The 143,026-nt window shown below is 46.5% G+C and overlaps 3 protein-coding genes and 1 pseudogene across 4 annotated transcripts in view; 2 read left to right on the plus strand and 2 right to left on the minus strand.

Moving 5' to 3' along the window:
• The first annotated feature begins 691 nt into the window (after positions 1-691).
• On the plus strand, positions 692-26,870 carry SCN4B (sodium voltage-gated channel beta subunit 4). Of its 2 annotated transcripts, XM_003418310.4 has the most exons (5): positions 692-884; positions 9,627-9,799; positions 11,350-11,578; positions 14,504-14,633; positions 22,413-26,869. In XM_003418310.4, exons 1-5 carry the CDS (start codon positions 824-826, stop codon positions 22,504-22,506), a joined length of 687 nt encoding a protein of 228 aa, XP_003418358.1. In that variant the 5' UTR covers positions 692-823; the 3' UTR covers positions 22,507-26,869. The 2 variants fall into 2 exon arrangements, with proteins under 2 accessions (XP_003418358.1, XP_064125074.1); XM_064269004.1 differs by lacking the exons at positions 692-884; positions 9,627-9,799 and adding an exon at positions 10,097-11,211 and having other exon boundaries at positions 22,413-26,870.
• Positions 26,871-48,430: 21,560 nt separating this feature from the next.
• On the minus strand, positions 48,431-64,633 carry TMPRSS4 (transmembrane serine protease 4). The gene is given in 12 exon segments (XM_064268333.1): positions 48,431-48,599; positions 48,985-49,187; positions 51,388-51,530; positions 51,752-51,850; positions 52,694-52,860; positions 53,921-54,080; positions 56,351-56,391; positions 57,361-57,462; positions 60,175-60,304; positions 61,577-61,729; positions 64,436-64,501; positions 64,504-64,633. Coding segments are annotated over 12 exon segments (1,479 nt in total). The 5' UTR covers positions 64,550-64,633.
• A 12,354-nt stretch (positions 64,634-76,987) lies between these two features.
• SMIM35 (small integral membrane protein 35) overlaps positions 76,988-143,026 on the plus strand; it is a 98,351-nt gene continuing 32,312 nt past the window's right edge. The window contains exon 1 of the mRNA XM_064269006.1: positions 76,988-78,985. Coding sequence (XP_064125076.1) covers positions 78,979-78,985 — 7 coding nt within the window. The 5' untranslated portion in view covers positions 76,988-78,978. The remainder of the gene's footprint in view (positions 78,986-143,026) is intronic.
• On the minus strand, positions 105,121-116,513 carry LOC100677672 (large ribosomal subunit protein uL18-like; annotated as a pseudogene).

Consider the following 143,026-nt stretch of genomic DNA (forward strand, 5'->3'; position numbering starts at 1 on the left):
CGGCGGCCTGAAGCAACCTCCAGAGCTGATGAAGGCGCGGGGGCAGCAGGCGGCGGGCGCTGGGGCCCCAGGATGCCCGCGCGCGGGGGCCCGCCAGCTCGGCTCTAAGACGCGGCAGCAGCGGTCAAGTCCTCGCACGCCCACCCGCTGCGGCAGCGCCTGCTGCGGCCATTCAGGCGGTCCTTCGGCGGCTCCCCCGAGAGGGAGCTGGTACCTTACCGGTGTTTCACGAAACAGAACGGAACAGCCTTCCAACAACCCCAAAGCTCCACCCCTACCTCCACAATGATCCTCCTAACTGCAGCTCAGCCCCTAGGATGATGCAGGCTGCTGCAGGCCGGCCCTGCAGTGCCAAGCCGCAGCAGCCCAGCCCCAGGTGGAGTAGAAGCAGGGGGCCCAGGGTGCTCCCGGGGATCCAGGACCACGAGGCGGGGCGCTCCGGGCCGGGTGTGCAGCAGGCGGGGGAGCCCTGGGCTCCGCGGTGGCCACCGCCCCTCCTGCGGCTGGAGCCGGTCCAGGGCAGAGGTGCAGCCTCGCTCGCTCGCCTCTGCGCCCGCCCGCTGTCCTCCTCCTCCTCCTCCTGGCTCCCCAGCTCCTCCTCCCCTCCCTCCCGCCGCGGCTCCGAGCAGCAGGCGAACGCGCCTCCCCGCGGCCCCGCGCCCGCCCCTTCCCCTGGCTCTCTCCCCGCTAACTTTCCCGAGCCCCGACCCGCGGCGCAGAGCTCCTGGCAGCTCCGGGGCCGACTGCTGACAGGAGGCTGAGAGCGCGGCTGGGTCCAGTGTCCCATCCCCGCACCCCGGCGTGCTTTGGGAAGAACAGAACCATGCCCGGGGCTGGGATCCGAGGCGAAGCCCGGGCGAGATGGCTGGGCACTGGGCTTTTGGGTAAGACAGTTCTGGCTTGGTCTCTTCCCACCCCCCACCCCCCGGCCCCCAGGGGACACTGGAGAGGAGTGCCTTGGACCGAGTGGGCTGTGGAGTGCGGCACGAAATGGACACGGCGGCCACCAGCTTCTCCCCGGACACCAGGCTCTGGCCGCAGTGCTCCCTGTGGACCGTGCGCGACCCCCCACCGCATCGGCCGTCAGCCTCCCGATTAGTTCTTTGGTTTTTAGAGCCTTCAGTTCCAGGTTTCTGGAACTGGGTCCTGGGGCTGCAGCGGAGTCTCCTGAGTTCAGAAGTTCTGGCGTTTTGGGGGCGTGGGTCTGTGCTTTGGACGTAGCGGATGGGAGGTGGGTTGCACGTGTCGTTGTTGGGTTGGTGGTTTCTACGCTGGGCCAGAGCTCTTTGCCACTTGGACGCTTGTTACCCAGGTGTCAGGCGTGCGCCAATGGGCGGGGTGGGGAGGTGGAGGGTGACGTCCTCTCTCTTCGGGCCCGTTTTCTGTATGCTCCTCTGCCCTCTGCCTCCTCCACTGCCCACTTGTCTTCCCCACGGCTCCACGCTAAGGGCTGGAAGGGGTTGACGTGGCTTGGAGGACTGTTGAAGCCGCCTTTTAGGAAGGGTCTTGTCTCTTAGGGAAGACCTGTTTAAGCTGCTCCCGGCTCTTCATTTTTGGGTGAATAGGAACCTGAGGAGACATGCGCAGAGGACACAGAGGGGATGAGTGTTTAATAATATCTACTAACATGTACCTGATAGTTTTGAGTGTCAAACTCCAGGAGATTAGGGGATGATATTTATTAGTCAATGTAATCTCGTAAACTGTAGCTGGTTTTCAGTGTAAATTGATTCCATCTCTGGCACCCACATCTCTTCTCGCTTATGTTTGTCAGATTTGGCTTTTGGCAGCTCCTCTCAACCTCTGCTGGGTTAGGCACGGGGAGTAGGTATTTGTGTGGAAAACCAGGAGACAGCAGCCTGTAAGGGGAGTGGCTGCTGTTTCCACAAATGTAAACTCAGACCTTCACGTGGGCACCTGGTGGGCGAGAAGGGAAAGACCATTTCTTTCACTCAGGAGCCAAGGTTTAATTATGTCCCTCCTGTTAGAGAGAAAACACTAATGTCTTCCTACCACTTCAGCTTCACAGTGACCCTAATGAAGCGGGCCTCAATGAGACCTGAGGCTCCTCTCCACTCAGGGCACAGTGTCACTCACACTAGCTCCCTCCCCACCCCACCTCAGATCAGCCCAGGCCCACACTGTATCCCTGGCAGGGGTGAGGGGTCACTGAGGAATCCACACTCACATGGTCATTAAACTGCCCACTTGTCAACACCTCTGACTTCCCTTCCTCCCGCTGCCTGGTTGGGTGGTGGGGCACCAGTCCTGAACCTTAAACCCCAAACCAGTTCCCATTGAGTTGATTCTCTGCTAACTGGCAGTGGTTAGAATTTTCATAGAAGCAGGACCCTGCAAAATGTGAGTATGTGTTAATGTGTGTGTGTGGTGGAGAAGGGGGATGTTGTGAGCGGATTTTTGGTAGTTTTCTCCAGGTAGAGGCCCCCACACCCTCTAAGGACTGTTTAGCTGGGTAGACTGGGTAGGGGCAGGGGCCCATGGGGGCAGGTTTGGATGAGCCTCTGAGCTAACCCTCTGGGAGACCAGGAGACAGCAGACTGACTTGTGGGTGGGAGACCAGCAGGCCCCAGACTGCCCCCTGCCTGTCTCTGAATGTGACCAGGGTTCCCCTTGGCCTTGCCCAAGCAGCTACTGACTGAGTGGGGGATCGCTCTGTGCTTGGGATGCAGCTGGAATCCTTGTTCTCAGAGCACTTTCAGTCCAGTAGGGGAAATTTGAGACAACTGGACCAACAACTGGAGATGCTCCCTGGGGCATCTGAGCTGGGAGGAACTTTGGAAACCATAGCACAGAGCTCTCACAGGGAGGAGAAAACCATGGTCCAGGGAAGGGAGGTGCATGGCCAATTGATGGCTAAGTGGAACAGAGTTCAGCATCTTGGGTTCTGTCGCTCCAAGCTGTCTCCCAGTCAACCATAGTTTGGTGAGGGGTGGTCAGTAGGCACTGTGCTTATGGGCTGAAGAATGGGTGAGGCTCTGAGGCATGAGGAAAGAAGGATGAAGGCTTGGGAGGCCCAGCTCTGTTCCTAAAACTTGGAGACTAGGGACAGAGCAGCAGTCCTAGCGGTCCTCTGCCCTTCCAGCCCCTTTCCCCATATCAAACTCAGCCTCACAGACTGAGACTAATGTGATTTTTGATAACCCAACAAGACACCCTTTTCTTAAATTGAGAAGCACTTTCCAAGGCTGTATTATTGCAATTGAGTTTTCTGTAGGCTCTAGCCCCTCCCTAAGCATGTACTGTAGCTGTCCTGCCCACCCCTTCCTTGTTCCCTGATTTGCTTAATTGCTGTGATCTGTGTTTAATTATCACTTGTGAGGGTGCTGTGTTGCACAACCCTCTTTCCCTTGGTATGTATTTATTAAGGGCTTGTTTAATGAGAATACAGTTAAGGACAGCGTGCTCAGTCCCACTCAGAGGAAGGGAAAGGAAAGGGTAAGCAAGTTCACGGCGAAGAGTGCAAGAATGGGGAGAAGTGGAGGGAGATCTCAGGTTTGAATGTGAAATGGTGATTATTTCTTCTACATCTGTTGGAGGTGCAGACCTGTGTGGGTGTCCAAGAGAGAAGGCCAGGGTCCCCAAGCCCTTATGACAGTCCACCTCCTGGTAGAATCGGCAGGATAGGTAGACCCTGGGCACAGTTTCTCCCCATTTGCCCTGCTGCTGGCCATTGAAGGGGTGTAGGATCTCTGCAGAAGCCATAGATGGGTCATGCCAAGGCAACCCATTGTGTGGCCCACAAGAGGAGGAACAGGCGCATGCGCGGCCTTGTTTGCCAAGCTGCATTCTGTTGAGCAGCCAGTGCCGTCTCAAGGGCATGCTTCCATCCCAGCAAAGCTCCTGGGGGTGGGCAGGAAGCAGGCAGGTTGGCTAGGGAGAAGGTGCTGAAATCTTTCCTTTGTCTCTGGGCTCAGGAGCCTTGCCTGGCCCAGCGCTGCCTCCCACAGCCCCCAGGGCCTCCACCCAGGAGGGGTCCTGTCCTGCTGGCCTTGGCCCACTTTCTGCCTCCCAGCTCTAGCTTGGAGCCTGTCTGGCTCCCCTGGGACCAGAGTGTCTTAGCCTCCCCATTAGAGTTTAGCCGTGTTTCTGCCTGCTGCGGCAGGCAGGCCTTAGGAGCTAAACTTGGGGTGGGTACCATCCCGCCCCTTTGCCCTCCCTCTGCCCTGGGGTGGGTGTGACTGATTCCTGAATGTGGCAAAAGGTGATGGAACATTTCCTGCCTTGGCTTCGGCCTTGGGATGTATGGTGGTAGCCATAAGCGTCCTGCTGGTGTGAATGTTTTATAACATAGGGCATGTATTAAATGCCTTTGTACTCCAACAAAACTTGAGAATCTTGAGTCAAGCCTCAGACAAAATCCCAGCACCCAGATGAGGATGGGAGGGGGCAGAGGACTCCAGATAATGGCAAAGAAAACGGCTGCTCTGTGAGAACAGACTAAACGATTCCTTCGAGCGAGGAAAGAGAGGTCTTTGGGGTGGTAGGATTGAATTCTACAGGATCATGAATAGGAGGACTTGTTCATCAATCCCATAATGCTGGAAAGAAACCCCCGCCCCAAACCTTGAAATCCTAAAGAGAGAGGACACACACACACACACACACACACACACCCCTTGAAATCCTAAAGAGAGAGGTTTAGGACAAACCAAAGAAAGCCTTTCTTTATTCTAGGGAAATAACCACATGGAAATAATTCCTCCAGGAGGCAGCCCAGGGTGGAAGTATAAATCAATGTGTGAGTGGCCTGGAGATATTCTTGGCTGACTGTGATCATTAAGGGGAGGCTAGGGGTGCCCTGGTTACACCCAGACCTGCAATGGGGCCAGCCTTGTTCCCCTTCCTCTCTCAAACACCATCTTCTCTGCCCCAGGATGCTCAGGTCAGACGGATCTAATCACAGAGGCCCCTGCTTGTGTTTTATAATCTCAAGTTTTGGCTTTACACCAGGCTTGGGAGGGAGGACAGACAGCTGTCTCTGCCCTGGTTTGGGGATGTGTACACCGGATGTGGCACGTCTGACTTCCTCAAGCTTGGCAGTAGACCCAACTTGCACCTGCTGGCCAGTCCTCTTCTGGCTCCCTCTCCTGCTAACGCATCCACGGCAGGGTCTCTGGTGGGTCAACACCTGCACCTGCTCCTTCTTCTCCCCCCAGCACAGCCTCACAGGTGAGACTGGGCACGGGAGCTAAGACCCCGGGCATTCCTGTGCACGAGCATCTCAGACATATCTGGTAGGACTTAATGACTGGGAGATGGGAGAACTGCACAGTGCAGATGACAGGCTTGCCCGCCCTCTCTGATGCCCGAACTCTGGCAGGGCTCTGGACTCCGTGGAAACCATCTCTGCCAGTGTCCTTTGTCCCCTCCAGGCTTCAGTGGAAACGGAAATGCTTCACTCTGGGAGTCCTGAGTGCATTAGAGTTAAGTCATCCACATAAGTGCACACAAGTAAGGCAGAAACATGTACCTGTATCATGAGCTAGGCCTTAAAGAAATAGTTCTTTCCCCTCTTCTGGAGGCTGCTTCTTTTTTTTTTTTTTTTTGCTTCTATATATTTAAAGGAATCAAGAAGATTTCACTTTTGATGCTCATTTTTGTGCTCTTGGATATCTCATTCTAGCTGGGGGCTGGGAAGGCCTCTGATGAGTTCCCCCCTCCTCCCCAGGAGCCAGATTCCAGGGCAGGGCTGTCAGTGAGCATTGGAGCCTGTGGAGCTCCTTGGAGCAACGCTCCTTCCCTGAGGGAGGCCTGCAGCCATCAGGAATATGCTCTTCTCCTGAGAGCCTCGCTGTCACACCTCTACACCCTGTTCCTTGGTTTGTGGGGGCCATGGGAGGTGAGAAGCAGGGCTGGGGTCTCCTGCCAGAAGGCCATCTTCTAGTGCCATTGCTAGCCCAGGGCTGAAGAGTGGAATTCTGTGTCTGGTTCTTGTCCCTAGACTTGAAACCCACAGCAGGAGAGCTAAGCTGGGAGGGACAGCATTGTTCTCCAGGAGAGGCAGTGTCATCTAATGTGAAAAGCTGACCTAAGTCTGAATGCTGAAGACTGTGTGGCCCTGGGCAAGTTAATCCCTCTGAGCCTGTTTCTTCATTTGCATACTGGGAATGAAAAGGATAACTACCTCATTAGATTACTGTGAGGATGCGATGTTTGTTATTAGCTGCCGTTGAGTTAGTCCCCAACTCATGGTGACCCCATGTACAATGGAATAAAATGCTGTCCAGTCCTGCATCATCCCCATGGTCAGTTGTGGATGGCACCGCTGCGATCCGTAGAGTTTTCATTGGCTGATTTTTGGAAACAGATCAGCAGTCCTTTCTCCCTGATCTGTCTCACTCTGGAAGCTTGGCTGAAGCCTGTTTAGCACCATAGCGACCTGCAAACCTCCACTCAGAGATGGGTAGTGGGTGTGAATGACGTGCATTGGTCAGAAATCGAACCTGGATTTCCCCCATGGAGGGCAAGAATTCTACCACTGACCATCACTGCCTCCAGGATGAAATGAGACACTGTATAGAAAGTGTCCTGTCCTGTAGTGGAAACCCTTGTGGTGTAGTGGTTAAGTGCTATGGCTGCTAACCAAAGCGTTGGCAGTTCGAATTCGCTAGGCGCTCCTTGGAAACTGTATGGGGCAGTTCTGCTCTGCCGTACCACAATTCGACGGCACTGAGTTATTATTATTATTATTTTTTGGTCCTATAGTACGTGCTAAGAATCCCTGGTGGCGCAGTGGGTAAAGATCTCAGCTGCTAACCAAAAGGTCGGCGGTTGGAACCCGCCAGCCACCCCATGGGAGGAAGATGTGGCAGTCTGCTTCTGTCAAGATTTACAGCCTTGGAAGCCCTATAGGGCAGTTCTACTCTATCCTATAGGGTTGCTATGAGTAGGAATTGACTGGAGGGCAGTGGGGTTTTAAAGTATGTGCTCAGTTCTAGATTTACCACTTACCAACTACGTGGCCCCGGGCAAGTTACTTCACCTCAATCTCACCATCTATAATATGAGAATAATTATACCTACCTTTCAGCATGCTAATATAAGTTGGAGTCAGTATGTACAAATCCTCCAGCATAGTGGTTCTCAAAGAGTGGTCCCAGGACCACAGCCTTCTCTGAGAATTTTTTAGACATGCAAATTCTGAGGCTTTGGTCTAGACCCACTGAATCAGAAACTCCAGGGGCAGGCCCAGCCATCTATGTTTTAACTGCCTTCTGGTGATTGCGATGCTCGCCCAAGCTTGAGAACCACTGCTCTAGAACAATTCCTGGCACATAAAACCCAAAACCAAACCCATTACCGTCAAGTCGATTCCAACTCATAGCGACCCTATGGGGTAAAGTAGAACTGTCCCTAGGGTTTCCAAGGCTGTAAATCTTTACGGAAGCGGACTGCCACATCTTTCTTCTGTGGAGTAGCTGGTGGATTTGAACCGCCGACCTTGCAGTGAGCAGCCTAGCACTTAACCACTGTGCCACCAGGGCTCCTTCCTCTGTCTTAAAAAAAATTGCTCAGAGGCACCAACATTACTGACTGCATTGTTATCATCTCCTTTGGGAAAACGCGAGGAAATTTGTTTGTGGTGTAGCACGAGGGAATTAAGTCAGACAAAAGAGGTCCTTACAGAGAGTGAGAATGGAAAAAGAGGAAGATTGGCATGGTGACCTTTAAAACAAAGACTGACCCTGTAAATCTGGGGAACAAGAACAGTTCTGGGAATTGGCTGCAGGGCTGGGAGCTGACCTGGGCTGAGGTGGATTCTCAAGCAGCCCAGCAGGTAAACTCAGTGTCACCTCAGCCAAGGCTCCTTTCAGACTGCGCCTGGTTGCCCTGCCTGTAAAATGAGGCAGTGGAGTTACTGGGTCAGTCTGGGTCCTTTAGCTCTGACATTTTGGGGGCCCCCCTGGCCATGGCTGGAGGTCCAAGAAGTTGAGTGAAGCTGCAGTCTGGGGCGAGACAGATATCAGGGAAACCTTGGGACAGAGGTTAGGCCAGCCAGGCTGCTGCTCTCAGTTGCCCACTGGCCCTGGACTCAGGCCCCAGTTCAGATTTCAACGACCCCTACCTAGAATCTGTATGACTTTGAGCAAGTCACTTTGCTTTCCTCAGCCTCACCTGTCAAATGTGATTAATAACACCTACCTTACCAGTATGTAAAAAACAAAATCCAATGCCCTGGAGTCTCTGACTCATAGTGACCCTGTAGGACAAAGAAGAACTGCGCCATAGAGTTTCCAAGGAGCACATGGTGGATTGAATTGTCCACCTTTTGGTTAGCAGCCAAAAGGCACAGCTCTTTAACTACTGTACCGCCAGGGCCCCATGGCCTGGTGGTTAAGAGCTCAGCTGCTAACCAAAAAGCCTGCAGTTCAAATCTACCAGGTGCTCCTTGGAAACTTTACAGGGAAGCTCTACTCTGTTCTACAGGGTCGCTATGAGTAGGAATTGACTCAACGAGTTTTTTTTTATATGTATTGAGATTTCAGTGAGCGCTTAGCACGGATAGAGGCCCAGGAAAGGATCGCTATTATCCAGGTTGCTGGAGATCTGAGCAGGCCCATCTCTGAGTCCTCACCCGGCTTGACCCCCCTCCCCCCCAGCCCGTTTCATCTAAGGGCAAGGACACGCAGGCGAGTACGGTTTCCTCAGAGAATCTGCAGGACTGCAGGAGGGCCAGGCCCCCTTACAAGGACTCAGGGGGCGGGTCCTGGAGGCTGTGAGTGGAAACGCCACAGGGGTGGGGGTGGGGGCGCTCTAGGGACGTTCCCCAGACCAGGTGACGGAGTGGGACTGCGGGGGTTGGGCTCCGGGTCAGCAGGGGACAGCGGGTCCAGTGCCCTCCCCCCGCAGAGCGTGCATTCCGATTAGCCTGGAGTCTGCCTCTCCCAGTGGGTTTTCTGCCCTCTGCCTTTCTCTCCTAGGATTTGCTCGGCCCTCGCTGCCCCATTCCAAGACCTGCCGCAGGCCCACCCCTCATTTATTCCATCCCGAGGGGGGCCGTCTCTTTTCTGTACTCTTGTGGCCGAGCAGGGTGCAGCCGGAAGGGGTCGCTCTGCCTCTCCGCCCCTCTGGGCAGAGTAGGAGCTTCCCGGGCTCGGTGATGAGAGGCCGCTGGGCAGTGTTGGTGGACTGCGGCCGCTGCTTTTCTCTTGTCACCTCACGGGCTCCCCTCCCCCTGTGCAAAAAAAAGAAAAACAAAAAGCAAGACGAAGAGTTCGCGCACCGTCCTAGGGGAATGCCCAGTGCGAATAGAAGGGGCTCCATCCGGGACTTCTTGGGTGGGTGCAGGGAAAGCACCTCCAGGGACTGCGTCCTCAGGGTTAGGGGGCTCCAGCAGGCGCGAATTTGCAGCAAAGCTGCAAAAACCTTGTTTTCTTGGGTTGGGGTGACCCCTGGTGGTCACTCAGAATCCAAGCAGCCCGTGGGAAGACCGAGAAATAGAGAAATACCGCCAGTGGCCCAGGCACTACCGATTTTGAACGTGAGAACCAACCTCCTGAAGTTGCCACAGAGGGTGACAGAGACCTCTCTGCCTGGCCAAGCCACCCCTGCACCCCCCTGAAGTTTCTGGCGGGATTTTATTAAGGGTGGGGCCCCTCACACAGGTCTCTTCCTGCTCCCCGTGTCCCTGTCGCTGGAGGTGTCTGTGGGAAAGGCCACCACCATCTCCGCTGTCAACGGCACCGAGATCCTGCTGCCTTGCACCTTTTCCAGCTGCTTTGGCTTCGAGAACCTGCGCTTCTGGTGGTCCTACAACAGCAGTGATACTTTCAAGATTGTAAGTAGTGGGGGAAGGGACAAGACAGCCCAGCTCCTTCCTTCCTTCTCCTCTGGTCCCTTCTGAACTAAGTCCCACTGTGATGGTCCCCAGAACCCACTTTTTGTCACCTGTTTCTCCCAGTGGTCTTTGCAGAGCCTGCCTAAAAGAATCTAAGCGGGAGGGAGGCTACACTTTTCCAGGATGGCATTGCTAGAATTTGGGGTCTGCTGGATGGCTAGAGACCTCTGTTTGGTCTTAAGAAATGCCTGGAACTTGAATTGCTTGTGTAAAAATTAATAGTTTAGTTAAAAAAAAAAAAAAAAAACAAGGAGAGAGAGAAAGACCCACCCTTTGGTTCCTTGGAGCGAGGGAATGAGAAGAGTCCTAATGAGGTAAGAGCTGGGGAACTGGACTTGGAAATAAAGGAGAGAAGAAGCTGGAGAAGAACAAGAGATCTGCAGAGCCACCAACAGGGCTGTGGGATGAATCAATCAGCAGGTATTTATTGCATATTCACTCTGTAATCTAGTAGGGTGCCCAGACTAACACAGGGAAGCTACAAGAGAGCAGCTCTGGATGTAATTAAGGGCTGATCTCAGAGGGTGCTGATGGACGGGGCTGTATGATTGATCCAGGTCCTCACGGAGGGTCAGAATGTAGATGGATAGGGGACCCAGTGCCAGGAAAGGCTGAATGGGAAGTGACAGAGAGAAATGAGTGTGGTATTATTTGCAGGCGCCATTACATAAAACGCTTTCGTGAAGAAAGCAGTAAGAGCAGTGCCACATTCCTTGGCTATCTTAAGAAAAGGAAATGGGTTTAGGAAATAAGCACAAAAGACTTGAAAGCAGAGACTCAAACAGATACTCGCACACCAATGTTCGCTGCAGCATTATTCACAGTATCCCAAAGGTGGAAACAACTCAAGTGTCTACCAACAGATGAAGGGATAAACAAAACGTGCTACATGCATACAATGGAATATTACTCAGCCATGAATAGGAATGAAATTCTGATACATGCTGTGACATGGGCTAACGATGAAAACATTGTACTGAGTGAAATAAACCAGACACAAAGGACGAATATTTTATGACCCCACTTGTATGAAATAACTAGAACAGGCAAATGCCTAGAGGCAGAAAGCAGTGGTTACCAGGTGCTGGTGGGAGGGGAAATGGTACATTCTTGCTTAATGGATACAGAGTTTTGTTTGGGGTGATGAAAAGTTTTGGAAATAAATAGTGGTAATGGTCGCACAACATTTTGACTATAAGTAATGCCACTGAATTGTACACTTAAAATGGCAATTTTTTATGTTCCCTATGTTTCACCATGATAAAAAAAAAATGAGGAAACAGGTTAGCCTTCAGCAAGCAAGATTTAGGCTAGACAAGCGGATCAATTGGTGCTGGAAGAAGAAACTAAGGGTGAGGAAGAACCTCAGACTGCAGGCTCTTCCTGGGCCTGGGCAGGGTGAGGACCCAAGGAGTGGGCTGGGAGTGATGCTCACGACCTTTGGCGGCCCTGATTCTTTCTTGCCCACCTTCTCTTCTCCTCATCCTCAGCTAATAGAAGGGACTGTGAAGAATGAGAAGTCTGACCCCAAGGTGAAGTCAAAAGATAATGACCGTATCACTCTGGAGGGTTCCACCAAGGAGAAGGTGAACAACATTTCCATTCTGCTGAAGGACCTGGAATTTAGTGACACCGGCAAATATACCTGTCATGTGAAGAACCCCAAGGAGAACTATCTTCAGCACCAGGCCACCATCTTCCTCCACGTCGTTGAGAAATGTACGCAGTAGGGGCTGAGACAAGGGCAGTGGAGTGGGAGGGATTTGGGGGAGGGGTGCCAATTCAGTGTTACAGTGAAATGGTAAAAACTGACATATTGGTGCTTTCTTTGACTTTATGCTTTCAAGAGTTACAAGAGTTTCACCTAAAAGCTAGAAGAACGCAACTTGAATGCTTATTCTGCCACTCTGTAGCTTGTGAATATGCTTAGCCTCTCTAAGCCTCATTTTTCTCATCTGTAAAATGGGAATATGACTGCATTCTCCTGGTGTTGCTGTGAGAATTAGAGAAGCTACTGGGAGTTTCGTGACTGTTAGAGCCTCTGTCTTTATGCTGGTTATTATACTACTATTGGGTACTCCATTAGTAAAAGTTGATTGAATGTCAGGCACTGTACTGGAAAGTTCTGTGAATGATATATAATGTTTTTCTTTGAGGAACTTACAATTTAGGAAAGAGCACAGAACAGGTAAACACATAACTGAAGTAGAAGGCAGAGCATGATAGGTACACCAGGAAAGGCTCAACAATAGAGATTGAATAAGACACGGCCCCTCCCCTCTGGGAGCTTATATACTAGTTGGGGGATTCCAGTCAGATACAGGTGGAACAATTAGACAGTAAGGGTGGGTCCGATGAGGAGCCAGGTGGGTTACATGACCCCAGACGCTGAAGATAGCTGCAGGAGGGCAGATGATAACAAGCGCAGGAGAAGTTAGCCTGGGCCTCATGGAGGGGAGGAGCCTGGAAGGGTAGAGAAGTACAGAGCAGAGAGAAAGGGGGAGGGAACCTGCTCAAGGATCCTGTGTCTGCTGCATTTTGTGCATATCTGGGGATTCACTGGCCTGTTGGATGACGTGGAATGCCTGGTGAGGGAGATGCCATGGGTTTGATCTTGACCGTGCCAAGGACAGAGCTGGAGGCCATTGGGCAGCTTTCTCTGAGCCTAGAGTGGTCTGAGTCATGTCTACTTATGGTGGCACCTCTTCCTCTCTTTCAGGTCTCCTGTCACCCCACTTGGTGCTCAGCCTTCTCGGGAGGGAAAAGAGGGGAAGGGAGCCAACATTTATGGGGCATTTCTGGGTGCTGAGCTCTGGGTTAGGTGCTCTCATTTACCTTAAGTCCTTGGCTCCTTATGAACTCCCTTCTTAGTGGGTCTTCTCTCCATTTTTACAGATGCAGTCACTCATCTGCTCAACAGTTATTTACTGAGCACCTATTATGTGGCAGACATTGTTCTAGGTGCTGAGGATGTGGCATGAACAAGACAGATAAATTTCTGCCTTGTGGAGATTATCTTCTAGTAGGGGGGAGGAGATATGTAATAAGCGAAACAAAAAAGAAAATTATATTGTATAATAGAACAGGGTAAGTGCTAGGAGAAAAAAATGGAGTCTCTGAGTGATATAAATGGTTGACCCTCAGTTGCAAACCAAAAGGTTGGAGGCTCTAGTCTACCCAGAGGTGCGTTGGGAGAAGTGGACCTGGTGGTCCACTTCTGAAAAATCAGCCATTGAAAGCCCTATGGAACACAGTTCTACTCTGCCACACATGGGGTCTCCATGAGTCAGAATCAACTTAATGGCAACTGGTTTGGTTTTGGTTTTACGAGAAAAAATAAAACAAGGAAGGTGAAATGGGCTTCAGCAGGGTGGCTATGGAAGGTCTCATTAGAAAAAGTGACACAGGGTGAGGGCATTTGAAGGAGGTGAGAGAGGAAGCCATAAGGATATTTTGGGGAAGACGTTCCAGGCTGACGGAACAGTTAGTGCAAAGGCCCTGAGGTAGATGTTTGAAGTACAACAAGGAGGCCAGCGTGCCTGTAGCAGGGTGAGTAGTAAGAGATGAGTCAGATTGAGCCACGTTGTATGGAGCCTTGTAAAACCTGTTGCCATCAAGTCAATTCAAACTCATAGTGACCCTGTAGGACAGAGTAAAACTGTCCCATAGGGTTTCCAAAGAGCAGCTCGTGGATTTGAACTGCCGACCTTTTTGTTAGCAGCCGTAGCTCTTCACCACTGTACCACCAAGGCTCCTGGGGCCTCGTAAACATGAATGAAATGTGAGCCACTGAAGGGTTCTGAGCAGAGGTGTTCACTCTGGCTGCTGTGCGAAGAATGGGGACAGTCATCAAAGTGGGGATGCTGGTTAGGGTTAGGCTACTACAAACATCCAGAGATGGCTTAGGCGAGGGTGGTAGTGAGCAGTCAGATTCTAGATTTTTTTTTTAAAGTTAGAGCCATAAGGATTCTCAGGTGGATTGATAGGGAGTTTGAAGAAAAGGGAGGAGTCAAGGATGACCCCAGAGTTTTTGTCAGAGCAGATGGAAGGATGGAGGTGTTCTCATGGAGATGGGGAAGACTGGGGGTGTGGCAGGTTTGGGAAGACTCCAGGAGTTCAGTGTTCAGATGAGGAAATTGAGGCTAGAAGGGTTAAGTGACCTGCCCAAGGTTACCAGCTGGTGACAGGCCTATAGTTAAAATTCAGATCTGTTTGATGCCAAAGTCTTTCCACCATGTCAGAGATACCATAGAGAGATTCTAATTTTTTTATGCATTGGCAAAGGAGACCTAGAAAGATGCAATGAAATTCTCACATGGTTTGGGGCCCAAGTCATGACTCAAACCTGGATGCTATGCTGAGTCTGAATTATTTCAGAACTTGTGAGAATGTCTGTGGGAGGATATTTGTGGACAGGGTGATGAGGTGTTGTGCCTTAACCTGATGGACACCGTGTGTCAGCTTCCCCTGCTTCCTGCTGGAAGGCCTGGGGAGGGCTGGAGGCCTGAGAGTAGACATGTCCTATATGGCAGCGAGTTGTGTCAGGGGATGGAGGCTGCACAGCCCTTGGATGGCCATGGTGCTCAGCTTCAGGTGACTCCTTCTGTCTTGTCTCCCCTTTCCCTCCCTGCTCTGGCCGTGCAGTGGAGGAAGTGGACAACACCGTGACACTCATCATCCTGGCCGTTGTGGGCGGGGTCGTTGGGCTCCTCATCTTCATCCTGCTGCTCAAGAAGTTCATCACCTTTATCCTCAAAAAGGCTCAGGAGAAGAAGTGAGTTGGCCGCCATAGCATGCTCACGTCCCCCCACCAGCCCATCTCATGGGTGTTCCCCAGCATCCTCTTCTGTTGTTCCGCCTTTGCCTACACCCCATCATTCTCCCCATCATCCTTAATCCTTACCTTTGTCTCTCATTCTATCCTCTTTTCCTAATTCTACCACTCTCTTTCCTCCTCATCTCCCAGCCCCTCTCCTAAGCTCACCTCCTCTCCCTCATCCTCCCAGTGTGTATTTATGGAATGAATGGATAATGAATCCCACAATCCCCTTGTTCTTCCATGTTCCACTGTCTTCCTTCCCATCCCATTAGCCTCTTTCTTTCCATTTCCACCACCTCAACCTAAAGTCTACCAAAGGATTTAGGAAGACTTTTTTTTTTTTTAAATCAGAGAAAATATAAAATTTCATGTACAGAAACTCTAAAAAGGGAAGACCCTTCTGAGGAATGGGAATCTCTTATTGTAAAATTCTGAAAATTCAAAAGGAGCAGAGAAAAAAATCTGCAAAGGCTAATATGGACTCCCAAGAAACTCTAGGGTAAGTCCAGATGTAAAAATAGACATCTATAGAGAAGGAGGAAGAGAAGATGGAGGGAGGTGCAGAGAATGCAACCCTTTTCCCAGAATTGCCAGGGTTAGTAGGCTTCAAAGCAGGAGGTGATGATTCTTGTAAAACTGGAACCGGGAAAAGGCATTTGGAGTGAGTTCTGAGCAAGAGAGATGAGATGAGAGGCCTGCCATCAGAGCAGAAAGAGTGATGGTAACAATGAGATTCAAAAGGGAAGGGAGGACGCCTCTGCTTCTGTTTGCTTTATTCTGTTCTGTCATGAAGAGGGAGCTAGGCTAGAGGGCAGAAGTTATACTGGTAAGAGGGAAAGGAAGCTGAAAGCCTGGAAGGGGTTATTAAGAGAACAGGATCCCAGGCACTGACTGAGAAAAAGAACTTGTGGGTTGTTGCAGTGCCCCATGGCCAGAGTCTATGAGTTTTTTTGAGAAGCATTGAGCTGGACCAAATTCTGTCCTAAATAACCAGTCATACCGTTGGTGGCAAGCAAACTTGGAGACCAAATCATTGAACATGTGGTTTAAAAGCACTCAGAAAAGAAAACAGTGATCCTTGGGAGCCACCAGGGGTTCGTCAAGAGCAAGGAATGCTAAACATTTTCTTGATAGGGCACTGGTGGGTCAGCTTGTTAGAGATAATAACACCTATCATTCATTGAATGCCTACTGTGCAAGATACTCCACCAGGAATTTTAAAACAAAATCCATAATTTTTGTTTTATAGTTGAGCATAGTGACACTCAGAGTGGTTAAATGACTTGTCCAAGGCCACACAGCTAGTAAGTGATAGAGCTGTGATTTGAACCCTGACTTATTTAGTTTAAAAGCTTAAACTGTTGCTATCATACCTTACCGATTCATTGGGTGTATAAAGAGTTCATTCATTCATTTGATGGCTATTTTTGAGGCACTGTGCCAGGTGCTATAGGAAATTCTAGAAGAAATGAGATCTTGCCCTGAAGGAGGTAGGATGTGTACACTATAAGTATAATACAAGGTAGAGGGGATCAGTGCCAGCAAAGATGTAGGAAGTGGTGCAGGGGTTTGGAAGTAGGTGAAATACTGGGCCAGTTTCCTAGGAACCTTAGTGTCCTAAGATTGCTGTAACAAATTACCACAAACTGCTGGCATAGTGGTTAAGAGCTATGGCTGCTAACCAATAGGTCAGCAGTTTGAATCCATCAGGTACTACTTGGAAACTGTATGTGGAAGTTCTACTCTGTCCTGTAGGGTCGCTATGAGTCGGAATTGACTCTACGGCAACGGATTTTTTTTGTGTGTGTGTGTGTGGCTTAAAACACCAAAAATTTATTCTCTCACAGCTCCGGAGGCTAGGAAAGTCCAAAATCAAGGTGCCATACTCCCTCTGTAGGCGTAGGGAAGAATCCTTCCTTGCCTCTTCCTAGCTTCTGATGGCTCCTGGTAATCCTTGGTGTTTCTTGGCTTACAGCTGCATCACTCCAGTCTCTGCCTCTGTCTTCATGTGGCCATCTTCCCCATGTCTCTGTGTCCTCTTCTCTTCTTATAAGGACACCAGTCATTGAACTTTGGTCCCACCCTAAGTCCAGGATGACTTCATCTTCAGATTTCTGATTAATTAGCTATTTCCAAATAAGGTCACACTTGGAAGTTCTGATTGGACACTAACTTTGGGGAATACTATTCAACTCACCATAGAGGCCTCAGGAAAGATTCCTGGCCAAAAGGTCATTTGAGGTAGGTCTTGCGAGATAGCTATGATTTAGCCTTGGGGAGGGTAACGAGAATGGCATTCCAGATAGAGTGACCACTGAGAGTCAAGGCAGAGAGTTTGGGAAATGAGCATGGGTCTGGAGAACAACGTGTTTTGTTTGTTGAGAGAGTGGAGGAAGGGAAGCCTGTAAAGGGGGTTGAGGACTACCCTTGGGGACCTGGGAGTCCAGGCTGTGACTGGCTTTCCCTCTGCCTGGAGTACCTATGCAGGGCCCTGGTGAGGGATTGTAGGGCGTGGTATGATAAGGGAGTTTCAGAACAAAGAGTCTGGCCTTGATGGGCAGAGGGACTGGGTGGAGAGAGGCTTGAGACAGGGAGATAGACCAGTGGAAACCTGAGCAGGTCCCTGTGATGATGAGGAAAGCCTGCATTGCATCCATGATGGGGTAGCTTCCCAAAAAGAAGGGTGGTGTTGGGACAGCATCTGCCATGATCCATGCTGGGTTTTCACAAGTGTGTACTATTCCGTCTCCCTGGAATGTCCCCTCCCTCTTTTCCTGCTCATTTTTGCAGGTTTCAGCTTAAAGGACACTTCCAGAAAGCCTTCCCCAATCCATTGACCAGCTAAGTTATGGCCCTTAAATATATCGTTGATCACATTTTATTGTAGTCACTTGTTTAATGTAGCATTCCCTGGAAGATTGCAGGTTTCCTGAGAGTAGGGATGGTGCAAAATTGTTCACCTCTATAGCATGACACAGTGCCTGGTACATAGTAGGTCCTCAGTAAAGACATATGGACTATGTGACAGCACAATTAGGTGGATCAGTATTTGGCTGGGTGGACTATACCTTAGTTTGGCTGATTTCAGGAACACCCATCTGAAAAACAGTCTTTAGAGGTATGCCACAGGGCCCTGCCTGTTCATCGTTATTATTAAGATTTGAACTGAGCTAGGGATGACATTTTTATCAGGTTTCCTCGGTAAAAGTTTCGTCAAGTTTCCTTGACTGTTCTACCCCTCATCTGCCAGTTTGTTGTACTTGTTGCTATGATGCTGGAAGCTATGCTACCAGCATTTCAAATACCAGCAGGGTCACCCATGAGGGACAGGTTTCAGCGAAGCTTCCAGACTAAGACTGACGAGGAAGAAGGACCTGGAGGTCTACTTCTGAAAAAACTGGCCAGTGAAAACCTTGTGACTAGCAGCAGAACATTGTCTGATATAGTGCCAGAAGATGAGCTCCTCAGATTGGAAGGCACTCAAGAACAACTGGGGAAGAGCGGCCTCCTCAAAGTAGAGTCGGCCTTAATGATGTGGATGGAGTCAAGCTTTTGGGACCTTCATTTGCTGACGTGGCATAGCTCAAAATGAGAAGAAACAGTTGCAAACATCCATTAATAATAGGAATGTGGAATGTACGAAGTACGCATATAGGAAAATTGGAAGTCATCAAAAATAAAATGGAATGCATAAAGATTGATATCCTAGGCATTAATGAGCTGAAATGGACTTATATTGGCTATTTTGAATCAGACAGTCATATGGTCTACTACGCCGGGAAAGACAAATTGAAGAGGAATAGTGTTGCATTCATTGTCAAAAAGAACATTTCAAGATTTATCCTGAAGTACAGATAGGATAATATCCATATGCCTATAAGGAAGATTAGTTAATACGACTATTACTCAAATTTACACACCAACTACCAAAGCCAAAATTGAAGAAATTGAAGATTTTTTAAAAATCAGTTTCTGCAGTCTGAAATTGATCAAACATGCAATCAAGATGCATCGATAATTATTGGTGATTGGAACGCAAAAGTTGGAAACAAAGAAGAAGGATTAGTAGTTGCAAAATACGGTCTTGATGATAAAAACAGCCCTGGAGATCGAATGATAGAATTTTGCAAGACCGATGACTTATTCACTGCAAATACCTTTTTTAACAACATAAGTGGCAACTATACACGTGGTTCTCACCAGATGGAATATACAGAAATCAAATCAACTACATCTGTGGAAAAAGGCAATGGAGGAGCTCAATGTCATCAGTCAGAACAAGACCAGGGGCCAACTGCAGAACAGACCATCAAATGCTCATGTACAAGTTCAAGTTGAAGAAAATTAAAACAAGTCCATGAGAACCAAAGTATGACCTAGAGTATATCCCACCTGAATTTAGAGACCATCTCAAGAATAGATTTGACGCATTAAACACTAATGACCAAAGACCAGAGAATTGTGGGATGACATCAAGGGCATCATACATGAGAAAGCAAAAGGTCATTGAAAAGACAGGAAAAAAAGAAAAGACTAAAACATATGTCAGAAGAGACTCTGAAACTCGCTCTTGAATGTAGAGTAGCTAAAGTGAATGGAAGAAATGATGAAGGAAAAGAGCTGAACAGAAGATTTCAGAGGGTGGCTCGAGAAGACAAAGTAAAGTATTTTAACAAAATGTGCAAAGACCTGAAGTTAGAAAACCAAAAGGGAAGAGCACGCTCAGCATTTCTCAAGCTGAAAGAACTGAAGAAAAAATTAAAGCCTCAAGTTGTAATATTGAAGGATTCTATAGGCAAAATATTGAACAATACAGGAAGCATCAACAGAAGATGGAAGGAATACACAGAGTTACTGCACCAAAAAGAACTGGTGGATGTTCAGCCATTTCAGGAGGGAGCATATGATCAAGAACCGATACCATTGAAAAAAGAAGTCCAAGCTGGATTGAAGACGATGGCGAAAAACAAGGCTTTCGGAGCAGACGGAACACCAACTGAGATATTTCAACAGATGGATGCGGCGCTGGAGGTGCTCACTCATCTGTGCCAAGAAATCTGGGAGACAGCTACCTGGCCACCTGACTGGGAGAGATCAATATTTGTGCCCATTCCAAAGAAAGGTGATCCAACAGAATGTGAAAATTATTGAACGATCTCATTAATATTACAGGCAAATGGAATCTTGTGAAGATTATTCAAAAGCGGTTGCAGCAGCACATGGACAGGGAGCTGCCATAAATTCAGGCCAGATTCAGAAGAGGACATGGAGTAACGGATATCATTGCTGATGTCAGATGGATCCTGGCTGAAAGCAGAGAATATCAGAAAGGTGTTTACCTGTGTTTTATTGAGTCTGCAACCGCATTCAGCTGTGTGGGTCACAAATTATGGACAACAGTGTGAAGAGTGGGAATTCCAGAACACTTAACTGTGCACGTGTGGGACCTGCACGTAGACCAAGAGGCAGTCGTTCGAACAGAACAAGAGGATACTGTGTGTTTTAAAATCAGGAAAGGCGTGTATCAGGATTGTGACCTTTCACCACAGTTATTCAGTCTGTATGCTGAGCAAATAACTAGAGAAGCTGGACTATGTGAGAAACAATATGTCATCAGGATTGGAGGAAGACTCATTAACAACCTGTGACATGCAGATGACACAACCTTGCTGAAAGTGAAGGCTTGAAGCACTTACTGATGAAGACCAAAGACCACGGTCTTCAGTATGGATTACATCTTAACATAACAAAAATCTTCACAACTGGATCAACAAGCAACAGAGAAAAGATTGAAGTTGTCAAAGATTTCATTTTACTTGGATCGACAATCAATGCCCATGGAAGCAGATGTCAAGAAATCAAATGAAGTATTGCTTTGGGCAAATCTGCTGCAAAAGACTTCTTTAAAGTGTAAAAAGGAAAGATGTCCCTTTGAAGACTAAGGTGTGCCTGACCCAAGCTATGGTATTTTCAATTGCCTCATATGCATGGAAAAGCTGGACAATGAATAATGAAGACTGAAAGAGAGCTGATGCCTTTGAATTATGGTTTTGTTGAAGAATATTGACTATAACATGGACCGCAAGAAGAATGAACAAATCTGTCCTGGAGGAGGTACAGCCAGAATGCTCCTTAGAAGCAAGGATGATGAGACTTTGTCTCATGTACTTTGGACATGTTATCAGGAGGGTCCAGTCCCTGGAGAAGGACATCATGCTTGGTAAAGGGCCAGTGAAAAAGAGGAAGACCCTTAATGAGATGGATTGACACAGTGGCTGCAACAATGGGCTCAAGCACAGCAACGATTGTGAGGGTGACGCAGGACCAGGCAATGCTTTGTTCTTTGTGCATAGGGTTGCTATTAGTCAAAATTGACTGGACGGCACCTAGCAACAATAACAGTGCTTGTCACCACCCATCTGCCAGTTTGCCATACTATGATGACTTGCATGTTGCTGTGATTCTGGAAGCTATGTCATTGGTATTTCAAATACCAGCAGGGCCAATGGTGGATAGGTTTGAGCAAACCTTCTAGACTAAGACAGACCGGAAAGAAAGGCTAGCAATCTACTTCCAAAAATTAGCCAGTGAAAGCCATACAAATCACAACAGAATATTGTCTGATAAAGAGCAGGAAAAGGAACCCCCTAGGTTGGAAGGCAACAATGGATTCAAGCATGATGGCAATCGTTTTCATTCTGTTGTAGCTGGGGCCACCACGAGTCAGAGCCAACTTGATGGCAACTAACAACAGCAGCAGTGACTGCTAGAGAATAAAATCGGGATTTGGGAGGATCTTGACAGGCTGGAGCTATGGACAAAATCCTACAAGATGAAACTGATGAGATCAGAATGTTAAGTCCTTCTCTAAGGTCCCTAAACGCAGCCTTACCAGCCCAGGGTGGTGATGGTGGTGGTGGTGGGGGCGGTGGTGGGGGTGGGGGTGGTGGTAAGCTGCAGTTTAGCAGCAGCAGCTATGAATGACTTGGAAGTTTTTAACAGCAGAAACCTCAGAGTGATGTAGCAGTCAGGTCATCCCTGGAGAACTCTGTCCAGCCGATTTGACATGATTAAATTGGGCAGTCGGGGTAGGACCTGGTGAAACCCTTGGAGGACGTCTTCCTATCTAACCGTCTTTCCTTCCTGCTTCCTTCTGCTCCATCCCACTACCCTCTGTCCAGAGCCGCCATCCTTGCAGCCAAACCTACTGCTTCCTCTGCTCCCTTCCGTGGTTCTTGTTCTTCTACCTCTGGTCCCAGAAATCTCAGAGAGGAAGGGCCTGGTGGGTCCCTGGAGAAGGAGCACTTTGCTCTTGGTGTACTCCTTGATGGCCTGGACCCTCCCCACTGGGTGTCACAGGCTGGAAGCTACCCTGATTTGCCTTCCCCTTGGCATGATCCCTGGGAACAGTGCCTGGCACACCTCGTCCTCTGCTGTGTGGAGGTGGCTAGGTGATGGCTAGCCTTCCTGAGTACTTTCTATGTGCCAGACACCATTCTAAGTGCTCATTAACTCCTTATAGCAACCCCACAAAGAAGGTATTATTGTTGCACTCATTTTAAGCATGAGCAAACTGAGGAAGAGGAAGGTTGGGTGACTTCCCCCATAGTCCATGGCCATAATGACCTTGCTATCTCACCCCTGTAGAAGGGGCTGAGGGTAGAGGGCTGGGCCCCCCTCCACACTGTATGCATTACTCTCACTACTCTCCTTGCCCCCTCTCTTCCTCTCCAGGAAGGAATGCCTCGTGAGTTCCTCAGGGAATGATAATACAGAGAATGGATTGCCTGGCTCCAAGGCAGGAGAGAAACCACCCACGAAAGTGTGAGCCCTCTGTTTCGGGCCAAGAAGCCGCAGGGAGTCTCACTCTCTGATGATGAAACTGATGCTTGAGCCGTGTCTGTAGAACCCACGTGCCTGAGACATCTGCTGCTTGGCTCCAACTGTAGTCTTTTTGGTCAGGGAGAAACTGGGTTTCTCCCAGCCTGCCCCACCCCCTTCCCAGCCAGGGCTCCTCAGGGACAAGGGCTGGTGGGGGTGGGGCATGGAAGGTCTGGGAAAGGGCAAGGTGGGCTGGGGTGGGGAAGGGAGAGGGCTCTGTGACCCAGCCATGGGGCAGTGTGGAGGGGTCATCCCCTGACACCTGGGTAGATGGGTCTTCTTCAGCCTCCCCGGCCTGTCTGAGCAGTACCTTGGTTTCCTTCCAGATTTCTCCTCAAGAAGGACTTGGGGAATCAGAGAGGGCTGCCCCAGTAGCTAGACCCTGGAGATGGGGCAAAGAAAGAGCCATGTGTGGAGCACTAACCCTTTATGATGGGGGTGGGGTTGGGGTGGGATAGAGCACTCTGACAAGATCTGGGGGAGGGGGTTGCTGGAAGCAGGGCTACAGTGAGAGGCAAGCTTCCACTTTGTAGGGTACTTGCTTGCTCACAGTCCCTCCTGCCTGTCTTCGCCCTAGCCAACCACTGAGTTTCTGAACCCTCCTGACTAGGGCCTGCTGCCTTGGTCTCGGGGTGGGGAGGGGGGTTGGGCCCACCCACCTGCTCCTCTGACCTCTGTTACTGAGGAGTCAATGAAGGCCCCCCCAGTCTTCCTGGAGCATTGGGGTGCTATCTACGCCTTTCCTTGAATTTCTCCTTTGGGAATTGGGGTTGCAAAGGTGGGCATGCCCGTATCCTAGACTGCTCAACCACTGGCACACCCATCCCAGCCCTGCCAAGCTGGCAGCCCCTTCTCTTAGGCATGGCAGGGCCATCGCCACCCCTGGGAATGCCTGAGCCTGGCTCCTCCCCACCCCCGTGCCTCCTCCTTCCCTGGTGACACAGCAAGTGGCGCCATCCTGCCCCCTCTGCTCCCTTGGCTTCTCTGGTGCCGCTACCACCACTTCTCTCCCCTGTCCCCTGGGCTGTTCACCCCCAGCCCTGGGTCAGGGGCCTCCCTTCCCTTCAGGGCCCCTCTTCCTTTGGATGACAGGGTGCTTGGGTATCCTGGCTGCTTCCTGCTCAGCTGTGCCACCCTGTCTCGCACCTGGGGACTGGGAGGAGCAGGGAGAAAGCACCCATAGTTTTACTCTGCTTTTTCCAAGAACTGATTTGCACACCCTTTGTGAGGGGCTAGACTGTGCCTTAGCTCCCTGAATCCTAGCTCATACCCTCACTCTCCCTTGAGCCCAAACTTCCTGACAAAATAGCTGAGTCTGGTGTGGCACTGACCCAAGGTCATGGAGGGGCCTGGGGGCTGGAATTAGGACATCACTGGCCCCTTGGCCAGGAACTGAATCTTGGAGACATCTATCTACCAAGTGCTTCCATCAGGGGATCCCCAACAGGGGGTGGTTGTAGTGCTGGAGATGGGATAACTCTGCCATTTGCTCCCACTTCCCCATTCTCTTATTGAATTTCTGAGACTCTGTGCCCTGGGCCCCAACGTGGGATAGAAGGGGAGTAGCACCCTTTTCCAGATTAGATGGTATGGGGACTACCTCAGGCTTTCCCTGACAAAAAGCAGCAGCAAGCTTCCCTGAGGGCAAAGGGGGGATTGACAACAGCAACAGCTGGCAGGGCGTCCATGGGCTGTGTCCCCTGTCCCTCACCCAACCCCGAGGGGCTCACCAGTTCCCAATCTGATCTTTCTCAGTCTCTCCTGTCATTGTCCCCTCAAAACCCATCCTGGGTTTGGGTTCAGATTTTCCTGCCCTTGGAAGTGGACAGACCAGAGCTACCAGTCATTCAGAATGCTTCTTATAGCTGCCTTCATGTGAAACTTCTTCCTTCTCCCTTCCCAGCTTCAACACTAGAGCGGGCAGAGTGTCTTGGGACTTCTCCTTCTCTCTCGTGAGGAAGCCAAGATGACCGGTTCAGATAAAGTTGGGGGAGGAAAGCATCATCTGGATCTTTCCACTCCTAGGTCTACTGTTGACATGTAGGCAGGTCATGTATCTTCTTTGGGCTCAGCTTTTTCCGTCTCTAAAATGGGTGTAATAATACTTACCTCATAGGACTGTTTTCAGGCTTGGTGAGTTTTTCTTTAAAAAATCTTTTTGGCTTGGAAAAGGATCTGGGAGGCCAGGAATTGTAACTGGAGGGATCGTTCCAAGTCTGTCCAGTCCTCAGCTCTGTCTCATCCTACGACACACAGGTCATATTACATGCCTCACACATACACAGACACTCTCTTTCCACCTCTCCCCTCAGAATTATGTTAGCCTTTGTAATGTAAGAAACCTTGACTCAGATGCTTGAAGTTTCTTATTCATGGCTCTTGTTTGGTGGTTTTCAATAGAGCTGACTGGAACTATAAGTGAGACATTTTTGGTTGCCCCAATGCCTGGGTAGGGGGGCACTACTGGCATTTAGAGGGTGGAGACTAAGAATGCTAAACTTCTTAGAGTGTGTGGGACAGTCCCCACAACAAAGAATTGCCCTGCCCCAATGCCAGAGTGATCCCCATGGAGAAACACTGGCCTGGATTTGCAGTAGTACGTCTATGGGCACAGTTGTCTTCCCCAAGCAGACACTGAGTGCTTACAAATCTCCAGGTGGTCTCCAGGGGCTGGTGGGGGGCTTCCAGGGTTGTGGGGCAGAGTAAGAGCCCACTCACAGGGTTGATCTTGGATGCACCCTGGATGCACCCAGCTGTCCTGACGGAGAAGTCAGTGAGACCAAGGAAAAAGTGTTTCCCAGCTCCCCACCCTTGACCTCTAAATAAAAAACCAGTTACTGTAGAGTTGATTCTGATTCATGGTGACTCCATGTGTGTCAGAGTAGAACTGTGCTCCAAAGAGCTTTCAGCGGCTGATTTTTTCCAAGTAGATTGCCAGGCCTTTCTTTTGAGGCACCTTTGGATGAACTCAAACCTCTTTTGGTTAGCAGCCAGGAACACGAACCATTTGTGCTACCCAGGGACTTCAAAATAGACCTCAGAGTTCCAGGTCTTGGGTTTCCCCCTGTGGAAGAATTCAGCAAAGGCAGCCAGAGTGAAGGGATGCTAGAGAGGTCTGGAAAAGGGCCCAATGAAGTTCAGACCATCCCCATGTCTGGCTGGCTGATAGAGCTGGAGGCTCGTTGAACCTCGTGTGAAGCGACGATGTGAGAGTGTGCTTCCGAGAGGGCGGGAGATGAGAGTGTGTGAATGGCATGGGCTTGGAGTGTGCATGTGGGAGCGCATGGATGTGTGTAGGCATGCAGGCGTGTGGAGGTGTCACTGTGGAGTAGGTGGGCAGTGAATGGCAAGGGCGGTGTATGAGGTGTGTATAAAACTGTGTGTACTTGACATGGGGGAGACTGGACATTTCAGGAACCATCTTCCCTGGTCTGAGCTATACCGGTTGGGGTACTTGGATGCTGAGAAAGGATAAGAGACAGAAAGTAAAACCAGCCATGGTCTTGAGCTCCATAACTCCATGACTCCATGTCACCGTTACAGAGAGCTGCCGTTGGAGGGAAGCATGTTGGGGAGAGGGAGCGTGAGGAGGGGAGACTTCTCTGGAAAATCCTATAGCTTGCTTCCCTTTACTTTGTCCCAGGTTGGAGTCCCTACCCTCTCATTCCCACCTGATGTGCAGTGCTTTTGACTATCTTATGCATGGTTTCCTCTTCCGGCTTGGATGACGACAATATCCGTAGTCAACTTTCCTATGTAACTATAAATCAAAAAGATGCAGCAACGGGTCTTGGGGGTCCTCAGGTCTGGGGGTGCCTCTGGGAGGCGCAGATGTGCACATGCCCAGCACTGGCTCATGTTTAAGCACAGAGTGAATGCACTCGGACTGTTTTGCACTGTAGAATTTTATTTAGCTTTGCCTTGGATGAAATAAAAATTATGTTTAATAGAACTGGTTTGGAGTTTCCATTTTTGGTTAATTGGGAGATTGATTCTAGCTTTATAACTTGCCAGTGTAGTTTGGACAAGTTTCTAAGTTTCTTTACTTCTCTGGATCGCAGTCTTCTTGTGTCTGGAACGTTGCCTGCCTAGGTGAAATAACACAGGTAAAATGCTTGAGTGTCTGGCATATTTGTAAGCATTCAGCTCATATTCATTCCCATGACTTCTCTGGAGAAGTTGGAAAAGTAGCCCTTTAATATTGGATTATTGCCAGAGCCCACCCTGTACTGATGACCTTGGTGATGATTCTGGTACCAGTAAACACCATGACATTCATACCATCCTCTTCCCCCAGTCCCCACCCCCCACCTCTGTGTTGACATTTGTATCTAGGCGAAATCTCCTTCAAATGAACAATATGGGCAACTTTAAAGAGGAAAAGGCACAGCCCAACTTAGTGACTGAGGAGCGTGTGGGCCAGCTGGGCTTTGCTTGGCTGGTACCTCCATCTTGCTGACCTGGGGATCAGGCTACGTGGGGAGCGGGGGAGGCAGGAAGCTCCGGCTTACACCCTGGGAGTGACTACCCACACACGTTTCATATTGTCCACTTTAAATTATTTGAGCATAGATTCCCAAGCGTGCCTGCCTTAGATGGAGAGTTTCCAGCTGCTAGACATAAGGGCAGGTGGGAAGGAATCAGGAATACGCATGAGTGTATGTGTTTGCTTATATTCTTAGACTTTATACCACAACTTCTCACCATGCCATATCCTCTTCAGTGGATTCGCCTCAGACTGCATTTCAAAGTTTTAAACCCTAAGTACTTAAAAGATCTTGTTAAAAGACCCTTCCTCCTCAATCAAGAGACCCCAGGAAGGCATTTCAGCAGAAGTCCCTGGCGGTCCTGCTTTTTCCAGCCCTCAGCTAAAATAATTGTGCTCTGTGCTCCCACCGTGAATGGACTCCTCATCTGGGATCCCTATGTTGCCACTCACCTGTCTTCAGGTACTACTTGTTGCCCTGGGACCTCCTCTAATTCTTTCTGGTGATTCTTTCTTCAACCTTAGGTCAGTAGCTGTGATGATTAATTTTATATGTCAACGTGGTTAGCATATGGTACCTGTTTGCTTGGTAAGCCTCTAGCCTAATTGCTGTTATGAAGTAGTTACATGTGATTAAATCAGTCGGCCTCAAGTAAAGCAGATTACCTTCCATAATGTGGGCGGAACTCAATCACTCAGTTGAAGACCTTAAGAGCAAAAAGGGAGCCTCCCTAGGGTGTGTTCTGCCTCCAGACTAAAATAGATATTTTTCCAGAACATTCTTAATCTGCACTCATTGTTTTACCTATGGATTCTGGGACACAGGCCTGCAAGGGTTTCCAGGCTGTTGCCTGACCTAATGAATCTTGGACTTGCCAGTCCCCCTACAATCACATGAGTCAATACAATGAAATACTCCTTAGCAATAAAAGTTCCATGCACCAGCATGGATGAATCTCAAATGCATTATGCTAAGTGAAGGAATTCAGACTCTCTCTATATACATATTGCACTGGGCACTGGACACATTGCATTGGGCAAACTGGCTACAAAATATCTCTTTAAAGTGTTGGAAAACAAAGATGTCACCTTGAGGAGTAAGGTGTGCCTGACCCAAGCCATGGTGTTTTCAATTGCCTCATATGCATGTGAAAGCTGGACAATTAATAAGGAAGACTGAGTAAGAATTGATGCCTTTGAATTGTGGTGTTGGCCTTTGAATTGTGGTGTTGAATATACCACGGACTGCCAAAAGAACGAACAAATCTGTCTTGGAAGAAGTACAACCAGAATGTTATCAGAAGGGATCAGTCCCTGGAGAAGGACATCAGGCTTGGTAAAGTAAAGAGTCAGTGAAAAAGAGGAAGACCCTCAACGAGATGGATTGACACAGTGGTTGTAACAGTGGGCTCAAGCATAACAACAATTGTGAGGATGACACATGACCAGGCAGTGTTTCGTTCTGTTGTGCACAGTATCACTATGAGCTGGAACCCACTCGACGGCACCTAACAACAACAACAACTATATAGATATATCCATATCTACATATGGAAACCCTGGTGATGTAGTGGTTAAGAGCTATGGCTGCTAACCGAAAGATTGGCAGTTTGAATCCACCTGGTGCTCCTTGGAAACTGTATGGGGCAATTCTCCTCTATCCTATATGGTTGCTATAAGTCACAATCGACTTGACGGCAACAGGTTTGGTTTTGGTATATCTATATATAGAGAGAATGATTATTGTTACTGTGGGCCGTCAAGTCAATTTTGACTCTTAGCGACCCTATAAGACAGAGTAGAACTGACCCATAGGGTTTCCTAGGCTGCAATCTTTATGGCCATCACTCATCTGTCAGTTTGTTGTATTGTGGTGGCTTGAGTGTTGCTGTGATGCTAGGAGCTATGCATTGGTATTGCAAATACCAGCATGTTACCCGCTGACCTTAATGACTTGGATGAAGTCAAACTTTCAGGATATTCACTGTGTGGACCATAACAAATTATGGATAACAGTGTGAAGAATAGGAATTCCAGGACACTTAATCGTGCTCATGTGGAACCTGTGCGTAGACCAAGAGACAGTTGTTCCAACAGAAAAAGGGGATGCTGCATGGTTTAAAACGAGGAAAAGTGTACTTCAAGGTTGTATCATTTCACCATAGTCATTCAATCTGTATACTGAGAAAATAATTCGAGAAGCTGGACTATATAAAGGAGAATGCGGCATCAGGATTGGAGGAAGGTTCATTAACAACCTGTGATTTGCAGGTAACACAACCTGGCTTGCTGAAAGTGAAGAAGACTTGAAGCACGTACTGACGAAGATCAAAGACTACATCCTTCAGTATGGATTACACTTCAAAATAATGAAAACAAAAATCCTCACAACTAGATCAATAAGCAACATCATGATAAATGGAGACAAGGTTGAAGTTGTGAAGGATTTCATTTTACTTGGATCCACAATCAACACCCATGTAAGCAACAATCGAGAAATCAAATGACATATTGCATTGGGCAAATCTGCTGCAAAAGACCCCTTTAAAGTGCTAAAAAGCAAAGATGCCACTTTGAAGACTAAGGTGTGCCTGACCCAAACCATGGTATTTTCTGTCACCTTATATGCATGTGAAAGCTGGACAATGATTAAGGAAGATGGAAGAAGAACTGATGCCTTTGAATTACGGTGCTGGTGAAGAATATTGAATGTGGAATACCAGAAGAAGGAACAAATGTCTTAGAAGAAGTACAGCCAGAGTGCTTCTTAGAAGCAAGGATATTGAGACTTCGTCTCACGTACTTTGGACATGTTATCAGGACGGACCAGACCCTGGAGAAGGATATCACACTTGGTAAAGTAGAGAGTCATTGAAAAAGAGGAAGACCCTCAACGAGATGGACGGACACAGTGGCAGCAACAACGGGCTCAAACACAGCAAGGATTGTGAGGGTGGTGCAGGCCCGGGCAATGTGTCCTTCTGTTTTACACAGGGTCACTGTGAGTTAGAACCAGCTCTACAGCACCTAACAACAGCAGATCTCCAGGTCTCTGATCCCAAAGAGTGGCTGGTGGGTTCCAAGTGCCGGCCTTTCAGTTAGCGGCCGAATGCTTAACCATTGCACCGCCAGGACTCTTTCTTTCTCTCTCTCTCTATAAATAAAACTGGTTCTGTTCCTCTAGAGAACTCCAAGAGAGTAGCCAGACTCAAAGGAACCTTTGAAGGCCTCTGGAACTCTCTGTGAGGCTTTCTCTTTTTCAGTAGTTTGTCTGGTGAGCCTTACCTGCTCTAGCCTCCCAGGATGCCTAACTCCATCTCCTTGACTCAGAGAAATTGCTGGACTCTGCCTGAGTTTCCCCCTCTCTGTCCCACAGCAGTTGAAAGGCTTGTCTCATTTGTTTCTTCTATCTCGGAGATCACTGTCCTGGGCTGCCTGAAGCCCTGTGTTTGAAAACCATTTTATGTATTTTTTTTCAGTTTTTTAGTTGTTTTAGATGGGAAATTGTCAGAAGCAGAAATCATGAAAACTTGAGTTCACATAAAAACCTGTACACTGAACTCATGGAAGTCTTGCTCTGAGATAATCTTTAAAACTTAAACCAAAAATATCCTCTGAAGTCTTCTCAGAACCAAACGATAACCAAAAACACCAAGCCTATTACTGTTGAGTCAATTCTGAATCACAGCAAACAACCAATAGTTTAGCTCAACTAGTACAAAAGGTCCGCCTTGAGCATTATGCTCTTTTAAGAACTAGCAATATGGGATCAAACTGACAACAGCAACTTGAAAGAGGAGATAGGAACCTTAGGGGGCTGTGAGTTTATGATAACGGAGGAAGAACAACCCAGAAAAGGAGGGTGAGAATGGCTGCACAGCTCAGAATGTGATCAGTGTCACTAAATGGTACATGTAGAAACTGTTGGCATATGTTTTGCTGTGTATATTCTCAACGACAGCACCAACAACAGAAACCTGTACACAGATGTTTTTCTGTGTAAACAACTAAACAAGAAACCATTTAAATGTCCTTGAACTGTTGAATGGATAAATAAATGTTACACATCCATACAATGAAATACTCCTGAGCAATAAAAATTCCATGTGCCAACACGGATGATTCTCAAAAAAGGTGTAGACTATATGATTCAATTCATATGACATTCCAGAAAAAAAGCAAAACTATATGGACAGAAAAATCAGTGGTTGCCAGGGCCTGTAGGTTGGGCACAGGTTGGCTACAAGGGACGGGGGCAGTTTTAGGGGGTGTTGGAGCTGTGGTGGTAGTCGCATGACTGCATACATTTGTCAAAATTGGCAGAACTCTAGAGTAAAAATAGTGAATTTTACTGAATGTAAGTTACACCTTGAAAGTTACAAAAAAGTAGGTGATGTCACTTTTTTGGCTGAGAACCTTCAAGTATTTTCCCATCTTACTCAGTTCTTGCAATGGCCCCAACAGTCCTATCTGTCTGGCTCCTATTGCCTCTTTGATATATCCTTTTTCTACCACCCTCCACCTGCTGACCTATTCCACTCCAGTCTCCTTGCTGTTCCAACCATCAGCCTCTTCCTGTCTCAGGACCTTTGCAGGTGCCGTTCCTCTAAGAGAATGCTATTCCCCTAAATATCCACAGGGTTCATTCTCTGACTTCAGTCAGGTCTCTGCTCAAATGTCTCTTCCTTAGAGAAGATTGCCCTCGCCATTCTATTTACAATAAATAACACCTTCCACCCAGCTTAGGTACTTTCTCTTTATCCTACTTTATTATTTTTTTCAAAGCACTTATCTCCATCAGACATATATTTGTCTACCTGTTCATGTCTATCTCCTCTAACTAGGATGCAAACTCCAGGAAGCAGAGAATATGTCTGTTATATGGGGGGGGGGGGTGGAATCTAGACTTTCCCTACTTTCACTGAAGGGGTGAGATTCTCCAAGGCCCCTAGGGATGTGCCTGGCCTGCCCGGAGGGAGGACAGCTACTTGGGGCCAGATGGATTGTGAGGTCAGCTGTCTGGGCCCTTGGTATCTGTAGCTGGCTTTCAGGTGAGCTATGGAAGGTACAGAAGTCTCGGGCCCTATATAGCTAAGGTGTGACCCATGGACCAGCAGTACTGGCATCAGCCAGGTCCATCCCTACTGAATCAGAATTGCATTTAAACAAATTTTCCAAGGAATTTGTGTGAAAGTTCGAGAGGCATTAGTCTAAAACTAGTTTGAGAAGCACTAGTGTGGGGTCCCTGGCCTAAGCATAGCTCTTACCCTGGGCACTGTCAGAAGGAGGGAGGGGTAGGGAGGTAGGGGTCTCCCCTGCCTACTGTTCTCCTTCCCTTTTGGCTGTAAAAGGGCCCTAAGCAAAATGTCTGGAGGCCGCCAACCCTAATTCTGTATTGGTAATGATTAAGGCAAATGTTGATCAGATTATTTTCATGAATCTTGAAGTCTTACCATATCCTACTTCTCTCTTGTCCTCCCCAGTACAATCACTTGTGCTCTGAGTGTAGAATATATATTCATTATCAGTCTATTTTAAATAAACCTTCCTTTATAATTTCATCTATGACCTATGAACAATTTAGAAGTGTTTTAAAAATCACGAGTGTATTTTATATTAAAAAAAATTATTTTTTGCTGTTACCTCAGGACTTAACAGTATTATGCTCAGAGGACTTAATCTGTTTGGTGGTCTTAGCTCAAGTTTCTTAAAAAGACAGAGCGTGAGTTAAACCTACATCTTTTTTTTTTTTTGAGAAAACAGTAATTTATTTTCTAATTACAAAAGACAGTAGGTTTGAACAAAGGGAAGGCAGCTCAGAGCTCAGTCAGAGCGCCATCTTCAGAACTGTTCCCCCTCGCAAGCCAGCCCGGGAGGGTGCTGGGGTTTCTGAAGGAGGAAGAGGCGGTCAAAGGGCTGTCTAGAACTTCAGTCTCTGTTCCTGGTTCTGCGGCTCAGTAAGGGACTTCGCCTGCTTAGGAGCTCAGTCACCCCCCTGTAAAATGGGGCTAGAGTCTGTACCTCCAGGACCTTTCCCCTCTGGGTAATCTGTGATTCTTGGTACCCATCCTGGGAATCAGTTATTCTTGCAGATGAATTTTTCTCTCTTCTTTTGCACCTTCGCCCCGCACAGCTTGAGGGAGCAGAAACAGCACAGACTTTAGGGCAGACAGCTCTGCTACTCACTCACCACATGCTTTTGGACAAGTCATCTCACTGGTTGGGGCCTTAGTCTCTTCATCTACAAAGTGGAATTAATAAAACCTGCAGGATGGTTGTTTGGTGTGGAAAGTCTATCACAGTGCCTGGCACAAAGAGGTGTTTGGGAAGGGGCAGCTCCCCCTCTTTGCTCCCACCCTCAGTTTTTTTTGCAAGTTTACAGCTCAAGTTAGCTTCTCATACACAAATTTATACCCATTGTTATGTATGTGACCCTAGTTGCTATCCCTATAATATGTCAGCACACTCCTCCTTTCCACCCCAGATTTCCCATGTCCGTTCAACCAGATCCTGTCCCTTTCTGTCTTCTCATCTTGCCTCTGGGCAGGAGCTGCCCAATTAGTCTCATGTTTATCTATTTGAACTAAGAAGCACTCTCTTCACAAGTATCTTTTTATGACTTATAGTCCAGTCTAATCTTTGCCTGAGGAGTTGGCTTCAGGAACGGTTTTAGTGCTGGGTTAACAGGGAGTCTGGGGGTCATGTATTCTGGGGTTCCTCCAGTCTCAGTCAGACCATTAAGTCTGGTCTTTTTCTTAGAATTTGAGTTCTGCACCCCACTTTTCTCCTGCTCTGTCAGGGATTCTCTGTTGTGTTCCCCGTCAGGGCAGTCATTGGTGGTAGCTGGGCACCATCTAGTTCTTCTGGTCTCAGGTTGATGGAGTCTCTGGCTGATGTGGCCCTTTTTGTTTCTTGGGCTGATGTTTTCCTTGTGTCTTTGGTATTCTTCATTCTCCTTTGGTCCAGGTGGGTTGGGACAAATTAATGTATCTTAGATGGCTGCTCACTAGCTTTTAAGACCCCAGATGCCACTCACCAAAGTGGGATGCATAACTTTTTTTAGTAAACTTTGTTATGCCAATTGACCTAGGTGTCCCCTGAAATCATGGTCCCCAGGCCCCTGCCCCTGCCACTCTGTCCCTCAAGGTGCTTGGTTGTACTCAGGAAACTTCTTAGCTTTTGGTTTAGTCCAGTTGTGCTGACTTCCCCTGTATTGTGTGTTGTCCTTTCCTTCACCTAAGATAATTCTTGTCTACTATCTAGTTAGTGAATTCCCCTCTCCCTCCCTCCCCACCCTTGTAGCCATCAAAGAATGTTTTCTTCTGTGTTTAACCTTTTTCTTGAGTTCTTATAATAGTGGTCTCATAAAATACTTGTCCTTTGTGACTGACTAATTTCACTCAGCATAATGCCTTCCAGATTCATTTATGTTATGTTTCATGGATTCATCCTTGTTCTTTATCATTGCATAGTATTCAATTGTGTGAATATACCATAATTCATTTATCCATTCATCAGCTGATTGACACCTAGGTTGTTTCCATCTTTTTGCTATTGTGAACTGTGCTGCAGTGAACATGGGTGTGCATGTATCTATTCATGTGATGGCTCTTATTTCTCTAGGATATATTCCAAGGAGTGGAATTACTGGATTGTATGGTACTTCTATCTCTTGCTTTTAAAGGAGGTGCCAGATCAATTTCCAAAGTGGTCGTACCATTTTTACATTCCCACCAGCAGTATGTAAGTGTTCCGTCTCTTCACAACCTCTCCAATATTTACTATTTTGTATTTTTTGGATTAATGCTAGCCTTGTTGGGGTGAGATGGTATCTCATTGTAGTTTTGATTCGCATTTCTCTAATGGCTAATGATCGTGAACATTTCCTCATGTATCTGAGAGCAGCCTGAATATCTTCTTTGGTGAAGGGCCTGTCCATGGCTTTTGCCAATTTTTTAATTGGGTTACTTGCCTTTATGTTGTAAAAGTTTTGCAGTATCTTGTAGATTTTAGAGATTAGACCCTGATTGGATATGTTGTAGCCAAAGATTTTTTCCCAGTCTGTAGGTTGTCTTTTTACTCTTTTGATGAAGTCTTTTGATGAGCATTAAGTGATTTTTAGGAGCTCCCAGTTATCTAGTTTCTCTTTTGGGGCTTGTGCATTGTTAGTAATGTTTTGTATTCTGTTTATATTAGGGCTCCTAGCTTTGTCCCTATTTTTTCTTTTATGTTATTGTTTTAGATTTTTATTTAGGACTTTCATCCATTTTGAGTTAGTTTTTGCGCATGTTGTGAGGTATGGGTCTTATTTCATTTTAGCGCAGGTGGGTATCCAGTTATGCCAGCACCATTTGTTAAAGAGGCTGTCTTTTCCCCAATTAACAGACTTCGGGCTTCTGTCAAATATGAGCTGCTCATAGGTGGATGAATTTATGTCTAGATTCTCAGTTCTCTCCCATTGGTCTATGTATTTCTTGTTGTACCAGTACCAGGCTGTTTTGACTACTGTGGTGGTATAATAAGTTCTAAAATCAGGTAGTGTGAGGCCTCCCATTTTGTTCTTCTTCTTCTGTAGTGCTTTACTTATCTGGGTCTCTTCCCTTTCCAAACAAAGTTGGTGATTTATTTCTCCATCTCATTAAAAAATGTCATTGGAATTTGGATTGGGATTGGATTGTATCTATAGAACACTTCGGGTAGAAATGATATTTTCACCATGTAGAGTCTTCCTACGCATGAGCGAGGCATGTTTTTCCACTTACGTAAGTCTCTTTTGGTTTCTTGCAGTAGTGTCTTGTCGTTTTCTTTGTATAGGACTTTTCCGTGTCTGGTTAGATTTATTCCTAAGTATTTTATCTTCTTGGGGGCTATCGTAAATGTATTGATTTGGTAATTTCCTCTTCGAAGTTCTCTTTGTTGGTGTAGAGGAATCCAACTGATTTTTGTATGTTTATCTTGTATCCTGATACTTTACTGAAACCTTCTATTAGTTTCAGTAGTTTTCTTGTGGATTCTTTGGGGCTTTATGTGTAAAAGATCATATCATCCACAGATGGGGATATTTTTACTCATCAGTTTGGATGCCCTTTATTTCTTTTTCCAACCTAATTGGTCTGGCTAGGACCTCCAGCACAATGTTGAATAAGAGTGGTGATAAGGGGCATCCTTGTCTGGTTCCTGTTCTTAAGGGGAATGCTTTTAGACTCTCTCCATTTAGGATGATGTTGGCTGTTGGCTTTGTATAAATGCTCTTTATTATGTTGAGGAATTTTCCTTCTGTTTCTATTTTGCTGAGATTTTTTTATCATGAATGCGTGATGGACTTTGTCAAATGCCTTTTCTGTGTCAGTTGATAAGATCCTGTGGTTCTTGTCTTTTGTTATATTTATGTGGTGGATTACATGGATTGTTTTTCTAATTTTGAACCATCCCCGCATACCTGGTATGAATCCCACTTGGTCATGGTGAATTATTTTTTTGATATATGTGGTTGAATTCTATTGGTTAGAATTTTGTTGAGAATTTTTGGATCTACGTACGTGAGGGATATAGTTCTGTAATTTTCTTTTTTTGTGGTGTCTTTACCTAGTTTTGGTATCAGAGTTATGCTGGCTTCATAGAATGAGTTTGGGAGTATCCCATCCTTTTCTATGCTCTGAAATACCTTTAGTAGTAGTGCTGTTAACTCTTCTCTGAAAGTTTGGTAGAATTCTCCAGTGAAGCTATCTGGGCCTGGGCTTTTTTGTGTTGGGAGTTTTTTAATTGCCTTTTCAGTCTCTTCTTTTGTTAGATGTTTGTTTAGTTTTTCTACCTCTGTTGTGTTAGTTTAGGTAGGTGGTGTGTTTCTAGAAACTTGTCCATTTCCTCTAGGTTTTCAAACTTGTTGGAGTATAATTTTCCATAGTATTCTCTTATGATTCTTTTAATTTCATTTGGGTCTGTTGTGATATCGTCCATCTAATTTCTTATTTGGGTTATTTGCTTCCTCTCCTGTTTTTCTTTTGTCAGTTTGGCCAATGGTTCATCGATTTTTTGATCTTCTGAAAGAACCAGCTTTTGGTCTTGTTAACTCTGTCAATTTTTTAAAATTTTATTTAATTCTGCTCTAATTTTTATTATTTGCTTTCTTCTGGTGCCTGAGGGCTTCTTTTGCTGCTCTCTTTCTATTTGTTCGAGTTGTAGGGTTAAAGTTTTGATTTTGGCCCTTTCTTCTTTTTCAACGTGTGCATTTACGGATATAAATTGACCTTTGAGCACTGCTCTTGCTGTGTCCCAAAGGTTCTGCTAGGATGTGTTTTCATTCTCATTTGATTCTATGAATTTCTTTATTCCATCCTTTATTTCTTCTATAACCCAGTAGTTTTTGAGCAAGATATTGCTCAGTTTCCATGTATTTGATTTTTTTTCCCTAGCTTTTTCTGTTACTGGTATCTACTGTTATGGTCAGAAAAGATGCTTTGTAATTTTTTGATGGTTTGGATTCTGTTAAGGCTTGCTTTGTGGCCTAATATGTAGTCTATTCTGGACAATGTTCCATGTTCGTGGAAGAGAAAGTATACTTGGCTGCTGTTGGGTGGAGTGTTCTGCATATGTCTATGAGATCAAGTGGGTTAATTGTGGCATTTAGATCTTCTGTGTCTTTATTGAGCCTCTTTCTGGATGTTTTATCCTTCCTGGAAAGTGTCATTTTGAAGTCTCCTACCATTACTGTGGAGCTGTTTCTCTTTTCAATGCCATTAGGGTTTGTTTTATGTATTTTGGAGCCCTGTCATTCATTGCATAAATATTTATTACTGATATGTCCTCCTGGTGTATTGACCCTTTAATCATTACATATCCTTTGTGGTGAATTTTGCTTTAAAGTCTATTTTGTCAAAGGTTAATATTGCCACTCCTGCTCTTTTTTGATTGTTTGCTTGATATATTTTTATCCATTCTTTGAGTTTTAGTTTGTGTCTTTAAGTCCAAGGTGTGTCTTTTGTAGGCAGCACACAGACGGATTGTGTTGTTTAATCCATTCTGCCACTCTCTGTCTCTTTATTGTTTCATTTAGTCCATTTACATTCAGTGTAATTATTGATAGGTATGAGTTTAGTGCTGTCATTTTGATTTTTTTTTGTATGTGTGTTGTTGACAGCTTCTTTATTGTGCTGAGCCATGTTTCTTTATGTATTTTCTTCTTTTTCATTGTTATTGATTTTGTGTTTGCTGAGTCTTTATGTTTTCATTGTTTTTTATTTTGAAGTGTAAGATTGTTAGTTTCCTTTGTGATTACCTTAATATTTACCACTATTTTTCTAAGTTTAAACTGATCTTTTACTTCTTTATATCGCCTTGACTTCCTCTCCATATGAAAGATCTATGTCTACATTTTTTAGTCCCTCTTTTTCGTTCTAATGTTGTCATCTTTTATATATCGACGTCCCTGTTTCCCTATTTTCAGTGTTTTAGCTTTGATTTATTTTTGTGACTTCCTTATCTGGGTTGATATCTGGTTGTTCTGTCCTGTGTTCTGGTCTTAGGCTGTTACCCGATGTTACTGATTTTCTAACTGGAGGACTCCCGTTAGTATTTCTTGTAATTTTGGTTTGGTTTTTACAAATTCTCTAAACTTCTGTTTATCTGGAAATGCCCTAATTTTGCCATCATATTTGAGAGACAGTTTTGCTGGATATATAATTCTTGGCTGGCAATTTTTTTCTTTCAAGGCTTTATGTATGCCATCCTGTTGCCTTCTTGCCTGCATGGTTTTTCTGCTGAGTAGTCAGACTTTAGTCTTATTGACTCTCCTTTGTAGATGACTTTTTGTTTATCCCTAGCTACTCTTAAAATTCTCTCTTTATCTTTGGTTTTGGCAAGTTTGATTATAATGTATCTTGGTGACTTTCTTTTGGGATCTATCTTATCTGCGGTTTGATAAGCTTCTTGGATAGATATCTTTCACGATATCAGGGAAGTTTTCTGCCAAGAAATCTTCGGCAATTCTCTCTGTATTCTCTGTTATCCCCCCTATTCTGGAACACCAATCACTCGTAGGTTATTCCTCTTGATAGAGTCCCACATAATTCTTAGGGTTTCTTTATTTTTAAAAATTCATCTGATTTTTCCTCAGATAAGTTGGTGTCAAGTGCTTTATCTTCCATCGCCTCAATTCTGCTCCTAAGACTTTCTATTGAGTTGTCTAATTCTGAAATTTTATTGTTGATCTTCTGGATTGCTGTCTCTCTTTGGATTCTTGTAGCCTGTGAAAGTTGTCTTTATGGTCTTGTATGACCTTCTCAAGCTCCTCTATTGCTTTTTCTTTGTGTTCCTTGGCTTGTTCTGGGTTTGCCTCATCTTCTTCCTGATCTCTTCAAGAGCTCTGTGTATTAATCTTTTGAGTTCTACCTCAGTATTTCAAAAAAAATTCTTTTCCTCCAGCATGTTTCTTTGTTTTGGGAGCTTGCTGAAACTATCATGGTCTGCCTCTTTATCTGATTTGATATTGAGTGTTGTCTCTGAGCCATCACTAAGTTATTACATTTATTTACTGTATGTTTGCTTACTGTGTCCTAGCTTCCTGTTTCGTTTCGTTTTGATATGACCAAATAGGCTGGTCATATGAGCCAGTTTGATTATTGGTGTCTTTGAAGCTCTTACGTCCTGTCACCAGGTGGTTAGAGCTGTTATTAGATATGTGAGCCCAGGAGTCCACTTACTTTTCTTGTATGGATTTAGCTCAGGTGTTCAGGTAGTTGGTAACCAAGTGTGTGGTACAGACTCTCACTTGCAGTCCTAGACAGGCATAGGTGATTGGAATAGGCACAGGTATCTGCCGCAGTAGGAGGTCATGCACTGAGCAATGCAGGGCACTGCTGGCTGCCCCTGAGCGTCTGGGAGGAAAAAATGTGTCCCTGTTCCCTAGAGCTCTTAGGTAGGTGGGTGTTGTAGCTGGGCTATGGGCACCCCACACTGTTGGGTGTAAGGATTGGGAGGCACCACCTGTTGTTGGACCCCTGTTGTGGGTGTCTAGGTGCTGTGGGTGGAGCCACCAGGCCTCCGGCTCCTGATGTGGGTAGGTGAGGACCCTGCTTAATGGGCAAGGCGGTGTCAAATGTCACGAATCTGCCACATCCCCTTATAGCTTATATAGTTGAAAATAGGCTTCAGGTATATACCCTGTTGTACTGTTCTAGTGAAAGCCTATGCTGTTGAAATGGGTCCACAGCCTATGCAGGGATGAAAAGCATTCAGAGCTTCTGGACCACTTATGCCTGTGCCTAGACAAAGAGTCTGTGCCTTCCCCGAGTTCCTGGCTTAGGGGAGCTGGCAGATTAGTTTTTCCTTTTTGTTAATTTGTTCCCTCTCCAAAGCTGGGAGAATGGCTCAGGGCACGTGACAGCTCCTACTTCCAGCCCAGCAGACATGACAATCACTGAAGCCGGCCCAGACCTGGTACTCAGTAGAGAGGAACAGGTAAATGGGAGAGAAGGTCTTCCCTAAGGGGGTGTTTTTGTGCTCTGTGCAGTAGGTTAGATGCATGTACTTATCTTTTACCAATTGAGCACTGCTTCTCACTGGTTCTGGAGGGCTGAGCAGACTCTCTGCCACTCAGTCTCTCCTGAGTGGAAAACTCGTCCCAAGTGCTGCTGCTTGCCTCATCACACACATCAGCCAATCCAGCCTTCCGGGGGCCAGTTCCTGCCAGATCAGGTCTGGCAACTCCTTGCTGCTTCTGGAGCATCTCTCCCTCCTCCTGCCACTCAGTCTGATTCCTCAACCTTGCCTTTGATGCTCAGGGCTCCTAGACTGTCATATATAATTGATGCACTTGTTTTTTCAGGTCTTTGTTGTAAGAGGGACCACAGGAAGCATCTGACTATGCTATCTTCTTGGCCCCACCTTAAAATTACATCTTAATGCTTTATTGGGGGGTTCAATCCCAGGAGAGTAAGAATGAGGGTCTAAGAGGTGTGAGGCAGGGAAAGAGAAAGAGTATATAAGGTGCTGTGTTAATGAGCTGACCACAGCTTCGTAAGCAGCATGGCTGGTTGCTGAGTCACCAGGACCATCCCTGAAGTACCCTGGCTTCTCTGAATAGTTCCCTCCTGGAGAAGAAGGATGAACAATTTCTCTTCTGGCCACTTCCTGTCTCCTGTCCTCCATTATTCAATATTTACTCAGTAGACAATCATTTCCATTTTTGTTACTCAGACATTTCTGGTAGCCCTGGAAAAGCCAGAGCTCTGGGGGTAATAAATGGGTGGGGAAAGCCAGAGCCCTGGGGGTAATAAATGGGTGCTAGAGTGGCTATGGCCCCTAGGTGGGTGTCGATGAAAGCCACGGAAGTCGAAGTCTGGCCCTGGGAGAGGTGGAGACCAGTGGTTGTGTCAGGAGAGGAGGCCCGGGTAGTTCCTGGGCTTTGCAACCATGGCAACGGGAATGGGAGAAGCCAGACCTGGGCTCATCCAAGACAGGAAATTGGACCAGTGGTAGAAGTATGGAGGAGGCAGGCAAGGCTGAGCGGAAATGAATGAGAGCACAAGACTGGGTCTGGTACCCACACTACTTTTGAGGTTTGTGGAGACTTACTCTATGGACTAACGTTGCTATTTTTAGGGGCTGTCGAATCAATTTCGCCTCACAGTGACCGCGTATGACAAAACAGAACAGAGTTTTCTTGGCTGTAATTTGTACGAAAGCTGATGGCCAGATCTTTCTCTTGAGGAACCTTTGTGTAGGTTTGAACCAACAACCTTTCTGTTAGCAGCCGAGCACTTAACTGTTGAGCCTCCAGGGCTATGAGCTAATATGTAGTCAGTTTTTACAAGATTGTTTGAGAAAGATGCTTATTTTTTAAGTGTTGAGTGCAGGGTTCTACATATGCCTGTTAATCATATTCAAGCATTTGATTGTGTTGCTCAATCTTTTATACCATGCTAATATTTTACCTGCTTGACCTAGCGATCATTGAAAGAAGTGTGCTAAAGTCTTCCACTATAATGGTGGATTTATCAATTTCTCCTTGTAGTTCTATCAATTTTTGAGGCTGTATTTTGTATATAATCTAATATAAAAAGTTATTTATTAAGAAACATTTCAAATGCACAGAAAAATAGAGAAGTAAATGCCTATCACCTATGTTTAGTGCTTGTTGATATTTTCCATTTTTTTTCCTGAAGTTATTTGAAGTAAATTTCATCTCTGTGTCATTTCACCTGAAACACTTCAGTATAAATCTCTAAAAATTTAGGATATTTTTCTTACTTAACTACAATATCATTATCACACATAATAAAGTTAATAATAATTCTGTATTATCATCAAATACCCATAAAACAACAGCAACCCTCCCCCCCCATGTCTTTTACTGCTAATTTGTTCAGTTCAGGACCCAATCAAGGTCCATGCTTTGCATTTGGTTGTTATGCCTCTTTAGAGTCTTCTGTGACATTGACTGTTAGAGCGATTGGCTCACTTACGTGTAGAATGTCCCATCTTCTGGGTTTCTCTATTAGCTTCAAAGTAGGGCCATTTAACTTGTTCAGGTAATACTTATATGGTGTCCTATAAACTGAATGTTAGATCTAAAGGTTTAGGTTAAACATCTTTGGTAAGAAGACCTCATAGATGTGAAACATGAAGGTGTACTTCATATTCATACCAGGAGGCACATAGTACCTAGTTATCCTAGTATTAGTGGGTGTCTTAGTTACCTAGTGCTTCCAGAACATAAATAACAGAAGTCGGTGGCTTTAAAGATCAGAAAAAAAAAATTTTTCTCGTAGTTCAGGAGCTAGAAGTCTGAAATCATGGTGTGGCTCTAAGGGGAAGTCCTTTCTCATCTATTTCAGCTTCTAGCTTCTAGTAGCTGCCGGCAATTCTTGATGTTCCTGGGCTTGTAGATGCATCTCTCTCTATCATCTGTCTTTCTCTTCCCGCATGTGGGTCTCAGAAGCCCTGGTGGAGTAGTGGTTAAGTGCTACTGCTGCATACCAAAAGGTCAGCAGTTTGAATCCACCAGGTGCTTTTTGGAAACTCTATGGGGCAGTTCTACTCTGTCCTATATGGTCGCTATGAGTTGGAATTGACTCGACAGCAATGGTTTTTTGTTTAAAATTTTTTTATGTGTGTCTCTGTGTCTACTCTGCTTTTTTTGAGATTAGATTTAGAACCCACCTTACTCTGATATGACCTAATTAACATAACAAAACCCTATTTCCAAACAGGATTGCATCCACAGGTATAAGGGCCAGGAATCCAATACAGAGTTTTGGGGGACACAATTCAATCCATAACAGTGGGTAAGGTGATGACAGCCAGATCTCTCTATTTTGAAATTAGGTGTTCCTTTTGAGGTTAGCAAGGAGTCTCTGGGGTGATATTTGGGCATTATGCAAATATCCAGTTTTCCATTAACCTTTCACTTAATGATTTTAGCATCCATTGATGATCTTGGCCTGAATTAATTATTTCATTAGAAATTGCAAAACAGTGGCTTTCTAATTTTACCATTCATCTCTGTTTATTAGCTACATTCTTCTATAAAGAAGAGCTTTAGAGAAGGTCCTAGAGCCATCTTGTGACTCAGAAGTAGATTCCTACTGCAAAGCAGAGCAATGCGTATTATTATTATTTTATCCCTTTAAATACCATTTCAGACTAAGGATTTGGTGTGATAGCCAACTTCAGTGATGACAAAGAGTTTGTGTTCTTTTCTTGTTTTGTTTTTTTTCTCTTTGGTTACAAGGTTTAACTTATTATGTCTTCCTGGTGTTGAACGTTTATCATTATGTAATGACTCCCTTTATCCTAAAGTCAGTTTTGTCTTTTTGACCTAAACTCCTATTTAAAAAAAATCACATAGCTAAATTTTGACTAAGTGCTTGTCTTCTATATCTTTTTCTATTTTTTTAGTTTTAATAGCTCTGTGAATTAATTTATGGGGGTTGTCTCTTATAAATGACAGATAGCTTGATTTTGTGTTTTTATCCAATTTCATTATCTCTGTATGTTAATTGGTGAATTTAATATTTATAAATATTTAATATTTATCGATATTTTCGTTTATAGCATACTACTTTGCACATTCTATTTGTTTCATTTTTTTCTATACTTCTCCCCTGTTCTTTTTTTTCTCTTCTTCTTTTTTTGAGATTGTTTGATTTTTTTTTTTCCTTAAACTATTTTTTCTTTCTACAGTTTTGGAAGTTAAATTTTTATTACCATTCTTTCGGTGGTTGATTATCTTTTTCACTATATAGTATAGGTGCCGTTGAGTCAGTTCTGACTCATAGCAACCCTATGTACAACAGAGCAAACACTGCTTAGTCCTGAGCCATCCACACAATCATTGCTGTGTTTGAGCGCGTCGTTGCAGCCACTGTGTCAGTCCATCTCATTGACAGTCTTGCTCTTATTCGATGACCGTCTACCTTACCAAAGTGACGTCCCTCTGTGAGGACTGGTCCTTCGGGATAACATGTTCAAAGTATGTGAGACGAATCCTTGTTGTTCTTGCTTCCAAAGACTATTCTGGCTGTACTTCTTCCCAGACAACTTGTTCATTTTTCTGGCAGTCCATGGTATATTCAATATTCTTCACCAGCACCATAATTCAAATGCATCAACTCTTCTTCGTTCTTCCTTATTCATTGTCCAGCTTTCACATGCATACGAGGTGATAGAAAATATCAAGGCTTGGGTCAGGTGCACCTTAGTCCTCGAAGTGACATCTTTGCTTTTCAACACTTCAGCAGATTTGCACAAAGCAATATATCATTTTATTTCTTGACTGTTGCTTCCATGGGTGTTGATTGTGGATCTAAGTAAAATGAAATCCTTGACAATTTCAATCCTTTCTTCATTTATCATGATGTTGCTTATTGGTCCAGTTGTGAGGATTTTTGTTTTCATTATGTTGAGGTGTAATCCATCCTGGAGGCTGTAGTCTTTGATCTTATCCCTTGAACTCCAATTATGCCCTTCTGACATACATGCTATTGATATGATTTTTAGCTAAGCTTTTTTTAATTAACCCACAATGTGGGTGTTATTTTATGTAGACAAAGTTTGCTTAGATTTACTTACATTTTTACCAATTGCTTTGCTCACTGTTCCTCCTTGTATCTCAGCTCTTCCTTCTAGGATCATTTTCCTCCTTCCTCAAATATATGCTTAGATTTTCCTTTAGAAAATGTCTGATGATGGTAAACTCTCCCTTTTTATTTCTCTGAAAATGTCTTTATTCTTCAAAGACGGTTTCGTAGGGTTCATATTTCTTGATTTGACTGTTACCCTCTCTCGGTACTCTGAAAATGCAATTAATTCCACTGTCTTCTAGCTCCTTTATTACTGTGGAAAATCTCTGTTGTCAGTCTAATTGTGGTTGTTTTGTGGTCTCCTGGGAGATCTGTGTTTTTCCTCTGGCTGAGTTTCTTTTCATTTTTGGTGTTCTGCATTTTCACTATAATATGTTTTATGTTACATGTGGATTTCTTTTAATTTTTCTACCTTAGTTGTATGGACATACCCTATGGTGGCACATGCTATATCTGTGGATTAATTCCTTTAATCAGTCTGGAACATTCTCAAGGGTTATCTCTTTGGGTGGTGCAAATGGTTTGTAATTTGCTGCTAACTGAAAGGCTGGCAATTTGAACCCACCCAGCAGCTAGCTCCTTGGAAGAAAGGCTCAGCCACCTGCTTTCATAAAGATTACAGCCAAGAATATCCTATGGAGCAGTTCTACTCTGCGACACATCAGGCCACCACGAGTCAGGGGCCAACTTGATGGCGGCGAACAACAGCATCTTCTTGGATATTGTCTCCCATTCTCTCTATTCTCTTCTTCTGGGACTGTAACTGGAAATGTTAGACTTTATCATTCTAGACTCCATGGTTTGTAGCTTTTCATATTTTCAATCTCCTATCTCTTTCTGCTGCAGTCTGAGTAACTTCTTCAATCTATCTTCCAGTACACTAATTCTCTCTTTATCTGTATCATAAATGATGTTTACCCCACCCATTCAGTTTTTCATTTTAATAATTACTATTTCTATTTCTAAGAGTTCTATTTGGTTCTTTTAAAAATCTACCTAGTAATTTTTGCTTGATTATGAAAAAAATTTCTTTACAAAGTTTCATGTATTCTGTATGTATTGGGGGACCTGTAGTGTGGTGGTTTACAGCATGAACTCTGGAGTCAGACCACTCATGATAACTTACTAATTTATAACCTCAGGCAAAGTACTTAACCTCTTTGTGCCTTAGTTTCCTTATACATAAAATGAGGATAATATTAGTACCTACATCATAGGCTTGCTGAGGATTAAATGAATCAATATATGATGAAGTACTTAGTTTCTGGCCACATAGAAACACTGTATAAGTACTAGTAATTATTATACTTACCTGATAATTCTAACAACTGAAGTCCTTGGGGTTCTAAACTTGTTATTTCTGATGATTCCCACTCATGATTTTTTTCCGGCACCTTTGCTGATCTTTTACTGTGAGCTCATATTTGGAGGATCTTTGGGAATCTTGAGGGATCTAAATAAGGGATATTTTCTTTCAGAAGATCTGCTACCTGAGACCACATTTGCCTTCTTCAGTTGTCTGTGCTTCATGTGAGAGTACCAGGTTCAGTTCCCCCACCTGCACTGGGTCTAGGTATATCTTGGCCTTATTATAGGTCTTTGTCCCTAGGGCAACTCAAGATTTTAGCTAGCGTTTTGCTCCCAGATCTCTACGTTAGTTTCAGCTCATGGTTCTGATGGTTTTGTGTGTATATATATATATATGCCTGTGAGACTGTTATTTCTTAAGAGCCTAGTAAGGCATTAATAATTATATTTTATCTAGGATCTGATGCAGCTCTAGTGAGAGGGTCCTCAAAATACTGAGCCTTCATATGGCTACCAGCAGAAGTCTACAGGGCTGAACTCTCTGACCATTTTGAGTGCAGAAGCTAAATATTCATGTTTATATCCCCAGAATCTAGCTTGGGGCTTGCCTCATAGCTGGCAAGTGATAAATTTTCTTTCTTTTTTTTTGGAATGACAAAGTAATCACACCAAGAGCTCTCTAGGTGGAAGAAGTTAGGACTCAGAGGTGCAATATTCCTTTCCAACCACTGGGGAGCCATAATTTATTTATTTATTTTTCTAGACCCAGGGACAGATTAACCAGTAAACACAGTGTGCAGCAGCTTACAGTAAGCAAGGTATGAAAGGGCTTAATTGTGCTTACTTATTAATCTGTAGTGCACAATTTCACCTGTACACTACAGATTAGTAAGTAAGCCCCTAGAAAAAAATTTTTTTTTTTTTATACCTTGCTTATTGGGTAATCTGTCCCTGCCTAGACCCTGTTGTTGTCCAGATGATTCCGACTCATAGCAACCCTATAGGGCTGCTGTGAGTTGGAATTGACTCAGTGGCAGGAGGTTTCTTTTTTTTTTTTTTTGCTGTTTTTTGGTTAGCTACTCTGTAGGACAGAGTAGAACTGCCCCATAGGGTTTCCAAGGCCATAAATCTTTACAGAAGCAAACTGCCACATCTTTCTCCTGTGGAGCAGCAGATGGGTTCAAACCACTGATATTTCAGTTAGCAGCCGAGTGCTTTAACCACGGCACCACCAGGGCTCCTTAACAGGGCTCCTTAACCTCACCCTAGCATGACCAAATCATCTCCCTCCCAGATCACAGGTTATCTCTGGTTCATGGCTGAAATCACAGGCAGGGAGGGAGGGGAGGAGGGAGATGGGAGAAGGCCCTGTGTGGGAATGAGACTCATTCACTCTGACTTCCCCAGTTTGCAGCTCACTGTTGCCCCCACTCATCAGCTCCATGACCCCTTCTTCCCCCACCTTCAGTTCGAGGAGCGGTTGCCTCCCCAGGACCTTTTCCTACCCAGGCCAAACAATAAAGGCCATGGTTTCATAGTCCTAGTGCAGGCCTTACCAAGTAGCCCAGCCATTTTATGGCAGAGACTTCATGTTTAATAATAGTGGCTACACAGGTAACATAACAACAACAGTAAATAACAGTGTCCCGCCAACAGCAGAACAGTACATTTTTTTTACATTATAATTGGTTTCTTGCTCTGGTGAGCTTGGGCATGGGTGGTGAAGGAGAAGCTGGCTCAGACCTTCTTTTCCCTCCACGCCAGGCCTAGTGATCTGGGTTCTCACAAAAGAGACTACTTCTGTTCAGCTTAGTGGGAAAGTTCCTTCTCAGCTTAGCCATGCCTTCTGAGACCTTGGCCCGGAGGCTAGCTTATTCTGTGGGCTGTGTCTTTCCCCTAGGATGTTGGGAGGACCAGGTGTGGCTGAGCTACGGCTGCTGACTTCCTCCTGGTGCCTGTGGGCAAGAGGGTGTCTTCAAGAGAAAGCATTTTGCTTCTCAGAGAAATGCTGGGGCTGTGGGCAGCGAGGTATGCCCAAGGGGTTCTTGCCCTGTGTCTGACTTCTGGAGGATGGTGGGCGGGGAATCTTCAGGTGGGCGGGGTAGGGCAGGGTAGGGAGGAAGGAGCTCCCAGCACTGCAGAGAAGCAGCAACATTACAGCTCAGCCTGGAATAAAAGAGACCGACAAGGAGAAAGTCAGATGATCTGAATCTGGAGGGTCTTGGGAAATGTGGTGACATGACAAAATTAATCTTTTTCTGAAGCTTTTTGCCTCTCTCTTTACTCTCTAGGGGCTTGGAAGTCTCTTAAGCCTTTCCATCTTCCTCCTTAGCAGAACCTGCTCTCCACAAAGAATCTGATAGACTCACCCTCTGTCAGCTCAGTGAGTTCCATACTTTAAGGTATTTGCAGTTGACAGGATTCTCCTACCTAAGGAATTTCAGCCTTAATGGTGGAATCTTGGGTTGTCGCTTTTTGGGAGGGAAAATTATTTGGGTGCATAGGGTTGTTTCAGAGTCATTTAAATCGAACCATAAGGATGGTTTGATACCTTAGGGTAGAGGGAGGGAAGGAGGGGACAAGTGGTAGGACAAACGTGCTCACCTTCCGGACATTGTAGATCCAGTTGAGATAGGCCGTGACCTTGGTGTACACTCCTGGAGTGCTTGGGCCCCCACAGCCATGGCCCCAGCTCACGATGCCCACCACTTGCCACTGGTCAGACTGGTACATCAGGGGCCCACCACTGTCACCCTGTGAGAGGCCAGAACAGGGACTGCTGCGGAGGGCAGGTAGGGGCTGGGCTTCTCGTCCCCTTGCCCATGTGTTCTGGACATTTCCTAGGAGCAGTGTTCTCTGTTGTTCCACTCTCATCCCCTTTGCTCATGCTGTTCCTGTAGACTGGAATGCCCTTCCCTTTGGTCCAGTCTGTGGTGAACTAAGTTGTGGGAATGTTGTTAGCCTTCTCTTGGAGATTCACAGTATATGCTAGAAAATTGAAGGCTTTAAGGGAGTCCTAAGAAGCCCTAGTGGCAGAGTGGTTAAGAGCTTGGCTGCTAACCAAAAGGTCAGTGGTTCAAACCTACCGGCTGCTCTGTGCGAGAAAGATGTGGCAGCCTGCTTCTGTAAAGATATACAGCCTTGGAAACCCCGTGGGGGCAGTTCTACTTTGTCCTATAGGGTTGCTATGTGTTGGAATCAACGGTAATGGGTTTGATTTTTTTTTTTAGTTAAGGGGGTCCTGCAGCGAAGAAGTCTGGTTATCTTTGTTTAACCTAGTATTTCCCAAGCTTATCTGACCACTTGTTGAGTGGCTATTTTGTGCCGGGCACTATTCTAGGCAATTGGGATTCAGTTAATGTAAAATCCAAGGATCCCTGTCCTTAGGAAGTTTAGAATCAAATAGGGAGAGAAGGACAATAAACAAATGATTAAACAGACAAGAACATGTCAGATAGTGAAAAGTGCACTTATTTGGGTGTCCTTTCTACCAAATCCTATAGCATCTGGGGCTTCCTCTCTCAGGACCCAATAACGCCACGACCAATTGCCTGTTTATACATCACTTCTGCCTTCTACCACTTTCCCCAAAACCCAGCATGTACCTGGCCTTCCAGAGCTAACAGATGCTTCTTGTCACAGATTGAATTGTGTTCCTTAAAAATGTGTGTATCAATTTGGTTGGGCCATGACTCCCAGTATTGTGTGATTGTCCACCATTTTCTCATCTGTTGTGATTTTCTTAAATGTTGTAAATCCTGCCCCTATGATGTTAATGAGGGGGAATGAGGCAGAACTTAATCTATGGGATTGGATTGTGTCTTGAGCCAGTTTCTCTTGGGATATAAAAGAGAGAAGCGAGCAGAGAGACAGGGGGGCCTCATACCACCTAGAAAGCAGTGCCAGGAGCAGGGTGCATCTTTTGGACCTGGGGTTCCTGCTTGGAGAAACTCCTAGTCCAAGGGAGGCCTGATGAGAAGGGCCTTCCTCCAGAGCTGTCAGAGAGAGAGAATGCCTTCCCCTGGAGCTGACGCCCTGAATTTGGACTTTTAGCGTACTTTACTTTGAGGAAATTTCTCTTAGTTAAAGCCATCCACTTCTGGTATTTCTGTTATAGCAGCACTAGATAATGAAGCTACCTCTTGAATGAAGGAATGAGAATGGAGGCAGAAGTAGGGTTAGGGGTTTAAGATGAATGGAGAATGCTCAGAAGATCCTAGGGGTGGGTTATGAGGATGTATAAAGGAATTGCTAAGCAGTCCTGGAGCCCTGGTGTGCAGTGGTTAAGAGCTTGGCTGCTAACAAAAAAGTCAGTTGTTTGAATCCATTTGGAAACCTTATGGGACAGTTTCCAGTTGGAAACCTTATGGAGCAGTTCTACTCTGTCCTATAGGGTCTATATGAGTTGGAACCTACTAAATGGCACATACCAACAACAACAAGCAGTTCTGATGGCCAGTGGGGATGGGGTGAGGGACATTGCATCAGAGCTTGGCCAGCATGAGATGGATTTTCTCTAGTATAGTTCAGCAACTTGGGGACAGTCACAGAGAAAATAGACTTGGAATTCCTTCCCTCAAGGGGCTCATATTCCTATACATGATGGGAAGTAGGGTGGGTAAAGTGAGTAACGTCATCTTTGTATATAAAATATATATTAAAAATCCTTCTGCTTTTCTGTACCATCCACCCATCCATCCACCCATCCACCCATCCATCCATCCATCCATCCGTCCATCCGTCCATCCGTCCATCCGTCCATCCGTCCATCCGTCCATCCGTCCATTCACCCACCCATCCATCCTTATATCCTTAGCTGACTATTCCTTCTCTTCATTACACACTGAGTGCTCACTATATGCAAGACTTCATGTGGGATATTCAGCTTCAAGGTTTTCTTGTCTCTCTAGGACCTACATCCCTTAGAATTCCCCTATGACCCTTGGAAGCCCACCTGGCAGGTGTCCACGCCGCCCTCCAGGATGCCTGCACACAGCATCTTTTCAGTAACTTCCCCCTGGTATGCATCCTCTGCGTTGCACCGTGTGCTGTCAATGACCTGAATGGACGCCTGCAGCAGTACATCAGACATCTTCCCTGGGAGGTTGAGAATATATTCACATCCCATTCCTGCCTTCTACCCCCAGCCCAGGTTATTTCTCTGGTTGTCAAAGTACTTTGTTTTTTGCTTGGCACCCTGGTGCTTGGACTTCCAGGGTGGGTTTTTTGGAAGGATGGTCCTCCTTCCCAGCACCCCCAGGAGCTGTTCCCTGGTCCAAAGGCATCTCCTGCCCTGTGGTTCTAAGTGCAAGGCTTACCTCCATTCTGCTCTGTAAAGCCCCATCCGACAACCCAGAGTGGGGTGGCTGGAGTGAGCTCCTCATCAGAGAAGGGCAGGCAGATGGGCCTGACTGTGCCTGCCAGGAGCAGAGAGGAAGAGGGAGACCCAGGGGTTGGGAGAATCTGGTAGCTAAGCACTCTGAAAAAGTCCACATCAGAGTCTCCATAACACTAGTCTCATAGGATGTTGATGGAAGGGGGATGAAAAAGGGTTCTGCAGTCAAATAAGTTTTAAAATGTGGGTTAAGCATAATAAAACAGATACTTTTAAAACACTTCTCATATCTTTACTATACTAATGTGCCCCATGACTCTCCAAGGAGAGAGTTACAGTATGAAAGTGTTTCCCAAACTTATTTGACAATGGAACCATCTTTTCCCCAAGGGACCAGTGTCCACAGTTGGAATACTGGTCTAAATACTACTCAATATTTAAGTATGTCATCTAACAGAGCTGTTCAAAGATTCTATGGTCTTCCTTAGAAATAATGAGCTCTTTACCCCTGGGGAGAACAAACAGGGGCACAATGACCCCTTGGCAAGGAATATTGTGTAGGCTCTTGGGCACTGGTTGGGGTAGGGGATGGACTAGATGATCTTTTAGGACTCTTGTAACTCCAAGATTGGATGAATCTACATGACTCTGACTTGAGGTGCTCCAAATGGAGACGACAGGCCCACAAAGAAGCTTTGGTGGGGGGCGGGGTGGGGTGCTAGCTGACAGCTCTGAGAGGGCTCGTAGCATTGGATGACATAAGGCTAATAGAGTAAATGAGAACAAATGGGCAAGCTGAGCCCTTGAGAAGGAGAAGGGGTGTGTCCAAGGCCACTTGGTAAGCTAGTGGCAGAGTGGAACTAGAACCTGACCCTAAAGGGCTCGTGTCACCCTTGGGGCTCAGTTCTCAGGTACCACCTCTCACCTGAGAATGTGAGTGGGAACTGCAGCTTCACGAGGGCAATGTCCTTCTCTTTGGGGTACATGGTGTTGGGCTCAGGGATGAAGATTTTGGCCACAGGCAGGGATGGGATGTTGCCCAGTTTGTCTGAGCCGACCCTCACCTTCCAGTTGGACACATCAAGGTGCTTCCTGGGACCAGAGGATAGCTGAGTTCAGGCCTGAGTCAAGCATGCCAAAGGCTGGGTCCCCATGGTCCTACGGATTCCAATGCTGGGTGTCCTTGCCTTAGGAGGCAACATGATGATGGGGGCAGGAGATGGTGGGGTAAGGGTAGTCTAAGGAGTGCCTACCACAAGTCAAGTTCTAAAAGGGGATTTGATTTTTCTTCCCCCATGAAACCCACCCCAGGAAACTTTTAACTGGTGAGCTGGGGAAGGGGCTTTTCCTAATGCTCAAGCTGTAGAGGCCCTGGTATTCTCTCCTCTACCCTTTTTTATGGTCTATATTACTCAAGTGGTACTTGTATTGTGGTCGGTTACGTATCGTGCCTGTCTTTCTCCCTACAGCAGACACTCCTTTGTGTGCAAAAGTGTCTTTCCAGGACAGAATTCATAGCTTTTGTTAGACTATCAAAAAAGATTAAGAACCAGTGGCCTAGACTGTGAGCTCCTCAAAAGCAGGATTGGGCCTAATGCGCTTGGACACATAATATGGTGCTTGGTGTCTGGTAGGTACTCAGTGTATGTGGAGCAAATGAATGAATGAATGGAAGTGAATTGGGCTTGGGAGTGATCTTTTCCCAGAAATATAGGCATTCCTCTCTTGGCTGGCGTGTAAGGGAATCTATAATTTTTTAAAAGTTTCTGGACATAAGAAGGGAGTGGCAGTGACTCTAGACCCTGGAACCACTTCCTAGAAGCCTGACAAAAAGGACTGGAGACTCCGGGGAGATGAGAATAGCTTGTGTATGTGTGGTGGGGGACAGTGGGGAGGGGGTGAGTACACTGGGTATCTGATGGTTTCCCACTGAGCAGAAATCAAGCTTAGTGACCAGCACTCTCTAATCAGATCCACAATGCCTAACAAAGGACATCCTGTCCAGTGCCTTATTTGGGTGACCAAACTCTAGCATATGGCCTCCAGGGGGAGAGCGACAGGGAGTGAGGCCAAGTCAGGAGACAGGGGCCCAGCCACTCTTACCCCTTTGTGGTCTTGATCCTTCAAGGTCGCCTTCAGCTTTGTGCCTTACCTGAAGCAGTGGGCAGCTGTAAGGATCCAGTGAGGGTCCAGGATGCTCCCTCCACAGATGTGTTGTCTATCATATTGGACACTGACCTGCCAAGGCCAAGAATCCACAGAGGCCTTCTCCCCGCCCACTACCCGAGGGGCCTTCAGGCTGTCCCCACAGGCTGGGCTCAGTAGGAAGGAGAGAGAAAGAAGAAAGTCAGGCTCTTGGGGGATTGGGCTGCCTCCCCTTAGAGCCCAAAGTCTACCCTGAGCAAGGCCCGGGTGACTGTCACAGGAGTGTGGGGGAGGTTCAGGCCAGTTTGGAATTATTCATGGGAAGTACTGACTGTCCAAGACCACAGTCTCTCCTCAAATCTCCCCTTCCTCTTTCTGGCTTTGGATGTGTTTAGGAGTTCAGCTTGTGAACACGGGTGTGTCTATTGTGCTGGGAATTCATGACCTTCAAACCAAACAGTGATGCAAAATTACGAAAATCTGCCTAGGTAGAGCATCCCCAGCTGCTTCCTCTGAGTAACAGTAAACAGACGCCCACAAGCTCCTTGAGACCCAGAAGTGGGGAGAAAGCCTCTGAAACTGGATCTTTCCATCCCTTATCATCACGTTTCTCAAAGTCCCTTCCTCCTGCTGAATGAGCTTCCCAATCTGACATTTTGTCTTCCTCCTGTCCCTGGTTACCCACCCCACCCTTGAACGCTTGTGAAAACCTTCAACCCTACCTCCCCACCCCCGTTTTCTGTCACTTTCCAGTAGCCACCACTACAGCGGATGTTCTAAGGAGGAAAGCCACCGCCCCTGTCCTGTGAGCCTGGTACTGTACTACGTAGGGGCGTTTTCAAACACCATCTAATTTCAAACACTGCTTTCTACATGTCCCCAACTTGCTCACTAAAAAAAAAAAAAAAAGCCCGTTTGTATTCCCCCTTGCTTGTAGGGTTGAGTTTAAGCTTCTCCTCCTGGCAGCTTCTTGCTGTCCTTTTAGAAAGTCTCTGTCCAGCCAAATTGATCTGCTTGTAGCTCCCAAAAAAGTTATTCTGTTTTTGCTCAAGAAGGTACTCACAGCCCCTTCCTGAAATGCTGTCTCCTCTCCTGTTTATCTAAATCATTAATCAATTCAACAGATTTGCATGGAGTGCCTATTGGTCTCAAGGGCAGTGCTAGATGCTAGGAATAGAGTGGTGAACAAGCTAGAAAGACAGACATGGTCCCTTCCCTCCTGGAACCTACAGATTCATTCTTCAATGCTTGCCCAGGCACTACCTCCAGGCCATCCAACCATTCCTCTCTTGGAATGTCCATAGCCTGCCCTGGGTGTTGGCCAGCCTTTTATTGTTGCCATGCTTAGGCCCTGTCTTCTCAGTGAGACTGAAGGCTCCCTAAGGGTGGGTTTGTGACTTATATCTCTTTGTGCCCTTGGTGTTGCTCAGTGAAGTTCAGCTGATGTGATCACTCATTCATTCATTGATTTGCTACCATGTATCAGACCCTACTCATTAGGTACTTGTGCGGGTCATGATGATGGATAAGAATCTTAACATCCAGCAGGGAAGCACACATGCTGCTAAGCTACAAAGGCAGTACTGATGGTTTTCCACTCCTCTTAGTCATTCCCAATCTTGTCCATCCTTCCTGGACCCACTCAGCTCTACTTCTCGCACAAGGCTGATAGGAGGAATCTGGGCCACAGTGCTGGTTTTCTCTTCTGATAGCCTCTGTTAGAGCTAGAAGAGTCTCCCGAGGTCCTCATTGGTCAGTGGACTAATGGGCTTCTTTGGAAAATGAACCTCAGAAAAGCTAGGTGAACTGCTCAAGGTCACACTGGGAGTCAGTGGGGCTTGATACTCAGATCTCTGACCCTGTCCAGTGCTCTCTGTAGCATGCCAACTGTGATAACTACTCAGCTTGGCACTTCCCACATGTTGCCTTCCATTGCTATCTGCTCAGTCATAAGCTCCTTGAGGACAGTGGCCAATTCTTTTACCTGTCTGGCATTTTCTACTTCCACCCAGTATCTGGCAGTGTTCGACACATTCTAATTCTTCAATGAATTTTTGATAAATTGAATTGGATGATCTGACCTTGGGTAACTGAGCTGATTGTGACAAAGGAGGTCTATGTCAGCCCTGACAAGGTTTGAGGAGGGCGGGGGCCAGTCCTGCCCTTTCCAGTGTTCCTACTCTTTCTCCCAGATGACCTGGGTACCAGACCTTCTTCCAGGTCTCTGATCAGGTTGTGGGCCAATGGTAGGAAGGAGTTCTTTGCATCAACCACCTGAAGGATCAGCCACCTACAAGCCTGAGATCCAAAGCAGTGAGGGTGGGCCAAAACAGAGTGACACTTGGAGTCTGAGAGATTTAAGAACGAGGGTGAAGGCCTTTCTCCAAGCTCATTGCCTGCCTAGTGCCCAAATCCTCTGAGATGGGGGCATACTCACCAAGACAGTGCAGGGAAACCAGGGAGCCCGAGAGACAGGGTCTGAAGAGAGACACAGGGGCCCTTTGGTTTCTGCTTCTCCCCTGACTGAGAGGCAGGGACTTGGGCCTTCTGGCACTATTGCATTGAAGTCCCCTCCCAACCACCTGGGAAACCTGGAACCTGTGTAGTAGGGGCTGTATAGAAAGGCATTAACACTCAGTTCAATGCAATTCAATTTGATGGTAGTCAACTCCCCCACAGTTGAGTACCTACTCTGTTCTGGGCCTTGCCTGTGTCCGAGCCCCACCTGGGCTCCTGGCGGCCTAAGAGGGAAGAGAGCAGAGCCTGGAACAGAGTGTGCTGCACTGCGGGTATTCCAAAAGGAAGAATAATGGGACTTCAATGGAATTTCGGGCAAACAATCATTCTGCTACAGTCTCTGTCCTTTTCAAGATTTACTCTTTGATGAATAAGCAGCCCTGAATGCTAAGAAGCCAGCTCCTCTCTGAGCTACTCTGCTGCAGTGTGACAGATTTCCTTTAGACGCTATGCTCTAAGCAGGGTGGCGTGGCTATGAACAGTCATTGACAAAGGCCTTGGAGTCTCATTCCTTGGAGAGCTGGGACTGTGGTGAGGCCTTACTCTGGCCTGGGTAAGTGGCAGGGAAGGACAAAGTGGCTTTTGCAACCTTGTCTGTTGGCTTTATTAGGAATCTTAAGTCAGTAGGAGAAAACATTAGGTTTTACTATTTAGACTGATGGAAAGGTCTGAATACCCATCTCCCTGTCATTGGGTAGGACAGCACACTTCGTTCAGCCTCGTGGGACAGCTGTTCATTACAGGACCGCTCAGAAATGTGATTCTATAGCTCTTGGTATTTAACCACCTGCCTGGCAAGGAGTTCTTCCTGTTGTCTGGCTTACTTTCCCCTTGCTGCCAGTCTGCCCGGGGCGAGCTGGGCTGCAGCCCTAACAGCAGCCCCAAGCCTTAGTCTTTTGTAGGCCAGAAGGCGTGTGCCCTCTCACTTACCCACTTGAGTTCTGCACATGAAGCTCCTGGCTGTTTTCCGTGATTTCAGAAACATCTAGATCCTGGTCTGGGCCAATCTCCACAGCTCTGAAGGTGGGTTTGCTGCTCATGTTGGGAGGAGGAGAGAGTTGTGAACTGGGGCAGGAGATTACAAGACAGTGGGGAGTAGCCTCTACTCCTAGGAGAAAGTGGGTGGCAGAGAATATTTGGTGGGGAATGGCAGGGAAGTGAGGGTGGTCTTGGTCAGTGAGGGTGACCTCTGATTTGTTGTATGATAAGGGACATTATTTTGACATCCCAGGACTCAGCCGTAGGGACAAAGCTGGCACAATCTTCTTTTCTTGGGCAGGGAAGCCTAGTCCAGAACCCAGAGCTCCGGAGAAATCTTAGGGATCCCTGTTCCTACCTCCCAGCTCCGTCCCTATTTCAAATGGCACCCAAACTTTGCCCCAGTAGTCTGTTATTGTTTACAGTGGGGGGCACAAGAAGGCAAAGGGACTCAGGTTATCTTCTCCCTCACCCTGGAGGGAACTGTTCTCCAAACAAGGCATTTGGTCTGAATTTGGTAGTGGGGATACTTTTCTTAGCCCCTTAGGAGACAGGTCAGGACTGAACGAGTCTTCAAATGAAGCCAGAAAAACATTTCTCTCACTTGATCCAGCCTCTCTCTTTCTCTCTACTAAACCATGTTTGCGTTCTTTCAAACCTTAGGTTTAAATCTTCCCTCCTCCAGGAAACCTTCCCTGATTAATCCTATCTCCCTCATTGTTCCTTTACTGAATTTGCCTCTTCCAAATCTCTCCCTTCCTTCCCCACCCAGTCATGCTAGTACAAGCAGTTAATCTGTGGCACTGGCTCACTGGCATATTTTCACATTCCCAGAAAGGAAGGCTAGCACTACCTGGGGGGACCCACGCAGTGGACCTAAGAGGGCCAGAGTCTGGCAGTGCTGGGTTTTGTATCAAGAGCCCTCAAGACCTAGGTTTTTGTCCTGGCTCTGACACTAGTTTGATGTGTGACCTTGTGCAGGTCATATTTCTTCTCTGGGTCTCTTCAAACTTTAGTTTTTGCTTCTGAAAAATGATGGGTGGACCGGATGATCCCTAGAATCCCTTCCACATTAAGCCATTTATGGTTTTGTGGTCCTTGGACAAGAAAGTCCTCTAATCCAGGTGGAGGAAGGAAAGTAGAAAAATCTGGGACCCAATAGAAAGAGGGACAATGGTGGAAATGGGCATTCCCGGGAAAGTTAACCACGGTTGACCAATTACATTCTAATGAACGATACCAATGAACTTTGATTTTGAACATCCCAAGAGCCAGGTGACTTGGTATCTTAGCGAGCTCAGGAAGGACAGCAATTCCAGGAGCTATCACCTTAAGAACCCCCAGAGACACCCTGGTTTCATAATCAGACTCAGCCTGCTGTGCCGGCGGAGCTGATGCTGCAGTTGGCTGGACTGCAGGGGAGGAGGGGCTGCTGTAGCGAGGAGAAGGGGGGAAGAATAGTAGGTGTGGGGTATGCCTTCTCGCCTCTCCTTGAAAATATAGGTGGTGGCGTGTCCTCTCCAGAGGGCCTCAGAAGTTGTACCCCATGGTGGGTAGAGAGCAGCAGAAGCCTGAAGACCAGAGAGCAGAGATGGCAAGTAGGTCCGAGCAGTTAGTATTGGCTGCCTGGAGCTTTTATGGGACAGGACCTTGAGGCTGCTTTAGAGATCCATGGGAGAGAGTGCTGTGATTGATTGGTGATGTCTGCCTAGTATTCATCATTTCTCTGGGCCCAGTTTCTTAGAATCCTGAAGACATTTGGGCCCTGCCCGGGAGAGGTTACTCCACTGTGCAGCTAAACACATAGGTTCTTTTCCTTCTCCATTTAGGCTTTCTGAGTAATCAGCTGTCTCACCTCCCCTCTCTCCCTCTCTTTATAGATTAAGAAAGCCCCATGAGAAGAGGGAATTTCCCAGGCTAGAAACAGAGATGCTGCTAGAAATCCTACGCCCAGGAATTAGGGGGCCTTGGGCTATAGGGTTGCTATGACTTGGAATCAGTTCAATGGCAGTGAGTTTGGTTTTTTGGTTTTGGGCACCAATTCTACTCAAAAAAAAAAAAAACCTCCCAGCTACGACCCAACAAGTTACTTACCCTCTCTGAGCCTATCTATAAAATAGACATAATAACAACTACCTTATTGGTTTTCCGCCAAGAGCAAATGAATATAAATATATATGCTAATTACCCTTATTATAATTATACACTGTACATCTACTCCAGATTTAGAGCTGCTTTTGAAATTTGCTGAGAGAGCCCGGATTGCTTATGGGGCTCCAGTGAAATCGGGTTTGCTTAAACTAGATTTGAACCAATGGAACTTTGAGTAAGTAAATAAGGCTTTTGAATTCTGAGCCAGGGACAGCATCTTGCAAAGCCAGGAAGAAGGATGAGGGCTGAGAAAAAAAGAAAGGAGAGGACTGCGAAGGAGCTAGAACTGTGTGTGTGTGTGCATATGTGAGTGTGTGTGCGCGTGGGGGGGGCATACATTCTATCACTGACACCTCATAATCATCCTATGTGGTTGGCGTTGCTTTCTTCATTAACTCTTGAGGAAACTGAGGCTTGGGAGATTTACTTCATGTTACTTGTAGCACAAGTGCTGGTAGCCAAAAGCAGGCCTGTTGGACTCTAATGCCCGTATTTTTAGGAAAGGAAGAGGCAAGGAGGGAGGAAAGGAGGAAAGAGAGGAAGAGGAAAGGAGAGAGAGAGAGAGATAGGAGGGGGCGGGGCACGGTGTTGCTTCCGGAGGCATGGGTTGGGTACCTGTCATAGCCCATCTGTCCACAGGCTGTCTTGGCCAGAGTCTCCGTGAAGTTGTCGAAACATGCGGAGGTCCAGGCTCCTGTGGTGGGGTCCAGCACCTGCAGGGTGGATCGGTCCTTGGAGAGGCGGACTGGGAGGGGAGGAAGCTAGGTCAGCTGGAGGGCAGGGCTCATCTGGCCAGTCACCCTGAGAACTCATCATGAGACCAGCCCAGCCTCCTCCCACCCAGAACTGGGGAGCATCGTAGGGCACCAACACTTTCAATATCCAGGGAAGTTCCTCCATTTGGCTCTGCCTGATTGAGCCATTGAGTCGATTCTGATGCATGGCAACCGCATGCGTGTCAGAGTAGAACTGTGCTCCATAGGGTTTTCAATGGCTGGTTTTTTTGAAGTAGATGGCCAGACCTTTCTTCTTAGGGTGAACTTGAAGCTCCAATCCCTTTGGTTAACAGAGAATGTGTTAACCGTTTGCACCAACCAGGGGGTCCTGATGGAGCTAGGGTGACCAAGTGTCCTGGACAATCTCCATTTTGACTTGTTGCCCTGGCACAATTACTAACGGTGACCCCCTTTTGCTCTTACAGGTGTCAATTATGGTAATAAGTTATATGGTCACTCCATTCATGATCTACCACAATTTGCCCGCTTGGGAAAACTTCTCAACAAGGGGCTCTAGGTCCTTCTCCATATAAAGGCAGAGGGGGAAGGCTGAATGATAAGTATCATTGGCAGTAGGATGGCAGGTACACATAGGCGTTTGACTTCTGATACAAAAGAAGCAAATACACAAGATGTTACTCGGCCTTGCTTCTTGAAAGCCCCCATCACCCATCTCCTGGGCTATCTTTTCCCTTCAGAGCCCAAGCACTGGGTGGTTCAAGGTGGCCTAGCCCAATCCAAGAAGGAACACGGGTTTTTATGTTCAAAACATTTCATATTCTTTTGAAGACCCATTACTGATATCTAAAAAAAAAATCTAACAGGCTACAATAAGTACTTGTTTAATTAATAGAAGGACCAATAGCTGGTTAAATGACTTTACAGCCTCTTTTCTAGCCCCTTGAAATAACAGATTTCCTGGAAAGGAGGGAACTCTCCAAGGTCATCCAATCCAACCCTCAAGGTCATCAGTGCCACCCACGTGCAGCAGGAATGAGGTAGGCTAATGACAATTTCCTGTCCCCTCTGTTCTACATTTGTCCACCAAATATCTACTGAGTGTCTTTGATGTGTTAAGTACTGGAGAGTCCAAAGGTAAACAAGATGTGGTCCCGCTCTCCAACTTCACAGTAGGTATGGAAACTGGAAAGTAAGTGGCAGGTGCCACCCAGTGGATCAAGGGGTCCTGAGCTGACTTCCTGCTGTGCTCAACTCCTTTGTCCCTCAGACCCTGGACTCACCTCCCACCAGGGGCCCATCGGGGTAGTTCTTGACACACTCCTGCTCGTCCTCCCCCGAGGCACAGTCCTCCTGGCCATCACACACTTGCCTCCTGGAGATGAAGTGAAGGGGCTGCCCGCAGAGGAAGTAGTGTTTGTCCAGGATCACCTTGACTGGAAGGCAAGTTCAGGGAGGGCTGAGGGCCAAGTAGGCGGCTGGGGCAGGGAGAGGCTGGGCTTCCCTGAGAATAGTGCTGGGTTTGGAGACGGGCAGATCTAGGCTCCAGAGCTAGTTCTACTACTTAATAGCTCTGTGTACTTGGTCCTGAGCCTCGGTTTCTTTATCTGTAAAATGGAGAGAATAACACCAGCTCCATACCTATAAGATGGCTAAGGAGTCAAGCTAGGTATGTGTGGGAGAAATTTAGAAGTAGGCCCTACCCCCAGCTTCTTATCCCCAAGTGCTGGCATAGTATCCTCTGGTAACAGAAAACCTAAAGTCCAAAGACTGATTCTGCATCTTGGCTCTGCCCCCTACTGTGTGTCTTAAGACCTACGATTGCTTCCCTTTTCTAGGTCTCAGTTTCCTCATCCATTCAATGGGATGATGATACCTGCTTCACAAGGCCCCTGAGAACATTTAGTGAGCAGGTAGTTGTGAAAGTGTCCTGCAACTGTCAAGCACAGTTCTAGTGTTTGGTGTTTTTATCTGGAGTTGAAAGAGTCATTAAGAGGCTTCTGTTTGTTTTTATTTGTTTTTCTGTCTGTTGCCTTTAGATTTTGCCAGCTGCCTTCAGATTCTCTCGTTCCTTTGCCATCTTGGGATGATGGGAATGCACCTTATCTTTTTAACCCCTCAGGGGACAGATATTCCAAAAGTTTTTCTTGGTTAAGGACTCACAGCCAAACACCCCTACCAGGGAGGAGGCTCCTTCTGCCTCACTCAGCTTCCCCCTGGGCTAACATGCCAGATGGAATTCAGTGGGAATGCGTACAATGGCGGCCACCACTTACTGCTGTGCTCAGAGTTTTCCATGTATTTCCTTATGTAATTCTGGTGTCGACCTCAGGAGGCAAGTATGTTATTTACTTCTATTACAAATGAAGAGACTGAGGCTTAGTGAGTTAGGGCACATTTCCCAAGGCCACACAGCAACTTAAATGGCAGAGCAAGGGCTTGAATCAGGGTCTAACTCTTGGCTGCCTCTCCATATATTCCGTGAAGGAGCTAAAGATGTGATCTGTTGGCCCTGATGCTCCTGGTTTGGTTGAAGCAAAGGAGAAGGAGCAGGTCAGATATTTCCTAGACCTCCAAAGTTTGGCTCCTGATCAGGAGCTGGGGCAAGGCAGGATTATTCCAGCCTCCTGGGACAAGGCCGGGTCATAGTGTCACAAGTCAAGAGCCCAGAAGCCAAAAGGCTGAGGGAGCCTAACTCAGAATAGAGGCGTGGGCTATCTCCTCTGATTGTAGAGGGGGGCCCAGGGCATGGAAATCTACAGGGCCTGCTGGGACAGGGAGAGTGCAACTCTAAATTAAATTATGACCTGGTGCCTGTCCTGACCTCCTCCAAATAAACTTGGCCCTCTTCTCTCTCCATCATGGCAGGGCATATGCTCAGAGAAGACAAGCTTATTTTAATATTAGCCTGAATAAAATCGGCCTAGAATGAAAAATCTACAAAACGATCACCAACCTCGTCAGGCAGCCCAAGGTCAAGAAGAAATGACTGGGGGTTATCCACGTCTCACACCCCTCCAGAGATCTCAGGGACTTGGGTGGTGTTTATGTTATGGATCTGCACGACCACTGCCACTAGACAGAGGTGGATGTGGACAGTCTCCATAGGGGGACCTGGTTCCTGCCGTAGTTTTGTCCCCGATTGCCACGCCTCTTCCTTTCTGGGCCTCTGTTCGCAAGTGTAGAATGAGGGGTTGGACCAGAGGACCTCTGAGTGTCCCCTGGTGAGGCTGTGACCGCTGGTGGTGGCAATGCTGCCTGGGTTACAAGTGCAGTCTCCTGCAAGGCTAGCCATTTCATGTCCTTGGCCACGTCACTGTATGCCGCACGGTGACACCCACAATTACAGAGCCTGGTTTTTCTCGAGCCACTTTACACATATTATCTCATGGTTCTCATGATATTCTTCTGAGGGAGGCAGGACATTTTACGGATGAGACTGAAGCTAATTAAGAGAGGTTGCGTGACTTATTCGAGGTCACACAGCAGCAAGTGGCAGTGCCAAGACCCCTGTCCCAGGTGTCTTGATTTCTAGTCCAGTCTCGCCTGCCCTCTTCTCCTTATCCCCTCTTCACAAGCAGAAATGCCCCCGCCCTTCAGGCCAGCTCTGATCCACTCGGCTCTCAATCTGCCGGAGGAGGAGACAGGGGATATGGCTGCCATGCAAACTGCCTGCGTGGGTTTGTAATGTGTGCAGCCTCCTTCTCGCTCTCACTGGAAGGAAGAGCATCCGGGACAGATGGGGGCTGGGCTCACCTCCCACTTCACTCTTAGAAAGCTCTCCTCAAAGCAGGAGGTGGAAACATGTGGGTACATGTTTTTTTCTGCAAAGTGTTATGCAGATCACCTGCCTATGACTCTGTGGAGGTGGGAGGGTGGAGGGTAAGGTGGGCTCCGAGGTGAGGGTTGGGTGAGGACTGCCACTTACTGAGGGGTGGGGGCTACCACTTACTTTGGGGTGAGGGTAGGGTGGGTGCTACCACTTATTGAGTGTGGTGGGGGCTGCCACTTACTGAGGGATGAGGGTAGGGTGGGGGCTGCCACTTACTGAGGGGTGAGGTGAGGGCTGCCACTTACTTAGGGGGTGAAGCGGGGGCTGCCACTTACTGAGGGAATAAAGGTGAGGTGGGTTTCCCACTTACTGAGGACAGCAACGACAACGATGGCCACCAGGCTCAGCACTGCTGCAATGATGGGGACCCCCACCTTTTTGAAGGTCTCCAGAGAGGTGCGAGGTTTACGCAGGGGGGTGACATCTGCAAAGAGATGTGAGGCAGAGGGGAAGAGCCAGCAGCCGTCAAGCTGAGGTCCCACTGGTTGGCATTTGAAGATTGCCTCTGCCAAAGCCCACACCCTTCCCACCCTCTGACCACCTAAGATGTTGTCATGGATTGAATTGCGTCCCCTCAACTTGGCTACGCCGTGATTCCCAGTATTGTGTGGTTGTCTCCCATTCTGTGACCTGATGTAATTTTTCTTTGTTGTGAATCCTAACCTCTGCCTGTGGTTAAAGAGGCAAGATTAGGTTATGTTAAAGAGGGCTAGGGTGGGAGGCAACACCCTTACTCAGGTCACAGCCCTGATCCAATGTAAGGGGAGTTTCCCTGGAGTGTGGCCTGCATCACCTTTTATCTTACAAGAGATAAAAGGAGAGAGAAGAGAGCAGAGCAATAGGAACCTCCTACCTGTAGGGTTGCTATGAATCAGAATTGACTGGACGGCAACGGGTTTGGTTTTTGGTTTTTACCACCAAGAATGAAGAACCAGGAGGTGAGCACATCCCCCTGCTCCTAGACCAGGGGAAGACTGACAACAAGGACCCTTTCCCAGAACTGACACAGAGAGAAAGACTTCCCTGGAGCCGGCACCCTGAATTTGGACTGCTAGCCTCCTAGACTGTGAGAGAATAAACTTTTGTTTATTAAAGCCATCCCCTTGTGGTATTTCTCTCACAGCAGCACTAGCTAGCTCCGACAGGTGTTGAGCCCCAGGAATGCTTTGGGGACCATTTTGGTCAGTGATGGGGGGTTACTCATACAGCCGAGGCTTAGCTTCATCAGCACAAGATTACCCTGCCTCCATTCACCTGCCCAGGCTTATTCATCTTTCGAGTCCGACTAGAGCACCCCTCAGATGAGCCTCCAGCCCATGCCGCCTTCCCCTTCTCATGGCTTAGCCTGTTCTGGGGTGCTTCGCCCCCGTTCAGCCTGACCTGTGCCTGCCCTGGGAGGGCTCTGAGCCCCTCAGACACGTACTTTGTCACATACCCAGCCACTGAAATAATTTATCCTCTTTGCTGACTTACCTTTTGGTTAAACTATAAGCTCAAGGAGGGCAGGGACCTCCAGTGCAGCACGTGTTTGTGCTGAAAACCAAACCAGCTGCTGTTGGGTCAGCTCTGACTCCGGGCAGTCCTGTGGGCGTCAGAGCCAAGCTGTGCTCCACAGGTTTCTCGGTGGCTGGTTGTTCCGAAGTAGGTCACCAGGCCTTTCTTCCAAAATGCCTCTGGGTTGACTAGAACCTCCAACCTCTCAGTCAGTCACCAAACGCATTAGTCATTTTCACCACCCAGAGGCTTAATAAATACGTGTGGATGAATGCGTTCTAATGACTTTTATCTACAATTTAATTCAATAGTGAGTCCCTAGCATGGCCCTTGTCTTAAAGGAGATTACACTTTGGAGGAAGAGGCAAATAGGAACCCAGATGCCAGTCTCATCGTGATGATTGTGTTATAACAGAGGCATCATCACAGGTAGACCGATGAAAGCACCCGAGGAGGTGGCATTTAAATGTGCCTCTGTGGGTAGAGAAGGGGAGGGAGGAAGCTGGGCCAGGTTGGGCCAAGGCATGGAGGTAGAGAATTGTAAGCTACCTGCTGTGCCTGGAGTCTAAGGTGGTAAAGCATGTGGTTGGGGCAGGACTGGGCAAAGTCAGCTGTGGAGAGTCTCCAATGCCATGCAAAGGAGTCTGGATTTTATCCTGAAGGCAAAGAGGAGCCACTGGAAGATTTGAGCAGTGGAGAGACATAATCAAATGAAGATGAATCTTTCATCAGGAAGGATATGGATTGGAGCAAAAGAGACTAGAGTTAGGGAGGCCAGGTAGGAGCCTATCGTTACCTAAAATAGAGGTAGTAACTGCTACCTTGTCCACTTGGCATGGTTAGCCAAGGAGATGTTCAATGGGAAGGGTTTTGAAAAGTTAAATTCTCAGCAAATGTAAGAGATGGGTTCTTTTAAGTCCCCTCTTAAAAAAAAAAAAAAAAAAGATTTTTTTTTTTTTTTTTTCTGGCAGGCAAAATAGCTGGAAGGGTGCCGTGGGGACTCTTCCTCCAGGGAAAACTGGGTAGCAATTATGGCAGCCCCGAGAAACCCCAAAGATTGAGATAGAGGTTTGCAGCATCTGTTTTCTGTTGGACAAAGAAACACATTAAAAAAAAAAAAAAAACCCAAAAAACCCAGTTGCAATTGGGTCAATTTCGACTCATGGCGACCTCATGTGTGTCAGAATAGAGGTGTGCTCCATAGACTTTTCAATGGCTGATCTTTCAGAAGTAGATCCCCAGGCCTTTCTTCCCAGGCACCCCTGGGTGGATTTGAATTGCTAACCTGTAGGTTAGTAGCTTAACACTTCACCGTTCACACCACCCAGGGACTCCTTTCTTTTGGACAATGACTCCAAGTTACAATTCCTGTAACTCCACTAAGCTAAACTGCAGATAGAATCCTATGGCTATTTTTAACCTACTTTGGCTACAAGAGGCAGGTCAAACTTGATACACCTTCCGTCTCTCTCCTCATCCTTTCTTCTCCTTGCCTGAGATGGATAGAAGCAGCACAGCCTGCTGTCTCTAACTTAGGTTAACCTCCTTACCCCAAAGTGGGTGGCCCATCCATCTCATGGTGGGGGGAGGTTGACTTAGCTTGGGTTGTCCGTGGTGAGCCGGAGCCACTACAGATTGTTCATATCTTTTCCCAGCTCCATGTTCACATTTGTAGCTTTAAATTGGGCATCATGGGAGTATTCACACCACGCAAAGCAGCAAACACCACAATTTAGGACTTCTCTACTTCCCTTCCCCCAGAGCTGGTTGTTAAACATTTACCAGCACGACACTGGTTGTGTGCTCCACCCCTCCCCTCCCCCCACCCCTTCTCAAAATCCTGGGATGCTGTGATGGTCAGCAGGATTATGGAGAATACGACCACTTCATGCCACCTGGTTCAAGCCATCTAGCTGTCTTCCTGATGTCTAGGGTCTCATCAAAGATGTCAGAGTGATTCTATTGAAATGAAGCTAAGAACTCTCTAAGGCCCCACCCCACCGAGAGTCAGAGCCTAAGTCCTTACAGTAGCCTTCAAGAACTCAGTGGTTTTCCCACCTGTTACCTCTCTGAGCTTATCTCCCACTCCCCTCCTTACTCCCCTGCTCTAGGCAGCCCTGAGAAACCCCAGAAAGCAGTAGGCCTGTTCTCCTCCCCCTGCCTCCACATGGCTTACTCCCTCACCTCCTCCAAGTCCTTCTTCAAACGTCACCCTCTGAGTGAGGCCTTCCTTGATCTCCCTATTTACAATGCAACCTTCCAATATTTCCCATCCTCCTTCCCTGCTTTATTTTTTTAAAAGAATTTATTACCTCTAACACACTCTATATTTTACATACTTTGTATATTTTCTGCCCCCTCGCAACCCTCCTGTCAAGGATTGAATTATGTCCCCCCAATTTGTGTGTATCAACTTGGTTAGGCCATGATTTCCAGTATTCTGTGGTTGTCCTCCATTTTGTGATTGTAATTTATGTTAAGAACATTAGGGTGGGATTGTAACACCATACTTACTCAGGTCACTTCCCTGATCCAATGTAAAGGGAGTTTCCCTGGGGTGTGTCCTGCATCACCTTTTATCTTTCAAGAGATAAAAGGAAAAGGAAGCAAGCAGAGAGTTGGGACCTCATACCACCAAGAAAGCACCAGGAGCAGAGCCCGTACTTTGGACCCGGGATCCCTGTGCCTGAGAAGCTCCTCGACCAGGCGAAGAGTGAGGACAAGGACCTTCCTCCAGAGCTGACAAAGACAGAAAGCCTTCCCCCGGAGCTGACACCCTGAATTTGGACTTGTAACTTACTAGACTGTGAGAGAATAAATTTCTCTTCATTAAAACCACCAACTTGTGTGTGGTATTTCTATTACAGCAGCACTAGGTGACCAAGACACCTCCCTAAATTGAAGACTCCATGAAGATAGGAATTCTTGTCTGTTTTGTTCACTGTGCCTAGAACAGTGCCTGGCTTGTAGTAGGCACTCAATGATTGGTTGCTGAATGAATAAATGAATCACGTTTTGCTCTGTTCTCTTAAGCACACCGCTTTCGTCTTTCTTATGGGTCTTATTTTATTCCTTCTCAAATGTTATGTGTCTGTCTCTTTCCTTTCCTCAGCTCTTCAAAAGCAGAGACTGGCCCCCTGCCAGAGATTGGTGCCCAGTAAGTGCTGATACCACTGAATCCGTTATAGGGAAAGCTTAGGAAATTGCATTTGCTCAAAAGAAAGAGTTCCAACCTCAGATACCAAGCCTAGGCACTGGGGATATAGGCAGGGAGTTATACTGCCTGTAAATTTTCAACGCTTGGCACACAGTAGGTTATCAATAATGTTTGCCCATATGGTTTTTAAGTTCCAGCAGCCAGTCTTCAGAACTCTCCTCTTTCCTGAGGCCATGACATGGTGACATTTTGTTCATTCATTCATGACTTTTTTTATTGAGTACCTACTATATGCCAGGGAAACCCTGGTGGTGTAGTGGTTAAGTACTACGGCTGCTAACCAAAAGGTCAGCAGTTCAAATCCGCCAGGTGCTCCTCGGAAACTCTATGGGTCAGTTCTACTCTGTCCTGTAGGGTTGCTACGGTCGGAATCGACTCGATGGCAGTGGGTTTGGTTTTGGGTGACATGAGCTTGGCTTGTTTTCTTGCTGGTTGAATGATCTATTGGGAGCTCTTGATGAATTCCTGTATTCAGAGCCTAATGCTTACAACTTCAGACATTCTCAGGGAGGATCTGCTTTCCCTCATCATGAAGGGAAGGGCTTTCTTGGTTTCTTGACTCACACCTAATTTAACAATCCCACTGAGCTATGAACGGCCTTCTTAACTGCCATTGTTCCTTCCTCCAGGCTGTCCTGTACACTGTGGCTAGACAAAAGCAAAAACCCATTGCTGTCAAGTTAATTCCAACTCATAGAGACCCCATGTGTTACAGAGTAGAACTCTTCCATAGGGTTTTCTTGGCTGTGATCTTTATGGGAGCAGATCACCCGGCCTTCCTTTTGTGGTGCTCCTGGGTGGTTTTGAACTGCCAACCTTTAAGTTAGAAGTTGAACGCAGGCCGTCTGCCCCACCCAGGGACCTGTGGATAGACAGAGCTTCCTGAAGTATTGCTATCAGTCTGTCACGTCCCTGCTTGAGGACCTATAAGGGCTCCCCATGAATTCTATGTCTGGCCCCACTTTCCCGGTCAAATGGACTTCCCATTGCTAGTCATCACCAACCTTTGGTGCTAGGTAGGCAGGTTCTCTCTCTGGTCCTCTCAAAATCCATATGAATTCTTACTCTGGGTCTTTGCTTGTGATGTTCCTTCCATCAAGACCTTATCTCTCCCTTGTGGTTTTGATAGTGTACTCATTCTTTAGGGCCTTTGTCAAGGTTCACCTGGCCCTGATGCTATCCCTGACCACTTGAGCAGCCCCGACCTCTCCCTCTCATGCTCCTTTCATGTGGGGCTTCTGTAGCAAATTTAACTTGTGTTCTGTTCAGTAGGCCTGTCATACTCTGGTGGTGGGGCACTCGGAATCCCAAGTGCTCTTTGGGGTACACCACAGACTATTAATATATAAATTCCAAAGTACCAACTAGGCACTATTTTACTTGTTGAAGACTACATTGGTTGGGATCATTAGAAACCCATGACCTGGAGCATGAAATGAATAAGCTGTCAAAGTACATGGGACTGGCCATTTCTAAAGAATTGATTGGTTTGTATTAATTTGTTCTTTTCTCATTCATTTCATTGATCCAGCAGGCTAGCAGGAATAGGTATCAATGGTTTAAGAAAATCTAATGGGGGAAATCCCTTAAATTTGGGAACATTTTATTAACCATATTTTTCTCCTGTAAATCAGGCAAATACTGCCATTTATTTTTCTGCAGGCGAAAAATACTATTGTCTAGCTTTTTCATTGGCAGCATGGTTAGACTATAAACTCTGTGAGGGAAGGGATTTGGGCTGTCTTAAGTACTGTTATAGTCCAGCACTTAGCTGAGGGCCTGACAAATGCCAGGCACTCACATTTTTGTTGAATGAATGTGAGAATGTGTAACTGAATGAATGAGTTGGAGAAGCACTGCTCCTGGGATTTTAGGTTCATTGTCCTTGTTCCCCCAGATGCCAGGCCTCTTACTTTTAGAAGGAATGCTGAAACTTACAGGTGCTTAGTAAATGTTTGTTGAATGATGGATGGATGGGTAGATGGACATCCCCCACAGCATGTAACACCTGGTGGTAGTGATGAGGGACACACACGAGGGGCTTAGTACCTACTTGGTTACTGATTGAAAATCAGAGGCTGAGATAGACAAAGGAAGTCAGACCTGAGCTTACCAAGGCTGTTCAGGGGTTGATTGCTGTCAGGATCCTGTAAGTGAAGGAAGAACAGTCAGTAAAGTGGATAAGGAAAACTCTCAGGGTGGGGGTGTCTCTCGTTCCTTGTCTGCATTCTCTTCTCTCCACTGGTTCGAAGCTGGGAGTCTCTGTGATAATAATGTGTTCAAAATGAAAAATTCAGACATGCACGTATTTGACCAGGTACAACTAATTTGCTAATTTAGCAACTAGTTTGTAGTTGCAGAAATGGCTGCTTGCTAAATGGTTGTGTGTATTGCTGAATTCCTCAAGATGATTCTGCTCTACTGTCTGTCATTCATCTATTTTTACAGACATTGTATTCCTGTAAAAATTGAACAGACACTTCACAAAACGACCAATAATTACACGAAAAGATGCTCAACATCATTATCACTCATTAGGCAAACGCAAATTAAAATCGCAATGAGGTATCTCTACATAGATACCAGATTGGCTAACATTAAAAAGCCTGACAATGCTAAGTGTTGGTGAGGACTTGGAGCCACTAGAACTCTCACACATTTTTGGTTGGAGTGTAAATTGATACAAACACTTTGGATAACCTTTGGCTGCCTCTAGTAAAGATAAACATACGACTCTTCTCTGATTCTATGACTGAGCAATAACTCTACTCCAAGGATATACCTAAGAGAAATGATACATCTAGCAAAAAACCTATATGTGAATGTTACAGTAGCTTCACTCATAGTCACTAAAAATTGGAACAACCCAAATGTCAATTACTGATAGAGTGGAAAAATAAATCGTGGTGTATTCCCATAATGGACTATAATTCAGCAATAGGAAAGAATGAACTAGTGCTAAATGCAATGATGTGGTTGAATCTCATAGACATAATGAGGAAGGAAAGAAGCCAGACACAAAAGAGTATCTTCTGTATGATTCCATTTTTACGAAGTTTAAGAACAGATAAAACTAATCTATAGTAATAGAAGTCAGGATAGCGGTTAGCATTGCGGAGGTTGAGGGGAGAATTATTGACTCGGAAGAAACACAATGGAGCCTTCTAGAGTGTTGGAAAAGTTCTTTATCCTTGTCTGGGTGTGGGTTACATGGTGTGTATATGTGTAAAAATTCACTGAGTTGTGTACTTTAAATTTGAGTACTTTACTGAAGGTGTGTTACACCTAAACTAACACAAAAAAACAAAAACGCTCCAAAACACTATGGTATTTCTGAGATTGAGGTCATACACATACACATATAGGCAGTGTCTTCCCACTTATACCACTTCCTGTGTAAACTCAGTGCACACACGCCACATAGGATCAAACGCACAGGAGCTGCATACAAGGCTAAGGCACAAAGCTCACGCACCCCCTTTCCTACAAGGCAGAGGTTAAAAGAAGGGTGCTGCCAAGGTTCACGCTCTCTGAACTCTTTCCTCACTCTCTCGTGCCTCCCAGAAACCTTCCTTCTCTTTCCCAGTCTGACACGGAATCTGGAATCCACGGCTTGGTGAATAGCAGGAGCGTTCAAAGCCTGGGCCTGCCCGTGGTCTCGGTCCCCACCCAGGGACTTGCCTGTCCCATCTGCTGAGGTCATTATGGGCTCCCATGATGGGTGGAGAAGTCACAGAGCCACTACATCTCTAGTTAGGAATTTTTACAGGCCCATTTAGGAGCGAGAGAGCCTCTTCTAACCCTGAGTGAGTGTTCCCAGATTAGATAAGATATGAGGTCTCTCTGCTCTGACAGGATCACAATAGAGGGTCCTGGACAGAGCTGGAGAGAAATGTAGAACAAAATTCCAACTCTCTCACACACAAAAAAACAAAAAACCAGACTTACTGGTCTGACAGAGACTGGAGAAACCCCGAGAGTATGGTTTCCGGACACCCTTATAGCTCAGTAATGAAGTCACTCCTGAGGCTCACCCTTTAGCCAAAGGTTAGACAAACAAAACAAGTCTAAATTGGCACAACCAGCTTGGGGGCAAGGACAAGAAGGCAGGAGGGGACAGGAAAGCTGGTAATAGGGAACCCAAGTTTAGAAGGGAAGAGTGTTGACATGTCGTGGGGTTGGCAACCAATGTCACAAAATAATATGTGCATTAATTGTTTAATGAGAAGGAATTTGCTCTATACAGCTTCATCTAAAGTGCAGTTAAAAAAAAAAAAGATATAGGGTCTCCGGGTGTTGCGCACAGTTGTGGCTGAGCACGATGGACACAGTAATTGGGAGAGTGAGCGCCTTCCTTTCCTCCCAAACTCGAGTCTGTACTCTGTTGGATGGATGTGACCAGCATTGCTCATCGGTCATCCTTCCACAGGTGGCTATGTGGTGTAGCGGGGACAGCCAGGCTCAGGGCCTGACAGGTTCTGCCTCCTAGCTGAGCACTTTTGGGCAAGGCAGAGTCCCTGGGTGGTGCAAATGGTTAACATACTTGGCTGCTAACCGAAAACTAGAGGCACCTCAGAGGAAAAGCCTGGCGATCTACTTCCAAAAAATCAGCCACTGAAAACTTTGTTGAGCACAGTTCTACTCTGATACACGTGGAGTCACCATGAGTCATAACTGACTCAACAGGAACTGGTTAACCGATTTAGGCAAGACGCTTCACCTCTCTGAGCTTCAGGTGTACCCTCTGTAAAATGGAAATAGCAACTCCTGCTTCAAAGTGCTACTGTGAGGATTAAACGAGGTGTCTAGTGAAAGCACTTGGCTCACACATGGAAGCTCCCTGATCTCTTCCCTTCCATCCTCTGTGCTCCATAGTATCGGTCAGGTCTTCATTAGAGTACTTCTCCCTTGGTGTGGTCACCGTGTCCTAGTGCCTTTGTAACTTCAGCATTTAGCCCCGGGCTTGTGCCTGGTAAAGACTCAATAAATGGCTGTTAAACAATGAACTCTGCGGGCTACACTGAAGCTCATTCCCAGCCGTCTCCCCTCTATCATCACAAGGGCCTGGAAGGGGGGACTATTTCCAGGATGAAGATGAGAATGAATTGAGTGACTGTGTCTTTGTGGCTACAGAGTTAGTTAATAATAACACCAACAGTAACTCCCACAAAATTGGCACGTAACAGCTTACAGAGGCATTTCTTCTAACTCAGTCAATTCGAGGGTGAAAAGGATTGATTCCAATTGTGGGGATAAAATTAATTAGTTATTCAATTAAAGAAATACTTGTCGAGTATCCACCTTGTGCCAGACACTGCTTCACGAGCTGTGGATTCAAAGACAAATAAATAATTACAGAAGGATAGAATAAGTGCCCAAACAAGACAGGCTAGGCTCTACCCTGGAGAAGCTTGCACCCTGGTGGGGGAGGACAGGTCATAAGTAGACACCCCAGTAAAGATAAGACAGTGAGATCTGCAGAGATCAAAGCAGGGGGATGGGAGACAGCACCTGGATAGATACTTAGTGGGAAGTATTGAGAAGGGATGAGGCTGATTAGGGAGGGTGGCTCCCAGGAGGTGACACCTGAGCTGAGAGGTGAATGACAAGAAGAAGCCAAACAGGCCGGCAGGAAGAAGCTTGGTGTGTTGGTGGAACAGAACGGAGATGAGGGTGGTTGGGGGGAAGTGAGCAAGAAAGAGATGGTAGAGCGTGAGGAGGGAGAGGGAGGCTGGGAGTAGAAAGATTCAATGTGTGTTTTGAAGATAAAGGCAATAGGCCTCACCAGTGGATTGGACGCTCTTGGTTTTTAGCAGGTATGAGGGTGTTTGTGGAAGACTATGGGGACGGGTAGGTTGGAGGGGTGTCAAGAACCACCATTTAGAGGACCGTTTCCTCTATCGATTGGTTCTTTTTCACTGTGTCTACCTGTGCATACAGTCTGCGTTAGTTGAGGTACGCAGGAGAAGTCTCTTTTGCTTGTCATTAATTCAACAAATATTGACGGTACATTTTTAATGGGCCAGAATGGTGCTAGAAGCTGAGGCATAGAGGGAACAAAACAGAGCTTATAGTTGGCGGTCTTGGTTTCCTCATCTTTCAAGTGAAGTGGCCTCAGTACCCCTTTGGCTAATATATTTTCAAATGCTATCCACTGAGTAGTGATTGTTCAGAAAAAATTCCACACATGCTTGAAAACGAAAGAGAGTAAATAAATTAAACCAAAACCGTCAGCTAGAATTACAGGGCCTGTGACTATCCTGCAAATTGCTGTATCCCTGGAGCCTACTACTATGTTTGGTGTTGTCTGGTCGATTTTTGACTTACAGTGATCCCATGTGACAGAGTAGAACTGCCCCATAGGGTCTTTTGGGCTATTATTTTTACGGGAGCAAATCACCAAGTCTTTCTCCTGCAGAGCCACTGGGCGTGTTTGAACCATCAACTTTTCAGTTAGCAGCTGAGTGCTCAACCCTGGTGCTACCAGGGCTCCTTGTATGGCACATACCCAAAAACCAAACCTGTTGCCGTTGAGTTGATTCCAGCTCATAGCAACCCTGTAGTACAGAGTAGAACTGCCCCATAGGGTTTCCAAGGAGCGGATGGTGGATTTGACTTGCTGATCTTTTGATTAGCAGCAGAGCTCTTTAACCACTGTGCCACCAGGGCCCCATATGGCACATTGTGGGCATGTAATAAATGTTGGTTAAATGGAAGAATCAATGAAAATATCTCAGTTTTAGGACTCAGTCCCAGGCCAGCCTTTAAGAAGCTAATTGTGGTATATGCACACAATGGAATATTATCCTACAGTCAAAACAAGTGAGCTCTAATGACACAAAATAATGTGGGTGACATTAGCAATTTACTACGAAGGGAAAAGGGTAAGCTTCAAAAGAGGATGGACAGCACAAGGTCCTTTTGATAAAGAAGCAAAGGAATGATAAGCATTGTATTCAGGGCCATGTCGACCTGGGCAGGGGGTTTCTGGCACAGGTCCCGGCCTATCAAAGATCCAGTCAGTATTTGTCAAATTAATAATAAACAAAATGTCTTGCCCACCTGCCTCAGCAAAGGGGTGGATGTGCGTGTAAGGGAGGAAGATCTCACGGTTGGATGTGAGTTATGGCTAAGTCCTAGTTTCGGATGTAGTGTTGGGTTCATGGGGGCTTATTACATTGTTAAAACCAACTAACTAGCTAGCTAGTTAAAAGGGGGCCCTGCATGGACCAGTAATGAAAATATGTCACGAACCAAAGTATTATGAACGATGCTGTTCACCTGGACTCTTCCACTCAGTGGCATATTCCTTGGCTTTTCTGGATGGCTCTTTGGCAAACATCTCTGAGGCGGAGAAATCAGAGACGCTGGTTGCTAACTTTTGGGAAGGAGAGCTGCTGAAGGTCTTGGGTAGTAGGGGTTATGGGCAGGGAAGTGAGGGTGTTTAGCACTATGAGTGGCCATTGGGTGCCATCAATGTCAATGACTTTCCTGAGCAGGATAGAGCTAAGGACCCACAGCCAGCTGCATCCTCTCTCAGCCCAGAAGCAATTCTGAGCTGAGGGAAGGGGAGGATGGGGCTGAGAAATGTGGGTACCAGGTAAGATTCAGACAACCAGACGGCCCCCGGTTACTGTGGTGGGTACTGCCATAAGCACTGGATGCAAAGCTGAAAGAATCTCTGGAGATAATCCCAGGTAATCCCTCGCTTTTCAGATGAGAAAACTGAGGCCCAGATAGAGGAAGTGTCTTGCCCTGGAGTTGATAGAGAGAAGGGGGCTGAGAGGCTATCAAAAAACCAGCGCTGCTTTGGTGAAGGACTCTCTGTTTATCCCCTCCTTGGACTCAGCCCTTGGTCACAGCTGCGCAGCCCAGGCCCAGCTCCGATCAAGCCCAGGCATCGGCCTTTACCTTTTTGCTCAGACAGCTGGTTGGCCTGTCTGCTCTGTTGATTGAGTCTGCGGCAGAGACCTGACTCATCGTATAGGCTATTCTCCTGGCAATACCGCAGGGAGGCCAACCCAGGGTTCTTCTGGGAATGAAGTAGATGCTGCCTGGAGTAAACTGGAAGGGCAGGAGTCCCCAGGCCCCCAGGAGGGCCCCAGCTGGAGGAGAGGGAGGGGGTGGGGAGGCGGGGCTGGGGAGGTTTTAGATGGCTGAAAAATACCTGCAGATTGTCTGATTAACTCAGAGAATCTTCTTTCCCTGCTTGTCTCTTGGTCACTGATGGCAGACAGACATTAATGAAGGATGAAGGACATTAAACTAAGACCCAAATGTGGAGACAGAACAATTACGGCTCTAGTTGTGTGTTGTTATATAGCTTACAATACTCTTTTGTAAATGTTATCTCATTTAATCTGCAGAACAACCCTGGGAAATTATTGCATTTTACAGAGGAGAAAACTCTCACAAAGATAATGTGGCCACTTACAGCCTCATAGCAAGGAAGAAATAGAACCAGCTCTTGGGGCTAGGCTTTTGGACTCAGAGGACTGTTGTCCTCATCTCCACTCTTTTAGGAACCCATTGGAGTAGCGTCATTAGCTGGTGCTGGGTCCTTTTGACGCTTTTCTCATCTTCAATGTAGTCTATTTGTGTATAATCAGCATGCAATTAATTTTCAGAGATTATCCATAGCACCTCCCCAGACCTTCCTTCCACCTTGGCCCTCTGACGGCAGACAGACCTTTGCTCAGTTCTTGGCTCTGCCAAGTCCGTGAACTGGGTGGGGTGAGAAGACTTCCCACACAGAGAGTGTGGAGGCAAGTGCCTACTGCAGTGCTTGGCACCTACAACCAAACCAAACCAAACCAAACCAAACCAAACTAAACCCGCTGCTGTTGAGTTGATTCCAATTCATGGTGACCTCATGGGACAGAGTAGAACTATTCCATAGGGTTTCCAAGGCTGTAAATCTTTACGGAAGCAGGCTGTTGCATCTTTCTCCCACGAAGTGGCTGGTGGATTTGAACCATGACCTTCCTGTTAGCAGTCTAGGGCTTGGTACCTCTCTTCATTTAGACTTGCACCTTTCTCCCCTGCCTCCCTTTCCTTCATTAACGGGTTGCCCTCAGCTCCTGCTACGTTTTAGGTCCTGGAGAAACTCTTGTTTGGGTTCAGCTCAGCTCCAAGTGGCAAATGAACATCTCAGCGTCCTGATTCTCTTCCAGCTCGGAGATGATGTACTAAGACACAAGGCAAGTACTTGTTCTTAAATGGGTGAGGATTAAGTGTGCTGGAGAGAAAGCCACAAAGAACCGGGCTGCGGAGTATGAGTTCTCATCTCGCCTTGCCTTCTGACTTGCTGTGTGGCGTGGGCACGCCCCTCAACCTCTCTGAACCTCAATGTCCCGATGGGTAGTCGGGAACTCTTTTCAGGAGGTGGTGAAATAGATAAAAGGGTTAACAAGTACACAATGAAATGGGCAAGTTTTTTATCAGGCTAATAATGAGGCAAGTGGAAGCAGCACGAGGCCAGAGGCACCAAGCCGCCTGGCCAGCTCCTTTGTCTGCTTCCTCTGCCCAGCAGCCTGCCCCTGGGGCCTCGTCCCATTCTTCCCCTCTGCAGTGCTGAGCCTGCCTGCACCTCCTTGCTCTGGGCAATAGTCAGCAAGGGCAGCGCTGGGACGGCTGCATGCGGAAGAAGGGAGAAAAGCAGGGGCACGTGAGGGGGGCTTTCTAGCTCGCCCCGATCGCTGGCAGCTTCTAGCTCTTGCACGGCCTGGCTCTGGCTTACTGTAGTCTCAGAGGGAAACCCTGGAGCCAGAGATATTGCTGTTGCTAGGCGATGGGATAAACAGGCCCTCGGTGGCTCTGGCAGGTGGCAGCTAGGTTGCTGAGACCAGTGACAAGGCAGTGGGGGAAAGCCCAGGGGAAGGGGTGGGGAAAGTTCCCTGGGTGAGCCAGGAGACCCAGAGGCTGCTTCGTCAGCTTGCAGAGCGGGGCTCCACCGCAGCCTGGCTCAGGCACTGGGCAAGCTCTGATTGGGCAGTGCCTCACACTGCTCTCTGACCCTGGACCCTGCAGCCCCCCAGCCCAGCCCACCGCAAGCAGCTGCATCCATTCCACCCAGAGCAGCAGGGCAGTTTGATGCCTTTGCTAGGCTGGAGCCAGGAGCCTTTCTCTTGTGTGCCTCAGCCATGACAGGTAAGGCCAGGAGATGGGGCTAGGGACAGGAAGACCACAGGACAGGGCAGGAGGGTGGGAGAGTCCCCTGAGATGAGCCCAGCTGTGGAGCAGCAGCCCAGTCACACCACCTTCCAAGTATCCTCTGGACTGTTGCCCTCTTCTGGGCAGATCTCCCCCAGCCCAGGCCACGCAGAGGGGAGTATCCAAGCTCTCCTCTGAAGGAGACTCAGAAATATTCTCCCTGGCCCTGCCTTGTGTTCCTGCGTTCTTACCGCCAGTGTTTTCCCTCAGGTTTAACCTCAGCCTCGGCCACTACATTTCAAACCATTTCGCTTGTTCTAAGCCACACAGGTGCTGACCTGTTGGCAATTTGAGCCCCGTGTGTTGGCCCCCATCCTGGCACATAATGGCTCCAGGACAGGGCCTGGGGCAGATGGGAGACATCAGGTGGCCTGCCATTATCCTGGTGCCAACCTGCTATTTAGCTGCCCTCATTTAAGAATCAGCCTCTGTGTTCCGAACAGCTCTTAACTCCAGGGAGGGCCTGGGGAAAGGGCAATGTAACTGTTGTTGTCTCACAAGTGGGGAAACTGAGGCACAGAGCAGTTATGCTATCTCTACCCAAGTCACATGGCAAGAGAGTGTGAAGGACAAGAGGGAGGTAACAGTGTGTGCTGGTTGGGTTGAGTTGAACTGAAGGAAGACCTGGTTCCCCACTGAAGGGTCCCTGCTTCCAGGTGCTACTGCTGTTAACTGGAGCTCTTACACATTCCTCTCTTGTTCTCAGGGGAAGTAGCCCATTCTGTGCTGCTTTTCCCGGTTCTCAACAATTCTACTTTGTTCAGCTTCCTTTCTGCCCCAGAGTGGCAGGTCGTTCTGAGCCCACGTTCCCTTCATGGGAAAGAAGGTGCTCCCACCTTTGTACGTCTGACAGCATATGGCGGAAGGGGAAGTGGGAAAGCCATCAGGGGTTAAGCCACCGGGGTTCAAGTTCTGGGCCTGCTTTTTTGTCTTTTTTCCATTACCATTGAGTTGATTCCAACTCATAGTGATTCTCTAGGACAGAGTAGGACTGCCCCACAGGGTTTCCGAGGCTGTGACCTTTACAGAAGCAGGCTCCCTGGAAGTGGCTGGTGGGTTTGAAGCACTGACCTTTCAGTTAACAACTGAGTAGTTTAACCATGGTGTCACCAGGGCTTCTTTTGGGCTTACTAATTGTGATCAAAAAGGGCAAATGCAGGACAGAATTTAACATGCTCATGGACTTCAGAATTTCTGGAGCTATGGAGGCTGTATGAACCCCTGAAACTATTGCCCTGAGATGATCTTTAAACCTTAAACCCAAAATAACCCCTGAAGTCTTCTCAAAACCAAACAATAGTTTAGCTAAACAGTAAAAAATGTCTACCTTGAGCATTATGATCTTTTAACAACCATCAGGGCTTCAAACCAGTTTGTTCCGGTTTGAACCCCTGCTGAGAGTTTGCATTTCCATCCCCAGGTGTACAGAATCAGAAGCTACATTTTAAAGAAGATCACCATGTGACTCTTAAGTATAGTAAATTTTACAGACTACTGCTCTGGTAGGGGTTCTCCGAATTGGTCCCTAACCAGCAGTATTAGCATTGCCTGGGAACTTGTTAAAAATGCAGATTCTCAGCAGGGGTTCCAACTGGACTTGTTAAAGCCCTGCTCCCTACATGGGATCAGAGTGACAACAACAACTCGAAAGATTAGATGGGAACCGTAGGGGGCAGTGATTCTATGTCAATGGGGAGGAACAACTCAAAAAAGGAGGGTGAGAATGGCTGCGCAACTCACTCTAATCAGTGTCACTGAATTGTACATGGAGAAACACTTGTATTGGTATATGTTTTGCTGTGTGTATTCTCAACAACAAAATAAAAAAAAAAAAGCAAAAAAAAAAAAAACTAAGACCCAGACTCATTGCTGTCAGGTTGATCCTGCTCATGACGACCCGTGTATTACAGACAGAACAGAGCCCCACAGGGTTTTCTTCGCTGCGCTCTTTACAGAAGCAGATCTCCAGGTTTTTCTTCCACGATGCCTCTGGGTGGGTTTGAACAGCCAAACTTTTAGGTTAGCAGCCGATCCCAAATTGTTTGTACGACTGACCCAGGAACCTCGTCTAGGGGCCCTTAGGGGTTAGCTATTAGGAAGGATTTCTCTGAACACTGCAATTCACCTGAATCATTAATGAGCTGCTACCTAGGATGCAGTCCGATGTTTATAAAAGCATTCCCCAAGTTTATCCTGTCTTCGAAAAGTCGTCCTCCTCTTGCTTGTTCTGAACTATCCTTTAAGCTTTAAGGGGGAGGGAAGTGGTGGGGAGAGAAGAGGACTTCGGTGTGATAAGGTCTGACTCCATTATTTACCTGCTTGCGCAAATCACTTAACATCTCCCAGACCTGGTTTCCTCCTTTGGGACGTGGACTGGATAAAACCGACTTCAGGAGATGACGGTGAGGTGTGGACATGAGGGGCTGCACCTGCTAGTTACCGTGTGTCCTTTCAAGCCCTCAGGAGCCCGACCTGGCCCTCTCCTGATTTTACAGACTTGCTCATGGTCCTCTCAGTTGGTCTTTGTAGTTCAAGGGGTCTTAGCTGCTCTCATCAGAGGGGGTTGTTCTCTGCCCCTGTTTTTCCTGAACTCTGAGTCTGGCACGCTGGCCTGAATCCAGTGTTGCCCTTTACCAGCATATGGTCCTGGGCAAATCAATTTTACTGAGTCTCCATTCCCTCATCTGTTAAATAGGGAGAATACGATCTACTCACAGGGTTGTTGCAACCATTAAAAGAGAAGCTGCATGTGGTGCGCCTAGCTTGGTCCTTGAGATCGTGAGTCCCCTAGCTCCAATTACCCACAGGCTTGGGGAGCGGAGCTTCGAAGAGGGTCCGCATGGCGGCCGTTCCCGCAAGGGCGGGACTGAGCATTCTCATCGTTGTGCGTGCTCCTATGACAATCAGCCTCTGGGGACCATGTGGCTGCTGCAGCAAGGGCTGCCATCTGCTGGCCAAGGCCTGTAGAGACTCCTTGGTCTCTTTCCTGGGAGCTCTGAGCTCACTGTCCTATAAATAGTGCTTCAGCAGAGCTTCCCTGCCTTCTCTGCAGCTATTACTTTGTGGTTGCATAACTTTTCCTTGCCCACTCACACAACTCTGAGCGCTTCGTGAAGTTTTTCCTCGGGAAGGCTGTGTTTTCCATTGACGGAGCGCAGCCCTTGGAACCCCACAACCTGGGTCTGAACCCCTAAAGCCTACCTCTGTGGCCTACTGGCCCAAGGCTTTAGGCAATTATTTAACCACCTGGGAGTCTCAGTTTCCTTTGTGTGTGTATATGTGTGTATGTATGAAAGATTCAATAACGTCTTCCTCCTAATGAGAACAAAATATGCATAGCATCAGACCTGGCACATAGTAAGAGCTCGCTAAATGTTAGTTATAATAACATTAATAATTATAAATATAATAATTTATCCATTCAGCCAGTCACACCTCTGGGGGTTGGGGGTACAGCAGTGAACAAAATAGGTCAAGTCCTTTTGCCCATGGAGCTTATAGTCTATTTTTTTTTATTAATAATTAATAGCAATATTAATATGGAACCTGGTAAGCACTTGATAAAGTAGAGTCTCAAAAATTATTAACTATTAGTGGGAAAGAGTCTAGCAGAAGGTCTGGCATATATGCAATAGGAGCTGAACAGATGGGAGCTATTTTTATGATTTACCAGGCCAGGGGACCTCACTTCAGGGGGGACTTGATGCACAAGAGCGCACCCAGGGCAGCTGTTGTTAGCAGCTGATGAGTCAGCCCGGGACTCGTGGTGACCTCATGAACAATGGAATAAAATGCTACCTGGTCCTGCACCTTCTCTGTGAACGGTTGCAGATCCGTAGGATTTTTATTGGCTAATTTTCAGAAGTAGCTTTCCAGGCCTTTCTTCCTAGTTTCTCTTAGCCTGAAAGCGCCCGTGAAACTTATTCAGCGTCATAGCAACACGCAAGCCTCCTCTGACAGGTTGTAGCTGCTTGGAGGTGCATTGACTGGGAATCGAACCTGAGTTTCCCACATGGAAGGCAAGAATTCTACCACTGAGCCACCACTGTCCCCAACCAAGGGGCCTGAAATGAATCACATGACCTGTGTGACCTCTCTGTGATGAGAGGATGTAGGCTAGAGGAGAGATGACCTACAGAACACGGTGTTTTAAAGTGTGTAGGGCCATCACGAAAAACTCAAAACCAAACCTGTTGCCATCGAGTTGATTCCAACTCATAGTGACCCTGTGGGACAGAGTAGAACTGTCCCACAGAGTTTCCAAGGAGTGCGTGGTGGATTCGAACTGCCAGCCTTTTGGTTAGCAGCCGTAGGTCTTAACCACTGTGCCATCAGAGCTTCTGGGCAGAGCAGAAGACTGATTCTGAGGGATGACAGGGACGTTACAGAAAGGCTGCTTTCTCCTGGCGTAAGGAAGATTATGTTGAGAAACCAGAGCTTCCTGGAAATGGACTGGATGGCCCAAGGGTGTGGGATTCCTACATCCCTGAAAGTGTGTGAGTGGAAGCTGGATTGTGAAGGAGATGTCAGCAGTGAACAAAGGAAAGGTCAGATAAGGGCTCGGGGCACCCAGGGGATTCTGCGGAACCCCACAGCGGTGCTGCAAAGGGAGGAGGGAAGGGGAGGGCCAGGTGGAGTCCACAGCCTTTTCAACCGCTGCGCCACTCTGATTTTTTCTGTTTTCCTTGTGGGGGTTTTGCATTAGATTTCAGCGGGGCAAAGGGCTTTGAGGCTGATACAAATTTGGAGAAACCACATCTAGAAGACCTCTAAGATTCTTTCCAAAGGGTCTGTGGTTCTGAAGAGCTTGCTGTTAACCTGGAACCTCTGTTGGCTCCTTCCACAAGTAAGGCTCATGGTAGGCCTGATCTAAGGTATGTCTGGTGGCTCAGTGTAGAATTCTCACCTTGCTTGCAGGAGACCTTGGTTCAATTCCTAGCCACCGGCCCTCATGCGCAGTCAGCACTCATCTGCCAGTGGAGGCCTGAGTTTCTGTGATGCTGAGTGGTCTGCAGTGGAACTTCCAGACTTAGATGGACTGAGGAGAAAGGCCCAGTGATCTACTTTTGAAAATCAGCCAACAAAAACCCTATGGATCACAACAGTCTGCTCCCCAGCTGATCATGGGGATGGCACAGGACCAGGCAGCATTTTGTTCCTTTGTGCATGGTGTCCTCATAAGTCAGGGACCGACTGGATGGTAGCTAACAACAAGACCTAATTTACTTATAATGATTTTTTCCTCTTTAAATCAGTTTCCTATCCTTAATGAATCTCATGGTAACTTGGTTTTTTTTTTTCCTAAGCAGCATTGGGTATGGAACTTCACCTTTGTCTTCTTAAAAGTCTAATTAAGCCCACCGATTTCCTTTTGTTCAGGTGTTTATTTCCTCCTTAGTGACCTTTAGCAGATTAGTGAGGGAGGAGTCTCCTTACTGAGATGACGAGATGACAAGATGACGTTGTCTTTCCTCCACGTGGTTATGGCAGCTGAAGCAGCCTTCGCTGAAAGCACGCTTTATTATAAAATCCACTGGTGTCTTAGGTAGGGGTCGGACCCCCCTGGTCCTGCAGTTTCCAGAACAACTCCAAGTTGGACATGGAAAAAACGGGACTGGATCAGTGTTTGGAGCTCAACGCTGACCCTTCTTGGCGAGTGTCCCTTTCCAAGTCACTTAACCTCTTTGTGCCTCGATTTCCTCATCTATAGAATGAAGATTATAACGTCTCAGAGGGCTCAAAGGGAGCTTCAGAAAGTGAATACGCTGCTCAAATTGCAAAATGCTGCCCCGAGGTATGAGGTGGGAGGTGAGAGATTGCTGCTGTTGCGGTTATTCTCTTAAAGACCACCAGTGACTCCTACTTGTTGGGATAGATTTTTCCAACTTCCTGGCAGGACCCTCCTCTCAAGACTGGAGATAGGATCATTGTGACATCTCCAGTGGCAGGTGGGAATGGGATGAAGGGGAAGTGAGGTAACCTCTGCTTCAGTTATCCCTTTGTGTTGACCTGAGCGGGTGGATGGGTGCCCTGCCCTATTTGGGATAGTGACCGCACATACACAGAATGAAACGTTGGCTGGTCCTGTGCCATCTTCACCATCGTTGGTATGCTCCAGTCCATTATTGCGGTCACTTTGTATTTTGAGTGTCTTTCAAGCGAGGGGCTCATCTTCCAGCACTATACTGGACAATATTTGTTGTGATCCCTAGGGTTTCCATTGACTACCTTCATTTGGAAGTAGATCTCTAGGCCTGTGTTCCCAGTCCCTCTTAGTCTAGAACCTCCACTGTGCACCGTGGGTGATCCTGCTAGTATTTGAAATCCTGGTGGCATAGCTTCCCTCATCATAGCAACACGCAAGTCACCATAGTATGACAGATGGACAAACGGGCGGTGGACTACACTCTGAGGATTTTACTGTCTTCTCTGGACCTTCCACAGTGTCTCGCCAGTGCATAGCACATAGGAGATGCTCAGGGAACAAGTGTTGACTGAATTAATGCATGTTACAAACAACATGCCTATAGCATTGGTCAGCTCAGCCACACCAGCCAGCAAGCCCAGCCAGACCAAGGTGCAGAGCATTTCGTGACAGAAGACACTGCTGCCACCCTGGACAGGTGCCCATCTCGGTCTCTCACCCCCTTCCTCAAGTATTCCTTTCACCTGCTATCCTACGAGAGTTTTCGATTGCACGTGGCTTATCCTAGGAAGCTGGAAGTTACTCTGGGGACAAGGTGTTGGGAGGGGTGCTGCAGTTTTGAGCCTTGTTTACAGTTTCTCTGCTGCAATCATGATGATCAGTCAGAGAGGAAGCTGGGAGGTGGAGTTAAGCACATCTATTGCAGGGGGATTACCGTAGTGGCTCTGCTCAGACTCTCTTCCCATCATGGGCTTCCAGGCAGGCCCAGGCCTGTCCCTCCTTAGTCCACACCCCCACCCCAGCCCCAGCCCCAGCCCCAGCCCCAGCCCTACCTGGGATAAAAACACCTTTATAACACCTCTGATAGACTCTGCCCTGTGTTCTTATTAGACTTAGCCAACCTTGTTTTCAGTGTCTAAGATAAACCCTGGTGGCGTAGTGGTTAAGTGCTGTGGTTGCTAACCAAAAGGTCACAGCTCGAATCTACCAGGAGCCCCTTGGAAACCCTGTGGGGCAGTTCTACTCCATCCTGTAGGGTCACCATGAGTTAGAATTGACTCAATGGGTTTTTGTTTTTTAAGATAAACCAAACAGTTGGCTATGGGGATTCTATCTGTGATTGTTTATCATTCATTAATTCATTCACAACATTTATCAAGTGCCTCTTTTACGCCAGGCCCTGAGCTAGGTTTGGGGCTAAAAGATGAAACACACACACACACCCTGCCTTCAAGAAGTGCACGGTTTGGTGGCAATGTTTTTTGCATTTTAGGGAATTCACTGCCCTGAGGAAACGTGGCTTGGGTGCTTGAAGTGGTTTTTTTTTTGAGGCTGATGTTTTCACCTGAGTAAGAAGGAAGGATGAGGGGTGAAGAGATACTTGGGAAATCAGAGGCCCAGGGAGATTTTCAGGCCTGACAGCACCTGTCTCCTGCTGTCCTGGGTCGGTCCTGGGGCTTTGGGAAGCTTGTCAAGAGTTCTGGAGCCCTGATTTTGGTCTGTTTTTTCATCTCTCCCCTTACCCACATTCAGCTTCTCAGATTCTCCTGAGCTCTGTGGTGGGGACAGGCTAGGGAGTGCAGGTGGCTGCTGGCACTCAGCCGAGCAGAAGGCAGGCCACTTTCCACACCAGCTGCAGGCCCAGAGCTTGACCTGCATGATCAGGAGGGAAGAGCCCTGGGAGGTAGAAGACAGCCTGGGGGCTGCTGCTCCCCACTTTGCCTATGCTGTCCCTCCCCAACCCCAACTTCTCTTCCCTGACCCCCTAGCAAAGCCAAGTGCCCTGTGAGCGTTCCTAGAGCTCCCCGTATGCTTCATCACAGCACTCATCTCTGTGGTATCATTTGATAAATATCCTCGTCTCGCCTTCCACCCCTCTAGACTCTAAGGGCCCCATCTGCTTTCTCTGACCAGCACGTATCTGTGCCTGACTGAGAGCAGGCTGTTCCGTGAACTGAATGAATGCAGTGGACGCCTGCTGCCCGGCCTGGTTGGGAATGGTGGCTGTACAAAGAGCTGGGGCAGCTCAGCCCAAAGCATGGGCAGGGTGGGGACCTTGAACCCCAGCTCGATGCAGGGAACCCACCTGCTCTTCTCCCTGAGCCCTATGTTCCAGCCGCATCATACTCTCCACCTGTTCCCCACAGTGCCACACTCGGCTGTTTGTCACGTGTGGGCTCTTCCCACCTTCTCCTCCCAGAAAGGCCAAGTCATCTTACAAGGTCCAGTGCAAATACTTTCTCTTCTGTGACAACTTCCCAACCCCCCCAGCCAGAATTTACCCCATCTGCTCCAGGGGTGCCTGTACTTCACTCTCTGTTGTAACTGTCACTCTGTCTTAGGATCATTTGCTGGGGAGCTGTCTTCCCTCTGGATACTTAGAGCCTCTGGGACAGCCTCGGCATTGCACCCTTTGTCACCCCCCTCCCCTCTTTCCTTCATCTGGAGTCTGGCCATTAAGTGGTGGTAGATGGATGGAGCTTCTCTCTTTGGGGGTCACAGCAACACCAAGTCCTCTCATCTAGGTAGTGAGGGGTCTGGGAGGATAGGCTGGGGTCCAGCCCTTCATTGTCTATCTTGCCCTCTAGGGCCTATCTGCTGCCCAATGTATAGTTTGCCACCTCGGAGCCCAGGGTGGCACCCCCAAGACTGAGTGGGTTACTGGACTCTGTACCTCCATCTGAGGTGGACCTGCTCCTGGACCCCAGCTGCCTGCAGGCTGGCCTGCTCACTTGCCACATTTCTGAGCCCCAGCCCAGCCAAACCTCATGGGTTGTTGACCAACCAGCCTGGCAAGGAAAGGAGGAGTAGTGGGGAGGACCAGCCTCCTCCAGAGCAGCCAGCAGCGTCGGGATTGACCTCAGGCATTAGTTAATGCCCTGATCTTGTGGCTCATGGTGTGGGCAGCAGTCGGTCAAGGCCAGGGTAACCCGGTCACAGGGTCCCTAGCTTCCCTCTAGGGCTCAGCTGTAGACTAGATATTAAGGGACTGCATTCCCTCCAGAGACAGAGGTTGGGCTCAGCCCTCTGCCCAGAGCCTGTCCAGTTCTGCTCTCAGTGGGCACTACCGGTTGACTAGGTTCAAGGGAGAACCGTTGTTAGGAAGCCGCAACCATGCAGGACTCGACTCTCTGGCCCTGTGAGAGGCCTGTGGGTGCAGGAGAGGCAGGGAGGAGAAGGGAGGAGGGAGGGCTGAACCGGTATGAGTCGCCTCATCCTCTTCTCAGGGCTGGGAGCTATGGTTGTCCTGGCCTCATTAGAGTGTTATTAGGTACAGGTGGTTTAATGGCTTGCTCGGGGGCCGGAAGCTCCCTGGATCCTACCCCAGATCCCGGCTATGTTACTGCCTGGCCTTTGGGGTCCGGGACTGGGCCATCCACTGCAGCGTTCCCACCTGCCTGTCTCACTCGCACACAAGCCCAGCTCCTTCCCTGGGCCATGAATGGGTCAGTGCTGGTTGTGCCACCACCGGTCATTTCCTGGAATGAATTCCTGTTTAATCAGGAGTCCTTACATCTGCACAGGGCTTCAAGGTTAACAGCCTATTCACATATCTTAGCCCATTTAATCTGTCCGCTAGCCCTATGTGCATGCATAGGGGGTACTAGTTGCTGTTGAATTGACTCCAACTCATGGCGACTCCATGTGTGTCAGAGTAGAACTGTGCAAAGGGTTTTCAATGGCTGGGACTGTTCAGCTGTAGAGATTGCCAGGCCTTTCTTCTGAGGCACGTTTGGGTGAATTCAAACTACCAACCTTTCTTTCAGTAGCCAAGTGCTTAACTGTTTGTACCACCCAGGGACTCTGTGCACAGCGGGTTGGCTGGGGGAGGTGGATAATATTATGTCCATTTGACAGAGGGAGAAAATGAATCTCAGAAAGACTAAAGTCACCTGCTCAGGTCAGGACAGCTAATAAGGGAGCTGGACATTCAACCTCTTGATTCTACAGTTAGCGTCCAGCAATCTGCCCTAGAGACTAGTCCCTTCTATATCACTTCCCCAAGGGGCCACCCAGGCTTCCTCACCCAGAAGCAGCTCCCAGCCAGGTGGGCTGGCCTAGCGCCCCCTCTCCTGGGAGTCCCAGCTGGATGGAGTATCTCTGCACTCAGGCTTAGCTTCTACAGGCAGGGGAGCGGGGAGCGAATGCTTTAATACTGGCTCAGCTCCAATATAAAGTAAGTAAGCTCCTTCCTGATTTCAGACCATCAGCTATCCTAGCACTGGTGCTAGAGCTTTGCCAGTCTGTTTTCAGAAGAGTATCAGGGGAATCCCTGGGATGGGGAGTTGGAGACAATCCCTTGAAGGGTCCCAGGCAGATCACATCCTTTCCCTTGGACAGAACACTTCCTCCCCATTCCCTCTCCTCCACTTTCTTTTTGGTTGTTGGGCAACTGCACCATCTTGGCCAAGGATTGGAGAATAAAGACTCCCTGGGTTCCAGCTCAGACCCAGCTGGTATCTCTTCCCCTCCCTGGCCCTCAGCCGCTCTCCCTGGAAGGTGGGGTTGATTCTCATTGCCCCAAGATGGGGAAGAAGCCCCAGCTGTTCAGAGGAGGAGGACAGCAGGTGAAGATCTCGACAAATACCCCAAATTGTTTTGAGGCACCTCCCCGCTGTTTTTAATTTTTAAAGAAAAAGACCCAATTCCCTCAGGAAAGGGGCAGAGGGTCATCTAGGCATTCAAACAGGTCCCTGCCCTTGGAAAAAAGAGTGCCACCCTCCAGCCACCAGGCCGAAAAACATTGGGTCAGAGAGCACGCAAAATTGAGGAAGGACTTGTCAGAAAGGACCAGCCTGGTCTCTGTCCCTCAGCTTCTGTGATGGGTTGATCCAAGGACTGTTTGTTGGCAGTGGAGGGAGAGGGTAGACCAGGTGGGTACCGTGGTGTGCAGAGGGCTGGGATATGGGGGTGATTTGGATGGGACCTCCTTTTTAACCCGGAGGGTGTTAGAAAATTCTTAGCTGATGACTTCTTAGGCTCCTTGAAAGGAGGTCCAGCAGGAATCTGTATGGAGAGACCCACCCTCCTCCAATAGTGGGAGCACAGGGCCCCCACACTCACCATGCTGCCTCTGTGGTCTTCCCGACTTTGCTAAAGTCTGGAGCTGTGATCGGCACCCCGTCAGGAGGAGGGCTTCCCCAGAACAGGCCCTGGCTGGACAGCAGGTCTGAAATTCCCGAGCGGCTCTGGCTGGAGTAGGGCTAAGTGCAGGACAGGCCTTGGTCCCTGGTGTCCAGCATCCCACTCCCCTCTGTGAGCTGGCTGCTTCCCACCTCTGTATTCCAGGAGTGATTTGGGGACTGTGGGGCAGGTTGATTAAAACAGCTCTACAGGTGAAGTTGCCAAACTGGAAGGATTATGTGTCTTGTAACCTGACACCCACCTTAGGGCCTGGAACAACACCTGGAGTTATTCATGAGCCTCAGAACAGGTGACACGCCTAAGATGTTGCAAAAGTCTTCCCGCCTGAATGACTTCCACCCAACCGGGAGTTGGCTGATGGTGATGTCAGAGGCTCTCTCTTTTCCAGTTTCGTGACCTATCACTGTGTGGGTGCCTTTGTTTGGGGTTGTGGAAAGTTGGAGGGGTTTGGGGGTTGGGATGACAGTTTATTACTCAGTAGAATGGGATTTCTACCATGTGGGGAGCAACAGGCTTGGAAACTCCATGGGGAAGGAGAGGGTTTCTCCCCTTCAGAAGATGAACCTGGAGCCAGAAGCAAAGCTGTCTGCACAGGGCTAATACCCAGTGTAACCTCCAGCAACGATTCCAAGTCTTGGGACACATGCACCAATGCTGTTAAATATTTTTGTTATCATTATTGTCCTATGGCTGGGACCCAGGTCTCCTCTTCTCACAGGTCCGCTTCTGGCTCACATCCTGCCACATCTTGAGGGCTAGACCTGGCAGTCAGGACAGGAAGCATGCAAGGTGAAACAGAACCATGGAGCTAGAAGGGATTTGGGTAATTGTCTATTCTCATTTCTCCATTTTGTGGGTGAGGAAACTAAGTTCCAGAGAGGCAAAGTCAATCACCCGAGGTCACGAAGTCAGTTAACTACCCAAGGTCACAGTCAAGGTTATACAGTAAATTAGTGTCAGATCCTGAACAAATCCAGATCTTCTTCCATTTCTCAGCTCTGACCCTCTCAGGGTGCCAGCCCAGGTTAGACGTGTGTATTGGACTTTTTCATTGATAAAGTTCTTCTATGTGTCATCTTTTAATTTTTGCTACAACCCCATGAGGAATACATTGCTCATGAAAATGAAGTGACTGGGCCCAAACCCCACCAAGTTTTTGGCAGAGTTAGGCCTTAAATTTGATTCTTCTGTTACCACCAGTCATGGGAGCAGGCTGACTGTGACACACCTGTCTGAAATCTTGGGTACATGGTTTGGGGATGATACGTATGGTCCATGGAAGACCCCAGTGACGTCTGAGCAGGAAGAGGAGAAATGGGTAGATATAGCTGGTTATTGGTCCAATAAACCAGCTGATCAATGTGGTGTGGCCTTAGGCTTGTCTCTGCATAACAGAGGTCTGAGGCTGGCCTGGAGGGCCTCTGGAGTCAACACGGCCCCGCCCTTTATGTGCCAAGCTAAACATCTGGCCCACAGGTTTGCATTTCCTTGATCGGTGCTCAGGTGATGAACCAGGAAACCGGTAGCTGCCTGGGCAAGACCGCTGCTGGGTGTGACTGGTTGGAGGGATGATTACTCAGCCCTCCTGTTTCCAGCCTTGGCACCAGCTCCCAGTTGGGTCTGGGAGCCTATGGAGAAGCCTGGGAACAAGAGATATGTGCAGGATTTGGGCAGGGCTGCTATGGTGGTGGTGGGAGGAGGTTGGAAGTTCTACAGATGAGGCAGTGGCCTGGGGAGAGCAGAGGGCCCACTTGGCCCAAGTGCCAGGGGCGAAAAACCAGGCCAAATCACCATGCATCCGGAGAACCCATCAGCTCCCACCTCAGCCCCTTCCTGTCCTTCCTCTGACTCTTCTTTCTCTTTTCCACCATCCATTACAGATTCTTCTGTTTTTTCTCTCTGCTCTCCTCGCTTCTCTCTCCTTTTATCGCTTCCTTTCTTTCTCCAACAACTTTTCCTCTTCTGTTTTCCTTTTCCTTTTCTGTGTCCAGCATGTTACGACAAGATCAGAGGCCATTTCCCCATAAAGTTAACAAAGCTTAAGCTCCGGGCCTGTTACACGCACAGCTCCTTCTGAGGGTCTGGGAAGAGTCCCTGCAATACGGTCCCATGGTCATAACGTTTTGTGAATTTTCCAGAATCAAGGTTTTTTGTATACTTTTTCGTAACGAACCAGCTGCTACAGAGTCGACTTCAACTCCTGGCAACTTGTGTGTCAGTCAGACTAGAACTGTGCTTCATAGGGTTTTCAATGGCTGATTTTTCAAAAGTAGATTGCCAGGCCTTTTTTTCTGAGGCACCTCTGGGTGGACTCAAACCTCCAGCCTTTTGGTTAGCAGCCAAATGTGTTAACCATCTGCACCACTCAGGGACACCTTTCTTTTTTTTTTTTTTTAAATAATTTTTATTCTGCTTTAAGTGAAAGGTTACAAATCAAGTCAGTCTCTCACACAAAAACCCATATACACCTTGCTACACCCTCCCAATTACTCTCTCCCTAATGAGACAGCCTGCTCTCTCCCTCCACTCTCTCTTTTTGTTGTCCTTTTTGCCAGCTTCTAACCTCCCCCCGACCCTCTCGTCTCCCCTCCAGGCAGGAGATGCCAACATAGTCTCAAGTGTCCACCTGATCCAAGAAGCTCACTCCTCACCAGCATCCCTCTCCAACCCATTGTGCAGTCCAATCCATGTCTGAAGAGTTGGCTTCGGGAATGGTTCCTGTCCTGGGCCAATAGAAGGTCTGGGGGCCATGACCACCGGGGTTCTTCCAGTCTCAGTCAGACCATTAAGTCTAGTCATGAGAATTTGGGGTCTGCATCCCACTGCTCTCCTTCTTCCTCAGGAGTTCTCTGTTGTGTTCCCTGTCAGGGCAGTCATCGGTTGTAGCCAGGCACCTTCTAGTTCTTCTGGTCTCAGGATGATGTAGTCACTGGTTCATGTGGCCCTTTCTGTCTCTTGGGCTCATAATAACCTCCCTGGTGTCCTTCATTCTGCTTTGATCCAGGTGGGTTGAGACAATTGATGCATCTTAGATGGCTGCTTGCTAGTGTTTAAGACCCCAGATGCCACTCTTCAAAGTGGGATGCAGAATGTTTTCTTAATAGATTTTATTATGCCCATTGACTTAGATGAGAGACACCTTTCTTAATGAGGGCTCCTCAAAATATATAAGCTTTAGGTCTCACAGAAAATGGATCTGCCTTGGTCAAGATCAGGGGCTCTGGTAGACTAGAGTCCTGCATGCTAATCCCAACCACTCATTATTTGTGGCTGTGGCATTTTATTTAATCTCCCTGAGCTTCACATTCCTCATCTGTAAAGTGGGGATAGTAACAGTGCTGACCTCATAAGGTTGTCATGAGGATTAAATGAGATAATCTATGTGAAGTGTCTGCCACCTAATAGAGACTCTGTGATTGGAGCTGCTATCTGCTTTCATGTAACAAAATGTGTAGTTACTGAGTTCCTACTGGAGCCAGCTATTGTGCTAGGCACTGAGGGCTAGGAGATAGAAGACACAGGCCCTGCACAGACACACCTCATAGTCTACTGGAGGAGGTATGCCACATCCATGCATCATATTAAGTTTAAAAAGATGTTCTATTAGGGAGAAAAAGAAAATTCTCTGGGAGTTCAGAGATCCCTTTTCATCTTCCGCTGTCCTTTCTTTCCCTTCTTACTTCTGTAGTATCCTTTTCCCCCAGGACATTTTCGCATACATACGTAATTTATAGGACAATATATTCATTTCCAGTTTCTCTGATTGTGCATTTGATGTTAATATCAGCAGCCATCCACCCATCCATCCGTGTGTGCCTGTCCCTTCATCCTCATGCATGCATCCATTCAACCATATAAGTCCGTCCACCCACCGACCCACCACTCACCTATGCATCCATCCATCAGATATTTTCTCTCCTGTATCAGGCACTGTGGTAGACTATGGCTGGAGAAAAGAAAATAGCTCCTGCCTTTAAGAGCTCAGCCTGTTCATGTGCCGCACTTCCCCTATTAAAGCAAGAGCTTCTGAAAGCTGCAAGCCTCCTAGATCCTTACTGCTCAAGGTGTGGTCTACGAAACCAGCAGCATTAGCATGTGACACCAGAGCTCTGTGTGGGCTTGCCTGGGTTCCAGGGCGGAGTTCTCATGTTGCCCAGGTAGTCTGAGATTGTTGTTGTCGTGTGCCATCAAGTCGATTCCGACCCAGAGCGACCCTATAGGACAGAGTAGAACTGCCCCACAGGGTTTCCAAGGAGCTGCTGGTGGATTTGCACTGCTGACTTTTTGGTCAGCAGCCTGAGCTCCTAACCACTTTGCCGTCAGGGAAGTTATTCTCAGTGGAAAACTTTTTCATTCAGGCTTCTTCCCCCAGATTAGGCAAAGAATGAGTTTCAGACTTTGTTTGAGTCCAGCCCCTTTCTTTTCATTTGGCTCTCGAGGATACTCTGAACTTCACCCTGGAGCAGACCAATGGTTAAAAGACATAGGGAGGGCCATGGGGGTGGGATATATTGCTTTTTATCCTAACTGTACTACAGATTCAAGATCATGAACATGTAGTAGTTGATGATTTTTTTTTCAAAGGAATCTAGCTGGAAAGTAAATAGTATACACGGAAACTTTATCACATTTATTTTCTCAGGATCCAGACAATTTATAGCAAATATATGGAATAACCTCACTGCACAACTTTAAATCTTAAGTATAGTGGCTCTGTCCCTTGCCACCTGTGTCACCTTGGGTAAATTACTTAACCTTTCTGTGCCTCAATTTCCTCATTTGTAAATTGGGGGCAGTAATAGGACTTACTTCAAAGGGCCAATGTGAGGACTGAATGACTTAATATTGGTAAAGTGCTTACACTGGTGCCTGGCACACTGGAAATACTGTATAAATGTTGCCAGTAAAGTCAAAATTATTATTTCAGCCATTGGTTTAAATGAGCCATTACCTTCGCAATGTATTTTTTTGATTACCGTGTGCCATGTATTCTACAGATACCACCATTCTTTATTGTTTCAACAACTCATGTTTTTTATTCAAGTTCCAGCCCCCTCTTTTACTGGTTATATGGGTGTGGTCAAGACATTCAGCTTTTTCACCTTTGTTACCTGCAAGGTAAAATAGCTCCACAGTCTACCCCCTCCTCCCCACCCCCAATTGGTTGTGAGGATCAAATGAGATAACGATTTCATGAGGGCTATGCCCTCTGTACAGAGCACTGTAATTGTAAGGGACTAATTGATTACTAGGGCAGTGGTGGTGTGGTGGTAGAATTCTCACCTTCCATGCGGGAACCTGTGTTCAATTCCCAGCCAAGGTGCTTCACGTGTAGTCATCACCCATCTGTCAGTGGGGGCTTGTATGTTGCTATGATGCTGAACAGGTCTCAGCAGAGCTTCCAGACTAAGATGGACTAGGAGGAAATGCCTGGCCATCTATTTCTGAAAATCAGCCAGTGAAAACTCTGTGGATCATAATAGTTCAATCTGCAACCGATTATGGGGAGGCTCAGCACAGGGTACTGTTTCATTCTGTTGTGCTTGGGGTCACCCTGAGTTGGGGGCAGGCTCCATGACAGCTAACAATGACACAGTTAATTATAGACTATGAGTTGCAGAAATTTACGAGGCCTGGTATAGGCCATCTCCCTGCTGGGGCAAAGCTGGGTGGTCCTCCAGCTACAGTCTTCCAAGTTCTCAGATCCATCCTGAGTTTGATTTCGTCATTTGCTTGGCCACATTGGCTCATTCTGCATTTCCCTCGCTGTGCATAGGAGGTCCAGCTCCCATGTTGCCTGGGCATTTTACTTTTGCACCTCTCTGGGAATCAGTTTGCAGTTCCATCCTTGCCTGCAGGGAGCTTGGGTGCAGGCAAGGGCCTGAAACAGAGGAAAGACAGGCTGGTCAGGGGCCTGACCAGACATCATGCCTGATTCCCTCTGACCTGGTTACTTACATACACCTTTTAGAAGTCCTGCATCATAGAATGATCCAGCTGTGACTTTCTGCCAAGAGATGGTTTACAAATGCTTGCTCATGAGATGAGGGCAGTTTCTACTCTCATCCGGGAAGCTGAAGTGTAACTAATGAGAGACAGCCTCACTGGTACAGGGGGCATCTAGCAGAAGGAGCGGACCTGGAAAAGAGGCAGTGAGAGTGGCAGCGTTGGTTCTGGCGCTGTCAAGGATAAGTGTACTGATTGGTGAAGAAACGTCACGTGTATATATATCTATGCGCCAGGCTTACAGGAACAAAGCACTTTTTTTCATTTGACTCTCAATACAGTAGATGAGAGAATTGGGGCTCAGAGTTGTTGACTGATTTGCTCAGGGTTACACAGCTACTAAGTCACCCACCTGAAACCAAACCAGTCCCAAGTCCCTTCACATGGAACTTGATGCTACCTTTTATCAGCAATTTGGCAGTATATCCTTCTGTTGGATTGTAGATGCCAACGACAGGGGTAGAGTCTTAGTCCTCTTTGTCATTCTTCTTGCTTCCTCTAGAATTGCTGTCCCCTTCCTCTTCCATGACAGTTGCACACATGGTGCGGCTAAGCTCTGGCAGCTCACGCCCTGTGTAGACGAGGCGTTCAGCCCCTGAGCTAGATGATATTTACTGCAGCCAATTCACCTTTAAATCCTATTTGATTCTGGCTTTTAGTCAATTCAATTTCTAACCAGTTGCTGTTGAGTTGACCCCAACTCATGGTGACCCCATGTGTGTCAGAGTAGAACTGTGCTTCATAGGGTTTTCGATGGTTGATTTTTTGGAAGTAGATTGCCAGGTCTTTCTTCTGAGGTGCGTCTGGGTAGACTGGAACCTCCAACCTTTTGATTAGCAGCTGAGTCCATTAACCTTTTCTCCACCCAGGGATGACTCTTTAATTTCTGCCTCAGACACGACAAGCATGTGCCCTGTCTGTGGGGGTTTGTTGGTGTCTGTGAGGGGAAAGGAGGCAATATGACCCTCCTAAAACTCTGTTACAGAGAACTGACCAGCAAGCCTTGGGCACAGGCTTTGGGCTTGAGGGCCTTCAGAGACTCTCTTGAGTCCATCTGCCTGAGACTAGTGGTCCCAGGCTGGGGCAGAGGGGTCATGTTGGACCTTACTCTTGGCCTTCGAATGTAGGCTGAATCAACAATGCCCAAAGAAGCTGGGCATAGGCCTTGGGCCATGAGGCTTGCTTGTCAGGGGAGAGATGCTGGGTTTTCTGCTTTTGTGTGAGAAAACCCTTATGGATTAGGAGCTGATCTTGCTCAGCCTGCTGCCTAAATAATAACATCAAAGAGGAGGCATCCCCTCTTAGGCTGAGTTCTCTAGAGAAGCAAAACCAGTGAAGCATTAAAATATATATAGAGAGATTTATATCAAGGAAACAGCTCATGCAATTGTAGAGGCTGGAATGTCCCAAGTCCATGGATCAGAATAGAGGCATCTCCTGATTCACGTCACTGCAGGGGCTGGTGAGTCCCAGGCTGGCAGCTCAGAGAGCAGGGCTCTTGTTCACAGGCTGTGAAGATTGATGAATCTCAAGATCGGTAGGCAAGACTACAAGCCTTCTCCTGATTCATATAGCTGCAGGGGCTGGTGAACCCAAGATCAGCAGGTCAGAAAGCAGGGCTCTTGCTCACAGGCTGTGAAGATCTACCAATCCCAGGATTGGCAGATAAGCTGCTAGCTCAAGTCCCAAGAACCAGAGGTCAGATGAACAGGAGGGAGCTGAAGGATCCAAAGGAGACAAAAGCCAGAACGTTCACTTATATTCAGATGCAGGCCACACGCCCAAGGAAACTCCCTTTCAGCTGGTTGGCTACTCACAGCAGATCCCATCGTGGGGGTGATGACATATAAACACTGAGAATCATGGCACAGCCAAGATGACACACAATCTTAACCATCACAACCCCCTGCCACTCTCCTCAGCACATCCTATACCACAGCCATCGTGCCAGATGTTTGCAGATGTTTAAGTCATAAACTTTGATTTTTTTACTGTTCCTGTCTTTGCTTTTGGACTAGCTCCTCATGTCAGGACTCCCTACTACTTGTCTTTGTGCCGAAGGTGGATTATGGGGTGGAAGGCGGGCAGGTGATGGATGAATGACGATGAGGGTGGTGATTTGTGCACTTATGGGAGTCCTGCTGGTGCAGTGGTTAAAACGATGGGCTGTTATTAACTGAAAGGTTGGCTGTTCAAAACCACCAGTGGCTTCATGACAGAAAGATGTGGCAGTCTGCTTCCATAAAGATTTACAGCCTTGGAAACCCTACGGAGTCTCCATGAGTCAGAATTGACTCGATGGCAGTGGGTTTGGGTTTGGGTGCTAGGCTCCCTGCGAGAGATATCATTCATCTTTCTATCTGCAGCACAAGCCCAGTACCTGTCACACAGTAGGTGCTCACATGTTGGTTGAGTAAACCAAGTTGAAAACACAACTCTTGCCACAGAGGAAGCTAATACTGGCAGCACTGTAGGAGAGAGGTAGGGAGACCAGGTAAGAGGCAGTTGCAATAATTCAGGCAAAAGAAGTCTTAATTAGGGCTTGGACCACAGGGATGGAGAAGATGAGAAAAGGTAAGAGAAATAGTATTTATTGACATTCTACTCTATGTTGTGCCCTATGCTAAGTGCTCTATGTAAATTCTCTAATTTTGTCCTAATAACCTTACAAAAGAAGTCTTAATAGTCCAATTTTATGGATGAGGGAACCACAGTCACCGGCCCAACACCACACAGCTTGTACTTGGCAGTTGACCCAGAGCATAAGCTCGCTGCACCACACTGTGCTCCTGGGGTTTAGAGGCACTTCAGAAGTAGAATAAAAAAGATTGGCTGGGGGAAGAATTGGGGATGACTCTGAGCTACATGGGTGATGGAGTTGATGGTGGGGCTATTAACAAATGAGTGCATTGAGTTGACCCCATTGGAAAGGGGAATGCTTTTAGATCGTCAGTGTCCAAGCCTTGCCAAGTCTCATGGTTGATAATTTATTGATGAATCTGTTGCCTCTGGCTTGACTGAGTGCTTTTGGCTGTGGAGTGATGCTTGGGGAGAGGCTTATGGCTCCTCCATGCCCATCAGACTCCATGGGGTTGCCAGGAATGCTGACAGTGCTACTACATGGGAGAAGCTCACTCCCCACACCAGGGCTCCTACTTTTCCAAATAGACTTCCTCTCTGTCCTGAAGGGCAATCGGTGAGCAGTGCCCTGTAAGGTTCAACATGCAGATGTGTTCCTAGATGCCACCAACATGACCTCCTTCTTCCTCATCCTCTCCCCTGCCCATTACCCAGACTGCTGGGAGAGGAGTGGGTTCAGGACCAGAATTAAAGTACTTAAGCCTGAAAGCCTGTGGCCCAGATCCCTATCTCTGTGAGAGCCTCCCATTCATGAAACATTTATTGAGCACGTACCATGTGCTGTGCACTGAGGACACAAAGATGGCTGAGGCACCTTCCTCCTGGGCATCTGAAGCTCTTTAACAAGGCAGGAAGGGAGACTTTACACAGACATCACACTGTCTGTGATCCTGCAGGTAAATGTGAAGATGAAAGAGCCAGCGCAGAGGCAAGAGCAGGGCAGCCTTCCCAGAGGAGGTGATATTTGAGCTGAGTTTATGAGGATGAACAGGCCCTCGTTAGGTGAGAAAGCAGGGGCGAGAGGGGAGAAGAGCACTCCCAGCACAGAGAGGAGGCCAGGCGTGTCTGGGGAGTCAGCTATTTATTCCACAAACATTTATCAAGCACCTTCTCTAGGCAGCTGGGGCTGGTAAGGTAAATAGCGCATGGCCCTGACTGTGAGAAACTCTCACAAAGAATGTCTTCTTTTGAAGGACTCTCTACACAAACTAGGGGAATAGGACACAGACTTCAGGCATAGAACAGAAGTCCTTAAACTAGGGTTCTTGAACCCTGGGATTATGCAAGATGACCGACCCATTGAGATATAAGAAAAAAATATTGACACTTCTATTTATATGCATTTTACAATCAAAAACAAAGAAAGCATCTAAGCTTTTCAATGGTGGTTCAGTGGTAAAATTCTTGCCTTCCATGCGGGAGATCTGTGTTCAATTCCCGGCCAACGCACCTCATGCGCAACCGCCACCCGTCTGTCAGTGGGGGCTTGTGTGTTGCTGTGATGCTGAACAGGTTTCAGTGGAGCCTCAGGACTAAGAAGACCTAGGAAGAAAGGCCTGGCGATCTCCTTCCAAAAATGAACCAATAAAAACCCTATGGACCACAATGGTCTGATCATAGAGATGGCCGTGACTGTTTTGTTGTGCATGGGGTCACCATGAGTTGTGGGCCAACTTGACAGCAGCTAACAACAAGTATTTAATGTTTGGGTTGAGCCTGGTGGTTGCACTTAGTCCCTGTGTCATATACTCACATGTGTGTGGCCTGTGTCTGAGAGGATCTGAGTAAACCCAGGTGGGGAGGGGTGTTCCATGACAAGAAGGGGAGGGAGGAGAGGAATTCTTACGTCTTCATTCACTTTTAGCATGTTGTGACTTATTTACACGTGCTTGGTGAAGTGAATTTATCAGTGACGCTTTTAACTAAATTAATCTGCACACGTGGACATGGTGCTTAGCGAGTTTCCCGAAAAGACACTGGGGATTGAAGAGAAGACCAGTAATGCAAGCCCAAGCAAATAGCAAGAACGTGGCAAAGCCGATGCTCTGCCACTTGTAGAATGGGCTCTTCATTCCCCGCCATCTTCAGTTAGAACACAATCTAACCATGACTGACTAAAGCTGACCAGAGAAATTCAAAAGTATCAGGATAATTTGAAACAGATTTAAGTCTTCCGACGTTAGAGAAACTCTTTGTTCAAAGACTTGTTGTGTCTTCAGTTATCGGCTAATGATGGTAATACACAAATATATAATTTAGAGATAAATAAATATGCATATATTAAAGATGTGGGGTAAATTCTTTTGTTATCGACAGGATCAAAGAAGTTTGGAGATCACAATTCTAGGTAATGAGGAGCCTGTAGAAGTTTTTTTAAAAAACCAAACCAAATCCATCGCTGTTGAGTTGATGCTGACTCATAGTCGAATCAACTGGGCAGCAAAGGGTTTTGGGAGAAGTTTTTAAAACAGGAGATGACTTGTTTGTTTATTTTGAAAGACCACCGTCATGGATTGAATCACATCCCCCCAAAATGTGTGTATTAATTTGGCTAAGCTGCGATTCCCAGTATTGTGTGGTTGTCCTCCGTTTTGTGATTGTAATTTTATGTTAAGAGAATTAGGGTGGGATTGTAACACCAACCTTTCTCAGGTCACCTCCCTGATCCAATGTAAAGGGAGTTTCCCTGGGGTGTGGCCTGCACCATCTTATATCTCTCAAGAGATAAAAGGAAAGGGAAGCAAGCAGAGAGTGGGGACCTCATACCACCAAGAAAGCTGTGCTGGGAGCAGAGTGCATCCTCTGGACCTGAGGTTCCTGTGCTGAGATGCTCCCAGACCAAGGGAAGACTACCGAGGCGGACCTTCCTCCAGAGCCGGCAGAGAGACAAAGCCTTCCCCTGAAGCTGACGCCCTGAATTTGGACTTGTAAACTATCTGACCGTGAGAGAATAAATTTCTCTGTTAAAGCCATCCACTCGTGGTATTTCTGTTATAGCTGCACTAGATGACTAAGACAACCACCTTGGCAGCAGAGTAGAGAGAGAGACTGGGAGCAGAGAGAGGAGTAAGGAACTGTGCAGCAGTCTAGGTGAGAGGAGACGAGGTCCCATACCCAAGTGGATTAGTTTTCTGGGGCTGCCTAACAAAGTACCACAAATTAGGGAGCTTAAGGCAACAGAATTTTATTGTCTCACAGTTCTGGAGGCTGGAAGTCTAAAATCAAGGTGTCAGCAGGACCATGCTCCCTCCGAAGGCTCTAGGGTAAGATCCTTTCTTGCCTCTACCAGCTTCTGGTGGTTCTTGTCAACCCTAGGCCTTCCTTGGCCCATAGATGCCTCATTGCAACCTCTGCCTCCGTGTCATATGACATTCTCCCTGTATCTCTGTGTCTTTTCTCTTTTTATAAGGACACCAGTCCTATTGGATTAGGGCTCATCCTACTCCGGTATGACCTCATGTTAATTGAGAACAGTTTCAAAGATCCTATTTCCAAACAAGATTATGCTCACAGGTACTGGGGGGTTAGGACTTTAACATATTTTTTGGAGGAACACGCTTCATAACACCAGGTTAGGGGAACCAGAAGAGCAGAGAAAAATGTCACACATAAATTGGACTTGGTGACTAACTTTCGGTTAGCAGCAGTGTCTCTTAACCACTGTACCACCAGGGCTCCAGTGACTAACTAGACTTGGAAAATAAGGGGGGAATCCAGAGCGATTCCCATGTGTCTGAGTGAGGCAAATAGTAGGGCCATTTACCCAGGCTACAAACTGAGGTGAAGGGTGTGTTTGGGGAGGAAGATAAAGAGCGTGGGTCTGGACAAGCGGAGTCAAAGGTGCCAGTGAGACCCCTCGTGGGCAGTCCCATGTGGTCTGGCTTCTGGTGGTTCTGTGGCTGGTTTAGGGGCTGCGGCCATGCCTCCCCGGGCAGGGCCTGAGTGAGTGGTGGGTATGCTTAGACAGAAATGGAATGAGCAAATCGGGCAGTAATGGTGTCTTCTCTCCAGACCTTGTGATACTAGTCAGGCCACTGGACATTGTGATCCAGGGTCAGAACGCTGACCACTTCTTACAGTTTACTCCTGGACGTGACTGGGCTCCTGAGGAGAGTTACCTGCAGTGCTCCAGGCCAAGTTGTTAGGAAAGCCCTGCTTAGTCTGAGAAGGTCCATGCTGCCCTCTTCTGGTGCTCGGATAAGCAAAGTGTAGGGAAGGAGAGGAGCTGGGTGGGGTGGGGTGTGGGCACTGTGCAGTGGCCAAGGCAAGGACAGGTATTTCGCCACTGCGAAGGGCTCTATGCTTAAGGACAGAAATATCTGATTCTGTCCTGATCTGGGCCATTTCTGAGTTGGGGTATCTGGGCTGCCCCAGTTCAGGGTGTACTGGGCTGAGAGCCCACTTGGGGTGTGACCCGGAGAAGGCTAGCATTTAAATCAGTGATGACTCTGAGGATGGCACCTGGAACCACCAACCTGACCCTATGGCAAGATTTTGGCGCCCCTGGGTGGTGCAACCACCCCGTCTGTCAGTTTGTATACCGTGGGGGCTTTTGTGTTGCTGTGATGCTGGAAGCTATGTCATCAGTATTTCAAATACCAGTGAGGTCACCCATGGTGGACAGGTTTCAGCTGAGCTTCTAGACTAAAACAGGTTAGGAAGGAGGACCTGGAGATCTCCTTCAAAAAAAAAAATTAGCCACTGAAAACCTTACGTGTAACAACAGAACACTGTCTGACAGTGTGCTGGAAGATGAGCCCCTCAGATTGGAAGGCACAGAAAATGCCACTGGGGAAGAGCTGCTTCCTCAAAGTAGAATTGACCTTAATGACGTGGATGGAGTAACGCTTTTGAGACCTTAATTTGCTGATGTGGCACAACTCAAAATGAGAAGTAACAGCTGCAAACATCCATTAGTAATGCGAACATGGAGGGTATCAAGGACCAGGCAATGTTTTTTTTTTTTTATACACAGGGTCACTGTGAGTTGGAGACGACTTGATGGCATCTAACGACAAACGTGGTGGTGCAAAAGATTAACCTGCTCTGCTGCTAACTGAAACGTTCATGGTTTAAGTCCACCTAGAGGCACCTCGGAGCCCTGGTGGCACAGTGATTAAGAGCTTGGGTGCTAACCAAAAGATTGGCATTTCGAATTCACCAGCTGCTCCTTGAAACCCAATGGGGCAGTTCTATTCTGTCCTATAGGATCATTATGAGTTGGAATTGCCTTGATAGTGAGCTTTTGGTTTAGAGGCACCTCAGAAGAAAGGCCCGGCAATCTAATTCCAAAAAATCAGCTATTCAAAACCCTATGGAGCACAGTTCTGCTCGGACACACATGGGGTCACCATGAGTCAGAGTCTGGATGGCAACCGTTTTTTTTTTTATGTCTGTTGGGGTGGGATGTGTGGAATAAATGGGAGGCTGGGGCTATCTTATCTCCTCGTTTTCATGTTTCTCATAGAAGGGAAAGGAAGGCAACAAGATTGAGTAGTAAAGAGGGTAAAGAAGATTTAAAAATAAAGACGGAAAAATGGAGATGAGAGAGAAACGAAACAGAAACGAGAGCCATCGAAAACGACTAATTAAAGAAAGAGAAAGAAGAATGGAACTCAGACAGAGAAGAGACAAGGAAAGTGAGGGAGACAGGCAGAGAAAGAGACGGATGGTGGTTGATAAGAGGAGAAACTCCGAGGCGTGGAGAAGACAGGGACAGGAAGGATCGAGGCAGAGACCTTCTGTTCCCACCCATCGGCCTGGTTCTGACTGCGAATCAAAGGAGTGAGCGAACTTCTTGTCTTCATCCCCGCCACCCAGCTGGGCTGCGGGAAGAGATCAGGAGGCAGCTGTCCCCTTTGCTTTGTCTGGAAGGGGCCCTGAAGCCACGGCCTGAGGAGGAGCCAGGTCTCAGTCCTCTGTCCTGAAGGGAGTGCCTGAAGTGATGTGTCGGCTCTGGAGTGCGTCTCTTGATCGGCTTCTCTCTCTTGCATGCTTGCTTGCTTGCCTGCCTACCTAGCTATCTACCTATTTATTGATTGATTGTAGTGAGCTATATATATAGCAAAAAATTTGCCATTTCAACACCTTTTTTTTTTTTTTTTCCCTGCTTGGTCAGTAAGTCTACTGTCTTTATCTGAAACATCTTCATAGAAAATTGTGGTTTGGTTCAGCTCTCAGCAGCCCGCTCCTGAGGTCTGAGGAAGCTTGCCTTCTTCTGAGCTACCCGATCTTTATTCTGGGCAAGAGACATCTTGGGATGATTCTACCTTTTCTTTTTAACATCTTTCTTAGGCTTCTTCTCATAAACTGGATTCTCTCATAGAGCAGCATGCGTTTCCTTGTACATGTCCTCCATCATGTCTGGAGTTACGTTGTTCTTTATGTACTGAGAGAATTGTTTCTTGTAAGCACCTTCATCTTCCATTAGGTAACATACAATCTGTAATGTTCTGACCCGAGATGTGTTTCCGATGTACTTCTACGTTGAATTCCTTGCTTTCTGAATCAACCAGGGAATCGTTTGGTACTGTGAGGGATAGATAAGTCTCCATCCACTGCTCCCCTCAGAGCCCCCAAAACTTTATTCCCAGTGGTTGTTCTGGCAAGGCCTGCAACGAACTAGCTGGCGAAGGCACCAGGTTGCCCGTCAATGCTTTCCACATTGTGTTCGTCTCTGGTTATCTCTACCTGGCCTTTGCAGGTCTTGTCCTGCCAAAGCTACTGAGAGGCCTGTGGGCCTGCAGCAGGCCAGTGCAATATACCGCAGCATAATTTCTCAGGCCAACTTTCACACCACACTTGGGAGTTTGCGAGCATAAGCTGCGCAGACTATCGTATTGCCTTCAATAAGGGCGTAAGCAGTCTGGCAGATGACATCTCTGTTGGTTACACGAACTATCGTTCTGTGTTTGGGTGTGCTGTACTTATTTTTATCCTGGATTACCAAGCTTTCCCGAGGATAGTAATCAGTTTTACCCTCTTGTCTTCTTAGTTTAGTTTATTGTGTTTTAAGTGAAAGTTTACAGTTCGAGTTAGTTTCTCATATAAAAATTTATACACTCGCTGTTATGTGACCCTAGTTGCTCTCCCTATAATGTGACAGCACACTCCTCCTTTCTACCCTGGATTTCCCATGTCCACTCAACCAGCTCCTGTCTCTTTTTGCCTTCTTATCTCACCTCCAGACAGTGGCTGCCAAATTAGTCTCCTGTATCTACTTGAGCTGAGAAGCACTGTCTTCACAATATCATTTTATCTCTTACAGTCCAGTCTAATCTCTGTCTGAAGAGTTGGCTTCTGGAATGGTTTCAGTTCTGGGCTAACAGAGAGTCTGGGGAACATGTCTTCTGGGGTCTCCGCAGTCTCAGTCAGACCATTAAGTCTGGTCTTTCTACTGGAATTTGAGTTCTGCACCCCACTTTTCTCCTGCTTCATTAGGAACTCTCTGTTGTGTTCCCTGTCAGGGCGGTCATTGGTGGTAGCTGTGCACCATCTAGTTTTTCTGGTCTCAGGCTGATGGAGTCTCTGGTTGATGTGGCCCTTTCTGTCTCTTGGGCTAATATTTTCCTTGCCTCTTTAGTGTTCTTCATTCTTCTTTGCTTCAGGTGGCTTGGGACCAATTGAAACATCTTAGATGGCTGCTTGCTAACTTTTAAGATCCCAAATGCCACTCACCAAAGTGGGATGCAGAACATTTTCTTAATAAACTTTGTTATGCCAGTTTACCTAGAAGTCCCCTGAAACCATGGTACCCAGGCCCCTGCCACTGCTACTCTGTCACTTGAAGTGTTTGGTTTTATTCAGGAGACTTCTTAGCTTTTGGTTTAGTTCGGTTGTGCTGACTTCCCCTGTATTGTGTGTTGTCCTTCCCTTCACCTAAGATAATTCTTGTCTATTAGTTGGAAACCCTGGTGACGTAGTGGTTAAGTGCTGCGGCTGCTAGCCAAAAGGCCGGCAGTTCAAATGCACCAGGCGCTCCTTGGAAACTCTATGGGGTAGTTCTACCCTGTCCTATAGGGTCGCTATGAGTTGGACCCGACTCGATGGCAATGGGTTTGGTTTTTTGGTTTATTATCTAGTTAGTGAATACCCCTCTCCCTCTCTCCCTCCCCTCGAAACCATAAAAGAATGTTTTCTTCTGTGTTTAAACCTTTTCTTGAGTTCTTATAATAGTGGTCTCATATAATGTTTGTCCTTTTGTGACTAACTGATTTCACTCACCATAATGCTTTCCATATTCATTCATGTTATGAGATGTTTCACGGATTCATCTTTGTTCTTTATTGTTGTGTAGTATTCCATCGTGTGAATATACCATAATTTTTTAATCCATTCGTCTGTTGATGGACACTTAGGTTGTTTCCACCTTTTTGCTATTATGAACAGTGCTGCAATGAACATGGGTGTGCTTTTATCTATTCATGTGAGGGCTCTTATTTCTCTAGAATATATTCCAAGGAGTGGGGATTGCTGGTTCGTATGGCAGTTCTATTTCTAGTTTTTTAAGGAAGTGCCAAATTGACTTCCAAAGTGGTTGTACCATTTCACATTCCCACTAGCAGTGTATAAGTGCTCCAGTCTCTCCACAACCTCTCCAACATTTATTATTTTATGTTTTTTGCATTAATGCTAGCCTTGTTGGGGTGAGATTTTATCTCACTGTAGTTTTGATTTGCATTTCTCTAATGGTTAATGATTGTGAGCATTTCGTCATGTATCTGTTAGCTGCCTGAATGCCTTCTTTCGTGAAGTGTCGTTCATATCCTTTCACCATTTTTTAATTGGGTTATTTGTCTTTTTGTTGCTGAGGTTTTGCAATATCTGGTAGCTTTTAGACATTAGATGCTGATCGGATTTGTCGTAGCCAAAATTTTTTTTCCCAGTCTGTAGGTTGTCTTTTGGTGAGCATAAGTGTTTGATTTTTAGGAGCTCCCAGTCGTCTAGTTTCTTTTCTGGTGTTTTTGCATTGTTAGTAATGTTTTGTATCCTGTTTATGCCACATATTTGGGCTCCTAGCATTGTCCCTATTTTTTCTCCCATGATCTTTAATGTTTTAGATTTTATATTTAGGACTTCGATCCATTTTGAGTTAGTTTTTGTACATGGTGTGAGGTATGGGTCTTGTTTCATTTTTTTGCAGATGGATACCCAGTTATGCCAGCACCATTTGTTAAAGAGACTTTTTCCCAATGAACGGACTTCAGGCTTTTGTCAAATATCAGCTGCTCGTAGGTGGATGACTTTATGTCTGGGTTCTCAATTCTGTTCTATTGGTCTATGTATCTGTTGTTGTACCAGTACCAGGCTGTTTTGACTACCTTGGTGGTATAATACGTTCTAAAATCAGGTAGTGTGAGGCCTCCCACTTTCTTCTTGAGTAATGCTTTACTTATCCAGGGCCTCTTCCCTTTCCATATGAAGTTGGTAATTTGTTTCTCCATCTCATTAAAAAATGCCATTGGAATTTGGATAGGGGTTGCATTGTGTCTGCAGGTCGCTTTGGGTAGAATAGACATTTTCACAATTTTGAGTCTTCCTATCCATGAGCAAGGTATGGTTTTCCACTTACGTAGGTCTCTTTTGGATTTTTGCAGTTGTTGGTGTCGTTGTTAGGTGCCGTCGAGTCGGTTCCGACTCATAGCGACACTATGTACAACAGAATGAAACACTGCCTGGTCCTAAGCCATCCTCACAATTGTTGCTATGCTTGAGCTCATTGTTGCAGCCACTGTGTCAATCCACCTTGTTGAGGGTCTTCCTCTTTTCCGCTGACCCTGTACTCTGCCAAGCATGATGTCCTTCTCCGGGGACTGATCCCTCCTGACAACATGTCCAAAGTATGTAAGACGCAGTCTCGCCATCTTTGCTTCTAAGGAGCATTCTGGTTGTACTTCTTCCAAGACGGGTTTGTTCATTCTTTTGGCAGTCCATGGTATATTCAATATTCTTCGCCAACACCACAGTTCAAAGGCATCAATTCTTCTTCGGTCTTCCTTATTCATTGTCCAGCTTTCACACACATATCATGCGATTTAAAATACCATGGCTTGGGTCAGGCACACCTTAGTCTTCAAGGTGACATCTTTGCTCTTCAACAGTTTGAAGAGGTCCTTTGCAGCAGATTTGCCCAATGCAATGCGTCTTTTGATTTCTTGACTGCTGCTTCCATGGCTGTTGATTGTGGATCCAAGTAAAATGAAATCCTTGACAACTTCAATCTTTTTTCTGTTTATCATGATGTTGCTCACTGGTCCAGTTGTAAGGATTTTTGTTTTCTTTATGTTGAGGTGCAATCCATACTGAAGGCTGTGGTCTCTGACCTTCATTAGTAAGTGCTTCAAGTCCTCTTCACTTTCAGCAAGCAAGGTTGTGTCATCTGCATAACGCACATTGTTAACGAGTCTTCCTCCAATCCTGATGCCACATTCTTCTTCATATAGTCCAGCTTCTCGGATTATTTGCTCAGCATACAGATTGAATAGGTTATGGTGAAAGAGTACAACCCTGATGCACACCTTTCCTGACTTTCCTGACTTTAAACCCTTGTTCTGTCCAAACAACTGCCTCTTGATCTATGTAAAGGTTCCTCATGAGCACAATTAAGTGTTCTGGAATTCCCATTCTTTGCAATGTTTTCCATAATTTGTTACGATCCACACAGTCAAATGCCTTTGCATAGTCAATAAAACACAGGTAAACATCCTTCTGGTATTCTCTGCTTTCAGCCAGGATTCTTTTGACATCAGCAATGATATCCCTGGTTCCACATCCTCTTCTGAAACCGCCCTGAATTTCTGGCAGTTCCCTGTCAATATACTGCTGCAGCCATTTTTGAATGATCTTCAGCAAAATTTTGCTTGCGTATGATATCAATGATATTGTCCTATAATTTCCACATTCGGTTGGATCCCCTTTCTTGGGAATAGGAATAAATATGGATCTCTTCCAGTCAGTTGACCAGAAAGCTGTCTTCCAAATTTCTTGGCATAGACGAGTGAGTACCTCCTGTGCTGCATCTGTCTGTTGAAACATCTCAATTGATATTCCATCATTTCCTGGAGGCTTGTTTTTCGCCAATGCCTTCAAAGCAGTTTGGACTTCTTCCTTCAGTACCATCGTTTCCTGATCATCTGCCACCTCTTGAAATGGTTGAACATAGACTAATGCTTTTTGGTATAATGACTCTGTGTATTCCTTCCATCTTCTTTTGATGCTTCCTGCTTTGTTTAATATTTTCCCCATAGAATCCTTCACTATTGCAACTCGAGGCTTGAATTTTTTCTTCAGTTCTTTCAGCTTGAGAAACGCCGAGCGTGTTCTTCCCTTTTGGTTTTCCATCTCCAGCTCTTTGTACATGTCATTATAATACTTTGTCTTCTCAAGACGCCCTTTGAAATCTTCTGTTCAGTTTTTTACTTCTCAATTCTTCCTTTTGCTTTAGCTGCTCGACATTCGAGAGCAAGTTTCAGAGTCTCCTCTGACATCCACCTTGGTCTTTTCTTTCTTTTCAGTGACCTCTTGCTTTCTTCATGGATGATGTCCTTGATGTCATTCCACAACTCGTCTGGTCTTCAGTCACTAGTGTTCAATGCGTCAAATCTTTTCTTGAAATGGTCTCTAAATTCAGGTGGGATGTGCTCAAGGTCATATTTTGGCTTTCGTGGACTTGCTCTGATTTTCTTCAGTTTCAGCTTGAACTTGCACATGAGAAATTGATGGTCTGTTCCACAGTCGGCTGGTAATTTTCTTTCACGGTGTCTTGTAATTTTCTTTGTATAAGTGTTTTACAACTCTGGTTAGATTTATTCTGAAGTGTTTTATCTTCTTGGGGGCTATTGTAAATGGTATTGATTTGGTGATTTCCCCTTCGAAGTTCTCTTTATTGTTATAGACAAATCCAACTGATTTTTGTACGTTTGTCTTATATTCTGATACTCTGCTGAAATATTCTATTAGTTCCAGTAGTTTTCTTATGGGTTCTTCAGGGTTTTCTCTGTATAAGATCATATCAACTGCAAATAGAGATACTTTTACTTCTTCCTTACCAATCTGGATGCTCTTTATTTCTTTTTCTAGCCTAATTGCTCTGGCTAGTACCTCCAGCACAATGTTGAATAAGAATGGTGATAAAGGGCATCCTTGTCTGGCTCCCATTCTCAAGGGGAATGCTTTCAGACTCTCTCCCTTTAGGATGATGTTGGCCCTTGGCTTTGTATAAATGTCCTTTGTTATAATGAGGAATTTCCCTTCTATTCCTATTTTGCTGAGAGTTTTTATCATGAATGGGTGTTGAACTTTGTCAATTCCTTTTCTGTGGCTATTGATAAGATCATGTGTTCTTGTCTTGTTTTATTTATGTGATTATTTTTCTAATGTTGAACCACCCTGCATACCTGGTATGAAACCCACCTGGTCATGGTGAATTATTTTTTTGATATGCTGTTGAATTCTATCGGCTAGAATTTTGTTGAGGATTTTTGTGTCTATGTTCGTGAACGGTATTGGTCTGTAATTTTCTTTTTTTGTGGTGTCTTTACCTGGTTTTGGTATCAGGGTTATGCTGGGCTTCATAAAATGAGTTTGGGAGTATTCCATCCTTTTCTATGCTCTGAAATACCTTTAGTAATAGTGGTATTAACTCTTCTCTGAAAGTTTGGTAGAATTCTCCATTGAAGCCACCAGTGCCAGGGCTCTTTTGTGTTGGGAGTTTTTTAAATTACCTTTTCAATCTCTTCTTTTGTTACAGATTTATTTAGTTGTTCTGCCTCTGTTTGTATTAGTTTAGGTAGGTAGCATGTTTCTAGAAATTCGTCCATTTCCTCTAGGTTTTCAAATTTGGTAGAGTATAGTTTTTCATAGTATTCTGTTATGATTCTTTTAATTTCAGTTGGATCTGCTGTGATATTGGCCATCTCATTTCTTATTTGAGTTATTTGCTTCCTCTCTTGTTGTTCTTTTTTCAGTTTGGCCAAAGGTTTGTCAATTTTGTTGATGTTTTCAAAGAACCAGGTTTTGGTCTTGTTAACTCAGTTGTTTTTCTACTTTCTATTTCATTTAATTCAGCTCTAATTTTTATTATTTGCCTTCTTCTGGTGCCCGAGGACTTCTTTTGCTGCTTTCTTTCTATTTGTTTGAGTAGTAGGGTTAATGTTTTGATTTTGGCCCTTTCTTCCTTTTGGATGTGTGCATTTATTGCTATTAATTGACCTCTGAGCACTGCTTTTGCTGTGTCCCAAAGGTTCTGCTAGAATGTGTTTTCATTCTCATTTGATTCTGTGAATTTTATTCCATCCTTAATTTCTTCTATAACCCAGTAGTTTTTGAGCAAGGTGTTGTTCACTTTCTATGTGTTTGATTTTTTTCCATTTTTTGATTTCTACTTTTATGGCTTTATTGTCAGACAAGATACTTTGTGATATTTTGATGCATTGGATTCTGTTAAGGCTTGGTTTAAGGCCTAATATGTGATCTCTTCTGGAGAATGTTCCATGTGCATTGGAAAAGAAAGCATAGTTGGCTGCTGTTGGGTGGAGTGCTCTGTACATGTCTATGAGATCAAATTGGTTGCTTGTGGCATTTAGATTGTGCATGTCTTCTTTCCGGATGTTCTGTCCTTCACCGTAACTGGTGTGTTGAAGTCTCTTGTTATCATTGCGGAGCTGTCTCTCTTTTCAATGCTGTTAGAGTTTGTTTTATGTATTTTGGAGCCCTGTCATTGCGTATGTAAATATTAACTATGGTTATGTCCTCCTGGTTTATTGACCCTTTAATCATTATATAGTGTCCTTCCTTATCCTTTGTGGTGGATTTTACTTTAAAATCTATTTTGTCAGAGATTAATATTGCCATTCCTGCTCTTTTTTTGATTATTGTTTGCTTGATATATATATATATATATATATTCCATCCTTTGAGTTTTAGTTTTTTTTGTGTCTTTAAGGTGTATCTCTTGTAGCCAGTATATAGAGGGATCGTGTTTTTTATCCATTCTGCCACTCTCTGTCTCTTTATTGGTGCGTTTAATCCACTTACATTGAGCGTAATTATCGATAGGTATGTGTTTAGTTTTTGGTTTATGTGTTTCGTGCCGTCATTTTGATGTCTTTTTTTGTGTGTTGTTGACAGTTTCTTTGTTCCACTTAATTTTCTGTGCTGAGTCATTTTTCTTTATGTATTTTCTTTTCATCTTTTTCATTGTTGTTGATTTTGTATTTGCTGAGTCTTTATGTTTTTCTTGTACTTATTTTGATGTGTAGGATTGTTAGTTTCCTTTGTGGTTACCTCAATATTTACCACTATTTTCTAAGTTTAAACCAATCTTTTATTTCTTTATATCATCTTGATTTCCTCTTCATATGAAAGATCTATGACTGCATATTTTAGTCCCTCTTTTTTGTATTAATGTTGTCATCTTTTACATGTCGATGTCTGTATTTCCCTATTTTCAGCGCTTTAGCTTTGATTTATTTTTGTTACTTCCCTGTCTGGGTTTATATCCGGTTGCTTTGTCCTATGTTCTAGTCTTGGGTTGTTATCGGATGTTATTGACTTTGTAACTGGAGGACTCCCTTTAGTATTTCTTGTAATTTTGGTTTGGGTTTTGCAAATTCCACAAACTTCTGTTTATCTGGAAATGCCCTAATTTCACCATTATATTTGAGAGGTAGTTTTCCTGGATATATAATTCTTGGCTGGCAATTTTTTTCCTTCAAGACTTTACATATGGCAGCCCATTGCCTTCTTGCCTGCATGGTTTCTGGCGAATAGTCAGAGTTTAGTCTTATTGACTCTCCTTTGTAGATGACTTTTTGTTTATCCCTAGCTAGTCTTAAAATTCTCTATCTTTGGTTTTGGCGAGTTTGCTTATAGTATGTCTTGGTGACTTTCTTTTGGCATCTACCTTGTGTCGGGTTTGATGAGCATCTTGGATAGCTATCTTTCATCTTTTATGATATCAGGTAAGTTTTCTGCCAGGAAATGTTCAACAATTCTCTCTGTATTTTCTGTTATTCCCCCTGCCCCCATTCTGGTACTCCAGTCACTCATAGGTTATTTCTCTTGATACAGTCCCACATAATTCTTGGATTTCTTCATTTCAAAAATTCTTTTATCTGATTTTTCCTCAAATATGTTGGTGCCAAGCATTTTATCTTCAGTCTCACTAATTCTGACTTCAATTTCCTCAATTCTTCTCCTATGACTTTCTATTGAGTTTTCTAATTCTGAAATTTTATTGTTAATCTCCTGGATTTCTGTTTGCAGTCTCTCTATGGATTCTTAAGCCTGTTAAATTTGTCGTTGTGCTCTTCTATAATCTTCTTAAGTTCCTCTATTGCTTTGTCTGTGCATTCTTTGGCTTGTTCTGCATTTTGCCTGATCTTCCTGATCTCTTGAAGAGTTCTGTATATTAATCTTTTGTATTCTACCTTCAGTAATTCTGGGAAATTCTCTTCATCCAGAAGATTTCTTGATTCTTTGTTTTGGGAGCTTGCTGAAGCCATCATGGTCTGCCTCTTTATGTGATTTGATATTGACTGTTGTCTCCAAATCATCGTTAAGTTATTATAGTTATTTTCTTTATGTTCGCTTACTGTGTCCTAGCTTCTTTTCTTGTTTTGATATGCCCAAATAGGCTGCTTGCGAGAGCTACTTTGATTATTGGTCACTTTGAAGCTGTACGACCTGCAATGGGTGGTTAGATTTGTTACTAGGTACATGAGCCCAGGAGTCCATTTACTTTTCTTATATGGATTCAGCTCAGGTGTCCAGATAGTTGGTCACCAAGTGTGTGGTGCAGGCTCTTACCTACCGTCCTAAACAGGCAGGGGTGATTGGAGTGGGCATGAGTATCTGGCTGAGTAGGGGGTCATATGCTGAGCAAGGTAGGGGGCTGACAACTACCCCTGAGTGTCTGGGAGGAAAGTGTGTCCCTGTTCCCTAGAGTGTGTAGGTGGGTGGGTTTTGCAGCTGGACTATAGACACCCAGTGTCATTGGCTGTAAGGTCTGGGAGGCACCACTTAATCTTGGACTCCTGTTGCAGATGGACAGGTGGTATCAGTAGAGCCATCAGTCTTCAAGTACCTGATGTGGGTAGATAAGCTCCCTGCTTAATGGACAGAACAGTGTCATACATTGGAAACCTGCCACTCCACCATATAGCTGATACAGTGAAGTTAGGCTTCAGGTATATACCCTGTTGTACTGTGCTAATGAGGGCCTACACTGTTGAAATGGGCCCACATAGGCCTATGCAGGGGTAAAAGGCATTTGTCTTAGTCATCTAATGCTGCTATAACAGAAATACCACAAGTGGATGGCTTTAACAAAGAGAAGTTTATTCTCTCACAGTTGAGTAGGCTACAGGTCCAAATTCAGGGCATCAGCTCCAGGGAAAGGCTTTCTTTCTCTGTCAGCTCTGGAGGAAGGTCCTTGTGATGCATCAGTCCTCCTCTGGGCTGGGAGCATCTCAGCACAGGAACCTCAGGACCAAAGGATGTGCTGTGCTTCTGGCACTGCTTTTTTGGTGGTACGAGGTCCCCATGTCTCTCTGTTTGCATCTCTCTTTTATATCTCAAAAGAGATTGGCTTAAGACACTATCTAATCTTGTATACCTCATCAGTATAACTGCCACTAATCCATCTTATTACACCATGGTGATAGGATTTACAATACATAGGAAAATCATATCAGAAGATAAAACGGTAGACAATCATAGTCATACAAGGGAACCGTGACCTAGCCACGTTGACAGATATTTTGAGGGGACACAATTCAATCCATGACAGCACTCAAAGTCCATGGACCCATTATGCCTGTGCCTAGGCAAAGGAGCTGTACCTGCCCTGAGTTCCCAGCTTAGGGTTGCTGGCAGATTATTTTTTCCTGTTTGTTAATTTGTTCTCTCTCCCAGGCCAGGAGGATGGCTCAGGGTGCCTGATGAGCCCTACTTCTGGCCCAGGGAAAGGGTCAATCGGCAATCTCCGAAGCCAGCCCAGGACCCAGTGTAGCGCAGGGAAGGAGCAGGGAGAGAGGTTCTTCCCAAACAGGGTGTTTTTTGATCTGTGTGATAGGTTAGATGCATGTACTTATCTTTTGCCTATTGAGGACTGCTTCTTGCTGGTTTTAGGGGGTGGAGTGGACTCTCTGCCACTTGGTCTATCCTGATGTGAAAAATTTGTCCTGAACACCACTGCTTGTCAGCTGGTCTGGCCTGCAGGGTGTCAGTTCTGTACAGGTCAGGTCTGGCAACTCCTTGCTGCTTCTGAACCATCTCTCCATCCCACTGCCACTTGGTCCCGCTCCTCAACGTTGCCTTTGATATTCAGGGCTCCCAGATTGTCATATACATTGAATTCAGTTGTTTTTTCACGTCTTTGCTGTAAGAGGGACTACAGGAAGCATCTGACTACTCTGCCATCTTGGCCCTGCCTCCCTGTTCTTCTCATCTTCTTCTAAATTGCACTTGGTAGCTCTTGAAGTAGGCCTTGTTTTTGACACCTCTAACAAACCCCATCCTGCAGAACAGGGACTGACATCCGTGGCTTGCCACAGACCTGCAGGTCCAGGGTCCAGCAGCTTTACCGGGGCGGGGAGGGGGTGCATTTCAACATTTTTTAACAGTTCAGCAGCGGTAATTACTTTCACCATGTTGTTTGATCATCACCACCATCTGTTTCCAAAATTTTCCATCACCCTTAACAGAAGCTCAGTGTCCCCTAAGCAACGAGTCCCTTTTTTCCTCTTTCCTCCTGCCCCTGGTAACATCTAATAAACTTTGGTCTGTGTGCTTTTGCCTATTCTAGATATTTCATATAAGTGAGATAATACAATATTTGTCCTTTTATGACTGACTTATTTCACTTAGCATGGTGTTTTCAAGGCTCATCCATGTGGTATGGTACAGACATGCTGTGGAATACTACTCAGCTATAAAAGGAGCTGCTTTTCTTTTTCATGGAACAAAATTGTAAGCCTATCTGGCATGTGGCCAAGGACCTCCCAATTCGAAGGAAGAGACTGAGTCATAGTACATCTGAATCTTGGTGATATGTGAGGCAGAGGCTCACTATAACCATCACACCCTGAGCATGGTGAATGGTGGTGTAACTTGCACACCAGCAGCCAGGCCATGGGCTGCAGAAGTGGGAACCCCCTGAGCAGTGAGAGTTGGATTTGTGAAGTCAGCTCATAATGGGTGGCGATGCACTGTCTCGGAGTCTCAGGGACAGAGGCTTAACTCTGGCTTAGTCAGCAACACTCACGCATCTAGAAAAAGGACGTGTCAGCAAAGGGGATCCCAGGTTGCTGAGGAAACAGGCTTCATAAATCAAAACCAGCATCCAGCAACCCAGGGCAGAGGACAGGACTGGGAGTGAGGACACTGGCAGGCTTCTGTGTACTGGAGAGGTAGCACCCGTGGAGGCTCAGCGATATTTTGTGGGGCTTTCCTGGAGCTCAGAGAGAATATTCCCCCACACCCTCCCACTTCCCTTGATCTGATGCTGTGCTTATCTGGTAACTAATTACTGATTTGATGTGCCTTGAACATCAATGCCAGGAAGACAATAACCTGAGATGGGGACCTGCTGTGTACGTAAAATCAATACATCAACATACTATTAACAGGAAGTGCCCCTTACTGAGTCAGCACTTGCCACATGCCAGGCTCTGCTGAGTGCTTTATGTGCATATATCATTCAATCCTCCCAACAACCTCGTGAGTTGGCATTATTTTCTCCATTTGACAGGTAAGAAAACCGGCCCAGACCTGTTAAAAGCAAAACCTGAGGTTGAATCCTCGTCTCTTAACCAGCTCTGTCTGGGAGGGGAAGCAGTGAAGGGTGACACCTGGAGTGAGCCCAGGCCCATCTACAGCCAGGGTCCTTCCTCTCAGGACCTCCTAGGAGTGCGGGTACCATGTGTCTGTCAACTAGACTGCGGTGCAAGCAGTTCAGACTCTGGACCAGATGCTGGTCCAGCTGACTCAGCAGAAGTAGGAGCTCTGCTGGCCGGGAAGCCTCTCCATCAGCATCCCCCAAACCTACCATGAGGGCTCTGAGACTAGAGGACACAGGGCTGGAGGAGCGCACACAGGGACAGAGGACAGCATGTGCTTTCTCTATCCCTTACTCTTGGCTCAATAAGGGAAAATTAAAGGGAAGGCCAGGATGAGTGTGGGATGGGGCCCTGGTATGGATTGAATTGTTTCCCCTAAAATGATTCCCAGTGTTGTGTGGTTATCCACCATTTTGCGATCTGAAGTGATTATCCTGTGTGTTGTAAATCCTAACCTCTACGACGTTAATGATGCAGAATTAGAGGCAGTGTTAATAAGGCAGGACTCAATCTACAGGATTAGGTTGTATCTCGAGTCAACCTCTTTTGTGATATTAAAAAAAGAATCGAGCAGAGAGGAGAGGAGCCTCATACCACCAAGAAAGAAGAGCAGGAGTAGAATGCATCCTTTGGACCTGGGGTCCCTGCGTTGAGAAGTTCCTAGACCAGGGGAAGATAGATGACAAGGATCTTCCCCCCAGAGACAATGGACAGAAAACCTTGCCCTGGAGCTAGCACCCTGAATTTGGACTTGTAGCCTCCTAAACGGTGACAGGATAACTTTCTCTTCATTAAAGCCATCCACTTGTAGTATTTCTGTTACAGCAGCACTGGATAACTAAGACAGGCCCCAAAAGATGAGGGCAGTCAAGCAGGAGGAAGCTGATACGAGGACTCGTGTCTGTCCTCAGGGCTGGCTGAAGAGAGATTTAGAAGCCAGATTGGAACCAAAATTCCAGGGGATCTGGAGCTTTCAGGGAGCTTGGAGGAAAGTAGGGGGAATGGAAATTGCTAACAGTGTAGAGAAGAGGGACACCCTGGCTCCCAGGTCTGGGGAAGGGGCTCCAGACAGCCAGTAAAAACACCAAACCAAACCAGTTGCTGCTGAGTTGGTTCTGACTCACGGAGACCTCAGTTATGACAGTGTAGAACTGTACTTCATAGGATTTTCAGTGCCTGATTTTTCAGAAGTAATTCTTTCTTCTAAGGCACCTCTAGGTGGACTCAAACCACCAATTTTTCAGTTAACAGTGAGCACATTAACTGTTTACACCACTCAGGGACTCCCAGATGGCCAGTAGTAACTGCTTCCTCCCCACTTGGGACGAAAAGGCATAGAGGATCCTAACCTTACGAGGGAAAGGAGGCCAACGGTTATCTCCCAGAGGATCAAGGCAGCCAGCTCTGGGTTTCCACCACTAATACTTCTCAGGGCTGCCTGTCCCTGGCCCTGCCTCCACTGCAGCCAGTAAGTATCTGTCGTTGGTGTTGGTAGGTACTGCCAAGTCAGTTCCAACTCATAGTGACTCTATGTACCATCCTCACAATCATTGCTGTCCTGTGCCATCCTCAGGGTCATTGCTATGTTTGAGCCCATTGTTGCATCCACTGTGTCAATCCATCTCACTGAGGGTCTTTCTCCTTTTCTCTGGCCCTTACTTCCCTTTGCCATCGAATCAATTCTGAGTCATAGTGACCCTATAGGACAGGGTGGAACTGCCTCATAGTGTTTCCAAGGAGCAGCTGGTGGATCCAAACTGCTGACCTTTTGGTTAGCAGCTGAGCTCTTAATCACCGTGGCTCCAGGGCTCCACCCTTTACCTAGGAAAGCAAATTGATTATAACCATGCGTGAAACAAAATAGAACTGCAGCAAAACCCTGACTCATGCCTTCCCAAGCCAAACCTAGCCTAACCTGTTGCCGTCGAGTCAATTCCAACTCACAGTGGCCCTATAGGACGGAGTAGAACTGCCCCATAGCGTTTCCTTCCCAAGCCAGGAGATCCCATTTCGGTATTTTCCAGCTCTTTCATAGCACCGAGAGTTAATTGCAAGGGTCTCTGCACATACTACTACTAAGTGAACTGCAGGGAGGTGGAGAAGGCATCACACTTAGGGCAGGGAAAGGGGGCTAGAACTCCTGTTTTTGGAGGAAAACCTCAGCGTCCTTCCCCATTCTGAGACACCAGGCAGGACAGCCCCGGGGAGAGGCACGAAAGTGGCTGTGGTTTGAGAGACCCTGAGCGTGGGAACTGGGTTGGTGGATACAGGCCTAGGCTTGGGCACAGCACTGGCTCCCTCCTTAGGGCCCCACCCAGCCCCATGCCCAGGCTTTCCTCCTCCTTGTCCTATAAGGTGGGTCTGTAAGTTTGTCTGCCGAGGCAGGGCAGCCTCCACTGGCTCCCAACAGGCTCTCGAGCTTGAGGCAAGGAGATGAAATGGTAATCAATTTCTTCTAGACCTTCTCTGACTGCAGGTTCTTGTCTTGCTTCTGCACAAGTATCCTCCTTCCATTTTTCCTGATACACTTGGGTAGGACCCAAGGTTCTATACAAGTTTTTCCAGCAGGGTTTGAGAACCTCACCCCATTTCCCCAGATCTTGGGGTTCCCAATAGCACTCCAAGGTTTCAGTCTGGGACCAGAGTTAGGCAGAGCATGGGGAGACCAGGCAGCTTTCCCAGGGGATCACATCCATCCGGAGGGTCCTGCCATGACTGAGTGGTCCTGATGGGCCCAACTGCACCCGAGGCCCATTCTTTGGTCTGTCTTTGCAATGGAGCACTCATTTCATGTTTTTGTGTTTTTAACAATGGCAGCGAATGCTTGGGTGGCACTTTCACATGATTCCTCATTTAAGCCTTAAGACAGTCTTTGAGGCGGGTCTGTAAGGCTGCTCGGTGTTGCAAATGAGAGAGGTAACCCCTAGGTAAAGGGCAGAGTCAAGATTCAAACAGGTCTACAGATTCCAGGTTTGGTGCTTTCCTGCCACTCCAGTACACGTTAGAAATGAGCAGTACTGCCCTTCTCAAGGCACCCTGGTGGCACAGTGGTTAAGAGCTATGGCTTCCAATCAAAAGGTTGGCAGTTCAAATCTACCAGCTGCTCCTTAGAAACCCTACAGGGCAGTTCTACTCTGTCCTATAGGGTTGCTACAAGTCAACATCAACTCAATGGCAATGGGTTTGGTTTTTTGGTCTGGTTCTTCCCCAGGTAAGACTCACCCTTATGCGTACATGTCTGCTGCTCTGCAGGTTACAAGGCTTTCTCCCATCCTTTATCTCATCTAATCAATTCTTAGAGTCTGTTTCTCATGATGTTTATTTGTGATGAAGTTCCATACCCCTCTCAGTTCATAATACCTTTATGGCTTGGTTGGAGTCTTGTAGATGTTTTAATCCCCTACCCTGGCTCCTGCAGATACTGATGCTGGACTTAATGAGTATTTACAAGTGCCTGGTGGCTTAGGCTGAGGCCGTACCCAGGGACACCAGCCCGGGAAAAATACAAGTGTGGAGGAGCCGGGAAGCCCCACCTTCCAGCTAAGAGCTGGCCTGGTGAGAGAAGACGGGAGCCTGGGTGGGACAGAGACCTCACTCCACTTATGCCAGGGACTCTACTAACATTTTCTCTTATATTTGTAACTTGCTCCACTCTATTTTTGAACTTTCTCCTGCTTCCCTATTAAAAAACCAAAAACCAATTACTGTGGACTTGACCCTGACTCATGGTGACCCCATGTGTGTCAGAGTAGAACTGTACTCCATAGGGTTTTCATGGCTGTGACTTTTTGGAAGTAGGTCACCAGGTCTTCCTTCCCAGCACCTCTGGGTGGACTCAAATCGCCAACCTTTCAGCTAGCACCTAACCATGTGTGCCACCCAGGGACTGAGTTGGGCTAGGAGGAGAGAAATCTCAATGAAAGGAGGCAGGCCCAGTAAGAAGGGACAGGTGGCCCACCTTGGGGACAGCAGAGGAAGCCCAGTCCAAAGCTTGCTCAGGAAGGGGGCTGCCGGCCGACTTCCTCTGCTTCAGGGAACTGCTCTACTGGCTTCCAATGCTGGCCCCCAGGGTGTGGCTGCCCAACTTGTTCTAATTAGGTAGGACCAACTCCCAGATAGGTCTTAGGGTCAATAGGGGTTTAATACCCTGCCTGTGGCTACCTTATGCCTGTGACCAGATCTCAGACTATAGGCTTGGATTAACTGAAGATAAATGCAATTATTTATTTTCAAGCTGTTCAAGTTTAGTTCCACAAAAATTGCATCATAAAGCAGATATTTTGCAGGATTACTTAGAAAAGGCAAATAGGAGTGACTTTGGCCTGAATCACATTTGACTCACATTCAATAGGTTGACCCCTTTCAATGCACCATTGGTTTCAACACGTTACATCCAGGCAAACGGGTTTCTCTTCATGTAGGCTATGCCTTTAACATGTAAGTGCTTCATGTCCCTGTGTCGGGAGCAGACACCAGACAGGCATGAAGACTTAGCTCTGTACCTGACATCTTTGCTATTGTCACTCTTGTTAATCATGATCCAGACGGCAACCCCTCAGACCGATGGAGGGAAGGAGGGGGGAGGGTGGTACCAAGCAGATGAGTGTAATATGTGTTGCGTGTATGACTGTCCATGTGTGAGACTGTGTGTGTGTGTATGTATACTGGGGAGGAGGGGCAGGGTGGAAAGAATCAAGATTCCCTGTAACTGGGGGCCGGGGAGTGATCTGGGGTCAGTTCCCTCAACGGGTGATCCATCTGGGCCATAGCTGTTCTCCACAGAGAGACAGGGTGGCCCCAGGCCCTTGGGTCTGCTGCTCTTTATAGTTCAAGGTGTGGAGGCCTGGAACCTGACTGGTCCTGTTGCCTGTGGCTGAGACTTCCTAAGGAGGGGTACTAGAATAACATCTCACTCATGTGGAGCGGGTGTACTCTCTGGTCGACCCACACTGGCCTCTGTCCCCAGGGGCCTTGGTCTGCTCTGGATGGATCAAAGTTAGCCAGAGTCTTGGATAGTCTTCCGAGGCCTCTCATCCCTGTTGTCCAAGTTGAACTGCTAAACACAGGCAAAGTCCTGCACGCCTCTTTCTTTTCCCCGATCTTCTGTCCACACTGCTCTGAGCTTCTCATTTCCTCCCTTCTCCCCACTAGAGTATCCATCCCAGGGAAACAAAACATCTCTACATCTTCAACATTTCTCTGAAAAGGCCCTTCATCTTCTTTCCTAAACCCAGCCCTGGTGCACCCTTGGTTCCTTTTCCTCCACAGCCAGAAGCTGTTTAGTCTTCCATAGCCCACAAAGAAGAGGTATGCAGCGGGCGCGGTGGGCTTGTTGCTGTTAGCTGCCACTGAGTCAACTCCGACTCAGGGTGACCCCATGTGCTACACAACAAAATGTTGCCCAGTCCTGGGCCATCTCCACGATCGTTGGTATGCTTGAGTACACTGCTGCCCCACTGTGTCTTCTGAGTGCCTTCCAACCTGGGGCGGGGGTGGTAGTCCAGCATTATATTGAACAATATTCTGTATGATCTGTAGGATTTCCATTGGTTAATTTTCAGAAGGAGATCACCAGGCCTTTCTTCCTATCCTGTCTCAGTATGGAACTCCACTCAAACCTGTCCCCCAAGGGTGGCTTGCTGGAATTTGAAATACCGGTGACATAGCTTCCAGCACCATAGCAACATGCAAGCCACCACAGTACAACAAACTGACACCTTGAGGGAGGAGGGGCTGGTATTCTTCCGGCTTGCTACTGTCACTGCCTAAACCTCCAAATTTACACAAAACAAAACTCTTGGGCTTGGCCTTCTGGCTGTACCATCCTTGAAACCCCTGCTCTTGGTGTCACTGCTGTCATTATCCCCTTTCCATGAAGATTTTGGCACCTGGTCCCTAATCATCCTCTCCTGTCCAAAGCCAGCCACCCTCCTAGGGTGGCTTTAGTGGGTGATGACTTAATCAACAGCTTCACCTCCATCTAGGCACCGCCCCACCCACCCCTGTGGTTACGCCCTGGCTTATGTCCTCTCGGCTTTGCCTCACTTACCAAATCTCAATCTCCAGTTTGCTGTTCTCTGCTCGTGTGCCCTCGCCCTTCTGGTCTTTCTATTTCCTCACTGGCCTTACACCTGCTGTTCAGCCTCATAAAAATGTCTGCCTTCTGACCTCTTCAATTTCTCTTGATTCTTCAGCCCCTTCCTGGCTTTGTTTTCATCCCTCTCCAGCCCAGCCTGAGGGCCAATCCCTTCAACACACTGCTCTTTTGCACTCCTGCATCCTTGGCCTTCTGCCACATCTGGCCAGCAAAACTCCAACCCTGGAGCCAGTCAACCATGCACCTACTTCACCTCTGCACCGGGGATGCTGAAAAACCCCTCAGCCATGCAGATATGACCACAGCAAGGTCACTGTCTCCAACCCCCAGTGAGCTCTCCCCGCCCCAGCAGTCTCTCGTACTGCCTACAGAGGTTCTGTCCATTATTCAGGGCTCTCCTCACGCTCCCCGTCATGCCCCCCAGTATTGTCAACAAAGATCCTGACCTCCTACAGCACAGAGAAAATAGAAATCTTGAAATGGGAGTGCCCTTAGTGAATTACCTTGCCTTCCTCTCCCACCCGTGCAAACACGTTGATGTCCAAACCTTCCCTAATTTCTCTTTAGTTTCAATGGAGGATTTGTTCTTCATGTCATCAAAGACTTCTGAATTCCACTCTCTCCCTTCTTCTTAAGAAAGGGCTTATCAGTTATCAGCTTCTTCTGTGTCTTCAACATCTCACTTTCTACAGCATGTTGTTGTTAGATGCCATGACTCATGGAAGCCTATATACAATAGAGGGAGACATTGCCTGGTCCTGCTCCATCCTCATGATCGCCAGCATGTTCAAGGCCATTGTTGTGATTACCATGCCAGTCCATCTCACCGAGGGTTTCCCATGCCCTCACTGGCCCTCTTCTTCACCAAGCATGATGTTCTCCTCCAGCAATTGATCCCTTCTGATGACATGTCTGAAGCAAGCGAGTTGAATAATGTTCTGTTGTGATCCATAAGGTTTTCATTGGCTAATTTTTTTTTATTGCACCTTAGATGAAGGTTTACAGAGCAAACAAGTTTCTCATTAAACAGTTAATACACATATTGTTTTGTGACACTTGTTGCCAGCCCCACGACATGTCAATCCTCTCCCCTTCTCAACCTTGTGTTCCCCATTACCAGCTTTTCTGTCTCCTCCTGCCTCCTCGTCTTTGCCCCTGGGTTGGTGTGCCCATTTAGTTTCGTTTTGTTTTATGGGCCTGTCTAATCTTTGGCTGAAGTGTGAACCTCAGGAAGGACTTCTTTACTGAGCTATGAGGGTGTCCGGGGACCTTACTTCCGGGGTTTCTCTAGTCTCTGTTAGACCAGTAAATCTGGTCTTTTTTTTTTTTGTGAGTTAGAATTTTGTTCTACACTTTTCTCCAGCTCTGTTGGGGACCCTCTATTGTGATTCCTGTTAGGGTAGTTGATAGTGGTCGCCGGGCACTGTCTACTTGTGCTGGACTACATCTGGTGGAAGCGGTGGTAGTTGTGGTCCATTAGCCGTTTGGACTAATCTTTCCCTTGTGTCTTTGGTTTTCTTCTTTCTCCCTTGCTCCAGATGGGGTAAGACCAGTATAGTATCTTAGACGGTCGTTCACAAGCTTTTAAGGCCCCAGACGCTACTTACCAAGGTAGAAAGTAGAACATTTTCTTTATAAACTATGTTATATCATTGGCTAATTTTGGAAAGTAGATTGCCAGGCCTTTCTTCCTAGACTGTCTTAGTCTGGAAGCTCCACTGAAACCTGTCCACCATGGGTGACCCTGCAAGTATGTGAATTACTGGTGATATAGCTTCCAGCATGGTAGCAACCTGCAAGCCACCATGTAATGACAAACAGCCAAACAGGTGGTGGCTACAGCAAGTAGGTATGTCCAGGTTTCCTTCTTTCAAACATATCACCCTTGACCCTACACCTTGCTCTAGCTTTACTGCCAGATTTCTTTCCTTCTATTTACTTCTCAGCTTGCAGAGAGAGTGGTCAACCCTTCCCACTTCTATTTCTTATGGAAATGTGTGACCTTTCTATTTTGCTACATTCTCTACTGCCCCTCCCCCCACCTTCCATCCCCATTCACTAGAATCCATGGTGGTCTAGGCCCTGTCTCTTCATTCCACCCGAGCTGCTTTGGACCCCACAAGCAGTGTTCCCTGATATTACTTGACTTATCCGAAGAGTTTGACTGTGCTAACTAGCTCTTCTTGAACCTGTCTCCTACCATGATAGCCCCCTTTCTTTTGGCTGGGTCTCCTCCTTCAATTTACTTTAAGTGTCAGCGTCCCATAGGGTTCTCTCTGGAGACTCCTCTTTGTCTTGCTTCTATTATCTCCATGGTGATCTCTTCCACTTCCAAGGTGGCACCTAGCCCCCGTGTGCTGATCTTTTCCACCAAGAACTCTTCTGCACTCTAACTCTATGTCTGCATTACTCAGTGGACAACTCTTCTGTGTCCGGCACCTACCTCAAATCAAACAGGGCAAAATGGAACTGCCTTCTTCTGTATCACCGTTTTGGCCGGTGGAACTGCCATCCACCCTGTTGCCTACATTGACACCCTGGGAGTCATTTTGGCCCCTCTCACTTTCTAACTCACCACATACGATTGATTAATCACCAAATTCTGCTGAGTCTCCATCCTCAATATCTTTCAGATCTGCTTCTCCCCAGTGCCCCTGCCCTAGCTCAGACTCTCAGTGTCTCTCCTGGTCTGCTTACCCTAGTCTTGCTCCTTGCCAGTGCATCCCCCACGCCGTGGCTAAAATAACTCTTTGAAATAGCAGCAAGTCCCTCCACAACCTGCCCTTGGCCACTACTCACACTCAAAGTCACCCAACGTTCAGTGCCCCACCATCTCTCTGCCTTCATCTTAGAGGACCTTCTTCCTTCACTATCCTCCTCTGCTTGACAACTGACTACTTAAAACTTGTTGCTGTTGAGTCGATTCCGACTCATAGCTACCCTATAGGACAGAGCAGAACTGTTCTATAGGGTTTCCAAGGAGTGTCTGGTGGATTTGAACAGCTGGCTTTTTTTTTTTTTTTAATTTTTATTGTGCTTTAAGTGAAAGTTTACAAATCAAGTCAGTCTCTCATACAGAAATTTATATACACCTTGCTATGTACTCCTAGTTGCTCTTCCCCTAATGAGACAGCACACTCCTTCTCTCCACCCTCTGTTTCTGTGTCCATCCAGCCAGCTTCTGTACCCCTCTGCCTTCTCATCTCCCCTCCAGACAGGAGCTGCCCACATAGTCTCATGTGTCTACTTGAGCCATGAAGCTCACTCCTTATCAGTATCATTTTCTATCCTATAGTCCAGTCCAACCCCTGTCTGAAGAGTTGGCTTTGGGAATGGTTCCTGTCTTGGGCTAACAGAAGGCCTGGGGACCATGACCTCCGGGGTCCTTCTAGTCTCAGTCAGACCATTAAGTCTGGTCTTTTTTCTAGAATTTGGGGTCTGCATCCCACTGCTCTCCTGCTCCCTTAGGGGTTCTCTGTTGTATTCGCTGTCAGGGCAGTAATCAGTTATAGCCGGGCACCATCTAGTTCTTCTGTCTCAGGCTGATATAGTCCCTGGTTTATGTGGCCCTTTCTGCCTCTTGGGCTCATAATCACCTTTTGTCTTTGGTGTTCTTCATTCTCCTTTGCTTCAGGTGGGTTGAGACCAATTGATGCACCTTAGATGGCTGCTTGCTAGCATTTAAGACCCCAGACGCCACTTTCCAAAATGGGATGCAGAATGTTTTCTTATTAAATTTTATTATGCCAGTTAAACTAGATGTCCCCTGAAACCGTGGTCCCCAAGCTCCTGCCCCTGCTATGCTGGCCTTTGAGGCATTTGGTTTATTCAGGAATCTTCTTTGCTTTTGGTTTAGTCCCGTTGTGCTGACCTCTCCTGTATTGTGTGTTGTCTTTCCCTTCACTTAAAATAGTTCTTGTCTATTATCTAATTAATGAGTACCCTCTCCCTCCCTCCCCACTCTCATACCATTAAAGAATATTTTCTTCTCTGTTTAAACTGTTTCTTGAGTTCTTATAATAGTGGTCTCATACGATATTTGTCCTTTTGCAACTAATTTCACTCAGCATAATGTCTTCCAGATTTCTCCATGTTATGAAATGTTTCACGTATTCATCATTGTTCTTTATTGATGTGTAGTATTCCATTATGTGAATATACCATAATTTATTTATCCATTCATCTGTTGATGGGCACCTTGGTTGCTTGCATCTTTTTGCTATTGTAAACAGTGCTGCAATGACCATATATCTGTTTGTGTAAAGGGTCTTATTTCTCTAGGATATATTCCAAGGAGTGGGATTGCTGGATTGTGTGGTAGTTCTATTTCTAGCTTTTTAAGGAAGTGCCAAATCGATTTCCAAAGTGGTTTTACCATTTTACATTCCTACCAGAACTGCTGACTTTTTGGTTAGCAGCCAAGCTGTTAACCACCGCACCGTCAGGGCTCCAGCTGACTACTTACTTATCCTTCACAACTCAATGCAGATATCCCCTATCTGGCACTCTTCCTTGACACCACCTCCCATTCTGGGTTACATGCCAGCTCCAGCGCTTTCAGAGCCCCTGCTAACCTCTCATAGCACGTAGTGCCCACCATTATACCAGCAAACCGGTTGTGGACTCAGTTCTGATTCATGGTGACCCCTGTGTGTCAGAGGAGAACTGGGCTCCCTAGGGCTGTTTTGTGTTTTGTGGTAAAAATATATACAACAAAACATTTGCCAATTCAACAATTTTTTCTTATATGATTCAGTGACACTGATTATGTTCATCGTGCTGTATAACCATGACCACTATCCTTTTCCCAATTATTCCACCACCGTTAACAGACACTCGGTACCCCCTAAACAACGACCCCCCAGCCCCCCTTCCTCCCACCCCTGGTAACAGTGAATAAAGTTTGGTCTCTGTACATTTGCCTGTTTCATTTAAGTGGGATCATACGACATTTGTCCTTTTATGACTGACTTATTTCACTCAGCATCATGTTTTCGAGGTTCATCCATGTTGTAGCATGCATCAGGTCTTCATTTCTCTTCGTGGCTGAGCAGTACGCCACTGCATGTACACACCGCCTTTTGTTCATGCCTTCACCTGTTGATGGACATTTAGGCTGTTTCCACCTTTTGACTATCGTGAATAGTGCTACCACGAACACTGGTGTACAGGTTTGCTCCATAGGGTTTTCAATGGCTGATTTTTTGGAAGCAGATCATCAAATCTTTCTTCTGAGGCACCTCTGAGTGGACTCAAACCTTCAACCTTTAGGTTAGCAGCTGAGCGCTTAACTGTTTGCACCACCCAAGAACCCCACCCAACACAGTAATAATGTCTTAACTCCTCTGCCTCCCTGTCTAGAGCTCTGGGGCCGTGTCTCTAATTTCTATATCAGTAGAAATAAAAGATACAGTGCTTGTCAAATCAGTGGTACACAATCATTGATTAAATAAGCAATCAAGGAGAACTTCCTAGAAGAGGCAATTATCAGGTGGTATTTTGTAGGCGGAAACCCTGGTGGCGTAGTGGTTAAGTGCTACGGCTGCTAACCAAAGGGTCGGCAGTTCAAATCCTCCAGGCACTCCTTGGAAACTCTGTGGGGCAGTTCTACTCTGTCCTATAGGGTTACTATGAGTCGGAATCCACTCGACAGCACTGGGTTTGGTTTTATTTTGTAGGCAGACAGTAAAAAGCTGTGACAGAGCTGTATAGAGCTGGGGTCTCTGACTCAGATTCCTTCAGGATCTGACAAGAAATGAGTTTCTGTTACTGAGTTTCTGTAATGGTGAAATAATTTGGAAAAGGGTAGTGGTGATGGTTGCACAAGATGATGAATGTAGTCAGTGTCACTGAGTTAGACATGTAAAACTGTTGAATTGGCAAATGTTTTGTTATGTATATACTTTACCACAAAAACCAAAATGACCCTATGGAGCACAGTTCCAGCAGAGGGAATGTATCCCATTCAAATATGAACACAACATTGCATGGGCCAAAGACCTTTTTTGCTGTCCCTGATTCAAGGCTTGGGAGGAGATGTGGCAAGGCTGGGAGGTGTGATCAGAGTGAGTAAGGCTATTGGAAGAGAGTAGGTAGGGGTCCTTACAAAAGCAGGAAGTACGGTGTGACTTCGCTATGACGAGTCTCTGAAGGACTGGGTCTCTGTAGCTCAACCCGACCCTGGCACAAATTCCAGGGAGAGTCTTAGAGTCCCTAGGATTTGAGGCTGCCACTCAGAGGGTTCTAGACTGGCCTTGGCCAGAGGCAAGGATGTCATATCAGAGAAACAGGAAGCAGGGACAGAGTCCCTTTTCTTTTCTGAGACCTCTTAGGCAGGTGTGGGGACCACTATCACTGTTGGGGGAACAGGGTCCAGGGCAGGGGTCCTTGGGACAATGGGTGTGATGAGCCCTCATAGCCCCTTTCAGGCCAAGGAATTACAGAAACTGTGGGGCTTGGGCCTCCAAGTGAAAACAAAAAAACCCCAAGCCCATTGCCACTGAGTCGATTCCAACTCATAGAGACCCTATAGGACACAGTAGAACTGCCCCATGGGGCTTCCAAGACTGTAATCTTTACAGAAACAGATTGCCACGTCTTTATCCCACAGGATGGCTGGTGGGTTCAAACTGCCTTTTGGTTAGCAAGTGAGCGCTTAACCACTGCACCACCAGGGCTCCCTCCAAGTGAGTAAAGCCCTGGTAAACCCATTGGTTGGGGTCAGGGGGCTATGCAGGACGTCCAAGGATTGTTCTTGGGGAAGGGCCAGGTGACTATCTGGCCATTAGGGGGCACACAAGCTCCAGGAATGGTTTCTCAGGCACCTGCTTCTAGGAGCAACTGAAGAGGGTAACCAGGAACAAAGAAAGCAGGAGGGACAGCAGGACTGAACTCTGACCTTTTAAATCGCTGCTATTGTCCCTAGTGATATGGTCGTTAATTCATTCATTCAAGAAATATTTGCCCAGCACCTATTAGGGGCTCGCCCTGAGCTAATGTGCTCTGGGGATACAGATCAGGTAAGCCCCTCTGGACCCTGCAGGATTACATGGCTGAGCAAGAAGACAGACCCCTAACGCTGCAGCTCCCATCTGGGTTATTTGGACTGTGACAGAGAGAAGTGTTGACTGTGGTGGGGGCACCCTGAAGGGAGAGTTTATCCTGCCCAAGACTTGGGGAAGGCTTCCCACTACTGTCAGCAGTATTTGATGTGGGTCTTGAAGGGTGAGTAGGAGTGCAACAGGCTGAAAAGTTAGGGAAAAAGCAGTCCAGACAGGGAACGTCATGTGCCAAAAAGGAGGTTTGCATGAAGGCACAAACCTCCTGGCCTGTTTGAGGTTGGCCAGACAGGAGGACGGCTGGGCAGCGGTCATGGCAGACAAGGCTGGATGGTGCAGGGCTCTAGTCTTGGGAGAGATGGGGAACTGGAAGCCAGAGCAGATCCAGTTTTGGGGGGGTCTGGGGCTCATACGGTTTTGGAGGCTTTCATAAAACAAGAACACAAAATTATGAATGTAAAATTAGGTACAGAGCATTGGCAGGGTCCGCGCAAGGCAGAGGCCTGAAGCTGCCGCTTATTAGCCTCATGGTAAACCCTCTTCTGCGTGAGAGACACTTCTTGCACACCTCCTCCACTTCACTTCAGGCCCTGGCCTGCCCACAGCAGCTCCCAGCTGAGAGCCCACCGTTGTTCTGAGCAGCAAACCGCTTCTCCCTGTGGCTCCTTTCTCTCACCTTTCTCTGGGCTTCTGGAAACTCCAGCAGCTGTGGAAGGCTGTACTCAGGGAACCTGAATCTGGGGTCTCTTCTGGAGGAAGGAAGGCAGGCGGCAGAGTTGCACGGCTGGGGGTGGGGAGTTGGGGTCTATGCAAATGTTGCCATTGTTAGTTACCAGTCAAGTCAGCTGCCAGTTGAATCAGCCCCTAACTCACAGCCACCCTATGCACAACAGAACGAAGTACTGCCAGGTTCTGTGCCATCCCCGTGATCGGTTGTGGATCTGACCTTTGTGATCCATAGGGTTTTCACTGTGTGATTTTCAAAAGTAGATCTCCAGGCCTTTCTTTCTAGTCTGTCTTAGTCTGGAAGCTCCCCTGAAACCTGTTCAGCATCAGAGCAACATGCAAGCCTCCACTGACAGACTGGTGACTAGGCCTGGAATCAAACACGGGTCTTCTGCATAGAAGTTGAGAATTCTACCACTGAACCGCCACTGCCCCCATGCAAATAGTGTCCCCGAGTTGTTTAGGAAGGTGCCTTTGACTCTGAGGGCGACTCTTGTTAGCGCTTTAAATAGCCTGCAGATGTCGGGTGTTTTCCCAGTTACAACCACATTCACGACCCTTGTTTCACTGTCACCACATCCCAGCGAAGCTGGCAACACCGTTCCCTCTGCAGAAGGATCGTTATTGGCACACCTGGCAAAGTTAGGACTTGAGCCACTGCCCACTTCACACCTGGGCTCTCTCTGCTCCCCTTGCTGCTGCTTGTTAACAATCAGTCCAGCAATAGCTTCAGCTCTGCTCACAAAAAGAAACAAAAAAAGACCTGTTGCTGTGGAGTTGGTTCTGACTCATAGCAACCCTGTAGGACACAGTAGAACTGCCCTATAGGGTTTCCAAGGAGCGGCTTGTGGATTTGAACTGCTGACTTTTTGGTTAGCAGCCCAGCTCTTAACCACTGCACCACCAGGGCTCCAGCTCAGTTCAGATGTACCTAAAACAGGAGCCCATTTAAACCCAAGACAGCTCTGCCTGGACACCTGCACAGGGAAACAACTCACCCTAGGGTGAAACCACAGAGGGCGTATGGGCTGTGGTGTTCTTGCCTTCCTGCGGTGTGTTTGGATGGTACAGGTAGGGCGGGGCTGACAGCCTTAGTAACCCTGTCTGTCTGTCTGCGTGTGGTGAGAGAGAGTTCACCTTTACTCCCTGGCTGGCTAGGGAGCTCTCACCTGGGTAAAATCCTGACTGAAGGCCATCACCTGTGCAATGGACCTCTGAGATTCAGCACAGATTCGCAAAATCTTCTGAGTGGTCCAAAGCCTGTGTTCAGTTTGGGGTCTCAGCCAGGGTAGGGGAGGAAAGGGGTGGCTGCTAATTCCAGCAGCCTTTAGTCAAATAAGCCATTACTGAGCACCCTGCTGTGTTAGACATTGTGCTAGCCCCAGGAGGAGAGAGCAGAGTCAGGCATGGCCTGGTCCTCACAGCTCACTCCAGCTTCTATGGAAGCCTCCTGTGTGCCATGGATGGGGCACAGCCTGTGGGAGACAGAGAGGATGAGTGGGCGTGTTCCAGTCCACAGAAGCTCATGAGCTGTTTCAGGATGTCAGCCTTCTCTATGAGTCAAGAGAGACAGTAAAAGACAGGCAAATGTACACAGAGCAAAGTTCATTGGTGGTAACTGGGAGTGGGCAGGAGGGAGGGAAAAGGAGGACTCACTGCTTAGGGGACGCTGAGCTTTGTTAAGCGTGGTGGAAAATTTTGGAAATGGATAATAGTGGTGGTTAAGCAACATGATAAATGTAATCAATGTCACTGAACTGTACATGTAAAAACGTTGAAATGGCAGATGTTTGTTACGTATGTATTTACTGTGCACGGACACACAAAGGCATAGCATGGTCTACACAAGATTGGGCAGGATAGTTTCTCTGCTGTTTCTGCCACCACCTAGAATGAAAGGCAATGGCTTTGACCACTTTGAGTCTTTCTTGGCTCCGAACTCGGGCAAAGCTGACCCTGCCTCAGCCTCCCTCACGGGTCCCCACAAAGGTCTGTCGCACCATCTTTCTCTCTCCTGCTTCATAAAATCCTTCTCTCTCCTGCTTCTGACAAGAATCAGAAACGGGAGAAGCAGATGAGTGAAAGCATACTCCCTGCCCCCAGAGGAGATCTTCTGCTGGGATGAGAGGAAGCAGACGTGGTGGGAATGAATTGGGGTGGTCGATGGGGCCATGTCCTCAAAGGGGTGCACAGAAATTTGGGAGCCTCTGCCCTGGAGTTCGAAGCACATCAAGGTGACTGGGTGGCAGGAGGGAGAGAGAAGACTCACCCAAGATTCAGGTGTTTCTAGCTGGCCTCAAGGCCTCTGGACTTGCATCCATACAAAGCAGCCCTGGCCTACCCTAGTTCCGCAAAGCACATGAATGAGCCGGTGCTTGTGGTAAGGAAGCAAAGGGCAGGCCCAGAGGATGGCTGGGTGAAAAGGAGGCTCTGAGGCAGGAGGATCCCTGGGGGTGCTCCAAATGAGTATCTGCCACTGTGTGCGTGACAGCTGTTTCCGTTCCCCACCCCCGTCCCGAGGTCTGGCAGAGATCAACAAGAAGAGTCGAAGAGTGAAAGCCACCATGTCTTTGTACTTCCCCAGCAGCTGCAGGAGCCTGGTGGTTGCTGTGGGTGTCTGGGGGCTGGCGTCTAGAGTTCACTTGGGCTGTGCATGGTGGGTGGCCCAGCTTTCTGGCCCCTAAGCAGAAGCCTGGCAGAGGCCTTGGCTTTGGCTCCCCTGTCTGGTACCCCCTCCTTGCAGGTCTTAGTGCTTGCATGCCTGTAGGACTAGCCCTGTGCCCAGGACACTGCCTCTGGGAAGGAATAACAGCAACTAACGTTTGAGGTGCTTTATGATCCCTCTTCCATTAGCTCACGTGAGCCTTACAACAGTGCCATGAGGCACACATCACTCACTGTGGTAGTTGTCAGCTGCTGTCAAGTTGCTCCCTGACTCGTGATGACCCCAGGCAAAACGGAATGAAATGCTGTCTGGTCCTGCACCATCCCTATAATGGGCTGGGGATTGGAGTGTTGTGATCCATACGGTTTCCATTGGCTGATTTTCAGAAGAAGATCTCCAGGCCTTTTTTCCTAGTCTGTCAGTCTGAAAGCTCCACTAAACCTATTCAGCATCATAGCAGCACGCGAGCCCCCGTTGGTAGACGGGTGGTGGCTGTGCGTGAGGTGCGTCAGCCTGGACTCAAACCTGGGTCTCCCACATGGAAGGAGAGAGTTCTACCACTGAACCACCACTACCCCCTATAGTGCTCTCTAGCCTCTTCATTTTACAGAAGAGGAAATTGAAGCTCAGGGTACTGATGAGTACTTGCCCAAGATTATATAGCCACCTGCAGTAGGGCTGGTCTGCAGCACATGTGCTCCTGACCCCAAGGCCCGTGCTCACTCCTTCCTCTGAGTAGCCCTTGCAAAGCCTCCCTATAGCGACGCCTCCCTAGTAGCCAGGCCCCATGAAAACATAGGGTGGTTTGATCTCAATGGTGCAGGTCCTCTAGTCGACTGCCAAACCCTCCTCCCCCTCAGCATCTTGTAGGGGAGGGACCGTTTAAATAGAGGAAATATTGACAGCAATCAAGGTAGGCTGAGTTAGTAATAGAGACTAACAGTGGCCAAGCTTTTTTGATGATGTCTTCGTTGCGGGTTGAATTATATCCTCTCCCCCAAAGATATATTCAAGTCTTAACCGCCCGTACCTATGAACGTGACTTTATTTGGAAGTAGGGTCTTCGCAGATGTGATCAAGATAAGATGAAGTCATGCTGGTATGGGGTGGGCTCTGAATCCAATGTCACTGGTGTCCTTATAAGAGGAAACACAGACACAAACACGACAGAGGCAGAGATTGGAGTGATGTGCCAACAAGCCAAGGAATGCTGGGGATTTCTGGCCACACCGTAAGCTAAGAGAAGGGCGTGGAGCAGATTCTCCTCTAGAGCCTTCAGAGAGTGTATGGCCCTGCCTTGATTTCGGACTTCTAGCTTCCAGAATTGTGAGACAATAAATTTCTGTTGGTTTAAGCTACCCGGTTTGCGATAATTTGTTACAATAGCACTAGGAAACCAATATAGCCTTTTATCAGTAAAACATTTTGAGTGCACTGATATTTATGAATTTATAAATTATATTTGAATTTATACTCTAGTATATATGTCCACTGTAAAGCACACACAAAAACATATGTTATAAATGATGAGAATGGACCAAACATGGCAGGATTACAGCTTCCTTTCAAATTACTCCTAGGTGGGTCTGGGAGTTCCCAGATGATATCTTGGGTGCACTGTTTGAACCAGCCCTCTTGGCTGTCCCTGGCAGAAGCCATCCCTCTTCCCTAGTTCAGTGTGGCATTGTCTCCTCTTGCTGCTATCACCAAGATCATGGTCACCTTGTGGGGCCTGCTCCAGGGCTCTCACCCCTCGGATGCCTGATGTCTAGAGCCTGCTGTCAGCTTCAGGGAGTCATCCCTATTGCCACTAAAGCTCATGCCTGCAATGTCCCACAGAAATTTAGTGAAATAGCACCTTTAGTTAAAATAAAGTTTTGGTTGCAAAAGTAGTATATTACGATTATTGGCATAACTGTTTTAGTTTTGACTTGCTTTTATGTGCATCTTTTCAGCCTGGGCCGTGGGCATGAGGTTGTGATGTGTGGAAGAAAATACCAGGCGGGGTCCTACAAGATGACTGTGGCTGGCTCTGTCTCACCACTTATACCTCCTCCTGGGTAACGTCTTGGCTGAACTGGGATACCACCAAGCCTCTGATTGGGAAGAGCCAGGGGAGGATAATCCCATTTAGGGTGTCATTTATCAGGAAGAACCTAGAATGCCAACTCAGCAGCCCTGGGGCCAGGGGTGTCTTTGTATATTGCCTCTCTCTTTCTCTGTTGTCAGACACCCATTTGGTCATTTCTTGCAAGATGCCCACGTTAGAAGTAAGGGCTACTTCTCAGCAGTCAGTTTACTTCTAAGTAATTAGAAGGGAGGCTTATTGCTAATTTTCTTAATGACTTTGTCTTGCTTAAGGAAAACTAAATGTTCTTGAGATTGGCATCTATACCGAGAAATTAAAAATGTTTATTTATCTTCAAGTCTTTTACTCAAAACAATAATTTCCAAACCTCAAAATATTTATGTCTAAACTTAAGTATATTCACTGTAATTCTCACCTTCCTCCTCTCCACAGTGACATAAACAGAACTCTTTTATTCAGGAAACTCCCTATATGGACTCTCGTATAGTCTTTGGTGACCTACCCCTCTATCCTTCAGACCCAGATGGTGTCCGTAAAGTACACGTTCCTGGGCTCCACCTCAGGAGAGTTGACTGAGTAGGTCTGGGGTGGGTCCTAGGTAGCTCCATTCTTTGAAAGATGCTCAGAGGAGTATGAAGTATTTGGTAATACCTGCTCTGTACCTGCCCTGACTTGCCAGATTCAAGCTTGGGCCCTTGATACACAGGGACGTATTGAGGCCCAGGGCTGAGTAGGCAGTGAACTACATGATGTTAAGATTGCATTTCTGGCAGGTCCAGGTACCAGGCACGAGGATCTATAGTTTCTTGAGACCCCTCTTGGTTCTTTATAATAGAACCCTGTCATCAACTTAAACAGCAATGCTTATCTTCCTGTGTGCTTGGAAAGAAACCACATAATCTACAAGTGGTATCAGGCCGTTTTGGTATCACTAAAAGAGAAAGGGGTCCAGCACTGGCCTTGTTTTATGTCAGGACAATTTGTGATCGGTCAGGAGTCTGTTTCTGTCCAGCCTCATACCTGCATTAGGGCTCAAAGGCAGACTTCTGAACATCAGCAGGTGGAGATCCTGGGGGCTCAAGGGGCTTGGTGCCTAACTGGTTTCTGTCTTGGGAATCAAAGGCACTGATAAGTCAATGAAAAGCTGCCAACATTCTTATTCTGTTCTAGAATATTTCACTATAAGTGAAGGAAAGTATCTTATTGAGCATCTACTATGTGCCAGGTACCACGCTGCTTCTCTGTTCACACATGTATCTCACCTCATCGTCACAATAACCATGTGAAGTTAATATTTTTATCTCCATTTCAACATAGGAGAGGATTAAAACTCAGTCTTGCCTAAAGTAACAGTATCTCACCCTCCAGATGGCCTGAGTTCAAGTCCCTTTCCATGATCTCACGCCCCTGGGTGAATATTCCAGTGGCTAAGACTTTTTAAGACTTAGGAAGATCTGCCTGAAATCTGCTGTCTTCTGGTCACTCATGACACTGAACTGAAAGACTCAGGTCTGTCCTTTACCAAGGGGAAACCGAGGTTAAAATTTGAAGGGCAAACTAGTATGTCTAGCTTTGAAAAGGAGGTACTTGTTCTTTTATTATATTACACGATTGGTTAGTTTTCTTCCGTAATATAAAAAAAAATTTTTTTTTCAGTAATATATGTACGTTGTATTACATAAATATTCCTGTTGGAAAAGAGTAAAATTAAATGAAATTGCAGATACCTGTTTTTGACTTACAAAAATGGCAATTTTACATGGTTCAGCCTAATACTAAAGCAAAATCTGGAAGTGTCTCTTTCCTCTTACCCCTACCCCAAACCAAAAAAACCCAAACCCATTTCCACTGATTCGACCCTATAGGACAGAATAGAACCGCCCCATAGGGTTTCCAAGGAGTGGGTAGTGGGTTTGAACTGCTGACCTTTTGGTGGATTTGAACTGCTGACCTTTTGGTGGATTTGAACTGCTGACCTTTTGGTGGATTTGAACTGCTGACATTTTGGTTAGCAGCTGAGCTCTTAACCGGTGTGCCACCGGGCTCCGCCCCTACCCCACTCCCACACGATTTGGTGTGTATCATTCCAGTGCCCTTTCTGTGTGTGTGTGTGTGTGTGTGTGTGTGCATGCCATAAGTACAATCACACTTTATCTATTCTTCTTCAACTTGGATTGATCTTTAAAAATCAGAATTGACTACATTCTGAATTTGGCTTATACTTGAGGAGTTAATGGAAGTAAAAAAAAAAAAATTCAGGGCCTTCAGTTCAGAATGTGTTTAGTTTTGGTGGAAAAAAGACCCCCTGAAATTTCCAGCATCTGATCAAATGAGTACTAGAAGGAGGGGTTCTGGTTTCCACCTGGGGAGAAGTAGTGGTACCCTAAAACCACATGTATAGAGGAAGGAGAGGGGCCAGATCTATCAGAACTCACTGGAGATTGAAACATTCGGGTTCTCTTGCCAAAGCTGGCCTTAAGCAATGTCTTCTCCATATCTACCTTTACCATGGGTCCTCATAGTGCTTCCCACTAGGCTTTATTGTACTCAAGTTTTGAATTTGTACACCGAATCGCTTGTTAGAGTTTCCCTCTAAGTGGTCAGACTAGGATTTTTTTTTTAAAGGATTTTATTTTTATTTTCTTAAGAATAAACATTTGAATGGTAGCTAGAGGGGCACCTGTAGAGAAAGTATGATCTAGGTGGGTGGGCTGACCATTTGCTTCAAGTCAGTTCATCCAAATGGCTTAGTAAACACTGTGTTGCATAAGGGTACTGCCTGCATTTTCCTAGTCCTGGCAGATTTCCTAATGTCTAAAATTCTTTTCCTAGACCCTGAGTAGATGAGACCCTACCTATAAGAATCTTGATACATTCACCTTTTGCACAGGCTTTTAATGTTATGTGTCTGCAGGAAGCCTAGTTAATAGAAAACGCATTTCAGTGCATTTCTTCAAGTTTAAGAATTTAGGAACCTTGTGGGTCCAGATGCAAGAGGGGATAATTTAGACAGAGACAAATATAGGCTGGCTGCTTTATTCTTAAGCAAGCTTAAAGAAGCTGTTACAGAGCTCCTGGATGAAGGCAACAAAATCTTGTTTTGGCCTGATCCAGTTTCCTAATTACCTGGGTGGAAGCCTTAATGCCTTTAGCCCTCCCACCAAAGCTACCTGTTCAGATGTCTGGATGTTTGGATTACTTACGCCATGTATTCCAGAGATACTAATTACCCAAGGTCAGGTCACATTTTCTCTTGCCTCCCAACTGATCTCCCTGCCTCTATTTTTGCTCTACTCTAGTTTATTCTGGAAACCCTGGTGGCGTAGTGGTTAAGTGCTACGGCTGCTAACCAAAAGGTCTGCAGTTCGAATCCACCAGGTGCTCCTTGGAAACTCTGTGGGGCAGTTCTACTCTGTCCTATATGGTTGCTATGAGTCGGAATTGACTCGACAGCAATGGGTTTGGTTTTTGTTTTTTTCTAGTTTATTCTACATGTGGCATCCAGATTTTTAGCAAGAGCAAGTTTGGCAATGCCATTTCACTGCTTAAATGCTTGAGTGGGTTTCCCGTTGTTCTTATGATGAAGCCCAAAGTCCTTAACATGGAATACGAGGCCTTGTCTATCTCTTGGGTCTCTCCTCATGCCTCCCTCTCTGTTTCCCACTCCCCATTCCATACGTCCCTCACACCACCATAGGCTCTAGTCTCACGTTAGCCTTTCAAATTTTAATGTGCATGACTCATGCATTCTCCTACTTTGGACCCTTTGCACATGCTATTCTCTTTGCCTTAAATGCTGTTTTTAACTTCTTTTCTGATTCTTATCATCTTTCAGGTCTTGCTTAAATATCACCTCCTCAGGGAAGCCTTCCCTCATCTCCCTGACTAGTTCAGGTCCGTCTGTTCTAATGGCACCCTGGCAGCCTGTACTTCCTCAAAGAACATGTTTTTGGTCAACTGATTATGAGGGTGATTATATGCTTAACATAGAACATGCGGGCCATGAAGGCAGGGCTCTTGTCTGCCTTGACTGCTCTATGCCCAGTGCCTAGGAGAGGGCCCAACACCTAGTAGGAATTCCATTAATTTTGTTGGGTGTGGGAATGAATACTTCCTGGGCACAGAATGCCAGAATTGGGAGGGATGATGGTGGTGGGGTGTTCCTGGGCTCTGCTTAGAGTTTATGTGGAACCAGAGGAAAAGTCATGTAAGTTTCAGAAGGAAGTCCTTACCATTTATATTCACAGCTATAACCCAGTCATGCTGACTGGCAGCCCAATGGACACATCATCCCAGGCAAGTTTCACTTACGGCTCCATTCTTGGGCTCATGTTGTGAGGATGCGGTTGGCTCCTTTTTCCACTTGTCTTTCTTGTGATAGAGATCCTGGTGCATATAAAAAGTAACCATGTCCCTCTTACTTTTTCTCTTAACATTGTGGTCTCTGGGCTGGTTTTTAACGCATAATTGGAATTCTGAGATTGGGAATTTAGATTGAGACAGTGGTGAATCAAAAACTTAATAACAGTACTTATTGAGTGCTTTCTTTTTGGTAAATGTATATTATCTCAAATAAATCTACAATAACTCCATGTGGTGAGTGATTTTATTATTTCCGTTTTACATATGGTCTCTTTTGGAGAGACTAAGTACCTTGTTCAAGGACACATTGTAAGTAAGTGGTAAAGCTGAGACTTCAACTCAACATCTGTCTGGAGCCAGCCCCAAACTCTTAACCCCTATCCTATTTTGCCAACGGATCCTAGAATTCCGTAAGTGATCTCTTGGTGTCTGAAGGTCTTTTGAAACCTTGTCTAAACTTTCATTTGAAATGCCTTTTGAAACTTTCATCTTAAAGTACCATGAAAGAGGGAGGCTTCTCTTTTCATCTCTTATCAGGAGATCATTGACAAACCCAAATTGGTTTCAACCACTCCATGTTTGAGTAAATGTCTGTCTTGCTCTAACCTTTCTTAATTTTACAAGGACATTATCAGGAAGCGAAAACAATAACAACAACAGAAAAGCCCCTTGAGGATACAAATGAATTAGCACATTAAAAAAAATATGTATATATACCTATATATTTATGGAAGAGAACACTATAAGCTTATTATCTCCACAATCTTTAAGTCTGGCAAATGCCTGTCAAAGGACTGAGAACCAAAGAGGAGGGTAGATTTTAGAATATATTCCACATGGTGAAGTTTTAGTGAAAGAAAAGGTGGAGGCACAGATCTAAATCGATAAATCAGAGGCTTCTATCTTCTGCAGCATACTCTTGAGATAACTTCCTTGATGTTTGTATGTTCTAGACTCCTTGCTAATTGGTAGTCAAGACCAGTGCCTCATATAGATCTTTAAATTAAAAAAAAAAAACAACAGGTAAAGACTTTCTGCCACCACAATTTTTCAAAACCTGACTTAATCGATGAGCTCTGATTCTTATTAACATTTCACCCTAATTATCAACAAAAAATGAATTACCATGTTTCTCTGTAATAACGCACACCCAGTGATTAAGCATTCGGCTGTTAACCAAAAGGTCAACAGTTCAAATCCATCAGCTGCTCCTTGGAAACCCTATGGGGCAATTCTACTCTGTCCTGTAGGGTCGCTATGAGTTGGAATTGACTTGATGGCAACAGGTCTGGTTTGGTTTTGTACGTTTGTTTGCCAAACACTCTTTCTGCCCTCCCCACCCCTCCCCCCCGTATTTTCATAAGTGTGCTATGCTAATTTTTTTTACAGAAATGTGAAAAAAAAAAATTGGCATGGCAGCACTGATGAAAATACCACTCCCTCCTCGCTGGCAAAGAAAAGTAAAAGGCTATGTTATTTGCATAAAAATATGGTAGTTCTTTTTTGTGTGTGTGTATTCATGCAAATGTTTATTTATTATTTTTGAATTTAGAAATAAAAGAAAAAATGGCACATAATTTCATTTTCCAGAAACCTTGTGGCTTTTTTTTTTTTTAAATTAAAGTAATACATATAGCTGGTAAAAAATATTCAAACTAAAATAAAAAAATAAAAGCACTTTCCCACCACCACTCAGTCTGTCTCCCAGGTTACCACATTAAAAAAAAAAAAAAATACATTAGAAAAATACTGTGTGTCCGTACTTCTTCTAAAAAGTGTAAAAACAAGACATTATACTATATCCTCTTAAACTCTATCTTTTCATGTATAATGTTGCTGTTGTTTTTAGGTGCCATCGAATAGGTTCCAATTCATAGGGGCCCAATGTACAACAGAACAAAGCACCCAATGTGATATGTCAATTGATCTCTTGACTACTTCTTCTGTGGTCATTGATTGTGGATCCAAGTAAAATGAAATCCTTGACAACTTCAATCTTTATTCCATTTATCATGGTGTTGGTTATTGGTCCAGTTGTAAGGATTTTTGTTTTCTTTATGTTGAGATGTAATCCATACTGAAGGCTGTGGTCTTCGATCTTTATCAGTGTTTCAAGTCCTCTTTGCTTTTGGTAAGCAAGGTTGTGTCATCTGCATATCGAAGGTTGTTAATGAGTATTCCTCCAATCCTGACGCCCCATTCTTGT

Source organism: Loxodonta africana, chromosome 15, assembly GCF_030014295.1.
Source record: "Loxodonta africana isolate mLoxAfr1 chromosome 15, mLoxAfr1.hap2, whole genome shotgun sequence".
NCBI lineage: Eukaryota > Metazoa > Chordata > Mammalia > Proboscidea > Elephantidae > Loxodonta > Loxodonta africana.

What these genes read in the sequence shown, in the direction of transcription:
- SCN4B (XM_003418310.4), top strand. Translation starts at nt 824, where the DNA reads ATGCCCGGGGCTGGGATCCGAGGCGAAGCCCGGGCGAGATGGCTGGGC. An exon ending in GCTGGGCACTGGGCTTTTGG is followed by an intron (nt 885 to 9,626) that starts GTAAGACAGTTC and finishes CCCCTCACACAG; the next exon opens with GTCTCTTCCTGCTCCCCGTG. An exon ending in GCAGTGATACTTTCAAGATT is followed by an intron (nt 9,800 to 11,349) that starts GTAAGTAGTGGG and finishes CCTCATCCTCAG; the next exon opens with CTAATAGAAGGGACTGTGAA.